This window comes from Quercus lobata, chromosome 10 (genome assembly GCF_001633185.2).
Source record: "Quercus lobata isolate SW786 chromosome 10, ValleyOak3.0 Primary Assembly, whole genome shotgun sequence".
Taxonomy (NCBI): Eukaryota; Viridiplantae; Streptophyta; class Magnoliopsida; order Fagales; family Fagaceae; genus Quercus; species Quercus lobata.
This window is the reverse complement of record NC_044913.1, coordinates 43359293-43503471: the sequence shown is the minus strand read 5'-3', so window position 1 is coordinate 43503471 and position 144179 is coordinate 43359293. Positions and strand designations below refer to the sequence as shown.

Here is a 144179-nt window from a genome sequence, read left to right as displayed (position 1 = left end):
GAGGTACTTCTCAACTCACCAAATCCTCTTGGTGACCAAATCCCACCCCATAAAAGCACTCCTGCACCAGCCCCTTCTCACGGGAAGGATAGCACAATGGCTAGTGTTGCTCTCACAATATGATATAGGTATAAAAACTCCCAAGGCTGTCAAGAGCCAGGCCATAGCAGATTTGCTTGCTCAATTCCCAGGAAAGGAAGAAGGCCCGCTGAGTGAAGAAATCCCCGGCGAGGTAGCAGTGATGGAGATCCCAGGGAAGAAATGGATCATGAGGTTTGACGGATCAGCTACAGCAACTTCAAATGGGGTAGGAATTGTACTAAGCTGCGAAAATGGGGATATCATGCCCCTGTCCTTCAAGCTTGGTTTCTCATGCTCCAATAACGCAGCTGAATATGAGGCATACTTAACCGGGTTGACTATAGCACTCAGCATAGGAGTGAAACATATGAGAGTGTTGGGAGATTCTAATCTTGTAATCTCCCAAGTGAAAGGTGACTTTGCACTACGAGAACAAAGCCTGGCAGCCTACAGGACTTGGGCACAAAGGCTGGAGATGGAATTTCAAACCTTCAGCGTAGAATACACTCAAAGAAGTGAGAACAAGTTTGCAGATGCTCTCGCCACCCTGGGATCCCAAATACCATTTAATGGGAGGGATACGCTGATAAAAATAGGAAAGTAGGAACGTTCTATTGTAAGGATCCTCCAAGGGATGTACCCTGGGGAATCCAAACAGTGGGACTGGAGGGACGAAATCAAAGAAAAGATGAAAGAGGCAAGCCCCAGAGGGAACATCAAAGAACTAATGGATTACACTCAGATAGAAGGAGAGTTATATAAGAGACTGCCAGGAGGAATATTGTCCAGATGTATCACCGAGAAGGAAGGAAAGGCGAAACTAGAAGAATTACACGCCCAAGCATGTGGAGTCACAGAAAAAGTCAGCCTATACAGAAGGATGCAACGCAGGGGATATTACTGGCCAGATATGGACAAGGAAGCAGCAATCATACAGGGGAAATGCCAGGAATGTCGTTTGGCAATTGATAAAGAAGAAAGCTACGCGGTGTTCATTGCAGAAGACTGGCGGGTTCCTTTCATAGGATACCTGGCTCGGGGGATCCTGCCAACCGACAGGGAACTGGCCCACAAGCTCAAGAAACTAGCGTGCAGGTATTTCTTGCAGAACGACATTTTATTCAAAAAGGGATATCATGGGGATCCCCTCAGGTGCCTGGGACCAAAGGAAGCTAGAGAAGTAGTCAGAGAGGTGCACTCTGGAGACTGTGGAAGTCACCCAGGAAAGAGAAGACTGTATAAGCAATTATTGTTGTTGGGATATTACTGGCCAACGATGAAAAGAGACTCTGAGGAGCTGGTCAAAACATGTCATGCTTGCCAAGTCCTAGGAGATGCAATTCACACTCACCCAAATGTCCTACAGGATATGACGACGCCATGGCCTTTTCATACTTGGGGGCTCGATCTCATAGGGCCCATAAATCCTCCATCCAATGGTTATATATGGATCCTGGCAGCCACGGAGTACTTTACAAAATGGGTAGAGGCCATCCCTTTGAAAAAAGCTACTGGAGCAGCTGTGGCAAATTTTATTCGAAACCACATCATTACAAGGTTCGGGATCCCCAGAAGATTGATCAGCGACAATGGAACCCCATTCATAAACAGAGATATGAAGGGATTAACTGAAGCATACCACATCAAGCATGGAAGGTCTACCCCATACTACCCACAAGGAAACGGCCAAGCTGAAGCCACTAATAGGGTAATATTAAAGATCCTTAAGAAAATGAAACATGAGTATGGAGGAAAATGGAGTGACCATCTGGCAGATGTGCTTTGGGCATGTAGAAGCTCTGTAAAGACAGCCACAGGATTCTCCCCATTCTCCCTGGTTTATGGAACGGAAGCCATCAGCCCTGTGGAGTTAGTCATTCCTACACCAAGGGTAGTTCTAGAGGAAAACCAGGGAGAAAGTGAGGACACAAGCAATGAAAAGAGGCTAGCAGATCTGGAAGGAGTAGAAGAAGAAAGAGAACTGGCTAAGAAAAGAAGCCAGAGATACCAGCAAAGAATGACCAGAGCATATGCACAAGCAGTACGCCCAAGAGTGTTCAGTAAAGGGCAATTAGTGCTAAGGATGGCGGAGCATGTGAGGAGGAACCTGCCAGGGCCTTCCAAGTTCACCCCGAAATGGGAAGGACCTTACATCATCAATACAGCTCATGAAAGTGGGTATTATTACCTTGCCAAAGAAGATGGAACAGTCCTGACAGAGCCCATAAACGGGAAGTGGCTGAAGCAATATTATGCATAAGGACAAAGGGATCCCGGTACCTCAGGGTCCTTTCACCAGTTTCACTATCTGCTAAGTTCCTTTTATTTTTGTCTTTTTCAGCTTTTATCATGAATTCTAGTCTAAGCTAATTTTGTTCAGGAACATGTGATAGATTGACACTTTGTGGTCAATACTGCACCAAAAGACTTTTTCTTTGTTCCTTGAAAATGACTATGTTTTAATGAAATTCCTATTTCTTCAACATTTAAGTTTTTCATACTATAAAGAAAAAAAAAAAAACAAGTTTGGATAAATTTAAGGAAGGATACCTGAGTCAAAAAAAAAGGGGGAAGAGTGTGTAATGCCCTTTTACATATGGCCCAGGATTCACCCCACAAATAATTTCAGATACCCCACAAACAGTCCCAAGTGCATAGGTCTAGGATCACAGAATAAAAGCAAAATATCTAGGATACCTAGCCTAGCACTTGGCAAAAGGGGAACCTGTCAAAGTTCATGAACTGGGACCGTATCTCGAAAAAATATATGTACATAGAGAAGGATACCAGTGTACCCAGTTCAGTACTTACATAATAGATTACCGGGTACCTGGACCAGAATTTACAGAGAAACCTGTGAAAACCATGGTCCAGGACTCAGGAAAGGAAAGAGCGATAGGAAAGAAAAGGCAATATACCAAAGAAAAAGGTAGATTCACATACTGAAAAAAAAAAGAGAAACAGTTTTGAAACACAAAAGAGAAAGCAAAGAGCAGAACAATGTTCAAAAAAAAAAAGAAAAAAAAAAAAACTTATACAATCCCAAATTTTCTATGTAAATCTAAAAAAAAGAAGGCTAAGGAATGAGGCCGGCCAACAGGGAGGCATCCGGAGAAATAACAGGCACAGCCAAAGTAGAAAGGATCCTCTGCCGCTTGACCTTCAAGTCTTGTAAAATCTTGTGAGCACGAGCCAAAACTTCCTCAGCAGCAGCTATCTCAGTGTCTATACTCTTGAAAGATTGCCTCTGAAACAGCATATGGGCCAGCAGACGCAAGTGATCCAGCAGAAAAGACAAGTTAAACTTGGCCTCTAGAAGGTCTTGCACCACCCCTCTCCACTCCAGAAGCTTTTCTTCGGACAAGGAATCTACAGAGGAATTCCTTAGGGAAATCAGCACAGCACACAGCAACTCCATTAAAATATTGCCCAAAAAAACGCCTCCCCTGAAGCCGCTGGTGAAATCCTCGTGACTCTTAAGCAGACTCTCTAGCAGCGGCAGGCCTTCCACAGGAACGGAGAAACGCAGGAAGCTGCCATAAGAAGACCCAAAAATATGGAAGTGGCTGGCAGGAAGACTGTTGAATTCCAAGAGATCAAAGCGAGCCAGAAAAGAAGAAAGCCTTGAATCAAGATCTGAGGCAGTCATCTTCGAGGCATCCCCCATCACTGTGTCACCACTTGCAGAAACAAGGGGACTTGCAGCCTTTTGCTCTGGACGAAGGTCAGCAACTTGAGCAGGTCTCACAATTCCTTCAGGAATAACAGGCTCAGAACCTGCAAAGCCTGTATCAATATTCAAAAAAAAAAGAAAAAAAAGAAAAGAAGAGGAAGAACAGATTTAGTCTTAAAAAAAAAAGGGAGAAAAAGAAGAACAAACCGGTTCCAGCTTCTTGGGGCAGAGCCTCTTCTTCCTGATCTCCTGACTTCCCCGAAGATTCTGGGAAGGAACATAAGGCAAGTTGAAGAAAAGGTGAAGGACCAATGGCAAAGTGGCTAAAAGAAGGGATAGATGCAGGGGGCTTCGACATATATAAAAAGAAAAGGAGGAGGAAGAAAAGGAAACACGATGGGAGTAACTTGCACTCACCTTCTGAGCTTTCTGATTCTAAAGAAGAGGCAACACTGGGAGCGGATTTCTCACTGGTTTGACCTAAAAGGAAAAGGAAAAGGAGGAACTCAAAAAAAATTGGAAAAGAAAGTAGAATATAACGCCATTTCAAGGGAACAAGGTTTACCTGTTTGTTTGGATAAAGGAGTGTCTCCCAAAGCACCTTTATCTGACAAGGACTGAGGAAACACAGTCCTAATAGGACTGGGAGTACGCTCAAGATGGGGACTTTGAGATGACGGGATCCTAGAAGTTTTGGGATCCTGGGAATCCTGGGAACCTTGCATTGGTTGCCCAGTTTCTTCGGCTGGGTCATCAGTAGGGGGCTCCTCCCCCATAACAGGAAAAACAACAGAAAGAGCTGTGATAATTTCCTCCCCCAGAGCCTTGTCAGTCATAGGAGGGGATACCTCCACCTAAAGGAAGGAGAAGAGGAAAAGGCAGTGTCAAAAGAAAGAAAAAAAAAACACAACAGCAGGAATGCAGACAACACAATGACAGAACAAAAGGGAAAGAACAAAAGAAAAAGGGGAACACATACCACGTCGTCTCCAGAAGATTGGCTCTTACCCGTCTTGTGATCAGACTTGCGCTTAGACTGCAAAGGAAATCACCACTCGTCAGCAAAAATAGAAACAAGTGCGGCAAAAAAAAAAGAGAGAAGAAGGAAAGAAGTCTTGCCCTTCTCTTTCTCTCTACAGATTCTCTGGAAGTCTTTTGCTTACTACGAGTACGCCCAGAGGGTCCTAAAGGAGGCTGGGATACCAAACCAGAGGATCCTAAAGAACCATGGACTGAGGCAGTCACAGGAACCTGGGGAAAAGAATGCTCTACCTTAGTCTTCTTCCGGGTCCTTGAAACCAAATGTTCCCTGACATCCTTGCCTTCCTGAGATGCCAAGTGTGCTTGAGGTTTTCCTGTCTTCCTACTTTTTGCCTCAGAGCCTATTTCCACACCTCCTGTACTCTCGCCAACATCAGCAGCTTTCATTTTCTTTGACTTGACATCCTTACCTTTATTTGGAGCAGTGGCAACACTTATTGTCTCTGTTGCACCCCTTTTGATGGGCACCCCAGAGGAAGCACCAATGATGAGGCTATCACCTAGCCAGGTTTCAGGAAAATCCTGTCCATAAACCACCCAACCTCCCCTGGAGGCATGCCACTCTGCAAACCCAGTCTTGCTGCTTGCAACAGCGGAAACAATCCCAGCAGTAGGAAGGGATAAACGTCTATTGGATGTAGGAGCAGAAACAATGCTAGGATTCGGGACATCCCGAACTGTACCAGTGCCAACATAATCAACAAAGGACTTTTGCACTCTCCTCCAATAACTCGTATAGCCACTAGAAGCAAAGACTCCTCTTTGGGAGTTAGGCACTACAAATTGGGGGCTCCTCCGTGACCAATAAGAAAAGGCTTGCAGCCTCAAGAAAGGATCCAAGGAAGGAAGGGATGGCACCACATCCTTAAAGACTGGAGGAATGTCCTGATCAAAACCAAATTGTCGGAGTACCCGGTGCGCTGAATAATGAGTATATTTTGGGCCACTTGAAGAAGGCACAGGAAGCCAGGAGGGGCTAATGCAGGCAAGATAAGCCAGACTGCCCTCATCACCACGGCGCAAGTCAAAGGTATTACCTGTAGAAGATAAAAAAGAAGACAACACAGAATCACATGCAAAGCCAGGACCAAACTCACGAGGGGATCTCCAATATAAACTCCCTGCTTGGTCAAACAATTCCACAAGATTGAGACCACCACCCTTCAAGCTGATCCAACGAAAAATAATGGGAAAGGCATCGGTAGAATTGCCACAAAGACCCTTCACTATGTCGGGGGATCCTTGGAACTTGTCTTTCACAAACTTCAAATTCCTGCACTTAGCCAAAGTAGCTGCAGAACGGTCCCACATGAAAATCTGAAGGATAGCACAGTGAAGAGACGAAGTGGTCACATAACAAGAGTCACCCTCAGCCTCATCTCCATGAAGCTGGTCCAATTGAGAATAAACATGACCCAAAAACAGAGGGGCCAAAGGATACTGGGTACCTCGAGCCAACTTAATTGCCAATGGAAAAAACGAAGACTTAACCCGTACCCAGGGAACTCACTGAACAAAAACTTACTAAGCCAAAAAGCCAGGAAACCGGCCCACCTCACTTCCTTATCTTTTTCACGAGAGAGGGTCATCACCCATCTCCCCATCCTAGCCGGCTTGCCACCAGAAGAAGCGGCGCGACCACCAAAATGACCAAATAATTTCTCTTCTACCATGAGATCCTCACCAGAAAGGTCAATATCAAAGGGATTCTCTTCACCAAACACCGGGAGGAGGAAGTTATTAACCACATCCTCCAAGGTGACTGTTAATTCACCAGTAGAAAAGAAAAAAGTATAAAGGGAAGGGCACCAACGACGTACCAGATGCCGGAGCCCTTTGGCGTCTCTGAAGCCCTCAAGGTTTCTGGAAATAGCCATTGCCTTTAGGATACCGGCGCGCTCCAGACGACCCACAAACTCAGCATCAGACAGTTCTTTGTCTACCCATATAGGCCAGCCCTGAATCTTTCCTGGAACAAAATCAAAGAAAATAGGAACCGCCTCTCGGATTCCTTGTCTGATCTGGAGATCAAAAATCTCTCTAGGGTCAGGAACTTGGGCGGAACCAGCGAAGCCCGCTTGACCAGAAAACATCCAAACGTGAGGGGATGGAAGAGCCTCACCATGAGATATATGAGGAAAAAATGCGCTGAGAGAATACCAAGGATCCCGTAAAGGGAAGGCCGGACGTTCAGTAACCTCGTGAGAATCACTCGGAGCAGAACCAGAAGAACCTTCACCCTCAGAAGGACTGGGAGTACGCTCTCTCCTCTTTCGAGAAGAAGAAGAAGCCATCGAAACAACACGCGCTCTGAGAAGAAAAAAGATTGAAAGTGCAAAAGGGAAGAAGACCAGAGTAACGGAGAAGAAGAGAAAAAAGAAAAAAAAAAGAAACACAGAGTGAAAGACTCAGAGAAGCAAAGTGATAAGGTGAAACGGCTACAATAAAGGCGCAAATAGCAGTTGGGGAAAAAACAGTTTATGGAAAGACGCGCCAGTTGCCAAGAAATTTAATTTGAAGTGATCAGCAGTTATTAATGAGGGATAACGGGAAACGAGAAAAGTGGGTAGAGGAGTTTTACCTCAAATACCCAACTGCCACGTCCCGTATAAAGAGGAAGCTGCGAGAGGTAATAATGATAAGGGAATGCACAAATACCCAACTGCCACGTCCCGTATAAAGAGGAAGCTGCGAGAGGTAATAATGATAAGGGAATGCAACACGCAAAAAGGAGGCAACTAAAAGCAGCAGAAAAGGGCCGGGATCCCAATTAAAAAGGAAGGAAATCCAGTAGAAGTCAAAGGAAAGGGGGATACCATGAGAGTCCTAGGAAACCTAAATCACTCACGCGTGGGTTTCAGGCAACCCACGAGCTCGGGGGGCTAAATGTTGAGGTCTAAAATAGGTCATAAAGAAATAAGCCCAAAAACAAAAGAACAAGTCAAGCCCAAAAGAAAAATCTTAGGCTAAGCCCAAAAGTAATAGGCACGGATGACCCATGGGAGGCAAAAGGAAGGCCCAGAGGATCCTGAAGCCCAGAAGAGGAAGAATCATCCCAAAAAGAGACCACGGCAAAATAAAAAGAAACAAGGATCCTCAAATCCCTTCAAGCACAAATAAAAAAAGAAAAAAGAGAAGACTGGGACAGATCGGTAGAAAGAAGACAGGAAAAGAAAAGAACAAGAAACGCAAGCGACCTTTCATGGCACAGACAGCAAAAGGGGCCTCGGGAAACCAGGACAGGGAAGAAAGAATGGCAACGAATGACTTTCAAAAATGGCAGAACAGGATTCCGCCCAAATAGGAAAGAAAGGAATACGCCAGAAATGAGGATACCGAGAAGGGCATACCTCAGCACGTCCCAAAGAGGATGGCCAACCAGAAGTTTTCGAAGGAATCAGAACCAAGAGAAGGAAAGAGTGAGAAAAAACGGCAAAGGGACTTACCGAGGCGACAGAGACAGAACATGCTCTGTTTGCAAAAGAACAAAACAGGGGAACCCGGGACACCCAGAAAAACTCCATTATAAAAGGAGGGGACGGGTCGTGAAGAAAGCGGCAAGAAAAAAGGAAAGAAAACACACAAAAAAAAGAAGAAACTCTCTAGGAAGAACCATCAGAAAAATCCATCCAGAAAGAAAATACTAAGGGAAGAACGAAATACTTCTTCCCGATATCCTGTAAAGGCCACTATTGCACATACTTGGATTCAACAGGAATCAAACTTTGCAAGTTTTGAAGGCTGAAATAGCCATTCAAGACTGCAATTTTTGAGCTTGATTGGACCTTGTATCACGTCCTAGTGAGCTTTCTGTAATCAAACAGATAACTTGTTAATGAAATACTGCCTCATAACTTCCAGGATCCCCACTGCACCTTTTTCTTTATCGTTTTTTGCTAATCCTGTCTTTGTTCTGAATTTACGTTGCTAACATTTTTGGGCATTCTACGATATCCTTGTTTGTCATTTTTTTTATATTGTCAGGAGTATTCTCTGTACCTACTTGATTCTTAAACAGCTCGTTAGCTGCGGTGAGTCAAGGCCCGGTCCACCAAATCCCTCTTTTTTTTTCATTTGGGCCCGGGATCCTTGGGCCTGAGTATCCTAAAAAGGGCACTCTCACAAACCCAAGCCACCACTGCCCATTGCTCACCAAAATCCCACCGGAACAAAAACCCATATTAAAAAAAAAAAAAAAAAAAACCCAGCGTCACAACAGAAGGAAAAAAAAAAAAAAACCCATCGGAAACCCAGAATAACCAGCCACTTCAGCCACAACCCAACCACAACAAAGCCACACACACATAAACACAAACCATCAACAAAGCCACACACACACACACACACAAACCATCAGACCAGTTGGAGCCAACAACGGCCACCACACCCACCACCCAAGCCACCGATCAACAAACCCATGCCGCCGATTTGAAACCCAGGCCGTCGAAAATACCCAAAAATAATCACCGGAGCTACCGATGATCAACCCAAACGATCCACCCACCGATCAACCGATCCACCATTTCAAACCCACCGATCAAACGATCCAAACCCACCATCAACCGATCCCAGCCCAACGATCCAAACCCAGGTCGCCGATCCACGCTGATCCAACCTCCAACCTCAAAAATCCAAAACCCAGCACCGGTGCAATGAGAGAGAAGCCGTACGATGAGAGATGAGAGGCCGTGCGATGAGAGATGAGAGAGTGGCCGTGTGAGATGGGTGAGAAATTTTGGCGATGAAGTTTTAGAGAGGAGAGAGCAGATGGAGAAAGAGAAGGAAGAGTGAGAAGAGCACAAAAAATGAGAGGGATGAGAGAGAAATTCCAGGGTAAATAGGAGAATAAAATATTATTTTTTTTTTTGCAATTCGTGAACAGTACAATTCTATGTTTAGAATTGTACTGTAGCAGTATTGTAAAAAAATTTGCAATACTGCTGTCTAACATTCACTGATGCAGGAGATTTTTAGCTTTAAAATGTCAAATTCCTCTTAGATATGGCATTAGCATTTCCCAATGCTAATGCTAAGTAGAACTGCTTGTAGTTAGAATAAAATTAATATTATTAAATAAATAAATAAAAACACACACCCACATAGTAGTTTGACAAAGTCAAATCATCTGCTTTACTATAAGAGCATCACAATTCTTTCTTGCTTTCCTTCTTTATTTACAAGCTCTAGCAATCACTCATTCATTCTTATCTTGGTGAATAAGGAGGAAACAGAAAAAAAATTGAAGATAATGGACAGAGCACAAGAGGAGCTTCAATTTCTGGGGTTCTTTGGAATCTTCAGAGAGTCCTTCAAGATCATATTTTCAAGGAAAAAACTCTTCAGCCAAATCACTCTAGCTCTCATCCTCCCACTCACTTTCATCTACCTAGCTCACATCCAAATCTCCGACCTCCTTTACTCTAAAATCATAGACCACAATCAGGCCTTAAATTATACACAAAAGAACTCTACTAACTATGAAAAGCTTTCTCATCACATCTCTGCTGAAAGGGCTTATTTCTGGCTCTTCGAAATAGCCTACTTTACCATCCTCCTTATCTTATCCCTCCTTTCCACCTCTGCAGTTGTTTACACAGTTGCATGCATCTTCACAGCCAAAGAAATCACCTTCAAGAAGGTCATGAATGTTGTTCCAAAGGTATGGAAAAGACTTATGGTCACTTTTCTATGGAGCTTTGCCATTCTCTTTGTTTACAACATTGTTGCAATAGTAATAATCTTCTTGTTAGCAGTCTTTTTCTTAAATAGTGTGATTGGAATTGTGATTATAATAATTCTTGTGATCTTATACTTGATGGGGTTCGTTTATATAAGCATAGTTTGGCAATTGGCAAGTGTGGTATCGGTTTTAGAAGCTATTAGGGGAATTCAAGCTATGAAGAAGAGCAAGACTTTGATAAAGGGTAAGATGGGAGTTGCAGTTGCTTTCTTTATCCTGCTTTATACTTGTTTTGTTGGAATTGATTTGGTATTTGGGTATATTGTTGTGGGGGAGAATGTACCGGACATAGCAATCAGAATTGTAGTTGGAATTCTTTCCTTCTTATTCCTATTCAAGCTCATTCTCATTGCTCTTGTTGTCCAAACGGTTGTCTACTTTGTCTGCAAATCATATCATCATCAAACCATCGACAAGTCTGCTCTAGCGGATCATCTTGAGGCCGTTTATCTTGGGGACTATGTGCCTCTAAGGAAGGATGTCCAATTAAGTGACACGCATGCCTAGCTAAACTACTAGTGAAAAACAAAAACAAAAACAGTAGTCTTTTTGTTTATTTCTAGCGGATCATCTGGAGTTTTATTATCTTGGCTAGTTTGTATGTACCTCTAAAGGTCAAGGCTATCGAACTAGGGGAGTTTCATGTCTAGCTTAACTTGTAATGGTGAAAAACAATCTTGCTTATGTTGTACTAATATATTTATATATACATGATAATGAATTATCTTATTAATGCAGTGTTCCTTGTAATGGGTTCAATAAATTATCTTTCTGTTATTTCTCTTGGCCTGGGGGCTTACATATCTTGTTGGTAGGATGAGCTGACATTCCTGTCACAAATTTACTACAAAGTTAAATGATGATTGTTAAGCGATGTGTGTTTGCTATTGTGTCCATGTCAGAAGTATCCCCATCTAACTCCTCTTGTTAATTATAGATGTGTTTGCTATACTGTCCATGTCAGATGTACCCCCATATATGTCCTCTTGATAATTATAGATATGTGGTTCAAATGTGACTCTAATACCAAAGAAATTTTCACAATTTTTGCTAAAAAACAAAAAAGCGAAAACAAGAAACTAGTAAGTGTTTTGCTTATTTCTAGAGGATCATCTGGAGTTTTTATTATCTTGGACACTTTTTATCTTCCTCTAATTTCTAAAGGTCAAGGCTGTCCAACTGGGGGAGTTCCATGTCTATAGCTTATGTTGTAATATTTTATATATACATAATAATGAATTATCTTATTGATACAGTGTTTCTTGTAATGGGTTCATTAAATTTTCTTTTTAATATATGCTTAGGGGCATATATATCTTAGTGGTAGCATGAGCTGAAATTCTTATCACAACTTTACTACAAAGTTAATTGATGATTGTCAAGCGATGTGTGTTTGCTATTGTGGCCATGTCAGAGCTAGCCCCATCTATGTCCTTTTGTTAATTATAGATGAGGTTCAAATGTGACTCTGATACCAAAGAGATTTTCATAATTTTTGCTAAAAAACAAAAAAGCAAAAAGCAAAACTAAAAACTATTAAGTGTTTTGCTTATTTGTAGAGGATCATCTGGGGTTTGTATTATCCTGGGCAGTTTTTATCTCCCTCTAATTTCTAAAGGTCAAGGCTGTCCAACTAGGGGAGTTCCATGTCTATAGCTTATGTTGTAATATTTTATATATACATAACAATTAATTATCTTATTGATACAGTGTTTCTTGTAATGGGTTCATTAAATTTTCTTTTTAATATATGCTTAGGGACATATATATCTTAGTGGTAGCACGAGCTGAAATTCTTGTCACAACTTTGCTACAAAGTAAATTGATGATTGTCAACGATGTGTATTTGTTATTGTGTCCATGTCAGAGCTAGCCCCATCAATGTCCTTGGTTAATTGTAGAGGTGGTTTAAATTCGACTCTAACAAAAGAAATTTTCATTAGTGTTTTCCTTATGTATAGCGGATCATATGGTGTTTCATTATCTTGGGAAATTTGTAGGTACCTCTACAGGTCAAGGCTGTTTAACTAGGGGAGTTACATGTCTAGCTTAACTTGTTGTGACAAAAAACAATCTTGCTTAATGTTGTAATATATAGATGATGTTTTTAATGAATTATCTTATTGATGTAGTGTTTCACGTAATGGGTGTTCTGTTAAATTTTTTTATTTGTTATTTTTATTGGGGGCTTATATTTCTTAGTGGTAGCATTAGCTCAAATGGTGTTAAGCATGATGCAACTTGACTACCAATTTAATTGATGATTTAACAAGTTCAAAGTATTATTTAGGTACTTCCAGAATATAATGAAATGGTGTTCTCTTCTCTCATATTAATAGTGAACCCTACCATAAATTTAATAAGTGGACCTCACCATAAATATGAGAGGAGGAGAGAGCACTATTCTGCGTGCTCCGAGAATATCTAATAATTACTCATAACTATGTCCATGTCAGAGCTAGCTTCAATCTAGCTTCCATTGTGTGGCCCCAAATAATAATAATAAATCTATAGCTTCCCTCAAGCTAAGAAAAATGTGACTCTAAGAACAAACACAGGGAATTTTGAATTTTTGTGGAAAAAAAGAAGGAAGTTTTGATAAATATTATAGGGATTGGGAATAACCTTGAATGTGGAAATTGGCCTCTTTGTCTTGGGGTGGCCCTTGTTCTTAGTCTCTTTGTTTTTATTATAAGTTAGAAATTGGTCTTGGTCTCTTGAATTATGATATCCCATGCCTTGCAAGGCAACTTAGAGATGGGCACATTGACCTGATCTTAAGGTGTCGCAAATTTTGACTGGGCAAGTCAAGATTGTAGCTTGTAGGTGCGGAGCTGCTTCCTCCACTAATATCACTCCAATTGTCCAATTGGACTGAGATGGGATTTTCATCCCAGGTCATGTTATTAGGTGAGATAATTGACAGTTTTTCGGATTTATTTTATTACAGAATAATTTTCATACCACACACTTTCACGTATGTTTTGTTATAACTATCCTATTATGCATGTTGTGATTAACTATTTATCATTATCACACGGACTTTTTTTTTTTTTTTTCTCTACTATTCACTGTCTGTAACGTAAAACAATTATGGCAAAGTGTCTTTGAAATAAAACAATTGTGGCAAAGTGTCTTTGAAATAAAACAATTGTGACTAAGTGTTGTGAGAGTGTGTGGTACTATAGAATTATTCGTTCATTACCTAATAATATGTAAACTATTAGTACACGGTTATTGGCTCGTTGGTCACTCCAAAACAAGAAGGGGAAAGAAAGAAGAAAGTGAAATATTTCCTACCGCTACTCTGCTTCCATGCTGTCATCAATTATGAACAATATATTTGGCTACCAAACACGAACCTACTATGAAATTAAAATGACTTATTTTCCATTTTAGAAAGGGCAAAAACTAATGGCTTTACTTTTCTTAATGCCATTATTTATAATTTAAAATTAGATTGCCAACTCAAAGCATAAGAGTTAATAGTATAAAACGAAATCGCAGTTAATGAGTATGGACTCTGCATTATTTTTCAATGTCATTATAGTTAAAGTTAGATGGTCAACCCAAAGCTGAAGAATAGAAAATGATCCCACCAAAACTGATGAGAATGGCTTTTTATTATTGTTATTTTTTTTTTTAATTTTTAATTTTTTAAAGCCGGAGAATGGACTCTTTCATACTACATACTAGTACTATAGAGCTGAACTCTATAAGACTATAACCACAAGTATAGATGTGGTTCAAAATGTGACTCTAATACCAAAGAAATTTTCGTAATTTTTGCCTAAAAACTAAAACTAAAAACAAAAACTAATAAGTGTTTTGCTTATATCTGGAGGATCATCTGGAGATTGTATTACCTTGGGCAGTTTGTATCTCCCTTTAATTTCTAAAGGTCAAGTCTGTCCAACTGGGGGAGTTCCATGTCCATAGCTTAACTTGTTATGGTGAAAAATAATCTTGCTTATATTGTAATATATTATATATACATGATAATAAAATTATGCTGAAAAATAATCTTGCTTATGTTGTAATATATTATATATACATGATAATAAATTATCTTATTGGTACAGGGTTTCTTGTAATTGGTTCATTAAATTTTCTTTTTAATATATTCTTACTGGCATATATATCTTAGTGGTAGCATCATGAGCCGAAATTCTTGTCACAACTTTACTACAAAGTTAATTGATGAAGATCTACCTAGTGATTTGGATGTTGTATTTTAATCTGATTTAAATTAATGAAATTCCTTACTGTTTTCTCAAAAAAAAAAAAAAAAAAAAGTTAATTGATGATTGTCAAGCGATGTGTGTTTGTTATTGTGTCCATGTCAGAGCAAGCCCCATCAATGTCCTTGTTTAATTGCAGATGTGGTTCAGATGTGAAAACAAAAGAAATTTTCATTAAATGTTTTCCTTATTTCTAGCGGATCATCTGGAGTTTTATTATCTTGGGAAGTTTGTATGTACCTCTAAAGGTCAAGCCTGTTTAACTTGGGGAGTCACATGTCTAAGCTTAACTTGTTGGGGTGAAAAACAATCTTGCTTAGCTTATGTAGTAAAATTTATACATGATGTTTTAATGAATTATCATATTGATGTAGCGTTTCATGTAATGGGTGTTCTGTTAAATTTTCTTATTTGTTATTTTTCTTGGGTTAGCATTAGCTCAAATGGTGTTAACTGTTAGCATGTCACAACTTGACTACCAAGTTAATTGATGATTTCATTCTCATCAAAAAAAAAAAAAAAAAGAGTTACTTGATGATTTAACATGCTCAAAGTATTAAGCAATGTATATAAGTTATTGTGTCCATGTCAAAGTTAGCTTATCTATTTTTGATGTGGTTCCAAACACAAGGTTCAATCCAGCTTTCATTTTCTAGCCCCAAATAATAATAATAATAAATTTAGGGTTTGGTTAACAGGTGCTCTTAGAGCATTTGTTAATGGATTATTTCAGTAAAATTTTTATATCATTTTTATGAGAAATATAAAAATTGTCAAAAAAAAAAAAAAATCAGTTAATTCTTTCTTTTTCTATCAGAAGTTTCTAAAAATATTTACTAAACCAATACTATTAGGACATTTCTTAAATTTTCCCATAAATCTATAGCTTCCTTCAGGCCAAGAAAAATGTGACTCCAAGAACAAAAAGGGTTCTGATAATTTTTGCAGAAAAGAAGGAAGTTTTGATAAACATTGTTGGGATTGGGAATAAGTGAATAACCTTGAATGTGGAAACAAGGCCTTTGTCTTGGTCTAGGTCTTAGTCCCTTTGTTTTTATTTTAAGTCAGAAATTGATCTTAGTCTCTTAGACTATGATATTGATATCCCATGTCTTGCAAGGCAACTTAGACTATGGTGCCCCATGACTTGCCTAAAACTTAATCAGAAGCAGCACTGTCTATGGAAACTACTACTTACTTTCCTGCTAGGCTTTGAGAAATCAAGCCAATGGTTGGAGTTATTAAGGTGTCGTAAATTTTATACCTTGAAATAGAGACGGCACATTGGCCTGATCTTATGGTGTCCCAAATTTTATGATTATAGGCGCGGAGCTGCTTCCTTCATTAATATTACTCCAGTTGTCCAATTGGATGGAGATGAAGGTGGGATTTTCATCCCAGGTAATATCATTAGGTGAGATGATTGACATATTTTGGATTTATTTACCGAATAATTCTTTTACCATACGGCACTTTGTCACGATTGTCACTGTAATTAGCCGTTTGTTACTATCACATAAACCCGCTATTCTTTCTTTGCCAATCAAAGTTTTATCACATAACATAATTGTGACAAAGTGTCCCTCAAACGTGTGGTATTAGAATTATTCTTTCATCATCTAATAATTTGTAAGCTATAAGAATACGTGTCATTGCTTACTGCTCACTCCAAAAAAAGAAGGGGAAGGAAAGAGGAAAGTGAAACATTTCCTACCGCTGCTCTCTGCTTCCTTGCTGTCATCAATTATAAACAATATATTGGCAAAAGCTAATGGTATGGGATTTTGAGCAACAATTTTTAGTTTTTAAACAATCTTATATGTATTTTCATACACTTTTTCACTCATATGTATTTCCAAAAAATATAAATAATGTTACTAGAACAATGTTACCAAACTGGCCATTTCTTAATACCATTATTTATAATTTATAATTTATAATTTAAAATTAGATTGCCAACTCAAAGCTCAAGAGTTAAAACGAAATCCCCACTGCAGCTAATGAGTATGGACTAGGGAATCTGCATTATTTTTCAATATCATTATAATTAAAATTAGATGGTCAACTCAAAGCTCAAGACTCAAGAGTAGAAAATGACGCATCAAAACCACCGACAATGGCTTTTTTTTTATATTTTATTTTTTTATTATTATTTTTTTAGGCCGGAAAATGGACTCTTTGATAATAGTACTATATAACCACAAGCAACTCCCAATGCAAGAGGCAAGAAAAACAAGACAGTTTTTTTTTTTTTTTTTTTGGGTAAACCATGAGTTAACATTAAACTAAGAATTCACAAGACTATTACGATGCATATTAGTTTTATCCAAAGTTAACAAAGTTTCCATCACAACTGTTGGGTTACAAAATACAACAAAATGGGATAAGGATTGTGCTCCTAGCTTAGCCAATGCATCCGCACATTGATTGGTTTCACGGTAAAAATTGAATCACGTGCTTATTTGGGATTTCCTTCAAGAGGTTCCTGCAATCAGTTAAGAGTGGTTGCATCACGAAATTTTCAGACTCATCTATATATATAATAATAGGTGAAGCAGAGAGAAAATCCAATTAGATTTCAATTGGATTCTCAATTTTGCGCCACTTGTCCTAACCAAAACTCAAAAAAAAATTTAATTAGATTATAAATTTGACTTCAATTTTGTGTCATGTATCTTATCTAAATTTTCTAATTTTTGTGCCCAAATAAATGATGCATTAACATTTAACACAGAAGCCAATAAAACCACAATAATAATGCTCATTGGTCTAAACAAAAACATCTTACCTGCACACTTTCATGGAGATTATAAATTGGACTCCAATTTTGTGTCATGTATCTTATCTAAATTTTCTAATTTTTGTGCCCAAATAAATGATGCATTAACATTTAACACGGAAGCCAAGAAAACCACAATAATAATACTCATTGGCCTAAGCAAGAACATCTCACCTGCACACTTTTATGGGTGATCTCAATAGAGTCTGGAGCTCTTCTAATCTCACAACCAGAACCAAGGAGTCCAACAAGAAAGACTATAAAAGTAAAACATCATCTCCTCCTAATTCCATATCTTCATCCCATGTCTCCTCCTCTCTCAACCTCTACCAACTAGATCCACACACTGCCCTCTCCTCCTCCTTACGGATTTTTTAGAGCAAGGCCGGGTTCAAACACAATGTTCAATCCCACTCTTCCTTGCTTCACACTCTCATACATTAGCGCTTCATTGGTACCTCCAAGAAGATTCCAAGCTCAATGATTAGTTCTTATTTTTTAATAGTTTTTAGTGTGTCTGGATTAAGATTTTGTTAATTTGTTAAAAGTGACAAAAATATAATCATATATATTATATTAAGTTGAAGTTCAATTTTAGAATTCAAATTGAATCAAATTGATTTCTAATTGTAGTTTAATTTTGTGCTATGTGTCCAATTTGATTTTTAAATGTTGGTGTTAAGTTACTTCTATTCATAATGCTCAATGTGGAAATTGAATCTACTAAGATAAACATCTTATCATCACAATTGTTAATATTTCCGTGCGTAAGCACGGACTACATGCTAGTTATTCATAAGGATTACAACACTCAAAGTATCAAGTTAAATGATTAAATTAGTCAATCCCATCTCCCTGGCTAGGATTAACCCATCCCTTAGAGCCCACATCTCTACTATGATACTATTGGTGCACCCGAGCCCCCTAGCATAGCCTTTCACACCCTCCATCATGATCTGGAATTAAGAAAAACAAGATAGTTGTTATTGCTTTTTTGGGTCTTTAAATAATGTTGAGGACCATTTTTATTTTTGCAGAAACCCGCTTATTAGAAGCCCAAACAACAAAATAGCCCAACAAGCATGATTTCTTTTCTATTTTATCTCATCCTATGGAGCTTTTTGGTACTTATAGTTTGGTTGGAGGAATGAAAACTTACTTGGATAGATATTTATAATGTGATCTCACATTTGACTTTAAAATTTAGAAATAAAACTCTCTAAAAATAAATAATTTAAGACACACGATGCAAAATTGGATTTCAATTGTAAAATCTAATTGGATTTTCTTTAAATTTTACCTATCAATATATATATAGATTGGAGTAATTTGGTAACTTTGTTGGCAACAAGCTTTTCACACTTGTTTTCTCTCCAAATTGGAGAGATTAATTTTTTATGGGCTCAGGAGAAAATGTATAGGCCTTACCAAAAATCCTTCAACTTTTCTCTCCTCATCAAATAGCACCCAATCCTATTATCTCTCCTTTATTTTCTATCATTCATATTTCACCTCCAACCAAACATAGCTTAAGTCTACTTTTTTCTTTTTTCTTTTCTTTTTTCTTTTTTTTATGAACAAAAAAAAGGGTCTCATGCGTGTGATCATTGACCCGGCCCACTTAAACCCGTTATTGATGGCATAGGGCACCTCTAGGCATGTTAGAGCTATCCGCATCGTGGCACAGCATTTTTGCGAAGCGTACAACTCGAACTTGGCAACTCCTACACTCGTCAGTATGACCAAATCTAGGACTCCTACCAAAGCACCACGCCCGGGGGCACAGCTTAAGAAAGGATTTTGGTACACTTTTGAGCTCAAAGGAAGAAGAAGAACGTGGGTTTGGAGCATATACAGGTCCATGAGCCCATAAGTGTGCCATGTGTAAGTCAAAATCTAAAAAATAAAACTTTATTGTAAGAATATTTCACATTCATACGTTATTTCATATTGATTAACATTTAATGATAAATTCACCATCAATATTTAATGATAAATTTACCAAAGGCTTTGTAACTAAATTGCCACCTCCCCATGCACAAAGTGCTTGAGGATCTAAGGAAGAAGTGTTCAAACAATGAGATTAGCAGCATATTGTAATTATCTCTTAAAAAAAAAAAAAAAAAAAAAAAAAAAAAAAAAAAACTATCATTAAATGCTCAGTGACATAAATAATCCCCCAAATTTAACTGCTTCAATAGGCTGTAAACTTTTAAGGGAAGCCAACCAAGTGACCTCCACTAACCATATTACACAAAATCGACACTAAACCAAATTATTTTCACTTTCCCATGAAACCCATGGATCAAAATTACCAAAAACTCAAAAGAACCACCAGTTAAGAATAGTCCCTAGGGATTTTAGACATCCTAGACCTCTATAAAAGCCAAGTTGGTGGGAACTTTAATGTGTTCTTCACCAACCTTATACTACTTCATTTACAATTTTTCAACAAAACACATTTTTGTGTCAAATGCCACAAAGGCCAAAACAAGTTTCTTGGGTCCTTGATCACACATGGACAGTACTCTCTCTCCCCCGTTCACATCACTCTAAAGTATCCCTTTTTTGTCACAAGCCCGTCTCCTTTGCTTCTTGTATTTGTGGTATAATTTCTTCTATTCGCAAGATAATGCTTTTGTGTGCAACTCATGAGCCAATGCTACTAGCCTTCACCATAATATGGGTTTACGATAGTAGCAAACTCAACTCCCATCTTGAACTGAGTCCAAAAACGAAGCCAATCCAAACATGACATGTGGCATTATGAAGAAAAAGACTACAAAAAATTGAAAGAAAGTTTGGTTATTGGGTACACTCCTATCACTCTATCAGTGGAAGTGGCATATGGAAGAATGTAAAAATAAAATTCCTATTTTCAACCCTACATGTTCTAAATGCTCTAATACCAATCAAGATTTTTAATTTTGATCCTTTTGGGTTGTTTTAGCTGCTCTTTCCACGTGACATGTAAATGGCCTTTTGACTTGGGTTCAAATGGGAGTTGAAACCACAACTCACTTCAGTGCCTATGCTAATGGTACACTTAGTAGCCACTCAAGGACTATCACTTACAAAACACCATCTACAAAGTGATCTTTGCAGCATAATGAATTACAATTACAATTACAACACAAAAGATTTGGGGACGTTAGAAAGAAGTGGTGAAGAAGAGAAAGAGAACCCATGCTTCCACACACACACAGCAACACCCTTACAAATATATTGGATTAATAAGAAAGGACTAAAACATTAATGAGACTTTATAAGAAATTAGAATCCTTTATAGTTTTTGAAGAAGTTAGAGAGTGAACATCTTAATTTATTGAGACTAAAACATTAACTTAATAAAGGCCATTTTTATTGAGAGTGAACATCTTAATTTATATAAAAGTTATCATTATTTTAATAAAAGGTAATTTTACTAATTAAATGATTATACGAATCGCCTTTACTTGTAAAAATTCTTAACTTCTATTTGTCAAGAGCCTTGTAACTTAAAATCTATATATCTATATATATAATGATAAGTGAAACTAAGAAAAATTCAAATTATAATTCCAAATTAGAGTTCCAAATTTGCGTCATGTGTCCTAAATTATTTATTCTTAAAGAGTTTTATTTCTTAATTTTAGAATCAAATGTGGGACCACATCATAAATATTTATCCAAGTGAGTTATTAAGTAAAAAAACCAAAGCGTCTAGAATAAATGAATCATAATATATATATATATATATATATATATATATAAAGTGCTTCACAATAATTTAAAAAAGAAAAAACATTGACAATTTACATTTTATATCTAATAATATCTTTACAAAATTTTTTAAAGAGTTAACAAAATATAAAAATGACTATCAATAATATTTAAAGTATATATATATATATATATATATAAATTATATTATACATTTTATTGTATATCTTTAAGTGTATCCATGCATATATATGGTCATGGGGTTACAAGCTAGTTTATATATATATATATATATATATATATATATATCATATTATATATAATAAAAGTTGGGCTTAGACACCGTAGTTGCGCCACGTGGCTTCACCAAATTACAGAAATTTTTTTTAATTTTTGGATTTTTAAAGAACTAAAAAGGAATAGTATACTACTAGGACTCTAATTCATTCTTATCATTAAATAAAATTATATTAACATTATTTTTTTATTTGTTAGGATATATTTCTTAAATTAAGGGATAATATATAACATACAAAAAATTAATTTAGATAATATATATCATCTAATTAACATTATTTTTTTTATAGATTTTTTAAAAATATTTTTTTTTTGTTCTTATCTTTTTTTTCCTATAATTTCTAAGTTGATAAAAAAAATTTAATATGAAATCACTTCTTTGGATAAAGTTTGATAGACACAAAAACTTAATAATTTAATATCAACTTAACTTCTTCTCATCCATTAAAAAAAATATATATTCTTCTTTTTTCCCCCAATTTTTGATTTCTACGTTATCTTTTTTTTTCCCCCCTATAATTTCTAAGTTGATAAAATTTTTTAATTTGAAATCACTTCTTTGGATAAAGTTTGATAGACACAGAACTTAATAATTTAATATCAACTTAACTTCTTCTCATCCATTTAAAAAAAAAAAAATTATTCTTCTTTTTTTCCCCAATTTTTTATTTCTACGGTTTTTCTTCTTTTTTTTTTTTTTTAATTCTTCTTCTTCTTCTTCTTTTTTTCCCATTTTTTGATTTCTACGATTTCTCAATCTGTTATTCTTCTTTTTTTTTCTTTTTTTTTAATAAATATTTAGATAAACACAATTAAAAAAGAAAAATATAGTTAAATAATTTATACAACTTAATTACCTATAATAAATATTCTAAAGTCACATTATCCCTTTCTTCTAATCAAATATCATCTTCTTAATGGGATTTTATATAATAAAGTTTAACTGGAACTCTACTTCTCTTACAAGTACATGGGAATATAACATTATTTAAAGTAGATCAGTTATTGGATTTTGATATCATGATACGTAAATCAATTCCTTTGCTACAAGGGAATGATATCAATTTCACACTTTCATTCTATATACACAGCATGCAGTCTGTCCCTCTCTTCAATTTTTTCCTTATTTACAAGGTAAATTTCTATCTTCCTCAATCTAAAAGCTACGATAATGTTTGTTTATAATTTAATCCGTCGTTGCTCGAATATGGTTATTGGGATTTTCTTAACTTTTGTTACGGTACATATTTGATGGTTTCTTTTTCTTGAGATTTCTAATATTTAGATTTTAACTTCACACCTCCACAAATTAAACTAACATTAGATTTTTTGTTCATATCAACTTCTTTTATGTGGAGTGGACATATATATATATATATATATATAAAATAATTCATAGAACCATACAATTTTTTTTCTCTATTCATCTCTTCTTCTATATGTATTTGTTTACTCTAATTTATTCATCTCTATTCATAACAACAATCTTCTTTTTATTTTTTTATTCATTGTGTTTCTATTTTTCTATTGACATAGTTCAATTATTGTTTAAATTCTATTATTTTTATAAAGTATTTTAGATAATGCAATTCATTTTAATTATTGACATATTTTTTTAATTTGGTGTTTTTAATTAATTGTGCAGATTATTTATTAAAATATTTAGATAATGCAATTCATCTTAATTATTTATATTATTTTTTGATTTGATGTTCTTAATTGATTATGCTAATTATTTCCTCAGTTATGACAATGTTAAAAGGGCTATGACTCGTAATTTATAGGTAAAATTTACATTTACATTGCAATCTAGATACTTTATTTTTGTAATTTTTGTAATTTATTTTTGGTTATATATGCAAGAAATTTATAAATGGTTAGCACTTCTACTACTCCTCGTGTTAGCAAGTATAATGGAAAGAATTTTAAATGCCATATATATATATATAAACAAATTAAAATTTTACAACAAAGCGGTTCTAAAAATTTAAAACTTACCATAATTTTTAAAATTTACTATTTTGTTTGTTATTAAATTATATTATATTATAAAAAATACATTTTTAAATTTATATATATTTTTTTATTAAGCCGTGTATCGCACGGGCATTATACTAGTATATATATATAATAGGTGAAGTTAAGAGAAATTCAAATTAAATCAAATTAGAATTCCAAATTAGAGTTCTAATTTTGCGCCATGTGTCTAAATTTATGTGGAGACCACACCATAATTATCCTTCCAATTATTCAATTCAAATCTAAAATTAGAGTCCAATTTTCCTCCATCTGTCTACATTTAAGTAGGAGTGTGGGACCAAGTTATACCATTCTCATAAATAAATAAAAAAACATTGTGCTCCTTTTTTTAGCTGAATAAAACGTTAGGTTTACCTCCCCTTCCAAACTCCTGTGTTTTACATTAAAATGCTATGCTCTTTTTTTTTCTTTTTTTTTTTTTGGGTTGAATAAAACGTTTTGATATTCTTTAATATCAAACCCGCAGGTCCACCTCCCTTTCTACAATAATCAAACACAAATCAGAAAACCCAAATACCTTTTACACCGGTTCAAGAACCTTAATATACAGCTCCCCTCTTTTTCATTAAATGCTATGGAATTTGAAATGGATCTCTCGGGATCAATGATGCATGCTTTTGGGTTTTTCTGTATCTTTATACAGGAAGAGGTTTTTGGTCAGAATCGTTCATTAAACCCATTCCACCACTTGTGGATGATAAGCAGCAGGCATCTTCTCTGTAAGCAATGCATAATTGTTCTCTCTCTCTCTCTCTCTCTCTCTCTCTCTCTCTCTCTCTCTGATGATATCATATATCCTAGATTATAAAATTGGGTACCTGAAAACAATTTCTCTAAGTTACTCTGCTATTACCTTCTTCTTTTTTAAAGTTAAATTGTACTGCCTAATTTCAGATAAATTTAAAATGATACTATAACTAAAATTCTCTAAGAACAAGTTTCAACAGATTTAGAATAAAATTTAGGCCAAAACATATTATTGTGCTTTAAGTTGCTAATTACTTTAGTTGTGCTCACTGTTAGTTTTGTACCCTTTTCTTTTAACTACCCTCCTTCTCATGCCACATCTTTTGATTGTTAGATTTATTTACTCAGTAGGATACACAAATTGAAGTTCCTACTTTGAATGTCAACTTAAGGCGTAAGTTCCATTTTATTGGTTATTTTGAAATCCTTTGAAATTTATATTTAACATTGCTGTTCACGCTATCTAACTCACATTCAATATTACTGCTTCTAACAGGCAGATTTACTGAACCATGGAATTTTGGCAAGCCAACACAAACATGTGAGAGTTGTGGGGCTATTCTATGCTATGAAGAGAGGAATGTCAAGTCAGGAAGATCTTCACAACCAAAGTTTTCGTTGTGCTGTTTGGAATGACTAATTTATTTACCTTTGTTAAAACATGCACCTCCAGTTCTTGAAGAATTGCTGAATTATGGTGGCCCTTCATTTGTAATAGTATGTCTAATACATTTACATTTTATTGTAGCTATCTGGTATAACAATGTCCAAAGGATACAACTTTCTTAATCAAATATGTGATGCTAAGGAGACATGGAGATTTAGAGTGAGAATGTGAAGAATGTGGAAAGCAGTGAATAAGAGAAGTGGAAATAACCTTATCAGTCTTGACATGATCTTTATCGATAAAAAGGTTATTATACTTCACAACAATGAAATGTTTGAATCTTTCAACATTCATTGTATTTGTTATATAATATGTAAACTAACTTTTGACTTTCATTTTTTTTTTACACCAAAAAAAAAAAAAAACCTTAATTCATGTAATTGTAAGAAAGAATGTGTTTCGAAAATTTATTGCCATCCTACGTGAAGGAGGAACATTTATCATTTCAAACTTTAAAGTAATCATGACAAATAAAGGTCATAGACCTGTTTCAAATGACCTGAACATTATTTCCCTGTTAACAACTTTGGTTAAGGAATGCATTGAAGAAAGTGAACTCATACCTATGCATGCTTTTGAATTTGCAACAAATGATTGTATCAACAGTCATTTGGATGATAATTCTTACCTAACAAGTAAATTATATTTTACTTCACTTCTTCTCTACTTTAATTAATCAAAATTCATCCTTCAAATATATTTTTAGCATATACAAACTCTTGCAAATATAATTGGAAAACTATTGCTGTTGGACCTATTGAACAAGTTCACTTTGACAACGGCTCTACAAATATAAGAAATCTTCAAGTTCTACTACCTCAGTAAGGTACATTTCATTTTACTGCCATTGATTACAGACAATGTATACTTTATCTTAACCTTTTAATGTCTATTGAATGCTGTAATGTACCATGAGAGACAGAGAACTAAAACTTTCATTGTGGGATGAAAGTGCTGAAACAATTACTGAAAATGACTTCAAATAAGGTGAAGGTCCATATATAATTATTGTTACTAACATTTTTTATATATGAGAAAAATGTATATGACAAATTCTTCAAAGTGTTTTATGGGTTTTTTTTTTTTTTTTCTAAGGCAAACTAAATCTTAACACCACAAGTGCAAGTAAAGTCTACGTCAATATGGACATTACAGAGGTTTCTGAGCTTATTGACAGGTTCATAAACATTTACTTTACTAATTCTCTATGATGGATTATCAATGGATTTTTTTTTTTTTTTTTAAATCGATCTCTTGCTTTGTTCAAATATAAAGTTGTTGAGGATGAATACGATAATGATAGTGCAAACTACAATGTCATTGGCATAAATTAAAGCATTAGAATGGGTGGAAGGAGTCAAGGTTTCCTTTATCTTGAACTATTTCAAATCGAAATTTTTATTATTCAATTAAAACTAACTACAATGAACGATTTTGCAAGAAAAGTTTTTTACCTGTTATGCTGATATTGTAAACATAGAAACAGAATTTGGGCAGAATTATATCCCATGTCAACTTTGCAAACGAAAAGTAAAACAACAAAATAATATGTTTTGGTGTGATACTTGCAAATCTGAATCTCAGTTCCCTATGCCTAGATGACCAAATTGTTCATTGCTTATACCATATAACTATTAAAATGACTGCATAGGAAAACCAAATGATAATTGCTTTAATCATAAATGTAAAAATAACCTTATTACATTTTCTAACTTCTCTCATTATTATATTCAATTACAAAGTAAAAATCTAAGTGAAGGATCATATTGCGATGACTTCTTTTGTTCTTTTTGATAAGATGCAAAAAAAATAATTTAGAAAACTATTTTGGAACTTTCTTCAAAAGTATCTAATTTAAATTCTTAACCACTTCCGATTTTATGCTTAAACCTAATGTTTCTATTATGCTAACAAACTTTAGATTTCACATCATATTGTACAGAATCAAGAGCCAAACAAAGTACCTCAAGAAATTCAAAACTTTCTTCGCAAATCCTATACATTCCAAATAAAAGTTGATGATTACAATGTCAAAGAGGGATGAGAAGTTTACACTATCACAAGTGTCTTTAAATCTAAGTCTAACAAACACTCAGGAGATGTTGTTGCTAACAGCATTCAGATGAAACAATTAGAAACATCGATCAACCATGGCCAAACTATTGCAAATGATCCTATCAGTACTTTAGATATTAAATTACTTACAAGCTTGAAGGATGTAATTGATGACAACATAATAGATGAGAGCATTGGAACCATGATGAACCTTATCCTTATAGTTAAGAAAAATTTGTGGTTACGTGCAAGAGATGCTTGATCGACCTTGAAATGTTTAAGTTGGTGAATAGGTTTTTTAAAGTTTGACAAACAAAAAATATATATTAATGTCCCTCTATATATTTTTGTAAAGTTGAATTTATTCAACTATGTGTTGGCTTTATTCTGTGCTAAATTTGTTTGTAATTCAGCATTTAGAAGCTCTGTATTTAGGTGGGAATAATATAAGGGTTGTGTATAAGAGAGTGTGAAGATTTGAGCAAGAGTGTGCAACAAGAAATGACTCGCGATTGGAACTCGTGACTAACTTGCAAGTGGTGACTTGCCAAAATGTAGAACATATGTGAAGCATGTAGGAAGTTGAAGGGTCAAGACAGCTGGATCACTACATGACAAAAAGTATAGTCTGGCCAGTCTGGTAATTGGCAATTGGAACTCGTGACTCATCCCAGTCGTGAAGTGAGTCGCCAGTGCACTCTGTTTTGCTGAAAACTGACTTTTCACATTCCATCTCATACCCTACTATAAATACTCTTGTACCCATGAAATGTAGAGAGCTTCCAAAGAGAATTTTGAGAGAAAAACTCTAGAGAAAAACATGATTGATTCATCTACAATCTTATATATTTGATTTTCCAAATTCCTCTACTCTCACTCTCTCCATTGTCATACCCATGAGAGGATCTTAAGCCAAATCCTACCCTCACCCAATTCATAGTGAGAAGGTTCTTGGTGTTTAGGAAGTAGTTCAATAGAGAACCAATTCATATTGGTTGATGCAATGGGCTAATTGCGAGATCCGGTAAACTAGAGAAGACACAATTAGGCTTAATCTTGTTGAAGCAAGAAACTTGGAGGGTTTAGGTGCATCAGGTATATTAGACTTGGACAGGGGCGGAGCCACGTAGTGGCTTGGGGGGGCGTGGCCCTTGCAAAAAAAAAAAAATTCCATTAGATTATGAAGAAAAAAATAAATGGGCCCCCCTAACATTGGACAGCCGGCCCCCCTACCCATTTCTCAACTATTCTCCCAGCCTAGCCCATCCCCAGCTTTAGTTTTAGGTACTCCAAATAAAACAAAAAGCTACTGGCCCACTTCATTTAAATACTCTTAAGTCCAAATAACAACAAAATTACACTTTCTCTCCATCTCAAAAAACCCACCCTGACCCACGGAATCCCTCATCCCTTTTTACTTCTTATTCTTTTGTTTTGGCTTCTTTGATACACTTTCAGCACTGGTACCACTGCCTACCAGCCCTCAAAACTCCAGTCCTCTGTCCTCACAGTCCAAAAAAAGAAAAAAAAAATTCTGACCAATTTTTTCTTTCTTCATCAGCTGATTCAGCTTTAGTTTTGGAACTTGGTTGTTTCGTCTTCTTTGATACACTTTCAGCACTGGTACCGTTGCCTACCAGCCCCCAAAACTCCAGTCCCCTGTCCTCACAGTCGGAAAAAAAAATAATAAAAAAAAAAATTCTGACCAATTTTTTCTTTCTTCATCAGCTGATTCAGCTTTAGTTTTGGAACTTGGTGACTGCCTGGTGAGTTTTCTTCTCTTTCTTAAGAATTAGACATTCATCTCTTTTTAGTGTCTTTTTTTGATTTTCTGAACTATCTACACCTAAATATTCACATGCTCTTTATATTTTCATAGATTTTTAGAGAAATACGTGATTGAAGACATGGGAAGATTGTTTGTGATGAGTTTTGAAGGGAAGATCTTTTGGTGGCAGAGGCAGTAGGAAGTAGGCATTGTCACACGGGTGACCAATCTTTGCACTTTGTGAAAACAAAGTTTTTAAAGTAAAATTGTTTTGATTTATTACCTATTTTTGATTAGTTAGATATCATGTTGCTGTGGATGTGGTTGTGGGTGTTGTTAAATTGTTTGGTTTATGTTATGTACCAATACTTGTATATTTAATTTTTGTTTTTGTTTGAGGGGTTATTATTAATTAAAGTCGTATTAAAAATGGGTTGACTGTTTAAATTATAGTGGAAATTTTGTTTTTTTTTTAGTATGAATAACATTCATATAACTAAGTAAAAATTTCTAATTAAAATTTTATTTTTTAAAGTTCTTTTCAGGATAATTTTTGAGTCATATTCTTAAAACTAAAAGAATTATGAGCAAACGAAAAACAATTGATGCATTCTTTAAGAAAAAAGATGTTAACAATTCAGAAATTATGACACCTGTGGTTGTAGAAACAAATGTTGATACTTTAATGTCTGATGAACACCCCTCCAAATGTTCAAGAATTCAATCTGAAGAGATAGATCGTGATCCAGGATCACGTAAACAAATATGTGAATTCCCTATCAACAAATAAGATGAAATCCGATGAGCTTATCTCAAAGAAGGTCCATATCAACCTAAAAATATAGACTATCCATACAATGATGATACTTATCGTCATCGATTTCAACCTTCATGATTTGAATCACATAAAGATTGGTTGGAATACTCACCTTCAATGGATGCGATATATTGTCTACCTTACTACCTTTTTAGTAAGAAACCAATAGGTCGTCCCGGATCAGATGCATTCATTTCAACAGGTTTTAATAATTGGAAAAAGGTGAAAGATGGAATGAATTGTCCTTTAATTCGTCATGTAGGGAAAGATCCAAACTCCCCACATAAAATTGCTGTGAAACGTTGCAAGCATATTGACAAGCTAATTAAGAAACAAACATCAAAAGAATTAGAAAATAATCGGTTGTGGCTCAAAACCTCAATAGAGTGTGCTCGATGGCTAGCATTCCAAGCTTGTGTTTTTAAAGGTCATGATGAAAGCCTTGATTCAAAAAATAGAGGTAATTTTATTGAATTGATAAAATTCACATCAACTTTCAATGATAAAGTAACTAGTGTTGTCTTGGAAAATGCTCTAGGAAATGCCAAATATATATCACCCACAAGGAGATTTTGCATATTCTTACTAGTAATGTACGAAATGCTATTCGTGAAGAAATTGGGTATGCAAAATTTTGCATTCTTGTTGATGAAGCCCGGGATGAGTCGAAGAGAGAGCAAATGACCATTATTTTGAGGTTTGTTGATAAAAATGGTTTCATTAAAGAGCGTTTCTTTCATGTTGTGCATGTTAGAGATACTACTGCATTAACCTTAAAGAATGAGATATGTGCTGTCATTTCTTGTTACAACTTTCACATTGAGAATATTCGAGATCAAGGGTATGATGGAGCTAGTAATATGCGTGGTGAATGGAATGGATTACAAGTTCTATTTCTTAAAGAATGTCCATATGCTTATTATGTACATTGCATGACTCATAGGTTGCAATTGGCTTTAGTTACAGCATCTAGAGAAGTGAAAGTTGTTCATCAATTATTTGATCATTTGACTAATATTATCAATATTGTTGTTGGTTCTAGTAAGTATAATGATGAATTGCAATATGCTCAAGGGGAACAAATTGAGAACATGATTGCTTCTAATGAAATTGAGATTGGAAGAGGAGCAAACCAAATTGGTACTTTGCAACGGGCTGGAGATACACGTTGGGGATCTCATTTTCAATATATTTGTAGTTTGATAAAAATGTTTGATGCAAGTTGCGAAGTTATCAATACTATCTCTGAGGAAGGGGTTAATTATAAACAACGTGGTGATGTCGAGGGAACTTATCAGGTATTAACATCATTTGAATATGTTTTAATTTTGCATATGATGAAAGAGATTATGGGAATTACTAATATTCTTTGCCAAGCTTTGCAACAACATTCTCAGGATCTTTTAAATGCCATGCATTTAGTTTCAACTACAAAATCACTTATTCAAAAGTTGAGAGATGATGGATGGGAGCCTTTACTTGATATTATTACATCATTTTGTGGACAACATGAAATTGATATTCCTAATTTAAATGCTCGTTACACTAAAGCTCGAGGTAGATATCGTCATCAAGATGAAGCTTTGACAACAATAGAACATCATTTAAGAATTGGCATATTTACAGTTGCAATAGATTTTCAATTGCAAGAATTGAATAGTAGATTTTGTGAGCTAACAACAAATCTTCTCACTCTTAGTTCAGCATTAAATCCTAAGAATGCTTTTAGATCATTCAAAATTGGTGATATTTGCAATTTGGCTAAAAATTATTATCCTCAAGATTTCACTGAGCAGGAAATTTGTCTTTTGAAGCATCAATTGCAACATTATGAGCTTGATGTGACAAAGCATCCAGATTTTCAGAATATGGGTACAATATCTAAGCTATGTAGGGGATTAGAAATTTCAGGGAAATCTAAATTCTATCATTTAATTGATAAACTAATTCGTCTTGTGTTGACTCTTCCAGTTTCTACAGCAACAACAGAACAAGCTTTTTCAGCTATGAAACTATTAAAAACAAGACTTCGTAATAGAATGAAGGATGAACTTTTGGCAGATAACATGAAATTGTTGGGAATTTCACCATGGAAATGATTATGGATAAATTCCATTCCATGAAAAATCGTCGTCAGACATGATTTTGATGTGAAATGTTTTTTTGTGTGGATATTTTTGTATATGTCTATAGTGAACTAGACAGTTTTTGTATGTTCATTAATGTTTAAGATATATCAAAATTGAAATTTCATATTCAATAGACTTATGATTTATGTTTTTTATATCAATACTTCGAATCGACCCCCCCATGTACAAATTCCTGGTAACGCAACTGGACTTGGAGAGTCTATTGCTATTTATGTATCTCAACTGATTTTCTAGTGGATCATTTACCGCTTGGAAGGCGGCGAAGAGGTTTTTCGCCGAGTTCTTCGGTTTCCTCTTCAATAACACGTGCCGGTATTATCTTGTGTTTGCTTCTCTCTATCCCTTACTCTTTGCTTTTAATTACTACTGAGTTGTGATTAAAATATGGATTGAGTAGTTTGCATATTTGGGTATTGCTTATATTTCATATTCCACACATACATTGTTTGAATATAAGATTGTATTGGCCTTTTTGAATTTGGGGGTCTAAACATTCACAAGTATTTTACAAACTAAGTGAGTTTTCATATTTTAAATAATAAAATGCAATATTTTTTTTTTTGTAGCATCACTTAAATAATAAAATGTAATATTCTCTTTTTTTATTTATTGTTTTATCTAATGCTATCCTCCATATGATAAACCAAAAAAAAAAAAAAACCAATAGCATCACTTAAATAATAAAATGCAATTTCTTTTCATTGTTTTATCTAATTCTATCATCCGTGTGATAAACCCAAAAAAACAAAAACAAAAACAAAAACAAAAGCAAAAATTGACCAATAGCATCACTACAATTAACCATTCCGCACGGGTTGCATACTAGTATTGCATAATAGGTAAAACTTAGAGAAAATCCAATTAGATTTTAATTGGATTCTCAATTTTGCACCACATGTCTCATTTAATTTTTAATTTTTTGCCAAGTGAATTATTGAGTGTAAAAATCAAAGAGTCCAAATCCAATTAGATTCTAAATTGGATTTCAATTAGAGTCTAATTTTTCACCATGTGTCCATCTAAGTTTTATTTTTATGATAAGTGAATTATTGGGTATAAAAACTAAAGAGTTTAAAACCAATTAAATTCTAAATCATATATATATATATATATAATGAGAAACCATTACATATTTTAAAAATATATGGTTTAAAAAAAGTGTAAGCTAATACTATGTATAATTTGGACATCTTCTAAAAAAAAGTATAATTTGAACCATATAATTATAATTGTTTTTAATTGTACCCATACATATGCATAGGGCTACACCTAGTTGTTATAACTATCGAATTATAAAAAATAAAAAGCTTCTATTTGGTACAAATATATAATTTATAAGCAAACATATTTTTAAGTTGATTAATGAACAATTTTTTAAAATGTCATTTTTTTCCAAGTATATAGATACTTTTATTCAACTTAAAATTTTCAAGAAAAATATGTTATTGAAAATTAGCTAATCCAAATTTATGATTGGATAAAATCTAGCTTAATTTTATCATTAGTAAGCCTCATTTTTTAGATAAAAATATAATTTTGTTCAGAACTTGCTTTTTAAACAAAATATACCCTTGGGAATTTCACTTTGGTTGGGTGTTTCACTCAATACATAATAAATTGTGGGGAGTGGAAGAATCCCCATCCAGGCCTATAGCCTAAGTCCTAGTTAGTTCCTATGGAATGAATTGGGCCAGGCATATATACTTGTAAGAAGGCCCAATGGGGTATATAGGGTATGGAAGAAAGGCAATAGGGGCATCCCAAGCGCCAAGAAGGTGGAGGGTAACTTTAGTAGATCATTCCCGTGAAGTAGGCAATAAGCAAAAGAGAGCCGAGCCTTACTCGAGGCGAGGTGCATAGATAATCCATATCTGACTTCCAAAAGGTACTTAGAACCTCCAGGAGACTTCCAGAACACGCAAGAAGGTTGAAGATCTTCACCCCCGCATTAATGAGGGGATTTTCACTTAAGCTTTGTCGCATTGAATGCATATGAGACAACTTGATAGTACAAACACCCTCAAAAGTCAAAATTTCAAGATAAGGAAAGGAAGGAAACCGATAAAGGAGAGGAAAATATCCCTGAAAATTCAGTTGGCGACAGGACAACTATAGAGATAATAACAAAGAATGTACCTATATAAGGGGGAAGACAAGCAAATAGGAGGGGATTGGAAAAATAGTGAAAAAAGTGAGAGAAGGAAGAAAAACTATTTGTCTGAGAGAGAGAGAGAGAGTGTGTATAGCACCACGGGAAAGAGAAATTTTCCTAATATAATACTTTAGCTTCATCTGAAATAAATGGTGTTGATGAAATCAATTGTTTGAATTTTCCATTGTGAAGTGTTTATTCCCTATTACTCATTTATAAATAGATTGTGTCGGTCAATTAAACTTTACCCCATGGACCCACGCTGGATCTCACCTCGAGCCAGTTTTTGTCCCCCACAATAATAATAATAATAATAATAATAATAATAATAATAATAGAAAAATTAAAAATTAAACTTTCACCCCTTTACAATATTTTTCAAATTAATTTGCTCAATTGAAGCCCTAATTTAAAATAAATAAAAAATTTATTTAAACCCTTACAATCTAAATTAAGTGTTAAACTAGATGAAAAGTGTGAGTACACATTGATATAATTCCTTCAAATTAGGGTATCAATTGATCAAATGAGTAAAGTTTATGATTAAAAAAATGTTAATTTTCCCTAATTTAATTATATTTATTATTTTATTATAAAAAAGTTGACTTTGGAGTCCGGAGTACTTGAAGTTGAGGACAACTGGGTGGGCTAAGCCGGTGGATAACCCGGAAATTCAATTTAAATTCCATTTATACCCCCATATATTTGGTTTTTTTTCTTTTATTACCAGCAGTTTATTACTTCTCCTGTAGGGGTAATATAATAATATTCGTCTTTCTATTCCTCACAAACAAAGAAAACATACCGATCTCTCCTGAAACTGGAAGGGTCTCTCTCTCTCTCAGATTTTTTTTGGTTTCTTCATAATTCCAGGTATTACAAATTCATTTTTGCCTGTATTTATTCATGTATCTATGTATGTATACATGTGGGATCTTCGTTATCAAAAAGTGGTGCGTGCTGCATTGAATTATGGAACAATATATATATATAGATTTGAATTCCTTGAAATTGTGTTTTCATGTTTATCTTTTTTAAGTGATTGATGCAATTTTGAATGTTTTGATGCCATAACTTTGATGGGTATGTATGAATATATGTGAACTTTGATTCCCATTGTTTTTTTTTTTTAGCAATATGAATGTGTTGGAGTTTTATCAATACTTTAATGTAAATCCCATTACTGATTTTTTGTTGTTTTAGCTTATTCATGATTTTACTCTTCGTATCAATGTTATTTTTCAACTGGGTTTTAGCTTATTTTTCTCTGTGTATCAATGTTATGTAATTGGGTTTTTGATTAGGCGCACACTATTGCTGGTTGGTTGTGTTTTTTGGAAAGAAATTGGTGGTTATATCAGTTGAGCTTCAATGGGGTCGTCTTCGAATCAGCCGGAGTTTGATTACTTGTTCAAGTTGTTGATGATTGGGGACTCGGGGGTTGGGAAGAGTAGTCTCCTTTTGAGTTTTACGTCTGATGACTTTGAAGAACTATCACCCACAATTGGTGAGTGTTTCTACTCATATGCACTAGCCAAGGTTTCAATTTTGATACTTTCAACATGTATGCTCATTTATTGGAATGGAATAAGAATATATGTCATTTTGATGCGTAAATGGAACTAATGTAATCTTTTGCTTGATTGTATTGGTGTGAAGAACCATGAAATGTTAAACAACTAATGCAAATAGTTTGTATAGGCTCGGTTGGATGATAGTTTTGGTTTACTAAGTTTTGATTAAAATTTTTAATTAGTTCCTTCTGCTACATGTATAATTGACCAAAGACAACACAGAGAACTTCTTCTTTCTAATGCATAAATAAAATTTTCTCTGCGCAAATTAAGTTGAGCTGGAATAATGTGCCCCAATGTCATCAATTTTAGCAGTTTTTATAATAATTTCGTTTTTGATCAATAAAAATGGACTGTGTTTGACAGAGTATCCAGTTTTCTATTGATTGGAATTGAATACATCATGGTTAATGGTCCAGAATTTAATCATCAAACCACATTTTATTTTATTTTTTTCTCAATTCTCAGCTAATAATTTCTGCTTATGTGAGAACATTACTATTACATCATGTTATCTTATGACTATCAAAATCATTATTGTAAAAAATCCAGTTAGTTTGATGATTGCTTCTACTTTATGTCTTCATTTATGAGTGTTCTATGCTTTCTTATGCAGGTGTTGATTTCAAGGTGAAATATGTTGATGCTGGTGGAAAGAAACTGAAGCTTGCAATCTGGGATACAGGTAAGTCCAAAAGTGTGATGTGCATTGCTATTTGTCTATCTATTTATTTATTTTGCTAAGACCAACGATTTAGTTTATGTTACACAAGCACACACATGTTTGTGCGTATTCATATGTGCGTATGGTTGAGCAGTTGTGTTTACAATTTAGCCAAGTACCCCAACCTGAGTTCAGTTTCTGCCAACCCTGGTTGATCCTGTTGTACAGCAATGAATTAAAATGCATTTGCCACATGGCTAACTTTGTACTCTGCGAAGACATAAATATAATGAAAATGAATTGCCAGTTATCAGTTTGTGTATCACGTTGACATTGACATGGGGGGCTGATCAGATGCTGTACTTTGAGAATCCTTCACATTTTTATCTCCAAATATTATGTGATTTGAATTATCATCTGCATGAACAAGTGAGTCTAACTTAAAGTAGTTGCAGGTAATTATTAGATCGACTTATTAAAAAAAGGATCATCCTCTTGCATCATTTTGCTTGTCCTTCTAACCAGATTATTAGTTTCTGGCCTTAAGGTCAGATATATATAATTGTATTATGCACATCACTATCATCAGAACTCAACTACTAGTCTCATTACTAATAGGACCACTTTGCTGGTCTGCTAGGTAGGATAAGATATTCTTATATTATGTTTTTTTCCTTTATACTAGACCTTTTGGAAAGAATTTGGCTCATCACTTTGTTTATTTGCACAGCTGGTCAGGAAAGATTCAGGACATTGACAAGTTCATATTACAGAGGCGCACAAGGGATCATTATGGGTAACTATTACTTTCACCCTAGCTTCTATGTTCTATTTCACTTCCAACTTTCTTGTTAGCTTCATACAGAAAAGTTTCCTGGTAATGGCTCATCAAAAATTAGTGAACAGGATGTTGCATTTAAAACTTAAAAGTTAGACTGCAGTGGCTTCTGTGTATTTGAAAAAAGACTAAAACCGCTATTACTTGTTTACAGTAATCTAAGATTTAAATACTACAAATTCCCTTAAACTGTGATGTGTCCATGTTGTTTTGGTGCCTTGGATAGTGAGGAAGTCAACTTCTAGGGACCAACAGTTTGAAGCAACACTTGCATATAAAATTGTAATATGATGTCTAGGCTCCTGAGGGTGTTGCACTGCCCTGTTGGATAAAATAATAAAACCAGAAATCCCAAAAAGGTTGAAAAGTAGCTGCCTTAGCAAAGGTCTCAAGACAATCTACCATGTATCAAGGGAGTTTGGGTAGTAGTTGCTATACCACATGGAAAGAAATTCATGTGGAATTACTCTAGGAAGGTAAAATGTGTGGATGAGGAATGTTAGCAGAGGCAGGAAAGAGATTCCAGAAGATTTAGATCTTAAATCTTGAGTTACATGGGAGTTGTGATTGGTTCCTTATATCTCACTTTGTGCCAATTGGCTCCACCTTTTCTTATGTTGATTGATGAAGTTGATTTGTCATGGATATTGGATGCTTGATGCTGTTGTGATTATTTAATAGAATAGTGGCTTAATTAGCTTTTGCTGAAAATTTTTTGCTGCAAGTGTGCTAAAGTATACTTGTACTTTGAAAAAAGTGATAAAAGTAGGGAAAAGTGGGGTTTTAAAAAGCTGTACATAAAAAATAAAAGCTGAAGCTGATGCCAAACGCACTAGTAAACCATGATATTGTGATTATTTTATAGGATAGTGGTTGTCTGAAGAGTGGATGGGTGGACTTTTGAGGGTTCTGAATTTGCCACTCTCTAAATTGAAGCATTTCCCTATGTAGAATTTGTTTTCTATTGCCTCCTTGAGTCCAATGGTTACCTTCCCTTGTTCTATTCAATTGATGGATTCCATGGAGTTGGGTTGTATAGCTTTTATTTTTATTTTTTATTTTTTATTTTTTAAAGTAGTTTTTTACTACAAAATTATATTGAGTTCTTACACAAATTTGACCATGGATTGATTTTTCTTTTGATGGAGTGATTAAGATGGATTCTGAAGGGTTGTGCTTGAATCTAAATATGCTTGCTGCAAAATTAGGGGATTACAGTTTTTTCTACTGGGGTCACATTATAGGTGAATTTCATGCAATTTGTGTAAAATTTATGCTGAAACCAAGATTTTCAGATCTATTTGCTAAATTTTACTTCGAGTTCTAAGTTATATACAAGAACTTGTTTTGCTGATTGTTCCAGGAATTGTTGATATAAATAATTCTGTACCCTCATTTCAACAGATAGCCATATTTGGGAATAGAGTAGGAAGAATATGAAGTTCTAAAGAATAATTGAATTGATTCTCTAGTTATAGTTGGGTTTGTTACATGGAAATTGAAACACTTAGCTTCATGAATGGAAGTGTATTTCCTTAGTCGAGATCATATTGTAGATAGCACAATTTATCCTTTATATATTGTTCATTGGCAACAATGAGCATATTGTAGATAGCTGAACCATAATGTTCTGTTGGTATACTCCCAGTGTACTTGCAGATATTTTGATTAATAAAGTTTTTATTACCTTACAAAAAACAATTAGCATTCTGCTGTAAACTTAAGATTTCATGTTTTTAATTTCGGTCTTTCCTATCAGTATATAGTTAATCAGTCCATGCTCATTTTTTGAACCAGCCTTTTTAAAAAAAATAAAAATTTATATTTGTGATTGCCTCCACTATAACAAAATTTCAAATACACAATAAGGGGACACATGGTGCCCTGCTCAGCTATCATATTGATGTCTCATGATTAAGTGGTGGAAATAGTTTTCTCTTGAAAAGGAAAACAATGATTAAGTGATGGCAATACTTTGTTATGGGACAATTTTTTATCGTATAAACCTATCAAAATTCTTATTTCTAATTGTTGATCTGGTTTTGTGAGCGCAACAGTTTATGATGTAACAAGGCGAGAAACATTTACAAACCTCTCTGAGGTGTGGGCCAAGGAAGTAGACCTCTACTCAACAAACCAAGACTGCATCAAGATGCTTGTTGGAAACAAAGTTGATAAGGTATTTTTAAAGGAGATTTACAGATTCAAGTGTTCTTTATCTTATTTTTACATTTCAAATATTCTCTCTCTCTCTCTCAACTTTAGTGTGTGGACTGTGGATGGATATCCCAAACAAGATATGGCAGGAAAAGTAGCCAATGGTCTTCGTATGAAACGGTGGCAGGGAAAAACTACTCCCATACCTGAGCCAAGAAAATATATAACTAAAACGAAAAGAACACTGAATTTGATGCACATTTGGGGGTTTCATTCATATGTGGCTCATTTTTTATTTTCCAGGAAAGCGATAGGGTTGTAACAAAGAAAGAGGGAATAAACTTTGCTAGGGAATATGGATGTCTATTTATTGAATGCAGTGCTAAAACTCGAGTTAATGTACAGCAGTGTTTTGAAGAGCTTGTTTTAAAGGTATGGTTGTCGATAAACTCCTTTTAACTTGGTACTTGTAAAAAAAAAAAAAGTTGTCAAGCTAGTTTATTGTTTAACTTTAGTATATGATTGTGTATATTTACGAATTATCTGGTCAACAAACAAATTACAGCATGAGTAATGATTGCAATCATATGCAGATATTGGATACACCTAGCCTCATAGCTGAGGGTTCTAAAGGGGTGAAAAAGAACATCTTTAAAGAGAAGGCACCACAGCTTGATGCATCAACAAGCAGTTGCTGCTGATGCTGATTCAATGTGTCTCATCCAATTCCTGGATGTCTAACCAGTACCTTGGTTCCATTCCAAATCATTGAAGATTTTTTATAAAAAAAATTATTATAATTATGTTTGATATTAGTCACAAACACGGGTGGAGCCTTGTGCAATGGATATAATCTTTTATTGAAGTATATTATGATGTTTAGGCCTGGGAAGAAACGCTGATATGATACAACAATTTGATTCTATATGATTTGTACAAAAATGTCGTAATTTCAGTTGATGATACTTGTTCCATGATTCAAGCTGTATGACTTTTTTATTTTTTTTATTCATGTAGAATGTTGGGTGCCTCATTTGTACAAAATGTTGGCCAACTTATTGGCAAATGCTAACAATATATGTCGAGTGAAAACGAAGTTACCATTGCAATTGGCGAGAGTGCCATAGCCATATTGGACTATTGCAGTCCCTTATTTAACCATCCACATTTTCTGATGTTTGAGAGGGCCAAAAATGCAGCTTAATGTATAACAAGCTCATTATGTAGTAGAAAACAGTTTCCAAAGCATAAAATGTTTCAAGAACGTTGCATACTTGACGTGCTATCACAAATAAAGCTCATGTTACAAAAAAATTAGCTACTATTATCTCTGTGCTCCCCCCTCTCTCCATAGACCTATGATTGACGGCCATTGATCAACAGTTAAGTCGTTGACCCTTTTTCAAAGGACTATTTAGCTCAAACCAATCACATATCACATGATTTTTTTGCATAAATTCCAAAATTTGAAGCTTGTCTTTCCATCCAAACCATAGAAATTTATTCTCATTTAGGGTATGTGTTCACTTTTGTGAATGATGGTTTTGTTGGGAAAATTATTTGGAACTACAAGAAATATAAATATTTTTTGCAGAAGCCAAACAAAAAATATTTTTTTAACTCATTTTTAGGAGAATCAACATAAGAAAATAGTTTATTTTTCAAAATATGAATTATTTGCAAATATATTTTTTGTTGAAAAAAATGAAGCATTAAAAGACTCGGACATAAGAAAATAGTTTATTTTTCAAAATATGAATTATTTGCAAATATATTTTTTGTTGAAAAAAATGAAGCATTAAAAGACTCGGTTATGATGCAAATATGCAATGCCAAACCCCACTAGTGAATAATGGTATCCCATATGCATGGGCGAAGTGGCATATACTATTATTCTCTGGCATAAGATCATTGTGGAGGCAATGCTAAAAGTTGTTTTAATGCTTTGAATTTTAAGCTTGTCCAATGTTGATTGGTATATTTCTACTATGTTGAGTAATGCTGTAGAACTTAGCCGTTGTTTTGATTTCTATGCATTTTAGTTGGGTTATGAGATGCAAATAGTGTTCATGCCCTTGCTAAGTTGCTTTTGCAAATAGGTCTTATATCTGTTGTAATAAGTTTTCCCTCCCTTCTTCGGATTTAAAAGAGTTTAGGAAGGATGGAAGAATGTTTTTGGTTTGTATGTTTAATGAAATCATGCATTTTTTTTTATCATAAAAAAGAAGGTAAATAATAGGGCTCATGCAATATATATATAAACTTTTTTTTTTTTGGTCTGGACTCATGTGTCAAAATTAAGACGTATTTTCTTAAAATAATTGTTACAAGTTGGAACGGGGTATCAAACTTTTATTCTCTTCGTTGAGGATACTCATAATATCATTAAGTTACAAAACTCTTTGTATCTTAAATAGATTACTAATTAGATTTTGATTTAACTTTGATATAAGTACGACTCAAACTTTCTTAAGTACTTGGTTCAATTTTTTTTTTTTTTTTATATGGAATATTCAGTTCAATTTTGATATAAGTAAAATAAAAAATTAAATTAATTCAAAGTTAAACAAACTTTTATTTACATCTAAAACGTCAATTTTTTTTCTTTTTTTTTTACCAATCTAAAATAAATAAATAAAAATTGATAAATTACTTCAAATCACAACTCTCATAAACCACAAAAAAAAAAAAAAAAAGCCACTTGTCACTCGGCTTTGCCAACAAAAAATAAAAATAGGAAGGAGTAATGAGAAAAATTAAGAATAAAAAAAGAAGAAGAAGAAGTTAAAAACAATAAAAGCAAGAAGGTTTTGGCACCAAAAGTAACCAAACAAACATGGGTGCTTCTAAAGCATCCATTTCCCATCTTCTTCCTTCTTCTTCACTTCGAAACTCCAACAACCTTAACTCAAAAGCTAAACCCATACAAGTAAAGGTACCCATCTCCAAAACCCCATTACAACCCAACACCAATAGGCGCTTCTTCCTCTTCTCTCTCCCTTTGATTCCTACTACTTTTCTTCTTTTTACTCCTCCACCTAGTCCTAGTAATAGTAACGCACACACAGCTCAAAAACCCACTTCTCTAAATTATTCTGCTCTCGCCTCCTTTGAACCTGTGAGTCCTGAAGAGAGAGAAGCTAGTGCCACCATTTCTCGCAGAGTTTCAGAAGCTGTGGAGTTGTTGGACAAAGGGAGAGAGTTACAGGCTCAAGGTGACTTTAACCAGGCTCTTCAATATTTTACTCAGGTAATCTTCAGGCCTTCACCTTACTTACACTCTTTGTTTTCATTTCTGGGTTCTCTTTGGTTGCTCAGAATTCAGATAAGAAAAAGGAAACAGTTTGTGGACTCTATTTTTCTGAAAAGATTTTTTTACAATGAGACATTATTGTAGTCTTATACAATTAGCATGATTCAAATTGAAAGTCAAGAATAAACAAATGTTGGCTTGATTATGTTTAAAGCATTGTTTTGAGTTCTAAGAGAAATCAGAAATATATGTGCTATTGTTCTCCAAATTGTGTGAATTTGTTTAGTGCATGAAAAAACTTCTTATCATGGGTGTACTTCAGAAGGTCTTTGTTGGGTCGTTGTTCCCTTTTGGTTTTAGTGGTGCTACTGCTGACTATTGGATTACTTTCCCAAGATGTTACTTGAAAAAATGAACTCTGCCTCTCTCTGTATGTGCTGCTCCCAAGAGAAGGCTTGCCGTAGGTTGACGGCTAACATGAAATTTAGTCACTTTATTATGAATGGATTTAGTACAGATACATGTTGGGTGTCCCCTACTAGCATCGTGCTGCATTGGAATCCAAGTGCAGTGAAAGTGGGTAAGGATTGCTAGGGCGTTCCTTGTAAGCAGTACGTTATATTGGTGCTACAGTGTAGTGAAAAATAGGCTAGAGTTCCCACATTTTGATAGACAGGTGTTGGTAAATAAGTGAGTCCATGAGAAAAAAAAATCCATATAGATATTTAAAATATAGGGTGTTTAAAAGGGAAACTATTGGAAATAGTAGATATCAAGACTAGGAGGAGAATACATAGTGTGTGCTTGCAGGAAACTAAATGAGAAATTTAGAAAAATTGAATATACATAGTATAAATTATGGAATACATGAAAAGGTAAACAGGAAAATTGGGTAGGGTTAATCATAGATTGAAGATGATGTGAACCATAAGATAAGAGCAGAATGTACAAAGTAGAGAAACGCATCAAAAGTATTGCGTGGTTGTAGAATACTTATTAAGTAAAATGAAAATTTTATAAGATTGTTATAAGACCAGTTTTGCTCAATAGTACTGAATATTGAGCTGCTAAGAAGCAACGTATTTATAAATTGAGTGTAGTTAACATTAGAATGTTAAGATGGATAAATATAAGAAAAGATAGAGAAATGAGGAAATTTGCTTAGAGGTAGGGGTGGCCCTTATTCATGAAAAGATAAGGGAGAGTCATTTGAGATGGATTTGTCCAATGTAGATGAGAGGGATTAATGCACTAGTGAGGAAGATCAAGTTGTTTCAAGTCTAGGGAATAGGAAAAGGTCCAGGAAGATCTACAATAATGTTACTAGAAGTAGTAAAAAAATACATGTTAATTAAAGAGGTAATAGATAATATGGATTCAGATAGAGATAACATAGAATGACAAAAAAGAGTACATGTGGCTGATCATGATTAGTTTGTCAAGGATCCATATCTGAACCCAAATTTTGGTTTAAAAGTTTGGCTGTATCAGTTGAAAAAATGGTGTTTATTTTGACATTCTCTTAAGACCAGATGATCATTTATACAAGCAGCATGTTTACTGCGACATTTTGGGTTGAGAGTGAAATGGTGTCTCCATGTGTTTGGAAGAGTCCAATCCATTGTTCCAATTGAGCTACCTGCACTATAGTATAAGAAAGATATGTTCTTCGAAGACACAGCAACATATTAAGCTGTTGATCATAGGTAATAGTGGCTCTGGCATACCTGCTATAAAGCCCTTATAAGTTTGGGCATTTTAAAGTTCCTTTGAGGACATCTGATAAAATTGGAATGATACATAGTAGATTAGCATGGCCCCTGCGGATGGATGACACACATAAATTAAGAAATAGTCCAAATTTTCAAAAGTTCTATATATATATAAAAGGAATTTTAAAGGCAGCTCTCACCCCATTTTACTGACTCTGGTTTTCTTACGCTGAAATGGAAGCAACTAGCAAGTCACTAGTTCTTTTAAAAATATATAATGTTGATATTTGTGTGGTTGTGTTCCATGTTTATGTGCATGTACATTCAATATATCTATCAGTTAGCATCATGTTTACAACACAGTAGTTCATAATATAAGCCCAACATCATTATACATCATGTAACATTGTTAAATAACCATTTCATAATATCTATGTTTGTCATTAATATCCAATGATTGTTCATATCAGGATAACCCATAACCACCAATATGTTAATTGACCCCCATTGTTCCTTTCATTTTTAATTGTGGGATGGGGTGGGGGGATGTTACTGACTTATATAAATTCACCCCACTCTCACCTATTACATGGTTCAAGACATCCATGAATATGAGCAGCATAGTCAATTTGTAGCTTTAATAGATACAGAGAGCATTGTGGAAGTTTTTCCAGTACAATTTTTAAAAGCATTTGATCACCTTCTCTTTCCTGAGAATAGCGGTGAGCGCCCCAATCTGATGACATTATTCAAAAAGCTAGATGTTAATTTTTCTTATGCATTTTCTTCTGGCTGTTTTTGTGTTTTACACTATTTTGTTTCATTTAGTAAGATTCTATTAATTTTAGTAGAAATAAAAATTTGAAATGGTGGTTGTTAATGTCGTCCAATACAGCATGTATTATTATTAGGACAATTATGTTGATATGTTACTTCAAGGGTAATCAAATGCAGTATGCAGACAATGACGTCTAAAGACCAGGAAAAATTATTTCCTTATGTAAAGTCACAAAAAAATTAGCAAGAAACAGTTTTCCTTTTGCCATGAACATAATACTTGTGACTTATTGGCTTTTAGTATATGAAAACCATCTCTACCCTATGGAAACCAAAGATTATGAGTAAATGCATGTATACATAGTGCAGCAATTTCCAAAATTTCAATTGAAAGCCATGTTGAAGAAGATTCCTTTTGCCAGGATTCTTGTTAAGTAATTTGTAACAATATTTTAAGTTCTCTAGATAGTATGGAATTCACCTTGCAAATAATGTACATAATTAATAAAAAAATACCTGTCTAATGCTGGGAAGATTAAATATAAGTGCTGGTGTGAAAAGCAGATAAGCACATAGCTATAATTGGTTTGATGACATTTCTTCAATATTTTGATATTGTAGTATGTTAAAATTTTATAAGTAACTAATAAGTACTTCCTCAGAAATGCCACTTATTTTCATAAGAACGATTAAGTATTTGTAAAGTTGGGTATGGATCTTTATGACTGGATAATGAAAGTCTGTTGACATTCTATGTGAAACAATATCAAACATGTCCCTGGAAATTGGATGATAAATTTCCTCAGGGGTGAGTTAGAAAGTTGTATACTCCATTTTTCCATGAGGATAGGATCATAATCTATCACCTGTGTCATATAATACATTTTCTTCAGATTTAAATCAGGTCTTTTCTTGGGTTCCATGTTCTTAGCTTTTTGCTATGGTGCTTTGCTTATGCAACTCTTGGTTGCAAGCGCATCTAAAAATTGTAGCTCACCAACTCAAGTTTAAGAGTCCCTATCATCACACCTTTATAGAGCAGATATCGCTTGCAGACTTGTCTTCAATATGTTGGTCTTGCCATGTAATTCAAGGTCTTTGACATAGAAATGCACCAATTAGGGCTTAGGTTCCGTAGGAATCTCCATTGTCTTGATGCATCATTTGAGTTCTCATGGGCTTTCATTGTTGTTTGTGTTGTAGCAATGCGGAATCTGTGGATTACTTTTTTGTCCGATAACTCATTCTTTGTGAATGTACATGCTTCGGTTGTTTGGGATTGAATGGGTTATGCCAGGTTTAGTTGTGGATTTATTATTTTGCTGGTATCATTGGCTTGGGAAGCATAGCTCTGATATTTGGGATTTGGTTCCAGGTTGTTTAATGTGGACTATTTGGATTGAACGGAATCAGTAGACTTTTGAGGATAAGGGGAAAACTGTGGTTCAGTTATTAGAGTATTGACAGTGGACCCTCTTTGTTTGGTCTCGTTGTTGGGGTTATTTGGATTGTTCTACCCTTTTGGATTTCCTTTCATCTATTAGAATAGATTAGGGGCTGCTCTTGTCCTTTTGTTCCCTTTTTTTTTTCTCTTGTTCACTACCGTGAACTCTTTGTGTTTCTCTTGCTCATCTTTTATCAATAACTAGTCAATGTCCTGTGCGATGCACAGGTACCGTATAAATTTATTTTAAAAATATTTTATAAAAAACTACATATTTTTTACAAGAAATTATCTTTTTAACCATGCATAATACTTATTATTAATATTGCTTCCTTTACCTTTGCTCCCAACCATGAATTACCTTCCTCCTTAGATTGAAGCTTCTCAATCCAAATTTCTCTCCCTTTGCAACTCAATGCTACAATGAACGACTTGTTATCATCGTAAATCAAAACTCCTGCTTTTGCTTTATTCTTTAAAAATAGCTCTATCAAAGTTTATTTTGAAGGACAACTTTTAAGGAGGTTGTTATTTATATTTGATTGGACAAATATGTAGAGACAAATAATTAGATTACCCAATCCATTGAATCTGACTCTTACAATTCTATATTGAACTTAGTTCTTGAAGGACAGCTCTTAAGGATGTTGGTATTTATGCTTAACTGGTTAAATGTGTAGAGACAAATAATTGTATTATACCCAATTCATTGAATCTAACTCTTGCAATTCTACATTGAACTTTGTCCTCATGCAGAAAAAAGTAAATTGAAAATTTATCATTGACTCTATCTAAAGCATTTAAAGTAATAAAAGCATATTAAAGATTTAATTAAGTTGTTTGGCTAATTTAAAACATCAACCCATTGTTTGGAATACAATGGGAAGAGCATAATTTTGGCTATACTCTTGATTGCATGTGTATCAAGCTAATATCATAATTCAAACCAATAGTAAAAAATAAAAATAAATAAAAACATTTTTGAATATGGCTTACTGCATTCTCACATTCATGGAATGGCAAATCAATAGATACTAATTTAACTGATTATACTAATTGTATTTTTAATCCATTGGAGTATGTTGCAAACTTGCAATAACATAAGCACTTGTTGAATAAAATCTCTCTAATAAAACAACTTACATATCTCAAGATATGACACTACCATGCTGCCCTTGATGGTTCTTCCTACCAAAATCAATCTTGAGCACAAAAACTTCAAAACTACACATTAAAATTATTAGTTACAATGTAAAAAGATTATACTGCATGCATTTTTTATATTTTTAAGAAATGCTTTTTTTAATTGTTCTTGGCCATTTAGTAACTTTAGCTTAATGAGGTAAATGTCAGCATACTTAATTTATTTATAGTAGATTATGCTTGTGTGGTTTCTCCTCAAACATGTATCTTTTTGCAATCATCAAAGTGTTCATGATGGCTAAAACTTTTTAAACCTAAAATGAAAATGAAGCACATAAGAACCTCAATTTTAATATAACTTTACGAAAGTTACTCTTTTCAATGTATAAGATCAACCAACAAACACAATAGAATCAAATTGTGTATAATGAAATTGAAGCATCAGCTTAACACCTATACTAACTTGAAAAACCAAAAGGGAAAAGGACCAGGAAAACAATAGTTACGCTCATTCCATCGAAGTTGAAATGATAGATCCTTCTACACATATTGAATACATTGATGAGTTTAGAAAGTTTTATATCTATCAAAAACAAAATGTAGAAACAAAAATAATTAGAAAAACCCCATAAGTTTGTTATGCTTAAAATTAACCCAAAAAAAAATAAATAAATAAATAAATAAATTTTGAAAATCTTAATCTATTAGCAGAACTTGATAAAAATCATAATTAGCAAATAAAAAATGGCATAAAGGGCATCTTATTATATGACTATATTACTTTATAGAGCTATAAGCCCCAAAAGCCCATAAGAATGATAATTAGCAAAAGAAAAGTAAATGTAAGTGAAAGAGCATCTAAGTTTCAATTTAAATAATAATAAAAAATTACCATATAGAACCACGACCATTATGTCATGAAGCAAGTGGAAGATGAGCATTATTGTTGTTTATTATCCCAGGTGAATAAACATATGCTTTTTTGGAAGATTTGTGTGTTCTTGAATAATCTGAATGCTATTTCAGTTTGTGCAAAATATAGAACATAGAATTGGTAATTTAGCAACATAGGCATAGGAGAAGGCATGTAGTGGTTTAGGAAGAGTAGGCATTTAGTTATAAGGGAAGAGGAGTTAGCATAAACATAAGAAAACCTTTGGACGGATGAATAAGGAAAACAAAGAGTTTTTAATGATTAACATCCCTCTATCTTATCCATTAGTCTTATTTATTACTAATTGAGATCTATTGAGTTTAGTAAATAAGTGATGTGGCATCTAATAAGCGTAATAAATTGAGAATGATATGTTTTATTTAACCAAAAAAAAGTTCAATTATCTTTTCAAAGAGAGTGCCACTTGGCAAAATCTTATATTCTCTCGCATGAGGTCTCTGCTTTTATATATATATATATATATATATGTATGTATATATATTGATATTCTCTTCTTACTTATAAAAAAAAAAAAAGATATTGAGAAGCCCTGTCACACATGGTTGCTTGTGCATAATAGCCACAACTTGTTTTGTACAATTAGCTTTTAGGACTAATATTGTGAATAATGACACCTTTAGCTCAACCATATCTCTGTAGACCTGAATTACTCATGATTACATGGTATCAATTTCGTTTGATGAAATAATTCTTTTGGGTCTTGTATTCTGTGTCCTGTAGTGGTTCTTTGGAATTGCTTGCTTTAGAGAGGATTTTTACCCAACTATTAGTGTTACACATGCAAAGCATGTTAATCTTTATTGTTTGTGGTCTCTTCTCTTGAAACTGTTGAACGCCTGTAAACACAACGCTTCTGTTGTGCAAAACTTGTTTGGACACTTAAAAAAAAAAAAAACCTTCGCTTACCTCAAGATTTGCATAATTAAACTGGTAATAAATTTTTCCACAAGCCATAATTGTCTTACTATTTAAGCCACTGCACACAACTGTATGTATCTGTAATAGAGGAATTGCTGATATTAAATTCTGGTGGTTCTGCTGCTGTACACCATTATTTATAGTGCATTGGTACGGTTGATGTGTGCTTATCTTATTAGATTCATATAATTATGACATTAGTAGGTCAAATGTGTAGTTTCTGTATGACTAGCCCATAAAAACCGAGGCAAATTTTAAAATTGAAGTGTATTGTAAAACTATTTTACTTTACCCCGGTAATTATACAGCAGAGGTGCAAGAATTTTCACAATTGACATCACTTATATATCTCACTTCAGGTGGTTGAGAAATACAAAGACTTCGCCTTCTCAGACTACGCAAGAGTAGGAAGAGCATTGGCCTTGTACGAGGTTGGTGACAGAGATGAGGCAATTGCAGAAATGGAGGATGTGTCCATATCTCTGAAGGGATATCCAGGTATTTCTACATTCCTGAAATATGTGAGGAGAAACACTTTTGGTCAATTCTTTTAAGTATTCTAGTGTTTGCTGGGTTAATCTGCAGAAGTTCATGCTGCTCTAGCAGCAGCCTTATATGTGGACAAGCATGCTCTACTGTTAGCTGAAAACCAATTCACTATTGCAACTCTGCTTGATCCTCACTATACAGATCTCTCATATGTAAAAGAAACAAAGCATTGGCCTCCAAGTTTGGTCAGTTCATTGCAACACTTCATCAGTCTTTCCTAGGAATCTCTATTATATCCTATACAACTTGTTATCAACTAGGACATACTGTCGTGGCCACCTTTGGGTTCTTTGGTCACTTTCACTAGCAGATGATTATTAATATTGTATTACCTTGATAAATTATTACAGTGAAAAAATGGGATATGGGAATTATGCATCTTGCTGAAATGTATATTCTTTCATTTTCCTCCTTTCTTTTTCTTGGTTTGGGGGATGTGGGTGGAGTGTGGTATAAGGTTTTTACTATGTTGGTAGCCAAAGACATTTTTGATTCCTTCTTTTTCACTTTGTGCTCTTTTTCTTTGTCTAATATTACTTAGTCCATGCCTATAGTTGTCTACCTGCATTTGTTCATAGCACGTTCATAGGTGAATTTAATATTGAAGTCTAGTTAGTACACTACTAGAAGGTTTTCCCTTCTTCAAGCCAATAATGAAAGGAAAAATTTTAGGTAGAAGATTCCTTAACCTAGTCTCTCTTTGATCATTATTCACCATCTTTACCAACTTATAATTCGGGTTATTCCTTTATAATCTCGCAAACAAAGAAAAAACAAAACAAAATCTCTCACCTTTTTTTTCTTGTTCTTTTTTCCTTTTTCCTAGTTACATATATGTCATGGGACCCATTGAGCCCAAACGTGTTGTAAAGCCTAAACTTGTACTTGCAAATCAAGCAACCTAGTCTTACTAGGATTTGAAGACAAAGAAGATGGTTAGATTAGGCTCTCTATAAATATGCTCTATTGTATAAGTTTTGTATTATTGTATCAAAATCCATTTGCTCCTTTTCACACTTCCTCTGTTTAATTGGTTGGGGAAGGTTGGCATGTGTTGGTTTTCCAATTGTCTTTATCAATTATTATTGATAGTCCAATATTCTGACGACAAAATGAATCTGATGTCTGATGTTTCAATGCAAAACCAATTGTTTTCTCTAATTTTGCGTGTGGTAGTGTTGTCAGTTGTCACTAATATGACCAGGGCTTCACTAATCCGTGCGTCTCAATATAATCTTTACCTAACTGCTTTTGAATAATCGTAAGTGTAAAATCACTGTTGTATCAAAGTTTTTCATGTATATCTCATACAATGACCAATGCCTGTTCAATTCTGGCACTTCATTTATTAGTCCACAATCCAAAAAGTTTGCTTCAAATTGGTCTCTTTTTCATAATTTCCATATGTGATAAAAGTGTTACTGTGTTGGTAGAGATTAGCGCAGCTAAACCAACTATTCAAGCTTACGTATCAAACATTATTCATGTAGGAATTGACTGAACAAAAGAGAGAGTGGCCTTTCACTTTTGACCCAATCAAAAGGTTGTGACGGCTGTTTGGTACTGTAACATATCCCCACTGTGGTAGTGCCAATTTTCTTCAGACTTTTTTACCTTGTTCTTGGGCAAAAGTAGAGATTGTGTCATTTTGCCGAAAATATGGACTATTGCAATACTTGAGTGCATGCCTATTCTCAGTTCTGAAAAGGTATAAAGAACACTCACAAATTATCATTGACTTGTATAGCCGTTTGTGGGTCCTCCCAAAAAACATTCTTCAGTTTAGTTTGGTATGCCCCGAATTCTGCTCCAAATGGATCAATGTGAAACCATGTGCGCACTGGTATATGGCTTGGTAATGGTAATTAACAAAACAAAGCAAAGCAAATTGACCACTTTTTATGTGTGTCTGCGTGCAAGCGTGCGTGTGCATCTATACACATAATGAAGGCTTTACAGTAAATTTTGTAAAACTCCTGTTGCACCACGTTATCAACATCATATCCTATCCTTTTTTGTTTGCAGTTTTTTTAGTTTGTCCAACCTAAATCATTTGGTTCAACTGTTGCCTTTTTAAAATTTTCCATTTCATTCCTTTTATGCTTTCTTAAATTATACCGTTTCACTTTGTTAAATCTTTTTTTTTTTTTTTTTTTTTGGTGTTGGAGATATCAAAAGACAAGCAAATATCCATACGATCCGAAAGTCCAATCAACTAGATGCTGTTTCCAATATGGTTTTATCCAGAAAATTGACATCCCTAATAGACAAGAAGAAACTTCTTCCCAGCAATGGGTTGCATGCACTTAAAAGTGCCTTGCTCTCTTGACTAGACATCTGTGATAGTGAGCATCCCTGAGGTCGTGCAATGTAATATCATATACCTGTACATGAATGAGTACATGATGGAAAAAATTATTGAAATAAGATTCTTAAATAAGGGTTGTAGCTTTGGTCAGTTTAGTTTTTATACAAGTTAAACTTTTTATTTTTCACTCAATTTCTAGAATGATTGAATTAAGATTGTTCCTTACGGTTCTCATACTGTTTAGGGGCACAAATGCATGGATGAATACTTGATACACTCGGGGAAAAAAAATATGTTACAGAGTTACCACCACTAGTGATCATTCAATTTGAGATGACATGAGACATAAATTACTGAGTTAGCTGATTAGTTGCAACTTGCAACTCCCAAAATGATGATCATGCAGCTTTTCAAAGTCCAAACTCCAATCAATCTCTAAAAAAGAAGGATAAGGATGCCTTTTAATATTATTTCAAGCAGGGTATGACATATGGATCCGATTAACTTCAAATGGGATGAGGTTGAAATAAATTTTGTCCAATAAGAAGTATAAAATCCATGAATGAGGCTATCGAACGGCCAATAACACCCATTAATGTGCTTTTGAGGCTAAATAGAAGGCTCCTAATAGCATCACTAACCTGCTCATTGGCCTTTCTAACACACGATTTCAATAAGATTGAGACTAGTAATAACGTAGTATGCTTCTATTAACACAACAATTCTACTGTGGAATTAGTATGTACATGTTTGAGGGTTTTGAGTCATGATTTCGTTAATGAGATTCTAGTATAGTGATATGGGACTGAAATCACAGTATGAACTGTGTTTTGTTACCATGGCAAGCAATATAATGAAATCTCCTCAAATTTTTGAGAGAATCTGCCAATGTAAGCATCCCCTTTGGTTGGCTTGACTGGCATGAATCGGGATCCAACTAAAGTAGATGCTGACATTAAAGTTTCTGAATTTTCAATTTATGATAAGAGAACATATATGAATTGTACAGATATAAAGTTTTAGGGAAGCCAATACACACATAGAAAGTAAGACCCCGCACATGCACTATATCAGACATCCCATACTGTATATAATCTAGACATTTTTAGAATCTTCATCCCACTTGGATCTAAGCAGCTTGAGCAGCATTCTTGCCTTTGTTTTGGTCCTACCATTACACTGGCTTTGCAGAAGCAATAGTAACTGAGTCAAAATTCCAGCATCAATTGCTTCTTCCCTTGCCTGTAAGGAATCATAACATATGATCATAAGCAAGCTAATTGCATTCTCACTGCCTTCATGATCCGATACCCTGAAAACCATCCTAACAATAGCATGAATGCCATTTGGGTTATTAATTAATTCCTCTTTTGCAGTCTCTAGTCCTAAAAGCTTCTCTAGTGTTGCCATTGCCATTGGTGCCAAGTTTTTTTCACCTTTTTCAGCACTCATAATATAGGTTATGAGTCCATCTATCGCACCTTCTCTGACCAAATTCTCTCGATTAGACTGCAATGAAGATAAAGCCGATAAGGCTTTAATTCCAGCCTCAGAACCATCGCGAACAAGAAGAACCACTTTATGCAAGAGATCATTGGTTTTTCCAAGCATAGCAGAAAGCTCTTTTGTCTCCGATGATGATGATATTGCCTCTATAAGAAGACACAAGCTTATCTTGACCGTGTCAGTGCCGTGCTCAAATAAATTTAGGAATGATGCTAATTTAGACTCTTCTTTAAGCATATTCAGACACTCCATTTCATCGAGAGGCAGCAATCTTAGAGCACAAGAAAGTGCTACGTCAACAAACTTTAAATCATCTTCGCCTTCGGAGAGTGTGGTTTTTACTTTTCCAAAAACTAGTTGCAAAAGTAGAGGCAAGAAGCGTAATTGGATCAAACATGAATTTCTGGATGAAGGTACCTCAGATAAATTTCGTATCTCTTCAAGTGTTTGGAGCTTGTTTTCTAAGGTGACATCATGAGATTCAAGGTTGCGTTTTAGTGCAGTTAAAGAATCAATTGTTGCCAAGTATTCAGGATCAAATTGGTCACCCATATGAAGCCACTCATCAATCAAATGGCGTAGAGTGTGATTAGGAACCATGGATGGATCATGGAGTTTCTGCATTGTGATAGGACATGTGAGATTACCTGCAGCCAGCCATTTTTCTATGCTTGATCTGTCATAGGTTTGGCCTGTACATAAAGTGACTGGATCTTTGAACAAGTCTAGACTAATTGGACATGTAAACAAGTGGGGAATGGACATGTGAGATTCTCTCATGGAAGAACCAACAGTAGCAGATTCAAGAACAAAAAGAATTTGAATACCTTTGTTTATGAATACAAGGAATTGGTTAAATTGTGATATACTTAAAATGCAAAATGTGGGGTTTTATGACAGTTCTGGTGGAGATGGCTTCTTTCCTATCAGATACTAGTGCTAGGAGTGCAACTATGACATATAAGATTGATAAATGGAACTGAGTTATCAAAACTCTGAGAGGATACAAGAAATAGGGTGTGAAGATAAAAGGAAGTGAAGGAATGGAAGCAGAGAAAAGGATGAGTAGAAAGGACTTACACAGTCCATACTTGCAGAATGTGAGAGAGTGTTGTGAGTTTTTTGCAGTCCACACTGACAGACAGCACATGAGCAAAGTGTTTAATCTTAGTTGGAGGAATCAGATGAGAACACCAACATACAAACAGCAGAGGACCAAAAATAGGCCTTATCCTAGTGAAAGAGTGGAAGTAATATGATATAGGACTTTGATTGTGGAACTGGTCCCCCACCTCTCTCAATATAATATCAATTCAGTCAAACTGACCCACCTTAAGAAAAAAATAATAATAATAATTGCAATTGTCTTTGAAGTTTGAAGTTTGAATCCACCACAAAAGTTTGAAAAGAAAAATAAAAAGAAAGAAAATTGTGTCCCAATGAGAGAGAGGGAGAGAGAGATGTGGGGGGTAATGGAATGGTAGTCACAATGTTCATGAGACTGGCAATTATAGGAGAACCACCCAATGGAATCACTATCAACACATCTCTTTGTTCATGAACAGAACTAGCTGCCTTAATCACTATACACTTTTTTTTCCCGTACCTTAAGTTATTTTCACCATGGTTAAATTGCATATTTCATTGGCTCCAGTCTTTTACAAGTTAAAAAATTTCCCCAAGTTGAGTTAACCAAATTCTCTTTCTAGTTCATTTTTCCTGGTCCTAGTAAAAGCCGCAAGTATATTATAATTTATAAGTATGTGTGACATCACATTAAACTGCTTTGGACATAGAATAGCAAAAAAAAAAAAAAAATTGTTTAGGTGAAGTATTGAAAAGTCAGTCAATCCACACAAGATTGTACATTTCGATAAATACTTTTTATAAATTTATTACTATTTATATTACTATTACTTTGATGGTGAAAGTGAAAGCCCCGCTAGCCGATAGCATGAAAATAACATTTTTTTTTTCTCTACTGCGTATTTGGTTGCATCACAACTCAGAAGAATCTACAAAGTATAATTTTCAAATATGTTATGCTGATTAAATATTCACATACCACATTTTCTAGTGTCTACCTCAGTTTTCCAGAATAAATAGCCGAAATTTCTGGTAAAGTTGGTCGAATGAGTTGTACTTTTGTAGTTTTGTTACTTTGTACCTATATTTATTTTTATTTTTTCACCAATTAAATTCAACTCTTTTTTAGGGAATCTGATTTCCAAATGGGGCGGTAATTAAGGACTGTTTAATAACGTTGTTTTAGTAACGTTGTTTTAGAAATATATATAGATGAAAAAGTATGTAGAAATACGTGTAATATTGTTTAAAAATTAAAAAGTTTTGCTTAAACTACCATACCAAACATCAACTTAGAGCCTATTTGGTAGTTGGTATATCAATTTAAACACATGTTTTTAGTTTTTAAACAATATTACACGTATTTTCATATATTTTTTCACTCATACCTATTTTTAAAAAAAAATTAAAAACTGTTATTTAAACACACATACTGAACATACTTTTAATATTTGAATACATGAATGCAGGGAATTAAGATGAGCATGCATCAAAAAAAAAAAATTCTTGGAGGGTTCCCCAAGTAAGTGTAGAATCAATTCAGTGGCTAAAGTCATTGACTTTTGACTGCCAAACTTTCATATTAATACCTTTAATGGTCAATTTATAGCAGCTCGTGGGGTCCAAAGTTTCCAACCATTTGATGGCGGTCGAGCAGTCCACATAACTAGAGAAATGGTTATAAATGAGCTTACACCCCAAAAAACAAGTGTAGGACTTAAATTATACGTAAACTTTAATGGAAGATTAACAGGGAGCATAAGCATTTTGGATAATAGTTATATCTGTAGGACTTAAATTATACGTAAACTTTAATGAAAAATTTATGAGAAAATTTGCTTAAAAATGGGATAGTCCCTATTGATAAAAGAGAAATAATATACTAATCTATTGAGGATCCATAATTGACCTCTAAATTTTGGGACTAATGTTTTTTTTTTTTTTTTTTTGGTTGTTGCTGTTATATAAGCATTTTGGATAATAAACCTAAATAGCAGGTATATTGAACTTGAAAGACATGTCGTAAATTTAGAGGTTTAAATTTCCATCTATCATATTATTGATTTGCGAGATTTCTAAGGTGTTTTATGAGCAATAAGTGAAATAGTTTAGTCAAATGAAGAATCACTTCCTTGTATAAAAAATGAATAATAATAGATACATTAAGGAGCTTCTTTTTTTTTTTAATGGGACATTTAAGGCGCTTTTGAATATTTATGAATTTGTTCTTTCTGAAATTTTAACTCAAATGATATAAGATGGGATGAAATTAGACTAAGTCTTAGGATGCAAATCTTTTATATTTTATTCTATTTTGTAATTACTATTGATAGTGGTTTGAGTCATCTTCCAAACCTAACAGAAGCAAATTGCTTTCTAATGTAATTTAATATCAAATTACATACAAAACAAATGCATAATGTGGGGAGAAAAGACAGCCAACTTTCTTTCCTTTTCTTTTCTTTTATTTATTTTATTTTTCCCAATAAATCATTAAGCCCATATATCTCTATCGACTGGGTAGGCAAGAAACAAGCTTAAATGTGCCCCTAACAATGGGTAAGTTTGGCAAAACGAAATTGTGAGGTCCATGAGAGAGAGAGGGAGAGAGAGAGATCTCCAAGCAACAAAAGGACAAAACAAGGGCCAACAACGAATAAAACTAGAGATTAATATGGAGAAATTGTGGCCGTTGAACACTATCTTGTCCGCCATTAGAACATATCAACTTCCACTAAATGATAGAATTTGATGATGGATATTACATTAAGATGCTACTCAATCATCACTACCTGAAAAATTTTTAAAAAAAAAAAAAAAAACCAAATTTAATTCAACAATGTAATTGAGGGGCACACGTAATTTTGTGGAAGTTTAGTTACTTAACACTAACATGTAAAATTATGCTATTATTTGCCAAAAATTCCCTCTAAAGTTCATGAAAATGATTTACTAACCTCTCCATGATTTCTTATATAGTATTTCTTTTTACATGGTAATTGATATCATGAGTCCACAAATTCACTATTTGTTTTCCCTCCCATGGCTCCATCATTTTCAAAAATCTAATAATAATAGTTTTGAGTTAATGACATGGCTTCTTCTACACTTACTAAAAGTGTACTTTTACCCTCTAGGCCCATTATAATGATAGTTTCTGAGTTAATTTTCCATGAAAAAGGGTCCATCTGTTGGTGGGTTTGCCACTGTAATCATAAACCACGTGTTTGGACATGTTAAAGAAATCATGCCACTACTCGAATTGTGCGGAAATTTGTGCTTGGCAAACCATGCTTTATGTCTATGGGGAGCTACAACTTCTATCACAAGAGAATTATGTGGAATATTCATTATTAGGTCATTAGGGTTTTGATTGGTCGGACGATAGAAAAGTGAGGGATAGAAAAAAATTTAAGTTTTCCTCTTATGAGTGTTTGGTTTGCGAAGAAAAAGTAGGGGAGTTGAAAACTTATTTTATTTAGTTGAGAAGAAAAATAATATAAAAATTGATGTTTGTAAATTTACTTCCATCTCCCTACTACATAAAAAAAATAACGTTTTAAAATTTTTTTTAACCAACATTTAAGCTTGAAAGAAGGGGGGGGGGGGGGGGAGTAAACCAATGTGAAGGGGGAAGAGGGGCATGGTTGCATTTTTCCATTTAAGCTCACTTTTTTCCTCGTTTTCACCATAATTGGGAATAAAACAAAACCTCTAAAAAATGTGGGCCTAGAGATAAAACAATTCTTCCCTCCAAAGTCACCCCCTCCAATCAAACACACTATTTTCTCTCATACTTTCTCTTCTCCATGTTGCTCTTCTTTTCTTCCTAACCAATTAGCCCCTAAATAATGATAATGGATTACTTTGGTAATGGAAATCAAATAAAATTTACCTAGATTTAGAGGAATTTCTTTTAATTTATTACATGTTTTTGAGTATTTTAATTTTATAACTTATAAAACATTAGTTAAAATAATATTTTTATCCCAAAAATGTAATATAGATTCTAATTTTGTTCTTAAAATTTAAAGGGTGTTCTATTTCCATTCTCAAAAGTTTTTTTATTTTTTATACAAGATAGAAATTTTATTCTAACCTAATCTAAGTGTATGTGTATGAAAACTCCCTCCTGAAGAGTTGAACTCCAACACTTTCCCCCCACACCCCACAAACACTTAAAATGTTCTACATTTTGTCCCATTTACACATATATTGTGTTTTAGGTAGAGGTATCAATGTTTGGCACCATCTATGAACACGACACGAGTTTTTACGAGTCAAGGTTGGGCCTTAGTTGGGCTGAGTCATAAATGGGTATAGAAGCCATTAGTTTGGTCGATAACTTTTTTAAACCGTGGGGAAGGTAAGCTCTTCGTAAAAATTTCAAGTCAAGTTTGCCTCCAGCAAAGATTAATTGGGCTGCATTTTTATGAAGAGCTTACCTTCCACTAAAAAAAGTTATCAACCAAACTAATGGCTTCTATACACATTTATTTGTTGGAGATGTTAAGCAATAATCTTATTCTACATGTCGTTGATAGTCTATATTTCTTTTCTTTTTTTCTTTTTATAGCTAAAATAATAGTCTATACATCATATATGGTGACTCAAGGTTTCTTTTCTTTTTTCCAAAGCGATTGTTGATAAAAATCTGACAAAAGAAGCAAATTGATAAAAAGTTATAAGTTAATTACGTGATTTGATTTATTTATTTATATAAATCAAGGTCAAGAATAGAGTTAGCAACTGCACAACAACAACATCAAGGCAACCAAAAAAAAAAAAAAGTGTATGCGGTCACAAACAATGTATAGCCCACAAGACCCGCTAGAACTTCTAGCTGACATCTGGTTTAGATTCCATTGCTAAACCTAATTGTAAGATTTTAGTTACAAAGGCCACTATTGTGTTTTGACTTGTTCTTTTGCCTTGAGCTTTTTCGTTTAGCTTTTAGTTATTACCTTTTATGTATAATTTTTTAAAACATTTTTTTCTCACTTTTTTAAAGTAGGAATATGCCTTAGCACATTTTTTGAAATCTAAAAAGTACATAGCAAAAAGTTACATAAATTGATGCTAAAGGCACACTAGCTCCGGTTATCAGTTTAGTTAGTCTACAACAATCTCTCTCTCTCTCTCTCTCTCTCTCTCTCTCAGACAGAAATCTTGATGCATCTGGACCCCTGCCCTTCCTGTACCCCCAAACATATATGTGGTTGGTAGCTAGATATTACATTTTAAGACAAAGAATTTAATGGTACTATACTTTTGTTTAGGAGAAATTATACAGTTATCTAGTAGATCATATTATTTGTCTATTATTTCACTAAAAAAATTTTACTTGTTTAAAAAATTCCTATTTGTTTAAAAAAAATTTCTAACGTAGCAATTTTAAACAGATGGAAATCTTTTAATGGAATGATAAACCACGCCACTAACCTACTATAAAGAACTTATAATTTCTCCTATTCTAGGCTGAATAAATTTAAAAGTCTAAATAAGCCAAAATGCATTGGCAGTATGCGACTCTGTCATTGCCTGAAGTGCTTTAATGTTTCATTACTACTAATCATTTATATAATCTTTTGCTAAATGTCAAAAGCCTTGTACCTATTTATGACCTTTTTAAAAACGACATTTATGGTTCAAATCTTTTGTCTCTTAATAAGCAAATTATCAAAAAAAAAGTTTCATTTTCAACTAAGTTTGTTACAAGGGCTTTATAGCCATTATGTTTGGTTATGGTAGTTACAGATCTATTATTATTATTTCCCTTCAAAAAAAGAAAAGATACGTTGTTATTTCCATGTATCTCATTATCATATTCATTTTCACACAAATACACTTTCGTCGATTCTCTATTTGTCTTTTCTGCGCCTTGTTTTTCTTCTTTGCACTCTGTTTTCCGTTCCTTTTCACACAAATATCTGCTTTATATATTCGTTAAACCTATAATATTTTCATAATAAATTATAAACGATAAATTATTATTAATTTAAATTTAAATTTGTAATTTAAATTATTTTTTTGTTTGTTTATAACAATTAATAACAACTTATCATTTAAGATTTATTGTAAAAATATTATAGACATAGCATTTTTTTATACTTTATCCATCACTATTTGTCATGTATATGATTTTTTTTTTTTCATTTTAAATTTTGATTATTTTATATATATATAAGTGAAGAAAGAAAAAATGATATGCAATAAGTTGTCATTAAAAATAAAATATCAAAAACCATAAGCATGAGATGTTGTGATTTGGTGAAGAATAAAGTTAAACACTAAAATGATAATTTTGTTTTTCTTAAATAAAAAAAAGGTCTTCAATATGAATTTATTAATGCCACACCAGTAATAAATAATATCACATGTACGATATCACTGTCATCGTGGCACAGCACAGAAGCGTAATTACTCGTACCGCTAAAGCATAAATGTGAAGAGAATTTTTTTTTTTTTCCTTGTGAATACATTTTTTTTTTTATGGACTTTTCCTTGTGAATACATAGGTGTATATGATAAGGACATTATATATTAAGCGTGAGGTTTACGCCCAGCTCATCAAGTTGAAGTTAAGATAAACTTTTTGCCTTTTATGTCGTCGCTTCTAATAAATGGTCAACTTGAAGTCACCTTCACCATTAATGTCTCTTCTCTTCTCTACCCTTTCCTCATTTTAGGGCTGTGTTGTGTGGACTGGGAATCAATCAATAAAAGGATATCTATCTCAGATTCTCTCATCACTTTTGGGGTTGACACTTTTACCTTTTGGATTCACATTTCAGACCTGAAAAGATACATATAATAATACACCTACTCTGTCATAATTAACTAGGCCATCCTTCTACTTACTAGTCTGGATGTAAAAGAGTTTCAAAATTTTCAGTAATTATAATTATGATTTATGAATTAAAAAATGGGTTTTGGAGTTAAATATATTTAATGGGTTTTTCCAATTTGACTATTTTACTGTTGATTTTAATTTTTTTTTTTTTCAATTTGTCTTTCAATCATTTGAAGAAAAGAATTCCTTAATTAGTGTATTTGGAAAAATTAATTTTATCTAAAGAATAAGGTTAATTTTTGATAATAATGAAAATTTGACACCAAAAGTCATATTTAATTATATATGTACACACTGTTATACTAAAGAAACAAATGGTATCATAAGAATTCTATAATGATTCCCCTAAGAAAATAAATAGTATGATAAGAATTCTATAATGGTTCCCTAAGAAAATAATATCGGTGATAGTTATCTTATGAACTTAATATATATATATATATATATATATTCTAAGAGCATATATTAATTGGACCTTTTTAACAAAGACACTTTGAGAGAAATTGATATAAAGGAAATACTTAATTTAATTGCTAGTTTAAATTCCACGGTAAAAACTAGAAAGTATAAATTATTATTAGATTTTATAACACTTCTATGATAATTACCTTAAGAAAAAAACATTGATGATCTTATTATTATTTGAACTATAAAAGATCATGATTTTGATATGATAAATTACCAATTATTTTAGAATTTTAAATTATAAAAAATTATGAATTTAATTATTTAACATAAGAAGATTTCTTTTTTTTTCTTTTTTTTTTTTTGATGGGAACATAAGAAGATTTCATGCATTACACCATAAAGTAGACAGATTTCATTTTTATTCAAATCCAATGCTAGGACAATATGGGGAATAGGATCTTTAAAAAAAAAAAATATATATATATATATATATATATATATATGGGGAATAGGAAATACCCAATCGCTAGATTTAAATTTCACCTTAGAATATATAGAATAATAAGAACAATAATGAACTACTAAGAAAATAAATTTTTTTTTTTTAAATGCTTAGAATATATATTGTAAAATAAGCTTAGATTAAAATAATAATAATAATATAAAAAGCTCAAGTAATGACTAGTAAGATAATAAATTAATTCTTCCTCAAAAAAAAAAGATAATAAATTAATTAAAAAGGCTTGTCTAATGCAGCTTTTTAATTTTGGTCTAATGCTGCATCTTTGGTTGAAAGGGAAAGGGAAAGGGACAATGACTTATTGGCAAAATCTAGTGCTAATGACGAATGACAAGATCCCCTAAAGGACGGAAAAAACATGACCCTTATTGCACGCGATTGAAAAATAATGGTTCTTTTTTTTTTGTTTTCTTTTTTTATTTTTTTTTCTTTCTTTTTTCCTAAAATATTTTCTTAAAAAATGTTTTAAAATTTGGACAAAGTTTAGCTACTAAATTAGTTGTAAAACTAACTAAAATTTCTTTTTAAAAAATTTAATATTACTACATATTTTAAAAATCTAATTGTTGAATTATATGTCAGACAAAATTTAGTTACAAAATTAATTGTAAGACTACAATTTTCTTTAAAAAAATTAATATTACTACATATTTTGAAAATCGAACAGTTGAATTATATATTTTTTACACTCTTAATACACATGTCAAATTTTGTGTTAGTCGGATATTATTTACTATATAGTCTATAAGTTTATATTTTATACATAATTTTAAACTACACAAACTTGCAATTTTAACAATTTATTGATAATATAATTATTAATCTTTAATTTTATAAAATTTTTACAAATATAGAGGATATAAAGAAAAAATGAAATCCAAATATAGATTTATCAAAATTCACGTTCAATCAAAAAATATTAAAAAAATTGTAATTTTAAGTTACAACCAATTTTGAAATTAAATATGATCATTTTAAATTTTGATACAAACATGGACGTGTTACATACACGATTGTCTCTAGGCCCACAAAAGAGTACCGTCTTGTTGACCCATGGACCGATTTTATAAAACAAAGGTTTTCGGTTCAAGTGTCTATTTGAGTGTTTTCTCACTCATCTACAGGTTTGACCAAATTTATCGATGATTTATGCTCACTCGATTAGTCGACAACCTATATGTCGACAGTCGGCAATGGTTTCAACTCCCTAAAATTTTGATGGATCACATATGTAACACATATGGCATCCCTCAAAGTTTTGGGGCGTGTCTAGAGCTCTTCAAGGGGAAAAAAATATTTTTAAAAAAATTGAAGGTATTAAACAACTTTCTCAAAGAGCTTTATGGATTGCCAAAAGTTGAAATTGTTATAAAACCCAAAACCTGAGCTTTATCATTAAAGCTCTTTTTTCAGGAAGACTAAATGAGCATACCGAAAAATCTGTCCAACTAAAAATTATTTCGTTAAAACTCAAATTCATACAGTAATACCACCAAAAAAAAGAACTCTTGGTGTGCTAATGCAAACATCCTGTTATATAATTCTACAAAATCCAATATTTTTTTTCACTGAGATTTTTTTATTTATTTACATAACATATGTATGATGAACTGATCAACTATATAAGAGTCTCTAGCTCTCCTAACTTTGTTATATTATTATTATTATTATAACATGGATTCACCTTAACCAGTAGAGTGTATATTTATAATTATCTATATACACACTCAAGTGCACATATAATGCCTTCTCAAAAAAAAAAAAAAAAAAGTGCACATATAAGTACGTTCAACACTGGCAAAATTTGACCAAAGAAAATGTTTTTTGTTGACTGGATAAGGATAGAAGTGTTTCATTTGATTTCTCCGAACTTACATTATTCAAAAGTTTGAACAAAATGAATTTGGCTCTGGTTGAAAATTTGACCAATGAAAAGATCCAATGCAATTGGCAATTTGGCAGTATTAAATCCAACTAGTAAAGCTGCCGTGCAATGCATGGATAATTTTATGATATTTTATGTCGGACGGTTTTGGATAATGTTATACATATATTATAAAGAAAAAGTAAACTAAATTAGAGTAAAAAAATATATGCATTTTGAGATATTAAAAATTAGTTTAGTAGTTTCATTGTATATTTGTAGCCTTCTCAAGATAAAATTATTATTAATTTTTTAAATTATGAAATCAAAAATAAACGCAAAAAGTAACGGGACCATGAAAATCAACTAATTTGTGTTGTGTTCACATATTTTATACCATAAATTGAAAGTATGTCCAATTCTCTCATGGTCTTTCTACTCATCGATAGTGCAACATTAAGACATGATGTGGGCAAATGTGTATTCATGTGTCTTATAGATGATTTAAAATTAAACTATGGTAGAATATGACTTTATATTGCGTACCAAATATTCTCTCTACTTATACACCCAAAACAAAAACTATCCAACCAAATTACCCAAACCTAAATTATACTTAAGCCCCTAATTTTTAAAAGAAAAAAGAAAAAAAAAAAATTACTCATATGGGTTTCGGCGTCTTAATGGTGGTGGGAGGCCAATGTAATAGAGGTGGTGACCTCTCAGATTCCTATTTCTCTCTCTTCAAATATTTTGTCGGTTTCAAGTTTTTTATTTTGGTAATATACAGTGAAACAATGTGTTTTATTTAACAATCTATAACATTTTTGTGTCTCTCAATCTCTCTTCAGGGCCTTTATGTGGTTAGTTATTACTATTAGTCCTTAGTATGTCAAAAGACATGAAAAATAGAAAAATGTGAGGTGTCAGATTAGACAATTAATGAGATATTAATAAGATAACAGTAAAATAAGTATATGAACTTTTGGGTAATAGTAAAAAAAAAACTTAATGAAAGAGGTAAAAAAGAAAAAAAAAAGTTAAATGCAAAATTAGAGCGCCACTAGGTAGTATCTCATGCTTTTCCAAATGAGGTCTCTACTTATATATATATATATATATATATATATATTGATTGATTGATTTCAAAATGAGTTTGGCTTTGTTCAAAAAAAAAAAAAAAAAAAAAAACTAACTAACAAAAAAAAAAGCAAATTACAGTCATCTCCCTTGAGGTTTGAGGAAATGACATTCCCCCCAAACCTGAAGGAAAAAAATATTTTTCTCCCTTGACATTCATTTGACCAAACTCTGTTAAATTAAAATTAAATATGTATCTTAATTTGCCCTTTGGTTAAGGGTAGATTTCCAAAATTACCCTCTATTTATCCTTAAAAGTTTTACTAAACCCAAAATTAATTTTTGCCCATGTTTGTCTCATAAGTTTTGATGCAAAGCATTGGTGAGAGGTGCAATTAAAAAATTCAAGAATCTGCAAACTTATATAATATCAATTGGTAAGGTGTGACTAAAAGCGACTAAGCAACATGTTTTATAATATGCTCTTTTCATTTTGATTTTTTTTTTTTTAATGTGAATGCTCTTTTTACTAACCATAGTAAAATTTTGGTAAAAAAAAATTTGATAAAAATTTGGAATATTATGTTACCAATATTAATGAAAGGGGGGGGGGGGGAGTGTCATTTTCTTCAAATCTCAAAGGAGGGGATTGTTTTTTCCTTACATATTTAGGAGTGAGTGACATTCTCCCAAACCTTAAAGGAGGGGAGTGTAATTAAAAAAAAAAAAAATTTCAGCAAAGGGGAGGCTTTAGATTTGGGCCTTTTAAATCAAAATTTCCCCTTTAGGCCTACAAATAATGGTCTAGATTTGTATTTGGGTCAAATCTAGCCCTGACAAGAAAGTCCAAATCCGAAAAACCTAAGACTAACCAAAAATCTCATTGATAATGGATTGGGCTTCAATGAACCCATTTATCTTTAGTTTTGGTAAAAAAGGGAAAAACCCAAAATTCATTTCAAACGGATTGGTGGGTTTTGAGTTTAAAAGATAGAGGCAGTTCCAGTAAACTTGGGAGGGAAACACAAACAAATCTCTCAAAGCAAAATCCGAAAAAAAAATATCACCCATTTTTTAGGCAAGCTTTACATGGTATGAACTCTACCTTACGTTTTTGTATAGTTGTTGATGTGTAAAAGTTAATTCTACAACTTTTTTTATTGCACACCACCTGTTTGTTAAAATGCCTCTTTAATGCAGTTTCCTCGGCTTTGTTCTTCATTTTCTTGTAAATATTACTGTATGTATAAAGACTTGCTATTCTGTACATTGGAATGATCTTATATATAAATTTAAAGTAATGGGTCTCTATGTTTCTTTGACGCTATGTAGATGCTAGTCTGAGTAGGAGCAATGAGGCTTCTGGGGTTGCCAAGTGTTTGCAAAGCACATGCTATACTTCAAAGCATGAACGTTGCTGAAGTCATTTCATCGTTTTCGACAATTATAGGTAACTTGTTATATGCCAGCTTGAAAGCTATCTTCAAGGTGTATAAACCATTGTCTATCAAGGTGCTTTGATAGTTGCTTACAACAGAAAATTCAGATGAATTTGATATTTTTCTGTAAAGTATCAGTTCTAGGATTTTGAGACTTAAAGTGGTTTCTTTGTTACAGACTCCATCAAATGGTCCTACCTCTCCACAGGGAGATTGGGGGGGGGGGGGGGGGAAGATTTTTCTTCATGCATCAGGAATAGTTTAATTTATTTTGAGCTGTTTAAGTGGCTGCACTTCCAGGACCTGGAGTGCTCAATTAATGTGTTCTTGTTAAATGGGCTACAACACAAAGCCTCAAAAACTGATGTGATTTCGTGTGTCTGTCTATTTAATCATTAGGCTCTAAATTTCATAAACTAAGCTATCCCAACAAAGAAAAAAAAAAAATCTCTTATATAAGTTATTAATAATCCTTCATGTATTGCTTTTGTCATGAATAACTTGAGACATCCATAACTTGTAACAGGTAAATCTGCTGGAAGATTACAGTCTTGTGTAGAATATTCTTCTTCCACTGCTGCTAATAAAGACACTGACAGAGAGATTGGAAAAATGACATTGGCGGAGAAGTTAGCCTGTCTTGTTGAAGAATCTTCTTGTGTTAACGAGAGAAAACCCAAGAGTCGAATGGAGCTCAAGAGGTCTTTTGAACTCCGCATAAAGAAGAGGGTGAAGGAGCAATACATGAATCAGAAGTTTCAAGACCTAATGGCCAAAGTGATTGCCAATCCAGAAACTCTTCAGGATGCTTACAATTGTATAAGGCTAAACTCAAATGTAGATACATCATTAGATTATGACAGAACCCCATTTGAATCCATTGCTGAAGAGCTTTGTAGTGGGAGTTTTGATGTCAATGCCAATACCTTCTCTATCTCAACAAAGGGTGCAAGGAAAGAAACCCTTGTCCTCCCCAATCTAAAGTTGAAAGTTGTTCAGGAAGCCATCAGAATAGTTCTAGAAGTTGTTTACAAACCCCACTTTTCTAAGATTTCTCATGGTTGTCGAAGTGGGAGGGGACACTCCTCGGCATTGAAGTACATCAGCAAAGAGATCTCTAGAACTGATTGGTGGTTTACATTATGCATAAATAAAAAGCTGGATGCTTGCATTCTTGCCAAGCTCAAATCAATAATGGAGGACAAGATAGAAGATCCCAGCTTGCATGCTATCATTTGGAGCATGTTTGATTCCCAGGTACTCAATTTGGAGTTTGGGGGTTTTCCTAAAGGCCATGGTCTGCCACAAGAGGGAGTTTTGTCTCCAATACTAATAAATATATATCTTGACCTCTTTGACCGTGAATTTTACAGATTGTCAATGAAATATGAAGCTCTAAATCCATGTTTTCATACTGATCAAGATGAGTCCTATTCCAAGCTGCGCAGTTGGTTTAGGAGACAGCTGAAAGGCAATGATCTCAACTGCAAAAGTGAAGAGAATGTTAGTCTACGAGTTCATTGTTGTCGCTTCATGGATGAGATATTTTTTGCGGTCTCTGGTTCCAAAGATGTTGCTCTTGGTTTTAAGTCTGAGATTCTTAATTACTTGCAGAATTCTTTGCACTTGGATGTTGACAATGAAACAGAAATATTACCATGTGAGGGACCTCAGGGGATTCGCTTTCTGGGCTATTTGGTTAGAAGAAGAGTTAGAGAAAGTCCTGCTGTAAAAGCCATTCACAAGTTAAAGGAAAAGGTTGAATTATTTTCTTTACAAAAAGAAGAGGCGTGGAATGCCGGGACCGTTAGGATTGGTAAGAAATGGCTAGGTCATGGTTTGAAGAAGGTTAAAGAGTCTGAAATCAAGCATTTAGCTGACAGTAAGTCTGTTTTGAGCCAAGTTTCCTGTTTTCGTAAAGCTGGGATGGAAACTGATCATTGGTACAAGCTCTTACTGAAGATATGGATGCAAGATGTTAGAGCCAAAGCAGCAAAGAGCGAGGAAATTATCCTTTCTAAGTATGTTGCAGAACCATCTCTTCCTCAAGAGCTGAAGGACTCCTTTTATGAATTTCAGAGGCGTGCTAAAGAATATGTTTCATCTGAGACATCTTCTACTCTTGCTCTCTTGCCGAATTCTAGCTCTAACAAATCTGACACAATCACAGAGATTATTGCTCCTGTTAATGCTATAAAAAAGAGGCTTTTACGATATGGATTGGCTACATATGAAGGGTATGCCCGTACAACTTCTCTGCTTATTTTACAGGATAACACCCAGATTATTGACTGGTTTTCAGGTATTGTTTGCCGTTGGCTTAGATGGTATTGTGAATGTGATAATTTTAGTGAGGTAAAGCTCTTAATTTCTGATCAACTTAGGAAATCTTGCATTCGTACTCTAGCGGCAAAATACCGGATATATGAAAATGATATAGAAAAGCGATTTGACTCAGAATTGAGTAGGATTCCATCTACTGAAGAAATAGAGCAAGAGATGGCCAATGAGACATCAGATACCCAAGCTTTTGATAATGACAAGGCTTTAATGTATGGGATATCTTATAGTGGTTTGTCTTTACTTTCCCTAGCAAGAGTGGTGAGCGAGTCACGGCCTTGCAATTGTTTTGTTATGGGATGTCCGTCTCCAGCACCATGTGTATATACACTTCATGTGATGGAAAGGCAGAAGTTCCCAGGCTGGAAGACAGGGTTCTCAAGCTGTATTCATCCCAGCTTGAATAGAAGGCGGATTGGGTTGTGTAAGCAGCATTTAAAAGATTTGTATCTTGGTCAAATATCACTTCAGTCCATTGATTTTGGTGCCTGGAAATGAGTGCTTTTAGTGAATACATATCGTTGAGCAGTGGATACATGGCCTGTTGAACACTTCTTGATGTATGTGGAAGCCATTGAAGTAACAGAGGCATTGAGATGCTAATAGTTTGCCCATTTCAAATTGTCAGCATGGGAACATCAGATGTTTGACAAATGTGGAAAATTTTCAAACTTGAGTTATTTTTTCAGGTTAGTATTTGGATTATACAATTTTAGAAGCATTGAAAAGGTATGTTTTTCACTAATAGTGTGCTTGGATGGGAGGCGAGGAGAAGGGAGTAGATGGGAAGGAGGTTGGGGTTTATACTCTCCCAATTTGGATGATTTACGGATGTGGGAAAGGACTTGAGGGGATTTAATGGGATGACTTTCCCCTTCAAACCTCTTATTTTCAATTCCCTCAAATCAGAAGATTTGGAGGGGAGGGATTCTAGGTTTATTAAAACTTTTCAAGTTTCCAAATTTATCTTTAGCATTTTATCAAAATTACTGACTATACCAACCATCTACACAATCATTTTCTTTTCCTTTTTTCACTCATAGTCTCAAATTTCTTCTCTCAGACTCACTCTCAATTTCACAAACTAATTCCTCAACTTGGAGCTGCCATCAAGTCATCTTACACCCATAACCTCCAGGTTCTCTCTCTCTCTCTCTCTCCCCTTTGTGGGTGGGTGGGTGGGTGTGGGTTAGATGAATTAGAAGAAGAATATTTTTGTTCTTTTGTTGTGTTGTTTGGATTTTGGTTGTTAGTTTGAATTTATTTTTCCCCATATATGGTCAACGTGTTTGATAATTTGCTTATGTTATTTTCTTTTTGGTTTTTGGGTTATGTAGAAAATTAGAAATGGTTATTTAGATTTTTAGGTTTTGAGGTTTTGTTGATGTGAAATTTATATGGGTATCTGTGGTGGTTTTGGGAGAATTACCATGGATTAAAAAAAGAAAACAAACAAACAGAAATTGACTGTCTACCTGCTTCGGCTGAGACTTTGAAATTGAATATGATGATTTAGTCGGTAATTGCTTTCTTTAACTGAAAAGTACCGCCTATAATAGCATAAATGGTGGTTATATTGCTCTAAACTTCAGTCATATAATGCATTTGTTTAATGTTGGAATTCATGCATGGACTAAATGTGTATGTTGGAATTTCTGTGATACCATTTCTGTGAGTACTCATTTCTTATTTTCTATTTGGTTGATAGGAAAATAAAGGGAAAAAAAAGAGTATATAATTTGACTCTTTTTTTTGTTTTTGTTTTTGTCATTTGTTTTTGTTTATTGAAAAATGGAAAAGTTGACTCAAGTTAAGTGGAGTGTGTTTTTGTCATTGGTCCTAATAAGGGAATATTTTAACACTGAATATTGGGATTCTTTTTGTGTATTTTTTATGCTACCAAGTAGGCTTCTATTGTTCCTGCTTTGTTTTATGTATCACAAGTTCACAGCCATTGTAGTTGTTCTGTAAGCTATAACTACTTTTTGGAATTTTTAGGTCTCTTATGTGCTTCCAAGTCCAGATATTGTTTTCTATTTGAGAACTGTGAGGGTTCTACAGAAGATGTGTCTTGGCCTTGTTTTTGTTGGTTCTGATGAAGCCATTCTGAGCTTCCTTTTCAAAAATTTCAATTTGAAGTGTTCCTCCTTTTGAAAGTGACATTTACTAAAAGAAATGCATATTTGGTTTTCGGGGAGCTTTGATATCATGGATGATGACAATGATTTTATCGTATCTCCTCAAACATTCTCAAGCTCCCTCTCAAGCTGAAACATCTTCAAAAAAGAAGAAGAAGAAAACATGAAAAGATGATAAAGATATGGAGCAAAATATGATGCTATTCGATATGTAGCTTTCAGTAATTAGGGAAGGAAATTTAGCAATTAGAGAAGAAAATTCAGTTAATGACACAACATAGGAATTTAGGCAAGATTGTGAACCACGTGCTATCTCTATATCAAGAATCCAGCCAATAAGAGGTTTTATTGGTTATCCAATAAAGAGGTGCAAGGAACTATTATATATATATTGATGATGCACAAAAAATCGTTCGTGAACCAATGGTCCAAATGGAGAGCTTTAGAAGAATTGCAAAGATGAACACACTATCGGAAGCATTAGTGTGGGGCCGGCCCATCAGCCGATGACTCTCCGATGAGTAAGTCAGTACTCATAAAATCTTGAAGAACTCTAGAAGCATAAGGGTAAGGAAATTCCACTCATACCTTAGAACAGAGGAGGTCTGGTGTTTATATGGTGGCCTAGAGTTGATTGCGTTTCCATAATTTAGCCACTTTCTTTATAGTAAGTGTGATAGGAGGAGCGGAGTTAATAGCACTGAGATTCTCGGAGTTCACTTCCCATGTTCAGAGGATACAGGTTGGTGGATGGATCTTTTGGTGTAGTGCGTAAGAGTTTTCATATGCATAGACGTGGAGTGGAAGGCACACACTTGCAACGGATGACTAAGGTGTCATTGGTTGGCTGGGGTGCCATCGGATGGCTAACCTGAGTTCACCTCTCTTTGATGCCTGAACTTTAAGTTGAGCTGAAAGTAGTAGATATCTGCTTGAAAACAAGGGAATGTAGCTACACTTTGACAATGAATGTGCATCAACTGCGTCTGGGGTCAGTCCCTTCTCTTTGTGATTTCATATTTTGGTTTCAATTAATAGAATGTATTTTCCAACTTTTTTACTTGATTTGTTCCCCCAAGCAGCACACACACATATATATGTTGAAGATATTAATAGTAGTATCCATTAGTAATTAAATTTTCTCATACATAAACTTATTTTTTAATGTTAAAAATTTGTTAAATTCATTGTTAATGCAAAATATATTGGGTGCAATAAGTAATTTTTGGTATTGAACTAATTTTTGTTATGGTATGTTATAATTTTATTCAGTTATTATATGTTTTAGTTAAGAATTATTTTGGTATATATGAATCATAATAGAGTGCATTTTATATTTGATACAGTATAATGTTATATAGTACATTTTATAAAATTTTGTATATAAATATGACGTAACATTTTATTGAACAATTTTTTTTTTTTTTAATTTTTAATTTTCATTTGATAGATGTAATGGGAGAAGAGAGATTTGAACTTAAGATGTCTCATTTAAAAAAAATATATATATATATATATATATATGTGTGTGTGTGTGTGTGTGTGTGTGTGTGTTTTGCGGGCCCGGGGGGTAGAATACAAAAATTTGTTTTTTTTTTTTTTTTTTTTTTCACCCCTAAACTTTGTAAAGATTTTTTCTTTTTCAATAGTTTAGAAACAAAAATAAGGATGAAAAAAGAACTTTTTTAATAGTATAGGGATGAAAAACAAACTTTTAGTAAAGTTTAAGAACATAAATAAAATATTTTCAATAGTTTAAGAGACGAAAGATGAGCTTTTCAATAGTTTAAGGACAAAAAATGAACTTCTTAAAATTTAGGGATAAAAACAAACTTTTGGTAAAATTTAGAGACCAAAATAGTATTTTTCTAAAAAAATATCAATTGAGTTACATAACTCTAAACAAAAAGCCTTGTAGTGGAATATCAATAGTGGCAAGGAGGTACTTTATTCAAAAATGATTATATGATATTCTCCATCATCATCGTCATGGCAGCCACAACAATATGCTTTGTTAATTTTTTTTTGTTATTATTATTATTTAGGGATTAATAACCCTAAACACTAACCTTAAGGTTGCGTTTAGTTGGAGGTAAAATAGAAAGGATAAAAAAGAAACTGGAGAAAATAGGTTTTGGGGTTATTTGGTAAGGAGAGAAAAGTGGAAGATTTTTGACGGGGTCCAGTCATTTTCTTCCTGACCCATCAAAAACTATTCTTTTCATTTTGGAGAGAGAACATGGTGAAAGCTTGATGCCAATTTATGTTACTAAATTACCCACAATTGTTAATATCTCTCAACGACCCCTCCAACTACTTTTTCATCTTCACCACACAATTCGTATCTTGTTTCTTCTCTCTTATGCAACTTGTTTGTAGTTTGCACAACTCTCTACTTGTATGTCTCTTACCCTCCTTTTTTTTAGTTTTAACTGACGTGAATTCATTTATTAACTTTTTACTTTTATCTTTTTTTTTTTTAGGCATAATTTTTTTTTTTGTTAAACTTGGGTGATTGCATTTTTTTTTCCCTAGTTGGTTGTTTGCCTCTCTTATTCTTTTTTTTTTTTTTTTTTTTTAATTGGTCATCATTTTTTAATAAGGGCATATAAATAAATTTATATAAACTCATTTTTTTCATCTCTCAACTTTTTCACTTCCAAACAAACATAATCGAGAGAAACAAAAATCTATTATATTCTTCCACTTTTCCATCTCTCCAACCAAACAGGACCCTAAGACTATCTCTAACTCTAACCTAAATAGTATAGTATACTGCTTTCTCAAAAAAAAAAAAAAAGTATACTTATATATATATATATATATATATATTTTGGAGCAAAAGGTAAGCCTAAACACTAATATTAACACTAATCCAAATCCTAACGTCTAATGCCGAGATCCGCCATCACCAATCTCTCTGTGCTGCTTCATGAAGCTCGGAATTCTGCCATAGGCCACCGAGATCTGACTTGCAAGTTTTGATCTCCACCTTTGAGCACAGCCACTAGCCATTGCCGATAAGTTCATGTTGCATATACTTCGAAGAACCCAGCGATGCTTTCATGACTGCCTAGTGCTCTCTGAAAGTTTCTTTTCTTTTCTTTAGTTTCCTCTGAGGGAAGAGTGGAGAAGTGAAAGTGTGAGGAGAGAGAGGGCAATGGGAAGAAATGAGAAGGAAGAGAAAAAAAAAAGAAAAAAAAAAAAGAAATGACAAGATATGATTTAAATATTCTTACCAGTGTGAACACTTAAATAATATAGTGTTTATTTATAATTTTTTTTTTTAACCCTTGAGCTATAGTGCATAGCCAAGGATAGCTGTGTATTGTACCTGAGAAATCAAAATTTATGGCTTTAGCTCTATCAATGTAGCTCCAATTTTTGTAGTTGGTGGTGCTAAAAATAGCAATATAACTTTTTAGAGCATCCGTAGCAAATGTTCTAAAAATTATGTCATTTTACCACATCAAATGCCTATTTTATTATTTGCTAAACATTAAGTAGTAAAACACTGTTCAATGTTGCAAAAAAAAAAAATTTTTTACCACATCTACTAAATGGGCTAAAATTAGGTTTGGTGTGGGATATGTGCCAAATATTTAGCATTTGGCACATAACCCACATCTAGTGTGGGTGCTCTTAGCACCACTAATAATAATGCTCTTAAGCAAGTGATTAGTAGCTGTATTATTTAATTTTTTTTTTTATACAATATAGAAATTTTACTTAAGGGTGTGCGGTGGTGCAGTTGCATTATTTTTATTATTTGGGAAAGTAGTAGCTACATTAATTGTAGTAAAACATAATCAAACATTGCATGTAATTGAAAGACCACTTTTGCATTTACAACAGAGTTTTACCGACTTGTAGTCAAAATATTTCTATAAATCACCATTGTTTGAATTTAAAGAAGTTGGATATCTCACTATTGAATGACAAAATAGAAATTTCGCTAATAGTACTTACTACTAGTATTTTGATTTTCATGGTGCCAGTCTAGTCACCGTTCATTTGCTTAAAATACTCTTTTTTTTTTCCCTATAAAAAAAAAAAAAAAAAAATTTCTCCAAACCATGTAACAGTAAAAATGGTGAACAAAAAAACATTCATCCAGGATTTTTTTTTTCCTTTGAAATCAGCAATTCTACTTCCAATTTCTGTTAACAAAAAAGCATGAAATTAGTAATGCTATTTTCAATTTAGAAAAAAGAAAAAGGAAAAAGAAATCCAAATTTGGTGCCAATCACCATAGAATGGACAATAAGTTTAAAATCCTATAGTATTAACTATTATACTATTATTATTACACTTCTAGAATTTAAACTTATGACGCCAATTCTATAATAATTATTGATATCAATTGATTTTTAGTGTAAGTGAAGTTTAATTTGAACTCTATATTACATATTCGACCACACTTCTAGAATTTAAACTTATGACGCCGATTCCATAATAATTGTTGACATCAATTGATTTTTAGTGTAAGTATAGTTTAATTTGAACTCTATAATACATATTCGGCCATACCAGGGAAAAAAAAAACACAACAAAAATAAGAAAAAAAAAAGTCAAAAACAAGAAAAATGAAAAAAACAAAAAAAAAATGTTGGTCCAAATCACATACATCCGGCTATCAAAAAAAGTATCAACCATAATTTCAACGAAAAAAGTGTCAGAGAGAGAGAGAGAGAGAGAGAGAGAGAGAGAGAGATGGCTACAATAATAAATTGCTTAAGAGTAGTACCCAAAGTAACAAACACAAACACTGAACCTTTCGTTTCTCTCTTCTCCAAAAGGGTCTCTAGATTAGCAATAGTAGCATCATTTTCGTCCTCAACAATGTCTTACGAAAAGGAACTCGCGGCTGCCAACAAAGCCGCCTCTCTCGCTGCTCGACTCTGCCAGGCATCTCTCTCTCTCTTGCCTGTATACGTTGCTCGTTTTTTGTTTGTATGAATGTAAATGCACACAAAGGAGACATAGGCATGCAAGGTTTCTGTTTTTGTGATTATGCAATGTTTGATATCTTGGATGATGTGTGTGTGTGTGTGTGTGTGTGTGTGTGTTTTGGTCTGTGTTGGGAGTATTGTTAATTTGAAGATAGGGAATTTGTTAATTTGAGAGGAACCCAGAAGCTAAATTCATTGTTTGAGCAAAATTTAGAGCTTAATGGTGTTGTTTGAGTGAAACCCAGATCCTAAAAATGATTATTTTGAACAATTCAGAGCATGATGGTGTTATTTGAATGAAACCCGGATCCTAAAAATTATTATTTTGAGCAATTCAGAGCATAATAGTGTTATTTGACTGAAACCCAGATCCTAAAAATCATTATTTTGAGCAAAATTCAAGCATAATATTGTTAGTTGAGTGAAGCCCAGAACCCTCACATCATCATTTGAGGAAAATTCAGAGCATAATGGTGCTAGTTGAGTGAAGCCCAGAACCTAAAATTATTGTTTCAAAAAAATTTCTGAGCATAATAGTGTAATTTGAGTGATTCCCACAACCTAAAGTGCTTATAACTTATAAGATCAGATGGATTTTAGATGTAGTTGTGCTTGGTTTAGCAATATTGGTACACTGATACTGTTGTTTTATACTGTCTGGACTCTGGAGCAAAAATAAAATTCAAAATTGTTATCCCTTCTCCGATAAAAAGATAAAAAAAGAAAGAATTGTTATTCCTTCTTTTTCTAATTCTTTTTGGCTGTTTCCTTTTTATGCAATATCTAAATGTTGTTAGTGTTTGCGGTTTGAGCCCTGAAATCATTGATTTAGCAAAATCCAAAATCTAAAATTCTAATTTGAGCCAAGGCAATACTGTGGGTTGTACAAATCTTATGGAAATCTTCTTTGTTTGCGAATGGCATGCTGCTTGTGTATTGTGTGATGTATGGGCATATGACACATCTCATCTTTGTATCTGAGTTGTCATGCATGACATGTTGTTTTGGAAAGGGAAGTTTAAATGCACAGATTTTTTTTTTTTTTAAAAACTTTAATTTGACGTTTATTTTACTCAGTGCAGTTTAAATTATGGGATTTTTTTTGCGTAGTGCTTATTTATACCGAGGGTGAACTTCCTCTTGTTATCTGGATATGTGGTATAGACTCATAGACCTAAGCATTTTGTAGAATTAAATAAGGAGTGCATTGTGCAACACATTCCTATCATAGTTCCATATTTTTGTCTGGTTTGATATGACAGTTATTTTGTAGAATATGATTGGTCAGTAATTAAGGCCGAAATGTAAAGTTTCATCCGGATTTTGTTTTTGTGTTTATGGATATATTGTATTTTAATTGTGGAAAGCTGATTTGATGGGGTGTCATTTTCTCCTCCAGAAAGTGCAAAAGGAGCTGTTGCAATCAGACGTCCAGTCGAAATCAGATAAAAGTCCTGTGACAGTGGCTGATTATGGTTTGTTGTCAAACTCTTCTGTGCATTCCTTTCATTTTCTAGAAATTTTATTGTCTCTCTTTCTCGTTCTCATAGTTAATACATGTGAACCCTGATCACAAAAGGACTTTACAGATTTTTAAGCATGTATAGATTAGTCTGGCTTATTGCATAGGCAGAATAGTGAAATAATTTCTTTTAATGAGTAAATAACTTTATAAAAAAGTGCAAAAGAGGGGTGCAACCCTAGTACACGACGAGAGGCATACAAAGGAACAGCCAAAAAGAAAAAAAGAAAAGAAAAAAAAAAAGTTAACTGGTAAAGTTCAGCTTATCTAAAAATCTATAACATCTGTTGCCAAAGATGGGTAGGTGGCTAGCTTTTATTAATATAAAGATAGTAGAACAATTACTTCAACTTTGTTACCAAAGTTCTTTTTTTCTTTTTTTTTTTTTTCTTTTTTTTTTGGCTTCAAACATGCATGCGTTTCTCTCCCTTCAACTACTCCACATCATACACAAAGGCATTACCTTCCAAGTTGCTGCATTGACATTTTTTTTTTTTTTTTTGTTTTTTTGGAAAATTCTCCCCAACATGCCAAAATTCAATGATGAACTTTGGCACAACCCAACTCACCCTAAAAAAAAACATAGAAAAATATTCAACAGACCACAAATCTCTAGCAGTCACACAATACAGGAAAAGATGATCCACTGATTCCCCATCAAATTTACACATGACAAATAGTGATGGATAAAGTATAAAGAAATCATTAACCTCAATACCCTGTTTCCTTTCAATCGTTAGAAGTTCACCCTTTGCAACTGTCCAAGCAACACAGCCACCCATGGAGGAGCTCTAATATTCCAGATAGCTTTCCATGGGTTTCTGTTGTCCCTTCTTCTCTCAATGCCTTGTAGTTATCATTCACACAAAAAGCATGGCTTTTTGAAATATTCCAAACACCAGCTTTTCTGCACCTCCATAATTTTTTCTAGCAGCATATAAAACATCCTAAAATAACTTAATGGACTCTAATTCCCAATCTTGAACTATTCTAATAAATGATGGATTACACTGAACGGTACCTCCTGAGAAATCCATGAAATCTGCCATGGTCAAGGCTCTATTTCTAGCTATTAGAAACTGCTCTGTGTAGGAGTTCTTGAAAGCGTCATCCCCACATCAGTGGTCATGCCAAAAACGAATCCTAGTTCCATACCCTACCTCAAAACAATTAAATCTGGCAAAAGTAATCCATCCATTCCGAATGTGCTTCTAAAGACACACACCATAAGATCCACTAGCAACATCCGAACACCAACACCCCAAGAAATTCCATATTTATTTTCCAATTGTCTTGAATTCATTCCTCCCCCATAAGATATCCATTTGAACACCCTATCCTATATGCTACTCTAGCGGGAACAAGGGACAAAGACTTGAGATATGTGGGAAGGCTAGAATGTTTACTCTTTATCTATGTGAATATATCTCCCTTTGATAGATAAATCTTGGTAAACTATAACTTTGGTCCCTTAAATCAAATTTAAAAAGTTTGACTTTGGTCCTTCAATTTTTTGAAGGTGGCATTTTAGTCCCTCCATTAATTTTCCATCAAATTTATGCCATGTGATTTAAGGCATCCTCCAATGTGGTAATTATCTGAGGGGCACTAGTTTTATTTTTCTCCTCTCGTCTCTCTTCTTTTACTCTCCAGTTTCCAACCACCTAGGCTGTAACCCAAAAAAGCAAAAATCATTCACACTCAATTCATCCCAAATTAGCATACCCAAAAACCACAAAATTATTGTGAACTTAGACCCCAAATCAAGTCAGCAATTGGTTATGAGGCTTTTTATGTGGCTGCAATGGTGGGCATGTATTATGTGGTGCCACAGTTCAAGTCTTTGGCTTGGGTGCTTGTGGGTTGGGGGCTTTGTTCCCCAACTGTAAAACCAAGTGAACTTGTTCAATCCCTTCTAACTCAGTCTCCAGCCCCACCACCACCATGTTGATGCTGGATGTAGGTCTTCACCAGCAAGATGGTGTTGGATTTAAGTCCTTTCTGGAGTGAGAATGTCAGCCATGAAATGGATAAACTCGGTGACTCACACTCAGCACCTGCAAGACTCATTGGATGTCACCTGGTCAATTGGGAGATGAAGCCTTAGATGGCTCAGGGCAAGAAGGCCAATGTTGCCACAACCACGTCATATCATGAGCCGAATTTGAAGTCAATGACTTTTGGGTTTGGCATGATAGATACGGTTAGGTTTATCACTTATGCAATGATCTAAAAAATAATGACAAGTTGGAGCATGGGAAACTCAACACCATTGAGTCTTGTGTTTTGCTGAACATGTATTGTTCTTCAGGTTATCCTTTTGTATATATCCTGTATACATGAGGTCATTCTGTTTTCCTAAAAAAATTTCATTATTACTAATCAAAGCATACTATTTTTATATGCAATTGGGTAACTTTTGAGCTGAATGTGTTACCTTTGAATTTCTGTGAATAGAACATGTTGCATATATAACCATATCAATAGGTATTCTAATAACTGTCACATTGTCCACAGTCATGCTTTTAAATTCAGTGAATTGGCTATCCAATTTTCTTTTCTGTGCGGATGTGGCTGTTGTGGTTAATTTTTTTTTATTATTTTCACCATTTCAATAAAGGCTATGTTATAAAGTATGTTGGTCATTCCAGTGCTCGTTCCATTTTTAACTTTTAGGATTGACATGAACTGAAATTGATTGCCATTTTGTTTCTAATGCTTACCTATGATTTCCAGGTTCACAAGCTCTAGTTAGTTTTGTGCTGGAGAATGAACTTCCTTCTGAATCATTCTCATTAGTGGCTGAGGAGGTGAGTGTGAATGCTTTTGCTAGATTATCCAGAGACATGCAGATGCTGTATTCTTTTCTCCCAGTTGAACAATCTTTAAAGCTTAAATTTTCTAGGATTCAGGAGATCTTCGGAAGGAAAGTGGCCAGGAAACACTACAGCGTATTACAAAACTTGTGAATGATACTCTTCTCAGTGATGGATCATTTAGTGTTTCTTCTTTAACCACAGAAGATGTGCTTAGGGCCATTGACAGAGGCAAGTCTGAAGGTGGTTCTCATGGGTGGCACTGGGTTTTGGATCCAATAGATGGCACTAAAGGGTATGGTTCGAAACTTAAAATATGACTAGTGCTTTAAGGATTTGATCTCTTACCCAAAAATAGAATTAGGTATCTCAAATAGCATGTTGTTGTTATAGGCATTTAGTTAAATATAGATGGAGTCTTTTTCTGGACTTGTATAAAATGTTAACAGCTTAACCATGGTGGCAATAACTAGCAAAATTGGAGCTTACTGGATTAAAGGTTTGGAAAGATGTCTGTATAAATTTCCTTTGAAAAAATGGTCTTGATTAATTGTGTGCTTATGATTTTGATCATTTTTTCTTTCCTCCAATAGATTTATATGTGTTGATAGCTCTTGAATTTGTTGTTTCTTGGCTACATTCATCTAGACATGAAATGGTTTATATAAACTTATAGGTCTGATACCAATGATCTGTAGCTCAAAGGGCACTTTGTCCTCCCTTAATAATTGGATGGACAGTAAGTTCATGGGTTCTGGACTCATGGGGTTTGTGTATAATTAATTATAAAAAATAAAGTGAAATAAATGTATTAGGCTGATACTTGAATGGGAAATTTATGAAATTTGGCATCTGATGTTCTGCTTTGGGACATATGATTTTCTGCATGTTAACATGGAACAGTAGGCAATGTGATGCTTTCATCTGAACTAATAATGTCCTAATGCTTTCCTCTTGTGGATACTAAAAGTCCTTTTTCACAATTGTTTCTATCCATTTCCATATGCCTTTATTGTTTCTGAGCCTTCCTGAAGTCCTGGTTTTTCCTCCATGTGATCCAAATCACTTGTAACTTTTGGTGTCACTTGTGTGATGGGACACAAATTGATGCATGGAAATGTTTCAAAGATTTGTGTAATATTATGACAAATTTAGCTATGGTGACATCTCAGGTGTTTGGCATTGTGATAGGAAATGAAGTACGTTTAGAAGACTAAAGGAACTAGACAAAAATCAGTGGTCTCTAACTCTCTTTGGCGAAACTTCCTTTTTCATTGCTTTGTTTTGTACTTTCTATTTGCTGATTTATATATTTTATCAGTGATTCACTTGTCAACTGAGTGCTTATTTTCTTAATGCATTCACTTGTCAATTGAGTGCTTCATATTTTGTAATAGATTTCTAAGAGGAGACCAATATGCTATAGCACTGGCATTGCTAGATGAAGGGAAAGTAGTGTTGGGCGTCCTGGCTTGTCCAAATCTTCCATTAGTTTCCATTAGTGGTGATAGTCAGCATTCTTCACATGATGAAGTGGGTTGCCTTTTCTTTGCCAAAGTTGGTGCAGGAACATATATGCAGTCACTGGATGGTTCTTCGCCAAAAAAGGTTCTCACTTGTAGGAAGTTATATCAGTGCTTACTGTATTTATATAGGTATTTGGCACTTCAAACCAGTTGTCTTTTTATTGCCCGTTGTAGGTGCATGTCAGTACTACTGAAAATCCAGAGGAAGCATCATTATTTGAATCCTTTGAAGCAGCACACTCCCTGCATGACTTGTCTAGCTCCATTGCAAAAGTAGTTTGTTCTCTATTCTCCTCTATTAATACTATTATTTCTGTTATTCTCTTAAATTTCTTGTTTTAAAATATTTATTTGTGGACAGAAACTTGGTGTCAAAGCACCACCGGTTAGAATTGACAGCCAAGCTAAATATGGGGCACTGTCCAGAGGAGATGGAGCCATATATCTGCGATTCCCTCATAAAGGATACCGTGAGAAGATATGGGATCATGCTGCTGGGTGCATTGTTGTGACTGGTAATGAAAATATGTTTTCCATCGTTCTTTTCTCTCTCAACTTAAAGTGGCCTAGGTACAAGTCTCTTTTTTGGATATCCTGTCTTTCTCACTTTTTTCTGATACCTCATGATGATGATGATATGTATTATTATTATCTCACAATTGAAGGCTTTAAACTAATAAAGCATTCAACTAGTGATGACTCCATAAACACAATAGGCATAGGGAGGGGCCCTATGCAAAATTAGTGAGACTAGGAGATATCAGCTGTGTCAGTTAATTAAATCACATGACAATGAGCTTTAGCCCTAATGTGCTCCCTTCCCTTGTAAGAGCATGGTTGTGGGTGAGGTTGGTTGTGGGTTCAATACCTATATCAGATGCATGCGAAACTGATCAATAATAAGGAGGATTTATTTAACTTGCATTTCTGATACCTGTGCTTATGGAATTTCTTTAATGAACTTTTGCAGAGGCCGGTGGTGTGGTGACAGATGCTGCTGGGAACCCTTTGGATTTTTCTCAAGGAAGATACCTTGATCTTGACACAGGCATAATTGTTACCAATCAGAAATTGATGCCATCACTCTTGAAGGCAGTTAGAGAATCCCTGGATGAGAAAAATTCATCCCTGTGATTTTCCTGTTGAACACGAGATCCAAATCCTGGATTTTGTTTACCAAAAACAACTCAAATAATTCCAATGAGCTGTAGTTCAATCACTATAAAAAAACTTAATGATTTTTACCTTTATACTGGTAAGTGTAAAATTTTGTAATTTGATGTAATGAATTATTTGATTAGATCCTTGTTAACGAATTTGAGCATCCTTAGGTACAGCCGCAAGAATCTAAACGTCCATGGCTATGAGTTTTGAGACTTCTCCATTAATAATTAGTGGTGCAAGTAATCCTTTGTTTAATTAATTAATTCTAAAAAGATAACCTTTTATTTTATTTTCCTTCCAAAATGTTAGAATGACATTTAAACAAGCAACATTCATGGTGACATGAGCTTCTGAATCTCTGATGGTTTTTCCTTATTATAATGGTAGGCAGCTTAACAATTTATCCTCAGGAACTAGTCAGACGTCAAAATGATTGTTGATTTCAAACGGGTTATTCAGTGCAAGTAATAAATTTTCAAAATACTATTAATTAATTTGTAATGCTGAGTTCCCTTGAAAAAATTTCTTAACCAAGCAGACAAGCACTAAAGAATAATTATTTCACATGGTGTGCAAAGTTCGGTGTGGTAATTGCCAATTGATGCTCAATAAGATTGAAAAGTATATTATGCACCAGGTATATGTAACAATTACATGTATGTTGGACTCGTATACATGGCAACCATATGCATGCGAGAGTGATGTTACACATACTTATTAGTTATTACAATATTACACAAGAAACCACCTTCAATAAGATCTTGTTACCTGATAAACCATAAATTTACAGCATGGCACCCATCAATGGTTACATAACCATAGTTCCTGCCAGTGGTTCCACAAATCTTAACACTTGAAATCTAGATAGACTCTTTCAACACCACAAATCCTATACCCCTAGTGTGTTCAGTGTTCAAACTTCAAACCCGAACCTCTGTACTTTATATGTAAAGCAATATATCATTAGACTACAAAGTCATCCATAGGCCTATCATTGAATTGGTTTTTTATTGATCGCATGATAGTGTGGGGTCAAATTGAAGCCAAGAAAGACAGGCGAGAAACTAAAGAAAACTAAAAAGCTGCAAAGGGAAAATAGCTTCAAGAGTCTTGTTGGAGACTGCTCAGATTCAGTTGCAAAGATGTGCTGTTTGTGTCACTATCATATATCGGACAAAATGTGCAAGAGCTCACATCTTTGGAGTATCAACATTGGATAAAATATACCTTTGAGAGGGCTAATTGCATATTACCCTTGAAACTGCAAGCGTCGAATCTTTCAATTACAATGTTTGTGATAACAAAAAATTCAAGAGAACAAATTCAACCTTTATTGGAAGTAGATTCCAACTATAAAAAGAATCGTCCAAGTCTAGGCAGGAACATCTGATGGGTAGTCCCGTGGGTGTCTTCTGATTGTCTCTCTAAGCAGTTTCTCCTGCTCGTGGAGATTGGATGGGGGAACATCATATACATCTGTGAAAATGTCTGCCACTGGAGGTTTCTCAGCTTTTTCTGCAACTTGAATTGCATGCAGTAGCTGTACCAAAAGCATCATCAGTGCAAAACTTTCATACTATAATACTTATATTTGAGTGTGACTATCCTGAAAACATGACCAGGATGCTCATGAGAAAACTTTTGAAACAAAAGAATTAAAGAAAGCATAGTGCAGAATTTTTATTATACACATGATCTTGAAATTGCTTCTGATATATATGTAAGTTCTACCTGCTGCCTCACACTGCTTCTGAACTCTAACTCAGCCTCACTGCTCCACCAATCTTTACTTTCAATCCAATTTCTAAATCTAGTTACTGGGTCTTGTGACAATTTCCACCATTCAATCTCATCAACTGGACGATACTTGGTGGAATCATCAGACGTGGAGTGATGTCCCACTCGATATGTTAGAGCCTGCAATGAAAAAGATCAAACCAAAATCTGTAGTCAGAGCATCCGGATTCTAGAGTTCATCATGGTGCCTCTCAAAGCCCGAGAGGTTGTAAAAAAAAATCCTTATTACCTCGATTAAGATTGGTCTGTGTTCAGTTATTGCCATTTTACGTGCAGCATGAACTGCACCATAAATGGCAAGTGCATCATTACCATCTACACGAATACTTCGGACTCCATAAGCAGAACCTCTAACAACTACACCATCACCTGCCAATGAATGGGTGAAAAATGTGTCAGGATACCCAGAGACTTTCCCTAATAAGAATTGTCAACATACAAGAATCCATAAGAAAAAAGAAAATACTTCTAAACTGGTCTGAAGTAGGGGTGCTGATAGCCCATCCGTTGTTTCGACAGATAAATATTACTGGGGCCTCCAAAACCGCCGCAAAGTTTAAAGCACCATGGAAATCTCCCTATCACATTACTCAACGTATTAGAAGATAAACAACCCAAAGCAATGCTTCTCAAATTAAAAAAGCCCCTTGGAATGCTAATGGAAATGAATCATTTTACATGTTTTTCATAGCCACTAAAAAGCTTTATCCTTTGTTCAGATGGAGGGAGCTTGGGGGGTGGGGCTGTGGGGGGAAGATTGTTAAAATATCTGTTCTAGACATGCCCTTAAGTGCGTTCTCTAATTCTCAAGAATAGGGTCAATGTAAAATGGTGAAGTTACTACAAAAACTAAATAGTCACTTGCTAAAAAAGAATTAGAAAATATTGACGACAATCGATCTGCCTTTGTACGCTATTGATACGTACAGGAAATGGAATAGGCTCATTTCAAATACTATGACAATCAAAATTTTCTGAACATACTTTTCCATTATATTCTCATCAGCATTTTGAAAAAAAAAAAGAAGAAGATTTTTCTCTTCTGATAATGCTGATAAAAATATACCTCACTTGAGCCACCATCACCAAAATAGGTTACTGCACATGCATCTTTTCTATCCATCTTCAGAGCATATGCAGCACCAACAGCATGGGGAAGTTGTGTTCTGCAAACAGTAAGAAACACTTGTGGCATGACTTGCTTGATTTTTGCCTTAAGAAACTCTATATGACCTCCTCAATGGATAAGCAATCAGCTTTGTAAATTGTGTATAGACAAGGTTCATATCTTACGCAATTGTTGATGCTACAGTAAAGTAATTGTGCTTGTTAGAGCCATAATGGATAGGCATCTGCCTGCCTTTTCCATGATCAGCTTTGTTTACAAAACACTGATTTGCAAATTCTTGAAGGGTGAAACCACGCCATAATAGCACTCCTGGCTCTCTGTACTGCAAGGAATATCATATAAGCCTAGTCTAGCATCAATTTTAAACTTGCATATATCAAATTACAATATAATGTGATATATAAAAACAACGGAGATGGTGATGACCGTGTTTGTGCATACTGCTTGGAAGGATTGTAAGGGAAGAACACATGCATGCATGTGCTTGTAACCTGAGGGAAGACATGGTCATCAGCAGTGAGAGCTGCTGCAGTTGCAATGTTGATGGCCTCCTCTCCAATTGTGGTCAGATAAAAGGAAATTCTTCCTTGCCTTTGTGCTTCATAAAAAAGAGTGTCCATGGTTTGAAGTGTAATCATGTCAGTGTACATTTTTACAGCAAGTTCCTCACCGACCTAATTACAGTGGTATCCCATAGATCATTAGGATCTTTTGTGATTATATACGGTTATGGGAAAAAAAAAAAAATCCATCTTCTGTGAAATGGGGAAGGGAAATACCTGTACTAAATTGCTGCCCAAAATCAGCTGACCATCGTCATCAAGGACTCTGTAGCATTGTGTACGCTCCTCGGGGGATTCAGATATGAATGTCATTTTAGGAGAGAATCTAACCTTTCCTCCTGGAAAATCCAAGACCTGAAATTGAAGATAGATTCAGTGAGTACAAATAACAGCTTGCACGTGGAATGTTATAATTGATGTCCTTTCTAGGCATTGATGGTTCATTATTAAGCAACTGAAAAATATCTCTGGTCGTGCCTTTCTATGGAAATAAATTTGTATGAGAAGTTGTGGTGGCCTGTAATCTATCCATAATACGTTGTATGTCCCATTATATATTCTGACAACCAAGCAAGTGGCATTGGCCTACAAGTCTTCTGACTGATGTATCCAACATACAGAAAGTTATGATCACCCTGGAAATTTCTAATAGCCAACTCTTTCACGATCTTTATTAAAACAGTTGAGAAATCTTACAATGGCCATTGCAAGTTATTGCTTCCCAAAATATCCGAAAATATAATTAGTGTCATATGTGAACATGACTTGAATTTACATCACACCATGGGATGTCTTCATCAAAATATACAAGAAAATTTTCTCACACCACATTTGTAACTTTACTAGATGATTTCTGAATTGGACATGATCATCATCCTGGTACACATGACCATCAATTGCATTGAATTTGATTTATGGATGGAATGTCATTTCACCTTGTAAATTTGTAAACGTGACTCTTACTTTTATTTCAATCCATTTAGTATGGAAAGCTCTGACTCTAAACTAGAAACATTATTCACCGCTCCACTAAACATGCGCTGTGGATTACTCCAAATTATAATACAATTGACAGCATGAACATGCAAAATTTACAGTTTATTATAATATATCTGATTATCCATAAATATAATACCTAAAATATTACAACATAGCCCATCAATTCATGTAATTCCAATATAGAAGCTAAACAGGTGCAATTTAGAGGGGGCTTTAGGATCCAGGTGTTTTGAGTTCACTTGACATTTTGCCAGCCAACAATGTTTTTGGCCACTAAAAGCAATGCTAAACTTCTAAAAGGTAGGCCTTATTTGTTCATCCAAAAACATGATCTTTCTACAATTAATTAATTATAAGTAAAATCACAACATCAGGATGGATTCAATTAATCTTACCATAAACAATAAACAAAAGCATAATTGAGGACCAAATTGCCAATTCAAATAATCAGCCCTGCCAATTATTGCTTGCTACTGGTTCCATGAGACAATGAGTATGACACATAATAATTTATCCAACACATGGAAAAAAAAAACACAAGAAACAAAATGATTTGGTCATATTCAAACCACAAATATACAAAAAATTCAACATACAATAAAAGTATTCCAATTTTTATTTTTTGGGTAAGTTCTATTGTACCTTGTTGTCATCAGCATCATTGAGAGAATTCAATTGTTTTCCGGGTTTGGTTGATTTGAAACGACAAGCAGAGAAAAGAGTTGCTTTGACACTCAAATCTGCATCTGGGTTTCCTAGATTATGAGCAATTGGAGCTGTAACTGGAAATTCTTGATGATGGGATGAAGTAGAATTCCAAGAACTGGGGGTGATCATATCAAACAAACCCATCCTGTATTTTAGATGGTTGATAAGTTTTGGTGATTTCCTCATGCACAAAGCCATGAGAGATAGAATCAAAGATTGAAATTAGTTTCAAGTATAACAAACTGAACTGAAAATGGAGAGACAGAGACAGAGACAGAAACAGAGAGAAGAGAGACAAAGCTTCAACGCAATCCCATTTATGAGTATGGTTTGGTCCCTGATTGCATGACACGTCAGATTTTTTAAATAACGTCTCCCTGTTTCTTTTCTTTTCGGTACAAATATTCCTCCATTTATGCCTTATCCGCACTAGATAATACTATTAAAGTATGCTACGTCCATCCAGTCAAAGAAAAAAAAAAAAAATAAAAGGAAAAAGTTTGGTAATAACTACTATTCTTAAAGTGATTTTTTTATTAGGCGTGAATTTTGATAAATCAATAATTAAATTATATTTTTTTGAGATTAAATTTTGTAAGGATGTAGTGTATTTATGTTTTATTCCTCAAATCCTAACATGCTACTTCATCTTATTACATATTTAAGAATAAGTACAACCACACACAATCAATTCTAATATCCATAAAAAAACCCAACCAAATTAAGTTTTTATTGAAATGTTATTAAATGTGCTAGGATGTATTAAATTATAAGTAAAAAACTGATGTGACAATTTCTTATTAATTGGTGTAAAACATGAGTTTTACACTCCATCCTTATTAAATTTAGAATCTTTCTTCTTATATCCTTTATACTTACAAAATTTATAGAATATCAAATATTAATAACTATGTTATTAATTAAATATTTAAAATTATACATAAAAAATAAGTTTATGGATAAAAAAGTAAGTGTGGGGCCTGATAATTTGTGGCCCAAGCCCACTCCTCGTTTGGGACCAAGGCCTAGGCCGAGGAGAGCTGTCTCCGAGGACGCCTAATGGAAGCCCAAGAAGGGCCCGAGGACATGACCGATGACGATCTTATGCTCAGTACCTCCCAAAACACCTGGTAAAAAGAGGTAAACTCGGTACAGGGGAAGGGCAAAGGAAAAAGCCGCCAACACAGTAATACAAAATTCTGCATCTAACAAGCCCATACTCAAAACCATTCCCTTATACTTTTTCAGCAACCCCCAACCACTCTAGGTATGAGTTGACTGGACAGGCCTACACCCTAAAAGGTAAAATTAACACGTGGACACAAGAAGGGGAAGGAAACACTAGTATAAAAGAAGAAGAAAACAAAGCTAGAGGAGGGGGGGAAGCTGAAGTCTTACAACCCTTGCTAATGGAGGGTTTAGCTAGTCAAGCCAAGCCTATCCATACATAAATTCCCGTAGGAACTACGACTAAATCGTTGACCTATGCCCAAGGTCATACCTTTTAGGCTCACTCTCTACAAATCATATTGTTGGGGCCTTTTGCATGCGAGCCCAACGTCGTTCATGGGTCGTTAAAAATCGAGTCCCTACAGTAAGCAACATATAATTGATACAAAATTTGACATGTGTGTTAAAAATATAAAGAATATAAAATCTAACGGTTAAATTTTTAAAATATATAGTCATGCTAATTTTTTTAGTGGGTGTTGTAGCCATTAGCTAAAATTAAGTTTGTAGCAAATTTTGTTAATATATACTAGCCTCATCACACACATTTCGCGAGTGCGATGATTTTTTTATTTTATTTTATTTGTTGTTATAATGTTTAAAAGTGAGAAAAAGATAGTGTCTTAATTTTTGGGATTTTTTTCTACATGATTTTTTTTTTTTTAAAAAAAGGTAATTTATATGTGGGTTTAAAGTTTGAAATTTTGAATTTAAAATAAAAAGTGGTAATTCAAATAAAGAAGAGAAAGGAAAAAACCTAAAACTTAGAAGCAGTAAATTTCTTTTTTAAAATAGTTTCACAACAAATTTTAGGTGATAAACTGTTATTAGTAGGTAAAAAGTTGATATCAATAGCGAGTCAAGATTAAAACCACTATTAACTTACAGCTTAAATTTTTTTGACATTATTTTTGAAGTAGTGTTGCACATTATTAAAAGCTTTTCTTTTTTTAATCTCCAAAATTAATATAAAATATTATTTACCAAATGATTATTGAGCTCATGGGGAATGCTAGCATAATGGAGATTATGTGAAATCTTTTTACTTGTTTAGGACTAATAAATATCTTATGAGCTCACTTTATGGAGTGGGCTCACATATCGTTGATTCCATGCCTCTGTTGGACCCACAATTTGTGAGTGACATGTTCCATGGAGTGGGCTCACTAGATACTACCTCATTTGGGAGGGAGAATAAACTATAAAGTAGAAAAGAAATGAAGTTTTAAAGAATAGTCTTCTTCTTCTTCTTCTTTTTATTTTTTTATTTTTTATTTTTTTTAATGTCATCATTTAAGTGTTTAATTGAAGGTCCCTATTAACTCCATTTTCTAGTCCCTGATGAATTGGAGGAGAGGTAAGGAGTAAAATATATATTTAAATGAATATAATGTAAACGAATTTACATCACCGTGAAAAATAAATTTATATGGTATGATTACTAAATTTGTCCTTATAATGAATTTATTCTGATGATATTTAGATTACTTAATCAATTCTTTTTTACAATTGTGATGGATGAGCTCACTAAATCGATTCAAGAGGAAATCCCTATGTTTGGTTGGGGAAATTATTAGAAGGATGAAAAATTTTGGAGAGAAAAGTGAGAAAATGAAAGTGGAGGGTGTTTGGTTGGGGTGAAAAATAGGAAAGAAAATGGTAGAGTACATGAGTTTTCTTCCCGGCCTACTAAAAATTAATCTTACTAAATTGGAAAGAAAATGGGAGTGGTTATTGATTTGCTTGGGACTATTCATTTACTTTTTTACCCTCAATTATAACGTTTTCTATCTTTTATTTTTTTGTCATTTCATTTTGTCTTTTTCTTTCATTCCTGCCACGGTGCCACACTCCCACCAATTTGTTGCTTGTTTCATTTTTTTTTTTTTCCTACTTGTTTAGCATCAAATCTGTGCTATTTTTTATTTATTGTTTTATAATTTTTTTAATAAATATAATAGCAAAGAAAAATAAAACAATATAATGTGTAATGTTTTAATTTTTATAAGATGTAAATTTATTAATTAAATTTGATAATAAATAATATTTTCCTTATTTAATGCAATAAGGACATAAGGGTAAATTTATACCAATTTTATTTTCCATTCTCCCATTTTTCATTTCAACCAAACAAATGAGTTTTTCGTTTCTTGACTTTTCCATTCTCCCAACCAAACACAAATGAGAGAAAATTAAATCTCTTCTATTCACCCACTTTTCTAACTATCACTTTTCTATTTTCTATCCTCCAACCAAATGGACCCTCATATGTGTTTGGTGGGGAGAATAGAAAAGTGGAGGGATAGAAAACTCATTTATTTGGTTGAGAAGAAAAGTGAGAGGATAGAAAATGTAGTGTGTATAAAATTATTCTTATGCCCCTATTGCATAATATAAGAAATGATTTCCTTACAATCATTAAAAAATATACTCATCATCAATTACAATTAAAAGAATAACATCTTATAAAAATTAACACATCATTAATATTATAATATAATTTATTTTGTTAATATATATATATATATATATATATATATATATAACAATTAGAGTTGCCTTGTAAAAAATAATTGAGGTGAAAGCCACCGTTAGATATGAAAGAACCCCACCATTGATTTAAAAAGGAAAAAACAAAAGCAAAAGCAATTGTTTGATTAAGAAGAAAAGATGTTAAATAAAAAAAGTAAACGTAATTCAATGCACAGGCACAATAAAGAAGGGAGGGGCAAATTCAGCCTCTGCTGGCATCCGTTTTTTCACTTCAATTATATTTCTCCCAATTTGGGGAGAAAATGTTTTGGTGAGTCCAGGAGAGAAAACACTCAGGTTTTTCCTTCCACAAATTCACCCAACCCAACATCCTAGTAAATTTATTTCCATCCCACTTTTCTCTTATTTTTCTTCCATCCCCCATAAAATCCTCCCAACCAAACAGACTCTTAGTTCTAGGCTTCTAGTGGATGAAACTAGATGTGGAGTTTATGTTAAGTTAGAAATTTGGAGAAAAATTTTAAAATCTAAAGGCTTTCAATTAAGCAAGACAAAAACGTAATAAACTTACATTCAATATACTATGTTTTGAAAAAAAAAAAAACATGGTACTCGTAATATAAGTTTCACTAAAGTAGTAGAGACTTGATAATAAAGAGATACCACAGAGCAAGAACTTTTAATATTTTGGATCAATAACTCATAAAAATTGAGAAGGTTAAGATGTGTGAATCATAAAATAAAAGCATGACAAATGAAGTTAAGAAGTACATTAGGAATATTGTGTGATCGTAAAATACCTATTAAGTTAAAGGGAAAATTTCATAATATTGCTATAAGACCAACTATGTTCTATGGTACTAAATATTGGAGTGTTAAAAAGTAACATATAAATAAAATGAGTGTAAGTGAAATGAGAATGTTAAGATGTATGCATACAAGGTTACAAGTGGTAATAAATTAAAAATAAAGGGAAAAAATTCACTTAAAGATAAGGGTGAAAACTTATTGATGAAAATATGAGGGTGAGTCGCTTGAAATGATTTGATTATGTTTAGATGAGAGAAATTAATGCACCAATGAGAAATAGTAAGTTGATTCATGTTGAGAGAACAAGAAAATGTAGAGGAAGACCAAACATATTATTAATTGAAGTAGTGAAAAATGACATATCAATTAAGGAAGTAACAAAAAGTATGACTTCAAATACACTATTTCACAACATGGTTGAGTATTAATGTTATAAACCCATGTGTAGAACTCACCCTTGAAAACTGGCTTGCAAAGGAAGGGTGCCTAAGAGCTTATAAACACATAGTTAAAACGTATACTCAATTCATGTGGGACACTAGGATCATAGCATACCACTACGCTCCAGTGCCGAGGTCCACGACGGCTCACTCCAACAACATTGACCTGATGGTTTCTCTTTTGGTGGCTCCACTCACCTATTAGTTATTTTAATGTAGCCTCTAGGTTGCCCCCTTGGAGATCCAACCACAAAGCCGTAATTTATTTGATCTCATACTCAATGAGATACACTCGATTATTCGAAATGGTGGTTGGTTCTGATACCAAATGTTACAAACTCATGGGTAGAACTCACATTTGAAAACCAACTTGTAAGGGGAAGGTGCCCAAGAGCTTATAAACATATGATTAAGTTTATACTTAATCCATGCAGGACACTAAGATCATATCACTTAACTTGAAATTAAGATAGTTTTTATCTTTTTGTCAAACCTATTACATAGAAGTTAAAAAAAAACGGCAGGATACCAAACCTTTCCAATTTTTAAAGTGTTTTAGTAACAATTTCAAAACTTCAAGGATTAACTTTGAAAAAAAGGTGAGAAAAAAAAAAAAAAGGAAGAAGAAGAAAGAATGAGTAAACAAATAAAATGAATAATAATATATGGATGATTCTTTTAAGTGGGGTGGAGAAAGTTGTCAGTTGAGTCCAAAATGTATCTTATTAATTGTGCATTCAAATAGTTAAGGGTGCAAAGTATGCATTTATATAGTTTAAGGTGGTAAAGTGTAATTTTCCCTAACAGTTGATTCAATCTCATAAGAGTGACAAACAACTATCTCAAGCGGTTCCTTTTTAAGAAAATACATGTGAAGGGAACTTGGGAGTTAACAGTTACCTCGAAGCAGTTATCTAAATATTTCCAGCCAAGGTTTAAGGGAATGAATGCAGTAGAAATGTGACACAAGGCACAAGCAATAAGATTAATTGTTAAAGCCTCAATTATAAATAAGGAGAGATATTCCAACGTTTGGGAAACTCAATTAGATACAAAAATTCAAAGTATCATCTCTCTATGTCAGAGCAATTTGTAATGGGTCTTTAGGCTAGTGAGAGACTTTATGCATGTAAATTTGTAAAGTATTTATTTTCAATTTGAGTTCATTTCACTTTGAATCGGCTTGTTGTCTTTGGCTTAATTTGGGCTTTTTTCTTGTTCTTATTGTTAACTTGTACATTTTACATAAAAGTCCTATTAAATTAGGCAGTATATCAAACCAAGAACTTGATCCTCGAAGTGAGATAATTGCCTTCAATAAGTGTTGATCTTGTATTTATAGAATATCATGGATTTCAATGGTTTTGTAGGTTACCATAATAGGCTTATTGTAATCTTTTATATACACTTGTGTGTAGCCCATGATTACGCACGAAAATGATGAATTGTAGTGTTGCTATTGATGTTAGTTTGGGTTATTAAACATATAGGACATACTTTGACCAAAACATTTGGAGGTACTAAAATATTTTTTTCTTTCTATTTTTATTTACGTCAAGTTTTTCATTACATTACTATTATATATATAATTTTGAAAATTACTATTGTATGCTACATATATAATATTAATTCACAATTATTATCTGTAAAATTCTATTAAATATAACACAAAATACAATAATAAATTGGTTAAATAGTATCTCCTAAATTGAATAGGGATAGGTGCATGGGATCGATCAGCTTAATTACAATTTGTTACATTCAATATCTTTGTATACAAAATATCTTAATAGAAACATTATAAAAAATATGCTCATTAGTTTAGAAAAAAAATAACAGCAAAAATCTAAAAAATTTAATTTGTATGGAAAGCTAACAGAAACAAAATCTAATTTTGATTCTAATTGAATTTTATCTAAACTTTGGTTTAAAAAAGCAAATATATATATATATATATATATATTATCTAGTTAGTAATGGACCGTACATAGTCATAATATATTACATGGATCATACGTAGTCATGGTATATTACATAAATGATTTATAAACTTGAATTATTTTTAATTATATATAAAAAAGCTCATAAATATAAGATAATTCAAAAATTATTTTTTCAATGGTTTATTTAAATCAGACTCCTCGTTTTTTACACTAAATTAACTCATTTGGCACAAAAATTAAAAAAACTTAGATTAGATGGGTCACATGGCGCAAAATTAAACTTTAATTGAAATCTAATTTTTACACTGAATTAACTCGCTTGGCACAAAAATTTAAAAACTTAAATTAGATGGGACTTGTGACGCAAAATTTGACTCTAATTGAATTCCAATTTGAAATCTAATTAAATTTTCTCTTACCTTTACCTATTAATATATATATATATATATATATATATATAGATTACACATTTCAATATTTTTTTGATAAACCCTTCAAATGGAACATTATTTTACACAATTCAATTGAAAGAAATATTCATCACAATTTGACCGCCTTTTGACAATCAAATTTTACTAAATTGGTCCTACTCTTTTTCTTCACATAAAAATCAAAATTTTGGGTATGTTTCTTCATCCAATGCTTGTAAATGGCTCAAAACCATGTTCTATAAGAAATTCAGACGATTCATAGTAGCTCAAGCTCAAAGAACACACTTTCCTTTGCCGAAGTCTTTAGCCAATGGCAATGTCGTCCTCCGTTGATGTCTTTTGGCTAGCAATGATGCTATCCTTTGTTAATGTTATTCAGCTATCCACGACGTATCTTTTACCAATATATTTTATGGTCGTTGTTGCTTTTGTAGCCAGCCAACCACTAGCATAATCTTCCTTTACCTATTGTTTGTGTTCCATCATATTTGTGCTCTCCTTGATTATACATCCTTTCCAAACTGAAGTTATGTTATGTTAGAGATTGGATTTACTAGACTAAAGTTGGGTAAGAATATTTTTTTTTCTCTCCTCTCTGAAGGAGCTTTTCCTCTCATCTCGGGTGAGTTTAGTTTCTTCTACTTTAGGGTAGGGGCTGTCTTCCTCCATCACAACTTGAGTGGTGTGGGGAAAGTTTGTTTCCACTAATTCTGCTGCTCATAACATTAGTGGACAGGAGCTCTCTTAGCGATTTTACCAAACATATACAGTGAGTGTCCTCTCAAGTCCATCAATGGATTCTGATTTTATTGAAAGGCTTCAAAGTATCAACTTGACGGAGGAGGAAGGTGAAGTTATAAAGGTTTGATTAGGAAATCATGCTAAGATACTGGAGGAGTGTTCTATAAGCTTAATGGGTCGATTTCTTACGACGAAACCAATTAATATGTGGGTTGCCAAAAATCTACTAAGGTCCGTGTGGAAACTTGGCCATGACCTAAAGATTACGGATGTTGGTGAGGGGTTATTGCAATTCAAGTTCTCTATGGAGAGCCAATTGAATTGGGTCCTAAACAATGGTCCATGGAGTTTCGACAACCACTTATTGCTACTAAAACAATGGGAGAGAGGAATGACAGCATTTACTGTGGATTTCAAATACGTACCAATCTAGGTCCAGGTTTGGGGACAGCCTTTTGACTCATCAATGAAGCTGTAGGGAAAGATATAGGTGGGGGCATTGGGAGAGTCTTGGAAGTGGACTGCAAGACAATTGCTGCTGACCAAGCTCGCTTCCTTCGGATTCGAGTAGAATTGCCCCTAGATAAGCCAATATAGAGGGGAGCTCCAATGCTTAGCCCAGAGGGAGTTAAGGTACATATAGCTTTCCAATATAAATGATTAGTAGGGCTATGCTTTAACTGTGGCAAGCTTGAACATGAAGCAAGGGACTGCCTGCACCTGATATCGACTGAAACAGGTGAAAAGATATATGGGGAGTGGCTCAGGGCTGGGTCGCGACAACTAGCTAAACTGGAAGGTAAGAGGTTTGGAGCACAGACTGGTGGTAGGGACGATACCAGCGATCAAGACAGGGGACTAACGCAAACACCACAGCAACATGGTGAGAGCTCATTAAACATTAGTCCTGCCAACTTGAAGACTGTTACGGACAAAGAGAAACGGCAGGAATTAATTACGGAATTAGATGCTGAGATTGATTTTGTGGGTAAAGAACAATAACCCCATTAATGCGCAATGCAAACCGATATCCTTGAAATCATGCAACCCGATATTCTGGGGATGAAATTAACTTCAGTGCCAGTTACGTTTATGGATAAAGAAGGGGGAGATAATACAACAAACTCAAGTGACGAAACCTTAGCGGCTACAATTAAAAACATGTCACGTGCCTCTCCACGTGATACCAAAAACAAGTCCCCACTTGCGATACACAAGTGGAAAAAGAAAGAGCGATGCGAAAACACTAAAACGGGACTGATACAGACACGGAGTGAGATTGATGGAGACAAACCAATTGGGTAGAAAAGACAGAGATGAGTTAGCAAGGATGATGGTAACACAAGGGGAAGAAAACGAACCAAGGCACAGGCAAACAACTTACCATGCACAGCGGTGGAGGCTGAAAGTCAACCTCACCGAACACAATGAATGTCTTAAGCTGGAACTGTAGGGGGTTTGGGAACCTCCATATTGGAGTAGTCCTCTCTCACTTGGTGAGGGAAAAAGCTCCCAAAGTTTCGTTTTTGATGGAGACAAAGTGAATGGTGGACGAGATGAAAAAAATTCAAATAGACTTAAGGTACAATAATATGCTCTCTGTTCCCTGCATTCATAGGGTAGGTGATTTAGCCATGCTTTGGAAGGAAGAGACCACTCTACATATTTAGACTTACTCCCAAAATCAGATTAATACTCATATCATGACTGACCCAAACAATCCCTGGAGACTTACGGGTTTCTATGGAAGACCGGAAGAACATTGCAAGCATGAATCATGGAATTATTTGAAACATCTACACACTCGAGACTCACTGCCATGGGTATGCTTGGGAGACTTCAACAAAATTTTGAATTTAGCAAAGAAGCAAGGCTAGCTCCCAAAATTCCACCAACTTATGAAGGCCTTTCGTAGTACATTACTGCACTATGGACTTATTGATCTGGGTTATCGGGGTAATATATTTACATGGTGCAATGGATGGCTAAGGGATGCTTTTATTCAAGAGCGGTTGGATAGGGCATATGCTACATTGGATTAGAGAGAAAGGTTCCCACAGGCAGTGGTGAGCCATTTGCAGGTATCATATTCGGATCACGACCCAATGTTTCTAACCCTCCATGGCATTACAAGAAACACAAGGAAAAAGTAAATCCCCAAGAGGTTTGAGGAAAAATGGGCGACACATCCCGAATGTGAATCCATTATCCGAGAAGTGTGGAGTATAGAACCACCTAAGGGCAGCCCTATGTTTTGACTATTCTCAAAAATTAGAGCTTGCCGTATGGCCTTGGTAGCTTGGAGTTGGAATATGGGAAACACTAGAACACAGATTGAGGAGAAGCAACAACTCTAGACCCTTATAGCACATAATGAACTAGCAAACTTGGGGTTAATACAAAGAGTGAGGGATGATATCAATGCTCTCTTGTTTCAAGAAGAAGTAGCTTGGAGACAACACTCCTGATCCATTTGGTTGCCAATTGGCGATAAGAACACTAAATTCTTTCATCAGAGGGCTAGCCAACACTGACATAAAAATAATATTGATGGATTTATGGATGAAGGTGGGCGATGGTGTACATCGGATGTTGAAAAGGAGAGAGTGGCCGAAGGTTATTTTCAAAGACTTTTCACTACTACAAACCCCAATCAAATGGACATCGTTCTTGACAAAGTGGACTAGGTTGTCACACCAAACATGAATCACACACTCCTCCAGCCATACTCACTAGATGAGGCCAAACAAGCCCTATTCCAAATGCACCCATCAAAATCACCAGGTCCAGATGGTATGTCTCCTTTCTTTTTTCAAAAATACTGGAATATTGTGGGTGATGATATTATAGAAGTAGTGTTGTCAGTCTTATCATCGAGTCACATGTTGCACAAGATGAATTACACCCATATTGTCCTAATCCCCAAAATAAATGAGCCAAAAAATGTGGTAGATTATAGGGAAATTAGTCTTGCTAATGTGGTCTCCAAGATTGTCTCCAAAGTTTTGGCCAATCGGCTAAAACTAATCTTGCCCAATGTAATTTCTGAGTCACAAAGTGCTTTTGTGTCTAACCGGTTAATTACTGATAATATTACTGTAGCTTTTGAGATATTACACTGGATGAGGAACAAAAGAACGGGAAAGACGGGGCAAATGGCCATTAAACTAGATATTAGCAAAGCCTATGACCATGTGGAGTGGGGCTTCCTCAGGAGTATTATGCTCAAATTGGGTATTGATGAACAGTGGGTTCGGTTGACAATGGAAATAGTGTGTACATCTTCCTATTCGATGCTTATAAATGGCGAACCTAGAGGGTACATTACTCCATCCCGGGGTATCAAATAGGGTGACCTACTGTCTCCATACTTATTTCTATTATGTGCTGAAGCCCAATCTTCCTTAATCCACCATGTAGTTGCTTCCCAAAACCTCCATGGAATATTGTCTTGCACAAATAGGGTGTGTATATCACACCTCCTTTTTGCAGATGATAGTTTCATTTTTTACCGGGCCACCGAGGAGGATTGTCAACATCTCCTTGAATTACTAAGCAAGTATGGGCAAGCATCAGGCCAAGCAATCAATAGGCAGAAGACGACATTGTTCTTTAGCTTGAACACAAAACTGGGGGTCAAAATGGCAATATAGGGAATGATGGGGGCAAGGATTATGGAAAATTGTGAAAAATATTTAGGTCTTCCAATGGTGGGTGGAAAGGCAAAGATCAACACCTTTAAAGACCTTGGGGAAAAAATCACAAGGAGAGTTATGGGATGGAAGGAGAAATATATTTCTAAAGCAGGTAGAGAAATTCTAATCAAAACGGTTGCTCAAGCAATCCCCACATATATTATGAGAATATTCAAAATCCCTAAGGCCCTATGTGATACCATAAACTCTACGTTGGCAAAATATTGGTGGGGACAAACAAAGGATGGGAAGAAAATCTATTGGATTAATTGGAAGAAATTATGCACTCCAAAGAAAAAGGGTGGCATGGGTTTCCGGGACATCCAAGCTTTTAACTTAGTTTTATTGGCTAAACAAGCATTGCAGTTGATCCAAGATACACATTCCTTGTTCTATGGGGTGTACAAATCAAGATATTTTCCAACCTGCACTTCATAGAGGCAGTCCTTGGTAACAATCCATCTTAAGTGTGGCAAAGTTTGCTAGCAGCAAGAGACCTTATTCGGGAGGGTTCAATCTGGCAAGTAGGTGATGGAAGAAGCATTGAAGTCTCAACCCACAAGTGGCTCTCACATAAGCCGGTATTCATTGGAGAGCCTCGGCCAAACCTGATGGTAAATGAATTAATGGATGAAAACTCTTGGCAGTGGGATAGGGAGAAACTTTTTGATCTATTTGCATATCGTACTCAGATGGAGATAATGGCCATTCCATTATCACGAATTGCAGGCAGAGACAAGTTGAGGTGGAATGAGAATCGGGGAAAAACATTTAGTGTGAAATCAGCTTATCAGGTAGCACTAAGGTTAAAGCAACAATCCCATGTTGAGCATTCCACTGCTGCAATGGATAGGCCTATTTGGAACAAACTATGGTCCTTAAATGTCCCACCCAAAGTTAAAACTTTTATCTGGCGAGCTTGTTCAAACATTCTACCAACCCGTGACAATCTACATAGGAGGAAGATGCAGGTGGAGCCAAGATGTGGATTCTACTACCAGAGATCAAAAACAGCTGAGCATGTGTTATGGACATGCCCTTTTGCCAGAAACGTATTGGCATTATGCACAGGGAAAATCCAAAAATGCTCCAATGCAGCCATAGACTTCTTCTCTTTATTTCAGCTAATGGTAAAAAGATTGTCCAGTAATGAATTGGAGAAGTGGGCTACAGTGAGTTGGGCACTCTGGACTGCGAGAAACAAATTTTATTTGGAGAAGATTCAGTGGCACCCCAAACAAATCCTTGGCGAGGCATTTGGTTACCTACTGGAGTACCAAAGATTGTGTGCTTCATAGAGATATGCTGGTGTTATTTTCTTTAGCAGATACATGTAATTGGTTTTACTTGGTCAGGTGTCACACGACCAAGCTGTACTTTGTTATAGTGGTTTTCATCAATAAAGCTATTTCTATCTTCTACCTCAAAAAAAGAAAAAAGAAAAGAAAAGAAAAGAAATTGGATTTATGAGTTAATTAGGTAGTGGTCTAAGAGGCCTAATTATATTGTAAAGTCTATGTCTACCTAAGCCTAACTCCTACTCCCTATGCATAATATGCTTAGGGTTTATTGTAAACAAAAATTGATAATATAGTGAAGATGTAGCTGTCAAGAGCTTTCCTCCATTAACGTAGGTTGTTTGGCCGAACCATGTAATCTTCATGTTCTCTCTCTTCTCTCTATACTTTCTCTTTATGTTTCTATATATGGTATCGAGTTACAGTTTTTGTCCTAACAGAATGTTCAAGAGTATTTATTGTATTTCTTGGCATTCTTTTGCTACCTTCGTCTTTTCTACTTGTGAGAGACCGTGACTCTGGCCCCCCTATTTTCTTGTTGGGCCAAACCGACATAAATGGATGGAGTGACATTTATGCCTCTTAAAATGGTGGTTCTACTAATAATATTTTCCCCTTAGATAGAAGGTTTTACAATGGAGTTGCTACTTATTTTATTACATGAGAAAATACAAAACCATAATTGAAATAAAATATTTTGTGAATGGTAGGAGGGGAGAGCAAACAAAAGGTTGAAAATCTTGATGTTTCCCTGATCTTCTAGTAATAGCTATTAAGGTTAACTTCAAAAAATCATATCTCACTCATTTCTTATATAAATTGGCCTTTCTTAATCTCAAATGAAAGCCACAAATGTTTTTTTTTTTTTTTTTTTTCAATAAAAAAATTCTCACTTAAAAATTCAAAGTGGTATGAGAGATATTCACAAAAGAGTAATGCTACATGAACAATTTCTTTTTACAAGTTATTAATGTTGCAAATTCTTACAAGTTCTCGTTTGAATCCACTACTGGCATAACTTTTTTACTTCCCAATAATCATTTACCACATCAGCTATTTGTAATTTTTTTTTTGTAAAATAATTTGTGACTTTAACATTTTCCTTCATAAAATAGTGAGTGAAGGTCATTTTCTGGAAATGACTTTGAGCCCAATCAACATTAATAGTCCTCAAAATTAACTCCATTTTAGCATTAATAGGCTCTAGTTAACTCTATTTCAGAATTAATAGGACTCATATAATGACGTAAGTATCCCAATTAAAAAGATGATTGTACAAATTAGTCATGGATCATTAATGTTTGACCGTTTAAATAATCAAGTGTATGCAACCTTATAATTAATTTTAGTCCAAACCAATATGATCATGACAAGTCACTGATTTCAAATTGAATCCTCATTGGAAAGTTCAGAATCATTTTTAGTTCAGAATCATTATCAAGACAAGTACTAGTGGGTGATTTCATTCACTTTATTTCACTGCCAACGTATGGCCATCAGCCAATGAGAACAAGTAGTATGGGCGAAAGGGGTAAACACTTGCAAATGTGAAATGAAGAACATACACAAGGAGAGAAGAGTCTCTATCCATGGCCATGGGTGGTCAGATCGAGACCTAGAATCGACACACTCAAGTTACAATTTGTCTTTTTCTATCACGTGTGGCCATTTTAGACAACTTTCCAATTGAAGATAACTTTGTTTAGGTGAATGTTTTACCATATAGTTATTATGGTAAGTGATAGAGTGGATTTACTGTAAGTGGTAGAGTGCATTTATTTATTTGACTTCCAATTAAATGTCATAAATGCTTCTCAAAAAAAAAAAAAAAAAAAAAAGGTCTCATCATACATTGGAAGACCTTTTTCTTTTCTATAAGTTGTCTTCTCCTTAAATAGAAGCTTTTTAGTAGTACTAGTACCTATCGCATTTAAGTTTGATGATCACACATGTCAATTCATTAATTTTTAGTAAAAATGATTTAAACTTTGTCTAATCCAATATCACTAGTTTATTAGCAACATCTTCTTTCAAAACATCTTAAAAATGAGTTGATTGATGTAATATATTATGTTTATTGGTACACTCATCCTTGTTAACTTGAAACTAATGAGATTCTTACAAGTAACTTGGCTTTTGTGAAAAAGGGCATTCACATAACAATTCTATTGAAATCAAGTGATTATAGCTAAATGGCATTACTTAAATTGTAAGATACTTAACATAGTATTGCTCATGCTTCTAAAAGGTCATTGTTTTTAGGCAACTCTTTTTGAAAAATACAAAGGAAAAAAATATTTAATATAAAATCAAGTTATAAATTAAATAGTGTTTATTTCAAATGTGTCAAATCATTCAACTGTTTATAAAGTATAAGAGTTGAAGCCTTAATTATCATCTTGAAATTATCTTATAACTAAAAATTTTTAAGTGGGAGATCGAATATCAATGGATAGGAAATTTATGAAACAACTTTTGACAGGGATGAAAATATTTTTTATCCTCATTTTCCTTGAAGTGAAAGTTATCAACCTTCACTCTACCACTTTCCGTCATTTTTTCGTTCAAACTTCAAACCCAGCCTCCTAATCTCCCAAAACATGATATTGCTAATAGCGAATTTCAAGCTTGTATTAAAAAGGAATTTAGATTTTGTGAGGACGCAAAAAATCAGGAGAGATTTGGATTTTGTATTTTACGTATTTCTGAACACTGCTTGATCAACCAAAGGCATCTAAATGATCCAGATTATCGTGCCGCTAAATATTTCCTAAACTTCTGCCTAGGAAATAAAAGCAAGCATCCCCTTCATTTGGGACTTTGTTTATTAAAATGTTACAAAAACCATCCCAAGAGGCACTTTTAGATATGGTAATTTGTCTTAAACTTAGATTAAAGGAGAATTACAGATTACCCACTAATGGTTTAGTCCGAATTTAACTTACTCACCCGTGATTTCATTTTTTACACTTTACCCACCTGTACTTCCCTCCGTTACTACTCCGTAACCCACCTCCCTTTCAAACGTTACTTTAACACATTTTTTTTTTTTTTTATCAAAAACAAAATCCAAAATAGATCAAACACTCCTCTCTCTCAAAAACACACTCCTATCTACACGTACAAATTTTCAGCATTTTAAGCTTGTACCAATTCTGGTAAGGTATGGATTAAAAACCTTAAAGAAATATATATAAATGTCAAATCAAAACCCTAATAATATATGTCTGGATTTGAAATTGCGGTTTCAAATATATTCTTGGGTTTGACTTCATTTGTTCTTATGTTCCATTAAAGTTCTCTAATTTTTTTTTTTTCAACATAGAAGTTGAAACTGTGATTTTTCTCTCTCTGCATGTTAATTTTCAATGTGTTGCTACAATTTGTGACTCTTTTTTTGTGTGCAATTTGTGTGACAGGTTGCTATTAAGTACCTAGAAAACGCCTCACTTACAATTTTTGCAGCTAGAGACGAATTTGAACATGCTTTGCTTGGTTTTTTTTTTTTTTTTTTTTTTTTTTTTTTTATGGGTTTCATGGCGGTTTGTGTGTTTGGATTTGAGTTTTTGGTTGGGTTTAGATCTCGTTGTTGCCGGCGTTGGGTATGTTGTGGTGAATTTGTTGGGTTTTTGTGTTTAAACACGCAAGACATCAATTGAAAAAGAAAAAACATATTCATTGAGTGAAGAATCAATCAAATCAAACTCCACACAAAATTTTCACTCAACACAAAACCCACTTTGATTATGCCAAAAAAAAAAAAGAAGCAATCACATTCACAGTTCCAAACACACCCATTTGCCTAGAAAAAAAAAATTATCAAAGAAAAGTACAACAATTAAACAAAACCCAGATGAGAAAATTAAAGAAAGTACATATATTCAAAAACCCCAGATGAGAATTCACCTTATTTGATTCTATTCTTCTCTCTTGTAGAGCCAGACCCCAACAGAGAGAGAGAGAGAGAGAGAGAGAGAGAGAGAGAGAGAGAGAGAGAGAGAGCGATCTCTTCTTGGAATGATTGATTTGTTTGATTTTAAGCTTGTAACAAGCTTAAAATGCTGAAAATTTGTACATGTGAATGAGAGTGTGTTTTCGGAGAGAGAGGAGTGTTTGATATGTTTTGGGATTTGTTTTTGATAAAAAATGTGTTAGAGTAACGTCTGAAAGTAAGGTGGGTTACAGAGTAGTAACGGAGGGAAGTATAGGTGGGTAAAGTGTCAAAAATGAAATCACGGATGGGTAAATTAATTTCGGGCTAAACCACAGGTCCCTTAGATTAATTTGCTAATTTCACTCAATCTCTCTATTGACATGAATGCACATGTCCTTGAACCATATATCTATAAGCAACCAATACCTTTTTATTGGTACATATCACTTAGATTAAATCCATCCAAAGCATGGGCAAGGATTAAATCATTATTCTCATGGGTAATGACATTATATAGGATTTCCCATTTGGTACTATTGACTTGGGACTGAATGTATTCCCATATGAAAAATTCTAACCATAATCATCAAAGTTATGCTTAAAATTAGACTACATTATGAGGAAGGTGTTAGAAAAAAAAATATATAAAGGAATCCAGAATTCCTGAAGAGCAATAAGTCTTTAAAATATATGAGTCATTATATCAAGTTAATAATATAAAATTAAAAGTATAGATCCACGAAAATGATAGACACAATGTTTTAGCTAATGTTTTATCTTTTGATACTTTAGGTCTTGTGTTTTACTTTTTAAATGCTATCAAATTAATGTTGTGTTGTCATTTTCTTTCTTTTTGTTATACAGTGGTTAGTTTTACTCTTTTGCCTTTAAAATATATAGCAAAGAGGAGAATAACTGTATAATAATATTTTTAAATTATATATGTGGTGTCTTCATTGTTGTTTTACGAGGTCACATGTTTGACCTAGTATTATTTGGTTAAAAAAAAAAATTACAATTTCAAAGTATATAGATTTCGAGTTGGTTTCAAGAAAAAATAAAATCATTAAATGGAGCTTTTAATATTTTTTGGTTGATGGTGAAAGAATGGGAACTAGGTAGGTAACACAATTCGGAAGTGTTTCAAAAATGCACTTGGTTCATAATTATCTTTCTTGGGAAAAAAAGTAAAATTCTATTATTCTTAAATCAATTTTTGTGATAAATTCATTCTTATTTCCAAATTCTAGCATGACTTTTGAGAAAAATGTGGAAACTATAATTTTTTTTTTATAAAAAAAACTATGCTTTTAAGCAAGATTGATTTAATTCTTTTTTCGAAGAAAATTTGGTTTTTACTTAATGAATTATTTAAATTTACTAATTAATCAAAATCATGAGAATTATTGAATTAACTATGACTATTTTGGGATACATTTTTTGTAAAATATGTTTTTTTTTTTTTTTGGGATTGTTTCTATTTCAGTTTGTATAATTTCATAGATGATAATTTCTTGCATAATTATCAAAATTGTAAATATATTTGTATGAAATTTAGCATTGACAGATGCTTAAACAATTTCTCTTAAGTTCTAGAAATATTATCTCTTGTGGAGATTAATCTCATAGTTGTTGTTAGATTAAATGATTAAATTTACTATCTTTTAATAGTTTAAAGTAATTTTGGGACAATTGATAATTTAACATGGTATAAGAGCATAAGATCTTAGATTTAATGATTAAATTTATCATCTCTTAATAGTTTAAACTTTTGAGACAATCGTTAATTTATCAATTGTGAATGTCATGAGCATGGATTATATACTCTAGCACCATTAATTAAAATTTTGGAACAATTGTTAATTTAACCGTTTAACAGTTGTGAATGTCAAGGGCATGGATTATATACTCTATCACCATTAATTGCAAACAAGTTGAAATATTGAGCATTTACATGAGAAAACTATGGTGGACGAGCTAATCTCATCAAGCTTGTAAACATATGCTATGGATTGTTTTGATTTGTTCTTTGATTTAATAAATGATGATTGTATTAGTTATGAGATATAGTTGAAAGCTTTGATAACATGATTAGTCATGATCAGTGACTAGGGCTATTCATTACCATGATTCGTGATACCAGAAAATTACAAATTTGGTATTTTCTTTCTTGCCTTTTATGTAAATATCATTTTAACCACCTAACTATTTTACCAGAAGGTATATTCTTCAATGTTTTATTTATCCACGTTTTTATTATTATATATGTTTCACATATTTTGTGTGCTTTGGTTTCATATTGAGTTACAGGATTGGTAAATTCGGCGGACAAGCAAGACTTGCAATATAGAAAAATTCAAGTGTCTCATTTTGAATTACGATGTGTAATAATTTGTTCAGGATTGTCTTACCTGATTCTAGATGTTTTATATTTAAGTTTTAAAATTATTTGAAATTATCTAGTATGTTATCATGCTTTTATTTTAAATAAATAATGTATTGCTAGGTGTAATTTCCTTGTCAAGTAAGGTTTATTTTTGAAGTTATATTTTGTTTTATTAGATGATTTGAAATTTTTTGAATAATGAATGCAAGATGTATTTTTTTGGTGTATTATAATTTGCTCCAATTATATTGGGAAAAGGCCTAGGTTGATGGAAGATTAACGAAACATACCAAATGGCTCACTGCTAGCACCATCATGATGGTCTCCTTCCAATCGAATCAGGACCTAACCCAGTCAAACTAGACTGGTCGAACCGCAACGAACCAGCTTACCTGAACCACAATGAACCAGCTGTTCATCAAACCAAATCTCCATGACCCTAGACTCTAGCCAAGTTTGATTGTTGACTTTGATAATCTGATCAGAGTTGACTTTCTTCAACAGATCGAGTGTGTTGCATTTTGTTTTTAGCATAGATTCTAATTTTGGGGTTCTACATCTACGAAATTCGTCAACTCATTTATGTGCTTCATCACGTCAACGGTCCTCAGGCTCTCAATTAATGTAGCCTTTTTCAGGCCAAGCAAACCATCCTTGGTCACTAATGCAACCTATTTAGGCATATGTTGTCTTCCGGCATTCATATATTGTCGCTGGTTGCTGTGATAATTAGAAATTTGTACATTCATTCTACACGATATATTCTCCATCCATATTGTGCAGGGACAGAGCTAGAACTTAGAGTTAGGGGAGGCAGTTTTGTTATTGGTTGTGTGCAGCGACTTCGGCTTTTGACTTTATTGCTACTTAGTCGCTTAGCTGCTAGTTGTTTAAAATTTTTAAAGGGTTAGATTGTTTGTTTTAGGTAAAATTGGTTGACTAGGCATAATTTTTTTTTTTTTTTAGTTTTACTATTGTTAATTTTTGTCGTTGAACTAATTTTTTTGGCTAGTATATTTCTTTTTTAGATTTTAGACTTATAAATATTTTTTAATGGTCTTTAAAATGAGGAAAATGTTTGAACTACAATTTTTTTACAAGTTGATGATAATGTAAGTGATGAACCCAAATGCGAACCAATAAGAATTTGCTACCTTAACAGTTTGTAAAAATGTTATAGAAAAATTTGTGATTATAACAATACTCTTCAAAGAATCAACGATATTTTTAAGGGAGCAAAAATGTAATTTTCTAAAACAAAATTTCTAAAATTAGTACCCATATATATAATAATATTTAAAAAAAAGGGGGGGGGGGGCAATTGCCCCCCAAGTCCAACCATGGCTCCGTCCATGCATATTGGTCATTCATGGCCATCTTCAAGGTATTTGTAATTTATCTTCATGAGTTCAATTTTCAAAATCAAGTTGTTTTCAAGCTTCCACCTCGAGTTTGAAGGGAGATGTGAAAGATATTATGTTTGAGTTAATTATGTATTGGCCTAAGAGGCCCAATTATATAGTAAAGCATATGAATACTTAACCCAAACTCCTAAATTTTATACGTATCCTACTTAATTAGGGTTTATTGTCAACAACAATAATTGAGAATATAGTAAAGATGTAGTCATTAAGAGTTTTAATTCCTCCATGGATATAGGCTGTTAAGACGGACCACGTAATCCTTGCATTCTCTCTCTTCTCTATATACTCTCTTTATTTAACTGTATATTCTAACATGTTCAAATTAACTTTGAGTGGATGCTTCATTAAAAAGAAGAAAAAACTTTGAGGGATGATTAAATAAGCTACACCATAAATATCATGGACTGAGCTTTTGTAATTCACAATAGTTTTAACTTTTAAGGTCATTGGGGTGAGGGAGGGGGATGGCCTCCTTGGGCTTTTCAAATTGTCCCCCTCCCCCACTATTTTATTAAAAAAAAATTAATTAAATTACAGTAAAATTTTATATAGTAACCCTTCAGTTTTAGGAAAAAAACTTACATACTATATCTCACTATTTTCTTATAATATTTCATTTTTTGCCATATGTATATGTGTGTGTGTATATATATATATATATATATATATATATATAGAGAGAGAGAGAGAGAGAGAGAGAGAGAGAGAGAGAGAGAGAGAGAGAGAGAGAGAGAAGATGTAGCCAATTATATAGTAAAGTCTATGAATACCTAAACTTAACTCTTAATCTCTATACATATCCAGTTTAATTAGGGTTTATTGTCAACAATAATAATTGAGAATATAGTGAAGACGTAGCCATTAAGAATTTTCCTCCGTGGACATAGATTGTTAAGACGGACTACATAATCCTTGCATTCTCTCTCTTCTCTCTATACTCTCTTTATTTTTCTATATATTCTAACATGTTTAAATTAACTTTGAGTGGATGTTTCATTAAAAATAAGAAAAAAACTTTGAGGGATGATTGAATAAGCTACACCATAATATCATGGACTATGCTTTTGTAATTCCCAATGGTTTTAACTTTTAAGGTCATTGGGGTGAGGGAGGGGGGATGGCCTTCCTAGGCTTTTCAAATTGTTCCCTTCCTCCACTATAGAAAAAAATAATAATTAAATTACGGTAAAATTTAATATAATAACTCCCTTCAGTTTTTAGGAAAAAGATTACATACTATATCTCACTATTTTTTTTAAATATTTTGTTTTTTTGCCATATATATATATATATATAGAGAGAGAGAGAGAGAGAGAGAGAGAGAGAGGATGTAGCCAATTATATAGTAAAGTCTATGAATACCTAACCCTAACTCCTAATCTCTATACATATCCTACTTAATTAGGGTTTATTGTCAACAACAATAATTGAGAATATAGTGAAGATATAGTCATTAAGGGTTTTCTTCCGTGGATATAGGTTGTTGAGACGGATCACATAATCCTTGCATTCTCTCTCTTCTCTCTATATATTCTCTTTATTTTTCTATATATTCTAACAAGTTCAAATTAACTTTGAGCGAATGTTTCATTAAAAAGTAGAAAAAACTTTGAGGGATGATTGAATAAGCTACACCATAAATATTATGGACTGTGCTTTTGTAATTCCCAATGATTTTAACTTTTAAGGTCATTGGAGTGAGGGAAGGGGATGGCCTCCTTGGGCTTTTCAAATTGTCCCCCTCCCCCACTATTTTATTAGAAAAAAAATTTAATTAAATTACGGTTAAATATTATATAATAACTCCTTTCAGTTTTAGAGAAAAAAATTACATACTATATCTCACTATTTTCTTATAATATTTCTTTTTTTGCCATATAAAGCATGTTTTCATAAAAATATATTACTAAATCTATTTGGTAAAGCAAGGAGCTTTGTAACTCAATTTGTTAACATTTTTTAGGATATCCAAGACATCCCATATTTTTCGAAACCAAATTCTTTTCATTTTGCATTTAAAGAGCTAGAGATACGGAAATCCAAGGAGTTTCTTTCTTTTTTTATTTCTTTTTTTTTTTTTTTGAGTAGAAGAAAATTTCTAATTGTTTATGGTTAAAAGTTTGGGACATGTTATATGTTAGGTTTTAGACCCCTATAAACACAGTTTGTTTAACCAAATTTACAGCCAAGTTGCTACTTAGTTCAATTAAACAAATTTAGGTTAAACAAATATTAGTCATATCACAAATAGCGGAAAATTAAAGAACGCAGCGAAATGATGATCGAGGAAAATAACGTAACTATCCAGTTTCAAGATAAAAAACCTAGGGATGATTTAATCTAAACAATCTACAAGGCAACAATTCACTAATAGAATGTAAGTTTTATAAAAGACTTAATCCTAAATCTAATACTACCACATGTAGTACTTACGTGACCACATGCAGCTCTGAATCCACATACTCTTCTATAATGAATTTGTTGCATACAAACACTCCAGTTTGTGACTTTGTGTACCCCACTCAAAGATTTAGATCATCAACTTTGGTTGACTTGATTTGCAGCAACTTATCTCCATCGGTATTAGTAATTGGATCTTCTTTCTAGTAGATACTTTGTTGAGTTAGAAGGTTACAGAACCTCACAGATCTCACAGGAGTAACTCATAAGCCTTGGAAAACGTGTATTAGGGTTTCCTTTTTATACCTAGCAGTATTAGACTCAAACCCTAAACATTTTGTGGGTTTTTAGGCCTAATTTAAAATCTGCAAAAATCTAGTCTCAGTCGGTTGAAGGACACACTCAATCAGTCGAGCCTTACAGTTTCTAAATTCCTCTTTCTGCAGCTTGTATGTTCTTAAATCTTGACTTGTATCAACTTGAGTAATGTCTAAAACTCTTTAAAGACACTAAGATCTTATACTAGACTAGTTTTTGTACACAGTTTGCCAACATGCAACAAATTTAGTTCCTAAACATTTAATCCTAAATGTTTAGAACCTAACATTATAACTTTTTCATCCATAAATTTTTTAATTTATTTTCTTCTTTATTATATTTCTCTTTTTATATTGTACATGTTATGGTATAAAAAATTGACATTTATTTTGTGGATTTAAAAATTAGTAATAAATTTAGCTTGGCCCCCTTGAAAAAAAAGTTCGAACTCTGTTTAACGTTATCATTTGGATTAAACTAACATGACCATATAATTTGAAAATCTAATTGTTAAATTGTATGTTTTTTTTTTTTTTTTAATGTTCTTAACACACATGTCTAACTTATTTTTTATGCATAATTTTAAACTACAAAATTTTAAACATTTAAACATTTTATTGATTACATAGCTATTGATCTTTGATCTTCTGAAAAATTTGCAACCATCAAAGATATAAGAAAAAAATATAATCCAATGGTGGATTTGTCAAAATTCACATCCAATAAAAAGATATTGAGTGGAGTTGTAGCCTTAAACCATAACCGAGTTTGTTGCCAGACTTTTTCCTTATCATATTAGAGATTAAATTTTATAAAGATATGGTGTAAAACCCAAGTTTTACCCCTTCAATCTCAACATGCCACATCATCATATTATATATTAAAGAATAGGCACAAACATACTTAATCAGTTCTAATATCTATTTGAAAATCCAAATTAATTGTGAGTTTATTAAGATGTTATTATATATGGTAGGATCTATTGAGTTTTAAGTGAAAAGCTAACGTGATAATCTCTTATTGAATGGTATAAAACAAGAGTTTTACACCCCATCCTTGCTGAATTTGAACTCATCATATTTCGCCTATTTTGCTCTCTTTGAATGCGTATGCATATGAAATTAATAATAAAGAGGTAATGTTGATCTTTAAACCATGAACGTAAGTTGTCAAAATAATAATATCTTGTATTCTCTATTTTTCTCGTCAATAATTCATATTAATATTCCTATAAATAAATAAATAAATATAAATATATATATATAGTTATATATATCACATAACGTTTTAGGCCAAACTCATGTTTTTGTATATATATTTTTGGCCCTTCAAAGGTCTAAGCATGGAAAATTCATTAATCCGAACATTCTTAAACATGTGTGGAATAATATATCCGGTGTGTTACAACTTACAAGTGCTTGTTTTACATCCAGTTGTGGAAGCTAACAGCATAGATGACAACATGCTAGGCTAAGCAGGCAACTTTTAAAAGATATATTGAAATTTTCTTTAATATACAATGGTATCACAAAGTATCCCATATACTGTTAAAATGAGAGTTTTGTGCACTGTATACAACATTTCTTTATACATCGGCAACACAAAGTAGCCAGCATAATGAAAATCAGAAAAAAGATAAAAGATTACTTAGTAAAGATATCAATCTTACACTTTGACTAAGATTTGCATTTCATGCACACATAGGCATAAGGCCTACATGATAACTAATCTAAAACTTAATACTAAATCTACTTGGGAAAACTTGTGTCATCAAATTCATCATCTATAGCTGACAAAAACATTTCGTCAGGGCTTGAAAGCTCCGTTCCATTATCTTCATCATCGCTGTTACAGAACCATTGCGCAAAATTGCCTTTCCTCTCATAAACTCGGCATAAAACCCACTTACTACAATCCTGTAATTAACAAAAAGGGGAAATAAACTAACTGAAGGTAAGAGTGCCATTAATTTATACTCCAAACTTGTATGAAATATAAGAATAAAATGTTTGACTTTATGCTTCACTAATCACATCAATTCTATTAAGCTGTTACATGTCTTTTTTCTCCTTTATAAAGTAATCAAAGTTAAAAAAAAAAAAAAAAATTAGGGAGTATAAAGTGGAACACTAATGGTTGGATTTGGACATATGGTTTCTATTAAAAATTACACTATATATGGAATAAAAATCTATTGTTCCACTTTTTGTGTTTCACTTTAGAATAAAAATTATTTTTCTCATTTTAAATTCCATCAATTACAACTTATTACATATTTTTCTTTTCTTTCCATAAAAAAAACCAAAAGGAAAAAAAAAAAAATCACACATGAAAAGTTGATGTAGAAACAGTTTAGCATTTACTCACTATTTTTCGTTTTCCTCTTCTGTTGTGCAATGCACCCCTCAAATCATGGTTGCAAAGATGATATTCTTGCATTATCCAATCAGTTTCAACTCCACCTGGAGCTTCACCAATGTAGAAGACAAGATATTTCTTGATTCCCACTTTGTTACCAGCACTGGTGACTATAGGTTCATCAATAATACCCAATTCAATCCAATATCCATTTTTTGTGATCCAATTTTCTGTCACCTTATTGCTGAAGAAATAGTACACACTTCCACTAGTCAATGCCTTACCTATATATACAACACAACCCATATGATTCATTAGCTATATATATGTAATGAAAATGATCAATAAGTCATTTTATTACATGTCTAGAACTCTAAACAGAAATATATAGAACAAGACACAAAAAAAAAATATATATATATATATATATATATTATAAAGAAACATGCCATTGAATTCCCAAGGATCATGCAGACAAAGATCAAGATCTGGAATTATGTCAGGATGACATGGTAAGAGTGAGGCCTTGCGAAGGAGAAAGTGAAGGACAAGTTCTTCATCAGTTGGACAGAAATGGAAACCAGGGGGTAGGTTGACACTGCCATCTCCCATCCTATAACAATAAATATATGAAACAATTGGTCAAAGAAAGTATGTTAGTAATATTGAGTTTTTTTTTTTTTTTTTTTTTTTTTGAATGATAGCAATATTGAGGTTTGAAACTTTGGTCAAGTATATATTTATAGTGCTTTGGAGAGAGAGTGAATGCTTGATTACTGTTCAAAAATAGAAATGAGTTGGTCGATAAAAGACGGCTGTATTAGTAGTACATATTAAACAAGTCATTTAAGGATAAGGATCAAAATCATTCTTCCACTTCAAGCAAGCCATTAGAGTTTTTTAATACATGAAAACAAGAGAACTTGTGGAAATATTACGTTTTATGTGTACATGTCTTAGTTTGATGATGATATATGGAACAAGTATGAAGTTAAACATTTTTTTTTTTTTTTAAATAAAAAATTTCAAAATGTTGATGATGTATCTTGACAAAATTGTAAGGCTTAAATATTTTTTTACACTCATTCACATACATTATTTAATACATATATCAATAATTAATATGAGGATGTTTATATTTTAACACATAAAAATATATGTGAAAAAAGAAATGTGAAATAGCTGAAACCCAAATAGTAAGTACTATTAATAGATCAAACGAATGACTGTTAATGACTATTGGGTCAACCCAAAGCCAAAGGCAAAGGGAAAGAAAAAAGAAAAGTAAAAGATAAAAAAAGTACTAATAATGCTAATTAATATCCATGGACAACCATGACCTAGCACCATTTTCTCCGCAGCCATTGCAAATTATGGTTTACAGTGCATAAAGGAAATATTATACTCGACACACATAGAATGTGTTTCAAAACAAGGCTAAAGTAAAATGTAAAGGCGTCAAAATGCTCAACCTTTTACTATATATGAACTACAAAGTGGGAAACTAAGTAATTATGGTCCATACGTGCAGCTTTCATATGGCTAATCTTTTTTCCAACAAGAATTCAAAAAGGCTAGGAGGGAAATACTCTCTCTCTCTCTCGGTAAAACTTAACTACAATTCCTAGATAGATGCAGCATATTGGGTTTCTGATCAATTGAGTTCAAACGTACACTTGGATACATTAATATAAAAAAATGTTATATTTTCAAAGACAATTAAATTCAATGTAATTGAGTGTTTGAATTCAATTAGGTTATTTTGTGTTTTTTTTTTTTTTTAAAAAGAGGTTATTTTGTCTCTAAATTAAGTTTTACCCTATATCAATTATTTAGTATTACCCTTCTTTATAAATTGGTTGGTTTGTCTAATCAACATGTCCAAGTGGCTATGCTATCATAGCGAAGTGCTCATAACAACTCTCCAATGAGGTGGCTCCTCAAGGTTTAACTGAGATCTTAATATTGACAGAAGGAGATAAAAACAGGTAAGGATTTGCAAACAAATTCCTATGTCCTATCACTATAACATGGAGAGAATGGATTGTGTAGAAGTAATATTACATGATTCATGTTGTCACAAAAGTTAAAGAAACCCTTGACCTTGACATATATAATTATCAGTTTATAACCCTATTGCTGATTTTTTGTTTCTGAAATTTATGATTGCTAAGTTGACATTAATAGTTGATGCTTTATCTGATCCTAAAAGGAAAAAAATTTGATGCTTTATATAAATTGTTTTTCAAAATAATTTTGTTAACACTCCATACTGGCTTGTCCTTATTGTACACAATCATGAAAAAAAAAAAAAAGATCCTAATATTCATAATAAAATTTTCAAAATGATATTAGATATGGATGGAAGAGTTAGTGGACAGAGTTTGAAGTATTTGACCTGTCAATCTTTGTCCGCATTCAAAGGAGTATATGTCCGGTTTATATTGAAAGCACAGGTTAGCTACTGTTTTCAAAAGAACTGGTGGCTTTCTTTAAGGGCCCCAAAAATAAAATGGGACACCCTCAATCGTCATTCCTTGTTAAGACGGCATGCATTTCCATTGATTACGAGTCATTTTCTACCTTCAAAGTAAATTTTGTCTTGTCATTATCTTAATAGAAACATAAAGAAATCAATTTGATAAAACAATTAAACCCCATTCCCATTACGTATATATTCAATCAACAAAGCTTCCTCACTTCATGGCTATCACAAACAATAATTACAATTTACTAAAGGTATGGAATCAAGTTCTCTCTATGTAGTTGGTAGGTCACTTTTAACTAGCACGACTTGTTCCCATGACTATTGTTAGCTTACGTAGCATTACAATTCATGCTTATCCTTCAAACTGATAGAAACCATGATGTATAATGGAGTTCTTCTGGCTACAGTTGTGAAAGCTGCTTAATTTGTGCAACAAATTCTTTTACCTTGTCAAGCTTTTATATAAGATATATATGGTTGCCTTTTTCAACCAAACTCTTAACACCTTTTTCTTCGTAAGAATGATGTGAAAGTACAACTTATACCAACCAAATTGTGGTTTATATTTAAGGTCTGTTTGGATAGAATTTATTTTGCTGAAACTGAAAATTGAAAACTGAAAACACTGTAACAAAATAATTTTTAAATGTGTGAATATTGCCATGGGACCCATTTTTAATGAAAAAGTTGCTGAAAAGTGAAGTTTGTGGGACTCGTGAACAGTGTACGGGTGCATTGTTTACTATTGAAAAGTCAAAACATGCTGCTGAAAAAAAAAAAGAAAAAAGAAAGAAACGCAAACGTGGATCTGCAAACGCGGATCCAAACGGATACTTAGTAAGTTTTTTCTTTTTTTTTTCGATAGATATATTTAGGATTTATTTAGATACAGCTTATTTTATTGAAACTGAAAACTTATTACTGAATGTATTATAAATAAAAGTAAAAGTTAGTTGAAATAGTACAGTGGACCTATGAATAGTACCAAAAAATACAGTAAAACTCATAAATAATAGCAAAAATAAACTGAATAGTAAAATAATTTATAATTTTCATTACTTCTCAAACTCACGCTTGGTAAGTTAATTCTTTTGTCATCTTTTCTATCCATGTGAATTATTTAGTTTGTTCAAGGCAAGTTTTAGTAGATATATAAAATCAGTTTCTCAAAATAATGAAATAGAATTAGAATAATGGAATAGAGATGTTCAAATGACAACAAAGCATATTCATGATGTTCTTTTAAAATTTGTGGAGACAGCTCTGTTTGAAGTGACACCTATATTTGTACTACGTGTGGCGTGCAGAATGTTTTTCCTGTACATTAAGCTTCCAAAGCTTGATAATTGATGAATTACAAAACAGCCTCATAGGTATGTTCCTCGTCGGTATCAATCGACGAACCTGATTTCCTATTAAGAACAAAGAGAATAAAGGTGAAAGACATCGGGATCAGGGACGGATCCACAGGGGGGCCAAGGGGGCTCGGCCCCCTGGCCCAAAGGAAAAAAAATAAAATAAAATTGGACCCCCCTAATCCAAAGGGAAAAATAATAATAATTAATGATTATATTTTTTTATTTCTAAAATTGTACCTCACTTTTCCAAAACCTTAAACTCTCTCTCTTTTATTTAGCCTAACCCAACTAGCAACCACCAAACTCAAAAACTTAACAAAAACAAAATCTTAAAATAAAAAATAAAAAATCTTAGTTAGCTTAATATTAGAGTACTAGCATTAGATGTTCTAAATGGAAAATATTAGTATTTAGAATACCAAATATCAAAAACACTACTGTACAAGACATTTTAAATACTATATTAAAGTACCAAAATTAAATTTTGGTTTGTGAAAAAAAATATATATATATTTTTGCAATAGTTGATGCTCTTATTATTTTGTATTTTTTTTTTAAATTTTTAATTTTTAATTTTTATCTTTGTTGGTAAATGATTGCATCTTAATGTATTATGAAACAATGATTTCGCGTACTGATCTTGATTGATAGTTTGTTAGTACTATATGGATACTTATTTGGATTTTTTTTTCTTCTTATACTTCGGCTCTTCCTAACTTGAAATCCTAGGTCCGCCCCTAACCAGGGTGGTGCCAACCATAGGCCCTCCGATGCTTAAGTTAGATAATCTCTCGTTTGAAATCTATAGCATATATTGGAATATGATGTCTGTGAGATTACTTAATTGAGCTAGCTGGCTTTATATAACTAGTTCTCGGGTTAATGCATTTGTCCATTAATCTCCCCTAGATGTTGCACCTGAGTGAATTACTTCATTAATGGCAATGAAGTCTCTCCTTAAATGAGCGTTTGTAATGTTTGGACGGCGACGGCTCATAAAGAACTTTGTAACAGTTTTCTTGCCATTACTCATTGCTAGCTGGATTGGTAGAGTTAGTTTTTACTTTAATGTGCTTACAGTCATCCGTTGTAATGGACGGCCATTTAATCACTACTAGTCAATGATAAAGAGACTTATTACCTCTCAAGTTCCTTAAATAATTACATCTTTGTTTAGTGTTTACTAAGAGTAGATCCCGAAACGGTCTTGAAAATCATGGGTAATTCTAATTCAGCATGTAAATAGTCATCACTTTGTTGGTCAATAACAATTCTTTATGGTAATGAAACTATAAACCCTACTTCGTACCAAAAAGATGCCAATTTTCAGGATATATATAGTACATATCGAGCAATAATCTTTGTACAGCTAACCTTCCAATCGCCTTAATCAATATGTAATGTTAATCACAGACATATAGGGACGGTTTAGTCAATTTATTTATTTTATGTGAACTAGTATAGCGGGTGTGTAGGCCAGAAGTCACGTGTCTCTATTATCGTTAACACCAACATAGATGATAAGGGGTGGGTTCCAGTTAGGAACATATCTAAGGGGCCCAGGCCCACCTTGTCCTAATTTTATTTTTTACTAGTTATATTTTTCATTCTCGCAGTTGGGCTTCCATCTTTCAAAACCTTAGGCCCATCTCCTATCTTTCAAGCTACGGAGCTTTAGATAGACTTTTTTTTTTTTTTAATTAGTTATATCTTTCATTAGTGTTTTTTAATTATTTTTGTCTTTGTTGACAAATGATTGCATTTTAATATATTAAAAAACAATGATTTTGTGTATGTGTCTCTGTTATTAATTTATTAATACTATATAGATAACTATTTGAAGCTTTTTTTTTGCTATACTTTGCCTTCCTAGTTTGAAATCCTAAGTCCATCCTTGTTCCAGTTAGTTCAATTGGTAAAGTCTTTTTTTATTGAATAAGAGATTTGAGATTTGATCTTTATTTACATAAAAAACTAATTGATATCTTGGTCTAATGATAAAATTAAAAGATAGTAATCATTAAGAGCGGACGCCAGAGATTGAAATAAAACCCTACAAATATCTTAAAAAAAAAAAAATGAAGAAGAAGAAGAAGTAGGGTGGAAATGTAAAATTTTTCCTTAAAAAATTTCAAGCATAGAGAAATAGAACTAATATATACAACATACTATTGTAACTTTTTTTTTTTGAGAAACCAAACTGGGAATTTATTATCAATCAAAAACAGAAATCTTAATGAAAAAAAAAAAAGCTAACGGAGCAATGTCTCCAAGTAGGTCTTCTAACCAAACCTGTACTCCGGACTAGCTTTAGTGTTTTTTGCCGGAGCCTCTGCAACCTTATTACTGTTGCATTTTACATGACAAAAATCAATCTATAACTTTGGACCTTACTATTCTAACTTAAAGACGAATTCATTACCTCTTTCTTTATTTTTCTTTTTTTTTTCTTTTTTTTTTTGAGAATACTAAGTATTAACACACATACACGGGGAGAGGGGAGAAGGTTTTTTAAAGAAATTTACAATGTTGTATATCCAAAAGGGCTTAACTCTTGGATATACAATACAAGCTTTAAACCTCTTTAACGAATTCATTACTTAACTAAATGAATTGGATATAGCAATATAATACAACTAAACAAACTTTTAATTAGGTTAGTCAATCAAATATTAGAAAGTTATAATTGAATATTATAATGAAATTATGTGTTTGATTTCTATGATAAATTTATTTACTAGTCATTAGTTATATATTTTGTTGGGTTATAGATTGATCCCGCTAATTAATTCAATTACCAAAGTTGATTAATTAGGTCAAATTACATGCAATATGTGAAGGCACGAACAAATCACCAAATAAACTAGAGTGCAGAGGAAATTAAATTGACATTATGATTTGTTGACTAATGGGGAAAATCTCTCACAAGGCAAAAACTCTACCAGGTGATTTTCAGGTCACTACTCTCAAGAATCACTAATCAAAATCAAGAGATTACAAGTATAAGGAATCTTACCCCAAACCTGGCATATCCCAAAGTACTAACTTACAGTTAAATCTTTATACCAATCCCCAATTGGAATTGGTCTTGATTTTGTAGAGATTTCTTCCTTTTGTATTGATCTCAATTTGTGACTAACTCCTTCGCACAAATCCCAGTAGATGATTAACTCCGAGCAACTGAATCTTGTTGTTGAATGCAAAGTTCTTCAATACACTTTGAAGAGATGGAAGCACTTGGTTACAGAATTCTAAGGCGCATATGAATGCAGTAGCTTCACAATAAGTGTATCTCTTCTCTATGTTAGTCCCTATGTGTATAATGACTTTAAAATAAACCTTTTATATTCCCTAGAAGTTTAGTGAACAAAACCCTAGTAATTCATGTCATCATGGGCCAAAAAAAAGATTTGAAAATTTTTGGATCTACGTAGCTCGATAGATCGAGAGATATTGAGCTTGTATCGAGCTTGTGTCGAGGTACACTTTTTCAGCTTTTTTCACTTGTTTCTTGGTGCAGTCTTCATGTCTTTAATAATATCACTTGTTAAAAAGTCATAAGACATACTTTAGAATATTTTAGAAACCACTTAGAACTACCCAAATACAAGTAAAATGCGTTTTGTCAAAGAATTAGCCAACTAATGAATGATATGACCCTAACAACTGGGATATTACATACAAAGAAAATCAAAGAGACAAGTATATATAGAAGTGTGGATGTGGATTGTTGGAAGACTTAGACCCCAATTAAATTAATGAATTACCTAAGTTGATTAATTATTCAAATTATGTAATGGCCCAATTGTGTTTACAGTGAGCACATTATATTCCATAAATTAAGTACAGGGAAAAGTAAATTTGACACGGATGATATAGTTATAATGGGAAAACCCGGAAAAAACCTCAACGGGTGGTTTGAATTTTATCACCAACTTGAAGAATTAAATATGCAAAATGAAAGTTACAACAATGCAGAATATACTTGATCCTCTTAGTATTGCTATAGTTAAACTTACTCATGTTACCGCATGTAATTCCAACCTAGTTAGACTCTTCTACTTCATGAATCTCTTCGGTGCATGGATACTCAATCCATATCTAACTCATCACACAACTTTTTGATGTAGTAGTTTTTGTGTTGATGACTTCACTAGAATACTCTAGATCTTCAATGGAACCAGAGATGCGGCATAGTACAAAACCCTTGGTGCATATATGTCACAATAGTTTCTCCGACTTTCACTGTTCTCTCTTATCTGATAATGACCTAAAAAGCCTTTTTAAATGTCATGGAACCTCAATGCATGGATTTCTAGGTCACTTGGTCACCATGGCTGTAGACTGAGAAGTCTGGAAAAACAGAGCTTGACTTGTTGACTAGAGTCGAACTTGGAGTCAAGGTTTAATGAACCTTAATCGGTCAACTTGTAATTGAGCCTGCAAAACCTCTTCTTCTTGAGCAATTTCTTGACCTGTATTCTCGTGTTTTCAATGTACAACTTCAAACACATTCTTGGACACTAAAACTCAACCTAAAAACATTAAATTACATTTTTGGAAATACGGTTGCCAACACTAGATACATTTGATCCTAACATGAACCAAACTGCTAAGTTTAAAATGTATACAAACTGTTAAAGTTTACTGAACATGTGTGCAGATTAAATCAAGTCTGTTAAGGGAACCGAGTACGTGCATTGATCAAGTATGTTACATGGTAGTTAGTTTTTTTAATAGGAATAGAAACGCTTATAATTGGTAGCTTAGAGAGGGGATTTTGACCAAAGGTTTAGTATATATGATCATGTGGGTGTGAGCGTGTGTAATGTACTCAGATCAAATGCAATTTTTCTCTCTCAGTTTCTTAGCTCATTCTCTCTATTTTCTTCTTTTCACTTAACTCATATTTCTCTTGATTGTTTTAATGCATATACTGCAAATTTTACATAGTTTGAAGGCCATATGATCATAGCTTCCTGCTCAACCGATTCCACAGCCTCGAATGCTTTTCTTAGTTGTCCTCAAGCTCCAATATTTTTCTATCCAAGATCTCCAATGTTGTTTCTGTGAAGCTTTTGAGCTTGCTAAAGGCTACCAGCAGTAGGACTAACTATAAACAATGAGAAATTGCTGCACAAAATACTGGAAGAGTTGCCATATTAGTACCATGCCTTTAGTTCTGCAAAAAGAACAAGGAGTGAGCCATTATCCTTTGAAGAAATCCATGAACCCTTAAACTCAGAAGAGCAGTCACTGAAAGAAAGACTCATCAAATGACTCCACACAGTACTCGATGGCCAAGGCTGCAACATTCACAGAACAAAAACCAGGAGTGACCTCTTTTACACAAGAATTTCATCCTCACCACAGCAAAAGCAGGGGCAAATCCAATTTTAAGGATGTATGGACGAAAGCCACGAAATTTAAAGGATAAGGAGATATTGCAAGTGATTTTCAAAGAATTGATCATTCCATTTTTAAGTAACACACAAACAAGCACCTCAGTGTTTGAATGTACACTCAAGTTGCAATTATTGAAACATCCAATGCATCCTTTATTCATAGAGGTATCAACTATTGCTACAAAATGGGAAAAAATTACTTTAAAAAAAAAAATCACCCCATGAAGGGAAATATAAATACAATGACGTGTTGTATGGCCAAAGCACCAATCCTAATGCTATATGTATACTTTCCCGTTGCCTCCTCATCAGAAAAGGCAAGACTATAACTCAAATTTCCTCTTGGCACACTTGTTGGCTTTCATAAGCTCCACTAAGGAGGGAAGAGGCTGAGGCACAGGAACATTCATTGTCCTATAAAACTTCCTCAATCTTTCACTATAGCTCTTTGATGATCCAATTGTTAAAGAAGCATTGTTAAGAACTTCAGTCTCTTTATCCACTGACTTCAGACATTGCACTTCAATATCTGCTATACCTGTCTTGCTTTCTGACTTATGGCATTTCACTTCAGTTTCCTCCTGGAATGAGAATTCTTCTACTTTGCTGGCAGATATTTGTGGAGGGTTATTGTTGATAGATGCAACTATTGGACCTTCATGTGAAAAACTAAAATCTTGGAGACCAAGTCTTGCTCTTCCAAATAATGTCACTTTTTTGCTTGGAGGGGACAATTTTATAAGTCCTTTTAGGCCAGTAGATACTTTTACTGGTTCAAATTGAGGTTGAGCATAAGTTTGGGTGTGCTCTTCAACCATAGGAGAACCACTAACACCTTTGACGGATACATCCAAATCTAGAGAACCTTCGGTGGCAATATCAAGAAGCTTCCAGATAGGGTCATTTGGAGCTACTTGATTGCCAAAGCAGTGTTTCTTAACAAAATCTAGCTCCATGGCCCTACAACTGGGGGTTGTTGAAACAACCCATTTAGGCACAAGAAGTTGCAGGGCCCATTCTAATTCTTCCTTGGATGAGTGAATGGAGTAACAAACATGCCAAACACCAAATTGGTCCCTTACTGCTTCATTCATTCTCAGTTTTCTTTGACTTTCATTCTCCGAGAACTCTTCCTCACATGCATACCACTGTGCTGATGGGCGGATTATGAGAGGGGCAGGCTGGCAGTGAGCTTGGGCCTCCAAAAGCTTTGCTTTTGCTCTTTCATATAGTTTAGGAAATCCATCTAATACCTGGAAGCGGGACGAGGAATCTTCAGAGATAATGTCAGGAAATGTTAGGGTTAGAGCTTGGAAACACTCTGGATTAGAGGCTTTATCAACATAGATCTTGGACCCAAATGTTTGGGACACATTTGCCAGAATTTCTTCCTGGCCAAGAAGGTCACAGGTCAGATAAACCACAGGGGCATCAGGATGCTTCCATATACAATTAATAACCTATTTCATGGAAACGTAGTTTGAAATGTAAGAAGCAGATTGAGGTTATATTGATACTGTGACATAAGAAATGTGCTTAACATTTAAGATAGAACTGTAGAGAAAAACAATCACATGCCCACACATGCACTCACTCCAACGAGAGAGAGAGAGAGAGAGAGAGAGAGTCATAAACTGCTAAGAAATATAATAATAAAACATAAACATGAAACTTTTTTATTACGCAAACAATCGTCAAGATTATAACAAGGAGCATAAAAGGTCATCTATTTTAAAATAATTTGAATGGAATATATTTCTTTCACAATTGGATGCCCTTATTGATTAATATTACTGATATATAATAATGTTAGTAAGAATTCCCAAAGCCTGCTTAAGTGCCTTACTTATGGACACTAAGATAATGATACGTATAACGAGAATGAACTCTGAATTAACAGCATCCATTTATGATATATACCTAAACCAGAGCTCATATTAACCTTGAGGTTAGATGCAGCAATAAAAAAAATGTGTAGAGGAAAATAAAGTATCCTAGTTTAAAATTAGGCCTACATAAGGGCTCATTTATAATTACACATCAAATATGAATGCCTGCTAAATGAATTAACCATTGATGAGGTTCGAAATCAGGTTTCTAAGGATATGCTATCTACAGGAAAATTTTCATGATCCATAAATTAAAGATGCAGAATATTGTTTCCACAAATTTTCAAAAGATTACCTTAATGTAAAAACTACAAAGGAGCAAGCAAGATAGATACTATCAATGGTAATAGCCATGAAAATAGATTTTGATTAAACCAAATACAAGTATATAAAGACAGCTGTATTATATTTGCACGTTCTGCACATTTCAATCTAACATGAGGAAAAAAAAAAGTATGTAGGGCTTACAGTAAGGTCATAATATACACATCGCAGCATGTTTGAGACCACTGATCACTTCATAAATTATAAAAGAAACATGAATAGAATGAAGACCATGGGTACCTGTTGGATTGCTGAGTGCTTGCTGGGAAGGTTCTGACGAAATCTCCCAAATGTGCAGTCTAGGAAAACATAATCAAGTTGACACCTTGGTACTTTTCCTTTCTTGCCAACAAACTTCTTTGGTAAACTTTGTACACACTCAGCCGTGAGTCTGCAATCTCCTGTGTGCAAGATATTACCAAAATTGCCTTCAAACAAGAACATTACAGCTCCTGAGGTTTACACAACCCATACCAGAAAAGGGACAATCTGTCAATAGAGCTTCTCAAAATCATTTTAGGTTTTGAACACAAATGAAAGAAAGAGATAAATGCATAATCAAATGGGGGATCTATTTGACAAGTAATTTATCAAAGGAGTATTGAACTGTATGAGTCTGCTGACATTTTATCTTTCGCAAATTTTAATGATTTTCCCTTGGCAACATGGCTCCTGAGATATCTACTAAGTTGATTGTGCTTCTTTGCTTTTGTAGAATAGTCTTTACTGACACACAAGCTCCCAAGTATTTCACTTAGGTGATGCATTAGAAACCATTGTCTTTTGTCAGTAAAACTTAGATACAGTACTTTAGGTCTATTACATTAGGTTTCCCAGTTGAATTCAAACAACTACACCTAGTTGCATTGAATTTAATTGTGTTTTAATGGTCAACGCAATCAGGCGTTTAAATTTAATTGGGGAACATAATATACTGCTCCTAAGTTTCACCATTTTTTTTGCTAAGAGCTTATGAGAATTAGAAATAATTGCCTATACATTCTGCAAATTAAATGATCCAAGAATTTTTTATTATTTTTAAGAACTTTCTGAACAAGTTTTACTTGCACTGTTGTTTTCCTTTAGTTGATTTTCTCCCATAATTCCTAAATCCAAGACATTCCTAGCCTAATTATGTCAATATGATGCAGGCACTTGAAAATAAAAAATATAATAGAAAATGTTTATTGTGTATAGTTTTGGAATTTGCTTGTGGGAGATATATTGTTGTGATATGGCACCATATCCTAATCTTATATTCTCTGCTCTGACTTCGTCTATTGTTTATTAGGTATATAATTTTCTTCTGTGCGGACACATTATTGCACATCATTTTAAGTGTGACAAATTATTTACTTAAAAATGCAGAATATTAGGCCAGAGATACCCAACTGTTGCCCATGCTCTCTAGGGGAAATTCTGAACCACGTTAAAAGCCCCAACAAAAGACCAGCAATGGTTGAAGTAGTAACCATGTTAAAAGCCACTGACACTTAAAGGGCAAAGGGATGACACCTATTTATGAACAACAGGGCTGTTTATTCCTTAAGGGCCTGTTTGGATTGAGGGGGGAGGGAGGGGGAACAAAAAGGAGTAGAGTCGACTTGGCCAAAAATTAGGCTAATTTTCAATCAACTCTACTCTACTCCCGCTCCCTCCCCCTCAATCCAAACGGACCATAAATCTGTATTTAGCTAGACCAAGGAGCAGAAACTTTATTCATCATGCCTGAACTCATAAAATAAAGTAACATCCTCCCCTCCCCAGTACTTATTTTTGTTGAAGTTATAGACTTTTTATTAAACTTGGGTTCATGCCATTCACTTAAATTTCTCTCCAAAATAACTTGAAACTACATATCTGCTTTGCCTGCTAATTCATCCCTCTCTAATTCTAAGGGTAACATCCACTCCAATCTCTATTCAATCGTAACCATTAAAAATACAACATATCATTATAAGATCAAATTAAACAAATCCTATCCTTGAAATATGCATATATAATATGAAATATCCAACAATAAGAACAAAATTATACGATTTCCACAAAACCCACATGAGCAAACCAATTAAACAACAAAATACGAAACAGAGCCAATCAAAAACTATAAAAGAAGAACAATAAATTACCAGGGCAGTGGTTGGCATCAAAAGCCGTGACAGTGAAAGCCCCATCAGGATCGTCCACAACCACCGATTGCCCAATTTCAATTTCCACAAACAATGAATCATCAAGCTGCACAAACCCCACAAAATTAAGCTCAACCCAATTAAAAAAAAAAAAAAAAAAAAAAAAAAAAAAAAAACCCTGAAAGCAGAGACAAACCTGGGGGTAGTGTTGAAGGACCAGAGTCTTGGTGAGAAGGGTTGAGTAGATAGGGAAAGAGAAGTGGGAAGAGATGCCAAAGGAGTGGTCTTTGTGGGCATGAGTTAAAAAGTGGTGCCTCTTTCTCTTTGAAGAAGAAGTCCACGTGTCCACTGAGAATGGTAGCCCTTTGGGCATTTCTATTGGCATTTTCCTGCTACTAATTTGTGTTGGCAGAAATGGGTTTGAGAGGAAAACAAAAAAAAAGAATAATGTTGTGAAAAAGTTTTCCTCACAGAGCTTCTATAGAAAGAGAGAATGAGAGGGAAGGATAACATAAAGTTTTCCAAGTTGGGGGGAAATGTTTTTGTAAACAATTGAGGATAATGAATCGAGATCATTGAGTTTAAGCCCGACCCGACCCGTTCATCCATCATCCAACCGTGTTTATTACTTTATTTTCTGTTTTTTTTTTTTTGGTGGGGGGGACCCGTAGGATTATGTTTAAGTACCCTTCGATTTTGGCAAATGACGGAGGAGACTGTTATTTGGGTCTAAGGCAGTAGTGTTAACGTGTTAATGACTTGTTAGGAGGAGTGTTAATTCAGCCCTCATCTACAAATATTGAATCCAAATAAGGTAGTAGTCTAATAGATTTTCTCCCTAGTGTTAACGTACTTAGGAATGTATTTGGTGGTTTTAGGAATCTTTTTTTAGAATAGTTATTAACAAATTTAAATTATACAAAATTTAACAAAGAGATAACTTGAAAATATCAACGTTAACAAAAAAAAAATAAAAAAAATACACATACACATACACACAAAAATACATGAATTATTATAATTTTTTTTGTACTAATAAAGAGAAAAAGAAAAAATAGAATAATAAAAGATAGAGTGAAAACTGAAAATGTTGAGAGAAGAATAATAAAATGAGAGAGAGAGAGAGAGAGATGATATTTGCTACAACTGCGAGCCAAACTAAGAAGAGTAAAAGTGTTGCGACTGCAAAGCCAAATAGAGCATAATTACAAGCATCGCCAAGGAGAACATACGACCACAGTATTTTTCTTGAATTTTTTTTTAAGGAAAAATGAAATTTGAAACTATTTTTATATAATAGGTAGATCAAGTTGCAAATTTGAATGATTAGAGATTTTTATTTTTATTTTTTGTTTTTGAATAGGCTTTTTGTTGAATAATTTGTTCATTTGTTGTTGTTTGGTCTAGTCTTGTTTTTGTTTTGGATATTTTTGTTGTTATTTGGGCTAATTTTTATTAAGAAGTATGTTTGGAGGGCCAAAACAATGTTCAAAGTAATGCTACATTCACAAAATTTTCACAAAAAATTTTATGCAATAAGGTGTTATTGGTGAGTAAAAAAATAATGTTAGTATTGGACTCAAATTAGAATCAGTAACAACTTACCACATAAGATTTATTACAAAATTATTATGAAAATGTTGTAGATGTAACATTACACTTACTTTTGTAGAACCAAATTCTTGTGATTTTCAAGTCATGGTATTCAACATTTTTATTAGGGCGGTCAAAATAGGTTAGTTTATTATAATTGAGTCCGGTTAATATATGCCCTTAGGGCATACATTACCAAATCCGTTTTTGAAATTTTTTTATCAAGAATTGAAAAAGCTGTCAAAACTTCTTCAACTCTCGATAAAACTTTTTCCAAAAATGGTATACTATTGTGTGCCCTTAGGGTACACGTTAGTAAAATCCATTATAATTTTATTTTGCAAGTATATATAAATATTTTTTGCTAGTCAAGGTGTCCTGTGACCTCCCTAAGTTAAACATGGAGCCGCCATTGGGTCTATAATCGAGCCTGGGTATTAAAAGATAGCCTTGTTTATTCATTTTATTTTAAACGCTAGTAGAACTCAAGCTCATTATCAAACAAAAAAACTTGATTTATTTTTTTGTTAAAATTCTTTTAAGCTCGAGCTTGTGCACAAATTACTTTTACCCCATCACAAATTTATGAATAATATTGCAAATAAGTTTTTCTCTAAGAGATCTCCATCTAGGAGCTTCTATATAGAATTTGAGGGAAGGGAAGGAAACTTTTCTAGGAGGGGATTTTGTAATTTTTAAAAATATATATATAAAAAGAGGTTAGGAAATTTTTGTACAAAAAGAAAATATGAAAAAAAAAAGGGTTATAGAGTATGTTCAATTTTTTTTAATATGAAAAAAATATATGGGTCATATAGAACTAATCGACCCATCAAAAACCAATAAAGACTATCTTTTGTATCGTATATAAACATATGGGTCAGATGAAATTAACTCCAAATTTTATAATTTAATCTTTACAATCATAGGCCAACTTGCAAAATATAATTGAATTCTTGACTAAGTTAATATGATTTTGAAATTACATGTATGGTACCTACTTCTTGCAGATGTGATTTGCGTTGATATAACCAAATCAAACATCCATCTATTATTTGAGCTATAACTTTGAACAGTGATTTAGAGAGACTGTTGGAGTAATCTTCTGTGGGTTTACTCTCCAAATTTTGGGTTTAAAGAGCATGTTGGAGATGCTTTAAGTGAGTTGTGTGCATTGTGCTTGAAAAGTACACATACCAACTTCTGAGAATGGTTTGTAGTCTAAAGCTCTAACCAAGTTTATAGCCAAATTTGTCCTTAATCTAATGCATTATTTGGCATACCTGATTATAGGATCATATACAAACTCATCTTACTCGACATGCAGAAACTTGGATCTTATGGAGCTTCTTAGAAAAGTCGTGTATAAAATAGATCGTCTTTAATTTAATGGTTCTCAACCATGATTAGGTCACTCCAAATTTTGCAATTTCGTCTTATCACTAGCAGAATAGAATTAACTCCTCAACAGATTTGACTAGCCAACAGGATCTTGGAAGAACATGAATGGAACCTATTACTCCTTATTCTATCTTGTTAGGCATTGTTATCATGTGATTACTTTTGTTCTTGAAAATTGGGTAACCATAGCATGGATATATGTGATTTGCATTAATATAAACAAATCATTCATCCTTCTATTATTTAACCTCGACCTTTGAAGAAAAATCTATTGACGAGGAATTGGTAGCAAGTGGGAAATACATCTTATTATTTGCTTGAATATATTACAACTACAAATTAAATTAAATAGTTAATTTTCAAAGCATAATATCAATAGAATTAAACATAGATACAAGTTTGAGGGAAATTATTTTGAGTTACTCACAAACGTATAAAACACAAATATAAGACAAGGTATAAGAAATATGCAGAACACTCCTTATGCAATAAACCATGACCATGCTTATCTAGTATGCCAGAAGAATCTCTCCACCCATTGTAAAACTTTGAAGGATCGTAGACCTTATGGGCCTGCGATACAACATAAAGAGGAAAATAGCAAACTAAGTAAATTATTTAATTAATACCAACATTAAGAGGGTGAAAACTATGATTTTTGACTTTCCATGTAGTCAAACATGTTGCATTAACTCCTAGAGCCAAGAAGAATGTCCCTGACCAAATGCAGCTCAGAAATGGCCTTGCTAATGTCCCATCGTTCTTGTGGCAAATCCACAGAGCACGCCACTCCAACCTTGACCATGGATATCAAACACTCCTCTTTTCTATTTGTAGGGCTAAAATTATGATTGTCAATCACTTCATCAACATTATTTAAAAGCTTTGAGTCAACAATCTCCATTACACAATTAGGCAAGGCCATGCTAGCATAACGGTGAAGGCTAAAGCCTCCCTCAAACATGTGATCTGTGGGCCTTTTTCCTGTTATCATCTCTAACAATAGGATTCCATAGCTGTAGACATCCCCTTTGGTTGACACCTCACTTCCTAGACCGTACTCTGTCATTCAGGATATTTGACATAAATAATACATTCACATGACAATTAGGGATCTAAAATTAATGTAATCATGGTTAATGTGGGAAAGCATATATTAACAATTAAAAGACCAGTAAATTTTTGTTACCTGGAGGAGTGTACCCGATGGTTCCCCTTATTCCAATTGAGCTGCTTTGTTTTGGAATTGTAAGTTCTGAAAGAAGTTTTGCAAGCCCAAAATCTCCAACATGAGCTGTCATATCATAATCGAAAAGAATGTTACTTGGCTTTAGATCACAGTGAACAACTAGCACTGGGCAATGGTGGTGTAGGTAATTGAGTGCACATGCAACATCAATGGCAATGTTTGTTCTTTGAAGAAGGTTCAAATTTTGTATCTTTGCTTGCTCGGTATCTGTTTCCAAATCCATATGTAACCATTTTTCTAGACTTCCATTTGGCATGAACTCATAAACTAGAGCCTTAAAATCATTTCCTTGAAAATCCACACTTGAGCAAGAAGTTATTATCTTCACAAGATTCCGGTGACGAATATTTTTCAAGGCGTCACACTCAGAGATGAAGCTCCTAAGAGCTCCTTGACGTTGAAGATTTAGTACCTTGACTGCAACAATTGACCCATCTTCACCAAGGATGCCTTTATACACTGAACCAAAACTACCCGCACCAATCAAATTTGTTAATGAGAACCCATCTGTTGCTTTGAGAAGCATTTGGTAAGACACTTTCAAAAGCGACTTTCTCAAGGTAGATCCTGAAGACTCATCTTTTCTTATATTTTTGTGCCAATAAAATAAGAAAAAGGACACTGTGGCAACTACAATGAGCACACATGCCACTGAAATTACAATTGTGAGTGCGAGGGACAACCTCTCTTTTTTAGTTAAGCAGCTGGGCAACATGAGTTCTGATATGCCCCCACAAAGCCTGTTGTTTCCGACAACAGATATTGTGCTAGCATTTGCGAACACTCCTTTTGTTGGAACCTTTCCCTGGAAATCATTAAAGGATAAATTCAAATTCTTGAGGGAGAGTTTCTCCAAGAAATTTGGAATTTGACTAGAGAAGTTGTTTCGAGAAAGATCCATGACTTGAATACCTCTCAAAGAACTCAGCGATGTTGGAATTTCTCCTTGAAATAAATTACCCTCCACATAAAGGTACTCAAGGCTTGTGCAAGAGCCTAGGCTGCTTGGAATTTTACCAGACAACTTATTATCAGATAAGTTCAACATTGCTAAATGGACTAACTTGCCGACTTCTGATGGTAGTGAACCTACGAAAAAGTTTTGTGCTAAATTGAGTCCAATTGACAGCATGGAAATTGCAAAGAGTTGCTTTGGAATGGTGCCATTGAGATTGTTTTGAGAAAGATCTAGCAACAACAAATTTTGGCACTTTTCTATACTTGATGGGATAGTTCCTTGCAATTTGTTATTATTTAAGGACAGTTCATTTAACAATGATAGGTTTCCAAGGGTAATTGGTAACCTTCCTGAGAGCCTATTGTTACTCAAAGAAAATCGTTGTAACTTTTGAAGATTACCAACATCACTTGGGATTATCCCTGTAAATTTGTTGCCATCCATAAATAAGTTGTTCAAGTTAACTAGGTTGCCTATACCTGAAGGGATCTCTCCAAAAATAAGATTTTGGTCAATTGCAAAAAATGTAAGCTGGGTAGAAAAATTTCCCAAAACATTAGGCAATGTACCTTCAAATTGATTCATCTCGAGATCCAGCTTCTGCAAACTGCTACAATTGGCTAGAGATTGAAAAAAATTCATTTCATCATCATCTCCACTTCCTAAATTATTTCCATGAATAAATAGCCACTCCAAATGTTGTAAACCTCCAAAATTGACTGATAATTTCCCCGTAAAGTTGTTCTCATTAGCTTCCAACCAACTTAACTCTGAAGCATTAGATAATGAGACCGGAAGAGGTCCAGTAAATTTGTTTTGATAAATTTGAAACCACTGGAGATGAGGAAGGGTGAGGAATAAGTCTGCAGGAAGGCTTCCACTAAGATCATTTCTGGGGAATGACAAAGTAACAAGAGACGAAAGATTATATAAAGATGGAGGGATCAAACCAGAGAGTTCGTTTGACATTAGCCAAAGTGAATTTAAGCTTCTCAATTGACCCAAGGCATCTGGAATGTGTCCTCCCAAGGCATTATAGGCTGCAGAAAAAACTTGGAGGGAGCTTAAGTTTCCAATAAAAGGTGGGATTCCTCCTGTGAGATTGTTTTTGCCAACAAGAAGAAACTCCAGCTTTGACAAAGAAGCAAGCTCCTTTGGGATTGACCCTAAAAGGCTATTTTTAACAACTGCAAGATGTTTAAGTTTGGAGCAATGGGAAAGGTTTGCAGGAATTTTCCCTTGGAAGGAGTTAATAGACAGGGCCAATCCTCGCAACCTGAGTAGACGACCAACTTCATCTACGATTTGGCCTCCAATGGTGTTGTTGTAGAGCTGGATTACCCTAATGAAGCTGAGGTTGCCTATGAATGGAGACAAGGAACCCACCAAACCTCTGGAACTCAGATCTAATACAATGACTCTTCTATGCTTGTGGCCGCACGTAACACCTTCCCACTTGCAGAAATGGAGGGATTCATTCCATGAGCTCAAAATGTTTTCAGGGTCATGTGTTATCTGCTTTTTGAAGGCCAACAAAGCCTGATGATCCGTCTCATTCCCACCAAAATAACTGAAGGTGGAAGTACTACTACCAGCAAAAATAGTAGGAATTTTTGCATGCAGCAGTGCAATGAACAAGAGAAGGATGGCTTGAAAGTGAATTGTACACAATAGTCTGAGACTCATTGCTGCAAGGGAAAATCCTCTTCCTTGCTTTTTCATTTCCAATGTGCAAAATTTGAGTTCGCTTAATAAAATAGGGCGTTTATATAGTGGAAATATGGGTGCAACAGGGTCTTGATGATGACAAAATAGGCGTCACTTCTACAAAGGCCTAGACTTTTTTTTCTTTGTGGGCATGATTGATGCCTTCCTTGAGCTTGACAAAATAAGGTGCGAGTCTATTTAGTGCAAAGGCAGGAGCACCAGGGTTTAATTGATGATGACAAAATAAGAGCCTGTTTGGTTTAAGTGTTTCCGTAACTAAATTCTCAGTTTCCATAACTCAAAACTCAAAAATGGTGGGACCCATAGCAAAAAGGTTGTTTGGCCAAACGATAACTCTGTTTCCATAACTCTGTTTCCATCACTCAATTATCTGATTTTTGAGTTATGAGTTATGGAAACTGAAAACAACAAAAGGTTGTTTTCAGTTTCCATAACTCATAACTCAATGGCATTTCCGTAAATAAACACACATGAGGGACCCACAGCCGCAACTTTTGACCACCTTTTGACTTTTTTTTTTTTTTTCTGGGTTGGCGTTGGTTGTTTGTTCCTCTCTTTTTTTTTACTGGTTCGTCTGTTCTGTTCTATTTTTTTTTTCTTTAGTACCTAGACTCACCAAACTTAGTGGAAAAAAAAAAAAAAAAAAAAAAAAAAAAAAAAAAAAACCCAGACCGAACAGCCAACCCAGGAGGAAAAAAAAAAGAAGAAGTTGCTAGTGGAAAAAAAAAAAAAAAAGCTGCACTGTGACAGGTGTGGGCCCTCCAAATAGTGTGAAAAATAGTGAGTGATGGAAATTGAGTGATGAAGGCAAACGGATGTGAAAAATTGAGTGATGAGTGATGGAAATTGAGTGACGAAAATTGAGTGACGAAAAAGGCTTACCCAAACAGGCTCTAAGTCTCTATTAGTATTTATGCCACCGTACTACAAGGCTACAAGCCCCACCCGTTTGACGTTGCTAAATTCAATTAATTGCAAATGTACTTCTTCCCGGGTAAGTTGTCATGTCATTTTTTTTTTATGGTATTTTGTTTTAAACTACTATGTTTTAACATAATTTTCTGATGAATACATCAAATAAATTGTTTTCCCAGTTGAAGCATGATCATTTGTTTACTTTTGTATGAAATATTTGATAATAAATTTTCCTCATATTTGTGGCCACACAAGAAGCAGTTACTGTGTGTGTTTAAAAAATTATTCTAGAAAAAAAGATAGTGGCTTAGTCCCACATTGGTGAGGTTAGCTTGCTCCTCTTAGTTTAACACCGTGGTCGACGTAGTCAAAGGTTAGACCCTTTGGACTGGGTACTCTAGGTGAACTAATGAGTTGAGCCCGAGTGAGTGAGTGAGTGTAAAATTACTGTGTGTGTTTAAAAAATTATTCTAAAAAAAAAAAATTAACCATATCTAATCTTAGATCACCTTTATGATTTGCAGCATTCGCATCAAGTTAAGAGACTCTCTCTCTCTCTCTCTCTCTCTACCCATTTGCAAGGTAAACACACACTTTCTCTCTCTATCCATTTCTAAACACACTCAGATCTCCACTTGAGCCTCCATGGGCATGAGCTCCAAGAGCCTCCTTTGCTCATATTGCCTCTCCCTCTTCCTCACGGTCAGATCACCTCTCCCTATGTTTAAACCCTAAGCCGCCACACAAACATCTATCTCTGTGCACAAGCACTGAGACCTGTTCTAATTGACCCCCAAGTACCGACCCACAACCATGAATTTGCAACAATGCTTTCTTAGTCTTTGTTGGTGTGTTTGTGTGTGGGAGAGTTTGATTTCCCATTGATTTTGTGGCCAAATTATTATGTATTGTAAAATGTAATGTTGTGGTGATGGTGGTTGGAAGGTGGGTGGATGGATTGATCGGTTGTAGAGATAGAGAGTGGGATGGATAAAAGAGAGAGGGCGTGGAGGTATAATGATGAGAGAGAAATTAATAAAATATTTACACAACAATCGACAAGTTGATGCGGGTTAGTTTTAGGAGAAATTGTGCAAATTTTACCTCTTTTTCTATTATGCTCCCACTTATGCGAGTGCTCTGAATCAATTAAAAGAGGCGCAATTTTTTTCTTGACTGCATTGACATTGGGAAAAAACAATAGGAGTTAGGAAATGCCAAAGGTTTAGATGATTGTATTGTTTGGGTAGAGGATATCCCCTTAATTATTAAGGACCAAATACAATGTGATGTAATCAATTCGAACTCTGTTCTGGATTAATGAATGTTTTTTGAGTGTTGTTTATCAAAAAAATAAAAATAAAAATAAATTGCGTGCATTTGAAATGCAAAGGATCAACCAACGCCCATAATAAAGTATATAATAGCTTTTAAGTCTTCTGGTGCTAGAAATTTTACTGAAAGGTTTGCACATTTGGATATGATGAGATTCAGGCATTCGGCCACCCTTTTCAAACAATTCAAAGAATCGAAAAATGGAAATGTAGAAGGTTTTTAAAGTTGGATCGAGGTTCGACTACGGTTAAGCTGTGATGAAGTCAAAATTAATTTAACATTAATTAAAATACAAATAAAGGTATTAAATGTGTAAAGATATAAAAATTTACCTAAAAAATCTTAAGCAATTTAAATAACTTTCAAATGAATTTTCATTATTTTTATAAAGTGAATAGAAATTAATAAAATATAAACAAGCTTTAAAAAATTGTGTTTATTGTAATCTTTCAATTAAAAAGCATTTTAATTAAAAATAAAATCATTTTTATCATAAAATTACAAATTTCACATTCACATGTAATGATGTAAAAGCATAATTGAACACAAATAAAGTTAGCAAATACTATTAAGTAAATAGTGATAAAATAAAATGAAAAACTATTAATCTTGTAAAACAAAAATAAATAAAATATGAATTCAATGGGAGACACAAGGAAGTCAGCAAGTGTAGTGGTTAATGTAACATTGATCTTAAACGCGTGGGAGGTCTATAAAATTGTATGTATGAAAACACCTATTTGTTTACCAAAAAAAAAAAAAAAACCTATTTAAAATATTCATAATATAAAAAATATATTTGATATCATATTTTTAAGTAGAAAAAAAAAAGTGTTTATGTGCTGTCAACATTTAGTTAAGCTGTGACAAGACATGTTGGGCGTCTCTACTCTCTAGACTTTTTCTTTAAAAACTACTCCTAATAAAAGTTGTTTGGTAAAACCCTCTATCATATCCAATCTAGTTTTTCAATAACATTATAAAGTGTAGCTTAGTGGTAGAAGTCTTCGTATTGTTTCGTATGTTGCTTGGCAGGAGTTGAGTGGTTTGAGCTATGACACTTCAATGAATGTGTTGTGCCCACAACGATCACTTCAAGGCCCCAATTGTACTTGTTGTATTATTTTTTTATCATCACATGGTGTAGGGCTGATAAGTCCACACTGAAGACCCCTTTTTTATTTAGGAAAAAAAAAGTCTAGTTTTTCAATAATAGTAGCATCTTAGTATATCTTGAATTAGTCTAAGTGAGGAAAAATTTCAAAGTCTGAGAGGGGATAGTGATGTGGGTAGAGATCCACTTCTAAAAGTCTCAGTGGGAAAAATTTTCAAAGTCTAGCTTGAAATATTGTTATGAACAATGATTTCATTCAATAACTTGCGCAGTGCTGGTATATGCAAAATCATACACCACGAACTAATGCTAAACCAATTGACGAAACTAGTCTTCCTTACTCAATTTTAGATTTGAATTTTGCATCAGTTTTATTCATCGAATGCTGCTAAATGGTCCAAAATGATCTTTTCTATTGATTTTGATGAATTTTTATTGGTTCCCACTTCCCACTTTGTTCTTCTTCTTTTTTGCTGAATCACTTCCCACTTTGTTCAGTGGACATTTAACAATTTTTCTAATAAACTCAAGTTGTCTTCATGGTTCCCACCTTTGGTCTAATTCCATGAAACTGGATTGTTGACACATGGACCCATCACCTTATATTATTTCTGAAAATTCAAATATGTGTATGAACACCCTTGAACGTTTAGACCCCCAATTTACAAATTAACCAATTCAAACTTTATGTCAAACAACTAGTGTGCGGAAAATGAACATAAGCTATAATATAGAATTGGAAAAACTATCTAAGCCAAATTAAAATCACAACCCACAGCAGATAATCAAAGGCAAAGATAAAGGGAAGGAAGATGCAAACACAAAGATAACACGCGATGTGTTATCGAAGAGGAAACCGAAGCCCTCGGCGTAAAACCTCCCGCCGCCCTCCAAGCGGTAAACAATCCACTAGAAAATGTAGTTGGGATACATGGACAGCAATAGACCCTCCAAGCCTAATCTACCCAGTGCACCTAAACCCTCCAAGCTTCTTGCTCCAACGAGGTTGCACCGAACCTTTTTCTTTTCTAGCTTCCCGGATTCTGCTACTAGACCATAGCATCAACCAATGTAGATTGGTTCCTTCCTAACTGCTTCCCAGAACACCAAACAGCCCTCTCACAGTGATGAATATGGTAAGAACAAGGTTTTGGTAAAATGCCTCTCAAGGGTATGACAGTGGAGAGGAAGAGAGTTGAGGAATTTGAAGAGACTCTAATGTATAGATTGTAGGTGAATCAATCTCGTTTTACTCTAGGGTTTCTCTCTCAAAATTCTCTCTGGAAGCTCTCTTTCATTTGTGGATATAAGGGGTATTTATACTGGAGTGAGAGAGGAATGTAAAATGTCAGGTTTTACAAAACAAGGGTGGCTCGCGGCTTGGCCTCGCGACTTGACTAAGTCGCGAGACCCAGTCGCGAGATAACCGTATAGCCAATTGTCCTGTTTTGTCCTGTAGTGTTCCAGCTAGCATGACTATTCACCTTCTGGCACGCTTGGCACGTGTGCTGCATCTGGCGGCTTACAGCTGCGAGCCACCCGTGAGATCAAGTCGCGAGTCTCTGTTTTCTTGCACACTCTTGAGCAATCAACACTCCATCTCACTCACTATCCTTACAACAAACCCACCTAAATACAGGGTTACTAAATGCTGAAATACAAGCAAAATTGGCACAGAATAAAGCCAATAAGATGGTTGATTAAATTCAACCTTACAATTTACAATTTCTATTTCTGAATTTGAGGGTGATGACTAAATATTATTATGGGTATAGTTGATGACTTTCTTGTGACCAAATACATGATAGTCTTCTCCTTTTATATTGAACGTGAAGTTAACTCTTGAAGTGATACCTTTTGTGTGTAAACCAAATGTTCATCTTTTCCCCGATGATACCTTCCGATAAAATTCCAATGAAAGTGATTATTAGATAAGCTAATGGATTTTTCAAATGGTTCTTTCAATGTCTTTAGACAATATACATGAAGACAAACAATTTAATTTAAAGAAAAAATGGCGGAAGAAAAAGGTTGTGCTTGATTGCAAAAAACTTGTAAAGAACTAGAAAAATAATTTTCCAACATTTAATTTTTGGGGAAAATTACATTTTAAAACCTATAGTTTATGGGGTTTGATGATGCAAAAAATCAACAGTTGAGCTTCTCATCTTAGCTGATGGACGACCCTAGATTGTTCACGTTTACAAGGTAGACCTGCAATAAAGCTTGAAAAAAAATGGAATACACCAGTGTGGTGTTTGCCAAAAACACTCCGATGCTTAAGGCAGAAAGAGAGTGAGATGTGTTTAGAGAGAAATTTGCTTGGAGTGATTTTTGGATGAATATTTGTGTGTACCTTTGGATTCGATTCTTCCTTTCCTTTATTGTAGTTCCCTGCCTTAATGGACAATGAATTTCTGCATTTATGTTCAATGACTATTACGTTACCAATGGGAGCTCTGAGGTGCACGGTTTACTTGTTACCGTTGCCCCGTCCGTTACGTCTTATCATCAATGCATGTAATAAATGTGTAACGCTTTTTTCCTCGTCATTATGAGTAATGATGATTCTAGTTCATTTTCTGACCCATCAGGGTTGTAAACATAAAATTTATTTTGAAAAGTAACATTTACATATTTCTATTCTTTTCACTTTTGGAGCCTAAAATCCTTTGGCCAGGCATGTTCAATAATTGTCTTATTAAATAGCTTGCATATATTTCTAGTGATATAAGAGAAAGGCTTTCTGAAACTTATGTCAAGCAAGGCATAACTCAGGATTAGTATGTTGTATATTTAATTTTTTGAACTAGTTGTACATTATCTATATATATCTAAAAGCCAAAGCATAGCATTTATTGTTGTTACGCTCCCATTAAGCCACATCGATGTCCACGTCATTATATTTTTTCTTTCCAATTTTCCTATTATTGTTTTTAACATTTATTTTTGTGATATTTATACTTTTCCAACCTATCTCCCTCCCTCACCTTTTGATCTCCCCACTATTTCTCCAACCTATCTCCCTCCCTTACTTTTTCATCTCCCCATTACCTTCTACATTAATATCATTCTTCCTCTTTCCTTTCGTTTTCTTTTATTTTTGTTTCTTTTTATTCACACCCTCCTACTATAAATTTAGCACTATTTCTTCCTTTCTATGCATAGTTTTCCCTCACAAAAAAATGTTCTCTCTCTCTCTCTCTCTCTCTCTCAATTTTTTGGTGGATTTTTAAAATTTTTCTTGCATCTCTTCTTTAGGTTAATAATTTTTTATGTTCTTTAAAACTCTACTTTGGGTTAATGCAATTTAGTTTAGTTTTTTAAATTTTTGTTTTTTTTTTTTCCTCTTTGGTTGTTAAATGTTATCCTCTGCGTTATAAAGAATTAAATATAGCATATAAAAATATAATATTATTCTACTAAATAACATGATTTGGATAATTTGGTATTTATTCTATTACATAGCATGATTTTTTATAGTGCTCAATTTAGATGTTAAACCATGATATTTTACTAATTTTTGTTTATTTCTTAATCCTTTGTGGTGGATAAAGTAATCTTAATAGTTGTAGTAGAAGTACTCTATAATGTCATTTATTTAGAGAAAAGTAAAGGTTAGCCAAATGAAAATAATCAGATGGGTAACAAATTTTAACTTTTGCAATTTTATTATTATTATTATTATTATTATATAATAACAATGCATGAATAGAAATTTAATTCTTAGATTTTGCTAATAATTATCTATTTGATAATATGTTTTGGGTGCAGGGGCGGCTTGATGCATTTGGGGGCCTAAGGCGAAAATTGATCATCTTATTTAGATGTAAAATTACTACTAATTAACATGAACTACATAGATTTTTTTTTTTTTTTGAATTTTTAAGACAAAAAAAATTTTGACAAAATTTTTCATACTTGTTGATGTGATAGATTGATAGTGGTAAGTAAAATAGTGGTGTTAGTGGTAGATTTAGATAAAAACTAATAAAAGTTTGCTAATTATACTCTTATTATTATTCTTTTTTTTTTTAGAAGTGCAACATTCACAATATTTTTTACAACAAATCCTAGATTTTAAACTGCTTTTTGTTTTTTATTTGAAAATATCACTATAATTATTTTTTTGCTATCAACAATAGGCTGTAACAACTTGCTACTTAGTATTAGTTGTAAAAATGTTGTGAAAAATATTATGGATGACGTTGCATTTTTCTCTATTTTTTTATTTGTTTTTCATCTAATAAAAAAAATTATTTTATTTATTGATTATAAATAATTCTATTAGTTAAAATTTAGGGGCATTTTTTTTACTTGGGGCCTTAGGCGGTTGCATTTTCTGCTCCACCATAGAGCCGGCCCTGTTTGGGTGGACGAAATTACAATTTCTGCAAAGAAAATAACCTTAATAGATTATCAACAACAAATTGTTTTCCCAATTGGTCCAATTAATCATTTTTAAATTTTATTAATTTTTTTAGTTATGTTTTTCGGTATTTTGGATTGTAGGTAGAAAAAATAAAGTTTAAGGAAGTTTGTTTAAAACTAAAAGAATAATTTCAAAATTTTATATTCTTCTTAATGATTCACAAAATGTTATAAATAACTTTTATTAAAAAATTATTAACTTGCTTTTTGAATTTCTGAGAAAAATTGTACTATTTTCATTTTTTGAGAAATTGAGAATCCAACCCAAGCGTGAGAATTGAGAATTTTTGAAAACTTGAAATGATTGGCGTCTATTTTGTCATCATCAAGAGACTGGTGCACCCATCCAAAGACCTAGACCTTTTTGTGTGGCTATGGTTTTAAACATAGAAATTGTAAGAAATTAACTGGTTGACGGGAAGAGAAGATGTTTTCCTCTATTTAATATTTTTGTGGCAGGTCATTTTGTGGATTCTAGAAGTTCAGAATGGGTCCAACTCCGAAGGTCATTTAGGGTTACGGACCCTATATGTAGAACTTTCAAAGTCTCTTTCTTCGTCACTTTTTTTTGACATCGCTTTATGTCGATGTTGCTACGGTGGGGAAAAATATACCCTTAGTCTTCTCTCTTACAGTTTTTTTTTTTTCTGAGAAACTTCTCTCTTACAGTTGGTAGGCCCACAAAACATAAGATAATATAAAATATGCATAATATATTTAACTTGTATTGTTGTATTTCTATTTGGGTTGGGTTAATGTATATCTTAAATGTATACATTAATTAATTATATTAGAAATTTTTTAAGAAAAATTGAAAAATTTGTCAAAAAAATGTCACTTTTTCATTTTCTCATAAAAAAGTTACTAAAATGATTTACAAATGTGTACATTAGAGCATACATTAATAAAACCCTCTATCATATCCAGTCTAGTTTTTCAATAACATTATAGAGTGTGGCTTAGTGGTAGAAGTCTTCGTATTGTTTCATATGTTGCTTGGCGCCTCAATGAATGTGTTGTGCCCACAATAATTGCCATGTCAAGGCCCCAATTGTACTACTTGTATTATTTTTTTACCATCATATGGTATAGGGTTGATAAGTCCACACTGAAAACCTCTTTTTTATTTAGGAAAAAAAGTCTAGTTTTTCAATAATGGTAGCATCTTAGTATATCTTGAATTAGTCTAAGTGAGGAAAAATTTCAAAGTCTAAGAGGGGTTAGTGAAGTGGGTAGAGATCCACTTCTAAAAGTCTCAGTGGGAAAAATTTTCAAAGTAACAATGATTTCATTCAATAACTTGCGCGGT

The 144179-nt window shown here is 33.6% G+C and overlaps 11 protein-coding genes, 1 long non-coding RNA gene and 1 other non-coding gene across 22 annotated transcripts; 8 read left to right on the top strand and 5 right to left on the bottom strand.

Annotated features, from left to right (window-relative positions):
• Window positions 1–10296: 10296 nt before the first annotated feature.
• On the top strand, window positions 10297–11312 carry LOC115965797. Its single transcript, XM_031085098.1, has 2 exons — window positions 10297–10454; window positions 10636–11312. Exons 1-2 carry the CDS (start codon window positions 10397–10399, stop codon window positions 11040–11042), a joined length of 465 nt encoding a protein of 154 aa, XP_030940958.1. The 5' UTR covers window positions 10297–10396; the 3' UTR covers window positions 11043–11312.
• A 12682-nt stretch (window positions 11313–23994) lies between these two features.
• LOC115962533 lies at window positions 23995–25209 on the top strand. The gene is made up of 3 exons (XR_004085466.1): window positions 23995–24313; window positions 24676–24735; window positions 24838–25209. It is a non-coding gene; the product is annotated as an uncharacterized LOC115962533 (long non-coding RNA).
• A 941-nt stretch (window positions 25210–26150) lies between these two features.
• LOC115964795 (zinc finger MYM-type protein 1-like) lies at window positions 26151–31747 on the top strand. Its single transcript, XM_031084044.1, has 2 exons — window positions 26151–26185; window positions 30187–31747. The coding sequence occupies exons 1-2, from the start codon at window positions 26151–26153 to the stop codon at window positions 31745–31747; spliced, it is 1596 nt and encodes a 531-aa protein (XP_030939904.1).
• Window positions 31748–34716: 2969 nt separating this feature from the next.
• LOC115965577 (ras-related protein RABC1-like) lies at window positions 34717–40216 on the top strand. The gene is made up of 7 exons (XM_031084836.1): window positions 34717–34823; window positions 35255–35457; window positions 36141–36209; window positions 36919–36984; window positions 39084–39205; window positions 39487–39615; window positions 39777–40216. Exons 2-7 carry the CDS (start codon window positions 35322–35324, stop codon window positions 39882–39884), a joined length of 630 nt encoding a protein of 209 aa, XP_030940696.1. The 5' UTR covers window positions 34717–34823; window positions 35255–35321; the 3' UTR covers window positions 39885–40216.
• Window positions 40217–41980: 1764 nt separating this feature from the next.
• LOC115962673 lies at window positions 41981–50346 on the top strand. The gene is made up of 3 exons (XM_031081559.1): window positions 41981–42433; window positions 49745–49883; window positions 49971–50346. The coding sequence occupies exons 1-3, from the start codon at window positions 42020–42022 to the stop codon at window positions 50153–50155; spliced, it is 738 nt and encodes a 245-aa protein (XP_030937419.1). The 5' UTR covers window positions 41981–42019; the 3' UTR covers window positions 50156–50346.
• On the top strand, window positions 44200–44302 carry LOC115966134. Its single transcript, XR_004086323.1, has one exon. It is a non-coding gene; the product is annotated as a U6 spliceosomal RNA (small nuclear RNA).
• Window positions 50347–53224: 2878 nt separating the features above from the next.
• LOC115964191 (U-box domain-containing protein 26-like) lies at window positions 53225–54963 on the bottom strand. The gene has a single exon (XM_031083545.1). It carries the CDS (start codon window positions 54526–54528, stop codon window positions 53338–53340), a length of 1191 nt encoding a protein of 396 aa, XP_030939405.1. The 5' UTR covers window positions 54529–54963; the 3' UTR covers window positions 53225–53337.
• Window positions 54964–66411: 11448 nt separating this feature from the next.
• Window positions 66412–72612, top strand: LOC115965849 (nuclear intron maturase 4, mitochondrial). Of its 4 annotated transcripts, none has more exons than XR_004086205.1 (5): window positions 66412–66651; window positions 66892–67009; window positions 67525–70027; window positions 70402–70476; window positions 71337–72612. XR_004086205.1 is itself a non-coding variant. In XM_031085138.1 (3 exons), the coding sequence occupies exons 2-3, from the start codon at window positions 66913–66915 to the stop codon at window positions 69834–69836; spliced, it is 2409 nt and encodes an 802-aa protein (XP_030940998.1). In that variant the 5' UTR covers window positions 66412–66651; window positions 66892–66912; the 3' UTR covers window positions 69837–70494. The 4 variants fall into 4 exon arrangements, 1 of the variants encoding a protein (XP_030940998.1); XR_004086206.1 differs by having other exon boundaries at window positions 67525–70272; XR_004086207.1 differs by lacking the exon at window positions 70402–70476.
• A 3481-nt stretch (window positions 72613–76093) lies between these two features.
• Window positions 76094–83608, top strand: LOC115963512 (SAL1 phosphatase-like). Its single transcript, XM_031082522.1, has 8 exons — window positions 76094–76384; window positions 77828–77903; window positions 80687–80760; window positions 80856–81061; window positions 82164–82374; window positions 82467–82565; window positions 82654–82807; window positions 83263–83608. The coding sequence occupies exons 1-8, from the start codon at window positions 76190–76192 to the stop codon at window positions 83424–83426; spliced, it is 1179 nt and encodes a 392-aa protein (XP_030938382.1). The 5' UTR covers window positions 76094–76189; the 3' UTR covers window positions 83427–83608.
• Window positions 83609–84552: 944 nt separating this feature from the next.
• On the bottom strand, window positions 84553–89032 carry LOC115963511 (2-oxoisovalerate dehydrogenase subunit alpha 2, mitochondrial-like). 3 transcript variants are annotated; one of them, XM_031082519.1, is made up of 9 exons: window positions 88587–89032; window positions 87162–87299; window positions 86809–87056; window positions 86547–86699; window positions 86320–86419; window positions 85720–85831; window positions 85483–85622; window positions 85188–85373; window positions 84553–84996 (listed from the first exon to the last, which is right to left on the bottom strand). In XM_031082519.1, exons 1-9 carry the CDS (start codon window positions 88848–88850, stop codon window positions 84829–84831), a joined length of 1509 nt encoding a protein of 502 aa, XP_030938379.1. In that variant the 5' UTR covers window positions 88851–89032; the 3' UTR covers window positions 84553–84828. The 3 variants fall into 3 exon arrangements, with proteins under 3 accessions (XP_030938379.1, XP_030938380.1, XP_030938381.1); XM_031082520.1 differs by having other exon boundaries at window positions 86824–87056; XM_031082521.1 differs by having other exon boundaries at window positions 86547–86704; window positions 86874–87056; window positions 88587–89031.
• A 24705-nt stretch (window positions 89033–113737) lies between these two features.
• Window positions 113738–115319, bottom strand: LOC115965943 (NAC domain-containing protein 104-like). The gene is made up of 3 exons (XM_031085261.1): window positions 115003–115319; window positions 114563–114837; window positions 113738–114111 (listed from the first exon to the last, which is right to left on the bottom strand). Exons 1-3 carry the CDS (start codon window positions 115163–115165, stop codon window positions 113944–113946), a joined length of 606 nt encoding a protein of 201 aa, XP_030941121.1. The 5' UTR covers window positions 115166–115319; the 3' UTR covers window positions 113738–113943.
• Window positions 115320–123842: 8523 nt separating this feature from the next.
• LOC115963749 (5' exonuclease Apollo) lies at window positions 123843–128695 on the bottom strand. Of its 5 annotated transcripts, none has more exons than XM_031082889.1 (4): window positions 128343–128695; window positions 128147–128252; window positions 126258–126506; window positions 123843–125264 (listed from the first exon to the last, which is right to left on the bottom strand). In XM_031082889.1, exons 3-4 carry the CDS (start codon window positions 126459–126461, stop codon window positions 124128–124130), a joined length of 1341 nt encoding a protein of 446 aa, XP_030938749.1. In that variant the 5' UTR covers window positions 126462–126506; window positions 128147–128252; window positions 128343–128695; the 3' UTR covers window positions 123843–124127. The 5 variants fall into 5 exon arrangements, with proteins under 5 accessions (XP_030938749.1, XP_030938746.1, XP_030938747.1 ...); XM_031082886.1 differs by having other exon boundaries at window positions 126258–126469; XM_031082887.1 differs by having other exon boundaries at window positions 123843–125195; window positions 126258–126469.
• A 2797-nt stretch (window positions 128696–131492) lies between these two features.
• On the bottom strand, window positions 131493–135116 carry LOC115963746 (probable LRR receptor-like serine/threonine-protein kinase At3g47570). Its single transcript, XM_031082883.1, has 3 exons — window positions 132330–135116; window positions 131804–132202; window positions 131493–131713 (listed from the first exon to the last, which is right to left on the bottom strand). The coding sequence occupies exons 1-2, from the start codon at window positions 135067–135069 to the stop codon at window positions 131829–131831; spliced, it is 3114 nt and encodes a 1037-aa protein (XP_030938743.1). The 5' UTR covers window positions 135070–135116; the 3' UTR covers window positions 131493–131713; window positions 131804–131828.
• Window positions 135117–144179: the final 9063 nt, after the last annotated feature.

Excerpts from the sequence above, each read along its gene's own strand:
- LOC115965797 (XM_031085098.1), top strand. The coding sequence starts at position 10,397 with ATGCATCTTCACAGCCAAAGAAATCACCTTCAAGAAGGTCATGAATGT. Across the intron at positions 10,455-10,635 it reads TCATGAATGTTGTTCCAAAG|TTTGGCAATTGGCAAGTGTG; the intron begins GTATGGAAAAGA and ends ATATAAGCATAG.
- LOC115964795 (XM_031084044.1), top strand. The coding sequence starts at position 26,151 with ATGGACATTACAGAGGTTTCTGAGCTTATTGACAG. Across the intron at positions 26,186-30,186 it reads GTTTCTGAGCTTATTGACAG|GAAATGCCAAATATATATCA; the intron begins GTTCATAAACAT and ends AAAATGCTCTAG.
- LOC115965577 (XM_031084836.1), top strand. The coding sequence starts at position 35,322 with ATGGGGTCGTCTTCGAATCAGCCGGAGTTTGATTACTTGTTCAAGTTG. Across the intron at positions 39,206-39,486 it reads TTGGAAACAAAGTTGATAAG|GAAAGCGATAGGGTTGTAAC; the intron begins GTATTTTTAAAG and ends TTTATTTTCCAG. Across the intron at positions 39,616-39,776 it reads TTGAAGAGCTTGTTTTAAAG|ATATTGGATACACCTAGCCT; the intron begins GTATGGTTGTCG and ends AATCATATGCAG.
- LOC115962673 (XM_031081559.1), top strand. The coding sequence starts at position 42,020 with ATGGGTGCTTCTAAAGCATCCATTTCCCATCTTCTTCCTTCTTCTTCA. Across the intron at positions 42,434-49,744 it reads CTCTTCAATATTTTACTCAG|GTGGTTGAGAAATACAAAGA; the intron begins GTAATCTTCAGG and ends ATCTCACTTCAG. Across the intron at positions 49,884-49,970 it reads ATCTCTGAAGGGATATCCAG|AAGTTCATGCTGCTCTAGCA; the intron begins GTATTTCTACAT and ends GTTAATCTGCAG.
- LOC115964191 (XM_031083545.1), bottom strand. The coding sequence starts at position 54,528 with ATGAGAGAATCTCACATGTCCATTCCCCACTTGTTTACATGTCCAATT.
- LOC115965849 (XM_031085138.1), top strand. The coding sequence starts at position 66,913 with ATGAGGCTTCTGGGGTTGCCAAGTGTTTGCAAAGCACATGCTATACTT. Across the intron at positions 67,010-67,524 it reads ATCGTTTTCGACAATTATAG|GTAAATCTGCTGGAAGATTA; the intron begins GTAACTTGTTAT and ends AACTTGTAACAG.
- LOC115963512 (XM_031082522.1), top strand. The coding sequence starts at position 76,190 with ATGGCTACAATAATAAATTGCTTAAGAGTAGTACCCAAAGTAACAAAC. Across the intron at positions 77,904-80,686 it reads TGTGACAGTGGCTGATTATG|GTTCACAAGCTCTAGTTAGT; the intron begins GTTTGTTGTCAA and ends TATGATTTCCAG. Across the intron at positions 80,761-80,855 it reads TCTCATTAGTGGCTGAGGAG|GATTCAGGAGATCTTCGGAA; the intron begins GTGAGTGTGAAT and ends TAAATTTTCTAG.
- LOC115963511 (XM_031082519.1), bottom strand. The coding sequence starts at position 88,850 with ATGGCTTTGTGCATGAGGAAATCACCAAAACTTATCAACCATCTAAAA. Across the intron at positions 87,300-88,586 it reads ATGATGCTGATGACAACAAG|GTCTTGGATTTTCCAGGAGG; the intron begins GTACAATAGAAC and ends CTTCAATTTCAG. Across the intron at positions 85,832-86,319 it reads GTGATGGTGGCTCAAGTGAG|GGAGATTTCCATGGTGCTTT; the intron begins GTATATTTTTAT and ends GTAATGTGATAG.
- LOC115965943 (XM_031085261.1), bottom strand. The coding sequence starts at position 115,165 with ATGGGAGATGGCAGTGTCAACCTACCCCCTGGTTTCCATTTCTGTCCA. Across the intron at positions 114,838-115,002 it reads TGATCCTTGGGAATTCAATG|GTAAGGCATTGACTAGTGGA; the intron begins GCATGTTTCTTT and ends TTGTATATATAG. Across the intron at positions 114,112-114,562 it reads GAAGAGGAAAACGAAAAATA|GATTGTAGTAAGTGGGTTTT; the intron begins GTGAGTAAATGC and ends TGTTAATTACAG.
- LOC115963749 (XM_031082886.1), bottom strand. The coding sequence starts at position 128,531 with ATGCCAATAGAAATGCCCAAAGGGCTACCATTCTCAGTGGACACGTGG. Across the intron at positions 128,253-128,342 it reads TCCTTCAACACTACCCCCAG|CTTGATGATTCATTGTTTGT; the intron begins GTTTGTCTCTGC and ends GGGTTTGTGCAG. Across the intron at positions 126,470-128,146 it reads TGATGCCAACCACTGCCCTG|GAGCTGTAATGTTCTTGTTT; the intron begins GTAATTTATTGT and ends TGTAAACCTCAG.
- LOC115963746 (XM_031082883.1), bottom strand. The coding sequence starts at position 135,069 with ATGAAAAAGCAAGGAAGAGGATTTTCCCTTGCAGCAATGAGTCTCAGA. Across the intron at positions 132,203-132,329 it reads CATCGGGTACACTCCTCCAG|AGTACGGTCTAGGAAGTGAG; the intron begins GTAACAAAAATT and ends CCTGAATGACAG.